The 144,179-nt window shown below is 43.1% G+C and overlaps 4 protein-coding genes and 1 long non-coding RNA gene across 6 annotated transcripts; 4 read left to right on the top strand and 1 right to left on the bottom strand.

The window, feature by feature from the left end:
• The first annotated feature begins 55,319 nt into the window (after positions 1 to 55,319).
• On the top strand, positions 55,320 to 62,055 carry LOC106586877 (granzyme-like protein 1). Its single transcript, XM_014174604.2, has 5 exons — positions 55,320 to 55,407; positions 55,785 to 55,935; positions 57,521 to 57,668; positions 57,899 to 58,159; positions 58,327 to 62,055. Exons 1-5 carry the CDS (start codon positions 55,362 to 55,364, stop codon positions 58,486 to 58,488), a joined length of 768 nt encoding a protein of 255 aa, XP_014030079.1. The 5' UTR covers positions 55,320 to 55,361; the 3' UTR covers positions 58,489 to 62,055.
• A 4,053-nt stretch (positions 62,056 to 66,108) lies between these two features.
• Positions 66,109 to 75,640, top strand: LOC106595942 (granzyme-like protein 1). The gene is made up of 5 exons (XM_045707448.1): positions 66,109 to 66,253; positions 69,785 to 69,935; positions 71,522 to 71,669; positions 71,901 to 72,161; positions 72,328 to 75,640. Exons 1-5 carry the CDS (start codon positions 66,109 to 66,111, stop codon positions 72,487 to 72,489), a joined length of 867 nt encoding a protein of 288 aa, XP_045563404.1. The 3' UTR covers positions 72,490 to 75,640.
• A 3,866-nt stretch (positions 75,641 to 79,506) lies between these two features.
• Positions 79,507 to 82,829, top strand: LOC106586879 (mast cell protease 1A). Of its 2 annotated transcripts, none has more exons than XM_045707394.1 (5): positions 79,507 to 79,657; positions 80,804 to 80,852; positions 80,982 to 81,126; positions 81,349 to 81,609; positions 81,818 to 82,829. In XM_045707394.1, the coding sequence occupies exons 1-5, from the start codon at positions 79,594 to 79,596 to the stop codon at positions 82,001 to 82,003; spliced, it is 705 nt and encodes a 234-aa protein (XP_045563350.1). In that variant the 5' UTR covers positions 79,507 to 79,593; the 3' UTR covers positions 82,004 to 82,829. The 2 variants fall into 2 exon arrangements, with proteins under 2 accessions (XP_045563350.1, XP_045563349.1); XM_045707393.1 differs by lacking the exon at positions 79,507 to 79,657 and adding an exon at positions 79,787 to 79,847 and having other exon boundaries at positions 80,705 to 80,852.
• On the bottom strand, positions 82,683 to 127,919 carry LOC106586886 (rab-like protein 3). The gene is given in 14 exon segments (XM_045707447.1): positions 82,683 to 84,473; positions 91,762 to 91,910; positions 108,991 to 109,093; positions 109,292 to 109,537; positions 110,237 to 110,384; positions 114,633 to 116,029; positions 116,158 to 116,196; positions 121,939 to 122,095; positions 122,226 to 122,276; positions 123,932 to 123,937; positions 127,379 to 127,430; positions 127,524 to 127,556; positions 127,559 to 127,652; positions 127,872 to 127,919. Coding segments are annotated over 9 exon segments (537 nt in total). The 3' UTR covers positions 82,683 to 84,473; positions 91,762 to 91,910; positions 108,991 to 109,093; positions 109,292 to 109,537; positions 110,237 to 110,384; positions 114,633 to 115,972.
• A 303-nt stretch (positions 127,920 to 128,222) lies between these two features.
• Positions 128,223 to 129,970, top strand: LOC123730492 (uncharacterized). Its single transcript, XR_006761932.1, has 3 exons — positions 128,223 to 128,597; positions 128,727 to 128,862; positions 129,086 to 129,970. It is a non-coding gene; the product is annotated as an uncharacterized lncRNA (long non-coding RNA).
• The last annotated feature ends 14,209 nt before the right edge of the window (positions 129,971 to 144,179 follow it).

The raw sequence follows: 144,179 nt of genomic DNA, 5'->3' as shown, positions 1-144,179 counted from the left end.
CCTGTCTCCAACACAATACTAACTACTGGCCTCATGGCCTTAGTGAGTTCCTGTCTCCAACACAATACTAACTACTGGCCTCATGGCCTTAGTGAGTTCATCTCTCCAACACAATACTAACCACTGGCCTCATGGCCTTAGTGAGGTCCTGTCTCCAACACAATACTAACCACTGGCCTCATGGCCTTAGTGAGTTCCTGTCTCCAACACAATACTAACCACTGGCCTCATGGCCTTAGTGAGTTCCTGTCTCCAACACAATACTAACCACTGGCCTCATGGCCTTAGTGAGTTCCTGTCTCCAACACAATACTAACCACTGGCCTCATGGCCTTAGTGAGTTCCTGTCTCCAACACAATACTAACCACTGGCCTCATGGCCTTAGTGAGTTCCTGTCTCCAACACAATACTAACTACTGGCCTCATGGCCTTAGTGAGTTCCTGTCTCCAACACAATACTAACTACTGGCCTCATGGCCTTAGTGAGTTCATCTCTCCAACACAATACTAACCACTGGCCTCATGGCCTTAGTGAGGTCCTGTCTCCAACACAATACTAACCACTGGCCTCATGGCCTTAGTGAGTTCCTGTCTCCAACACAATACTAACCACTGGCCTCATGGCCTTAGTGAGTTCCTGTCTCCAACACAATACTAACCACTGGCCTCATGGCCTTAGTGAGTTCCTGTCTCCAACACAATACTAACCACTGGCCTCATGGCCTTAGTGAGTTCCTGTCTCCAACACAATACTAACCACTGGCCTCATGGCCTTAGTGAGTTCCTGTCTCCAACACAATACTAACCACTGGCCTCATGGCCTTAGTGAGTTCCTGTCTCCAACACAATACTAACCACTGGCCTCATGGCCTTAGTGAGTTCCTGTCTCCAACACAATACTAACCACTGGCCTCATGGCCTTAGTGAGTTCCTGTCTCCAACACAATACTAACTACTGGCCTCATGGCCTTAGTGAGTTCCTGTCTCCAACACAATACTAACCACTGGCCTCATGGCCTTAGTGAGTTCCTGTCTCCAACACAATACTAACCACTGGCCTCATGGCCTTAGTGAGTTTCTGTCTCCAACACAATACTAACCACTGGCCTCATGGCCTTAGTGAGTTCCTGTCTCCATCACAATACTAACTACTGGCCTCATGGCCTTAGTGAGTTCCTGTCTCCAACACAATACTAACCACTGGCCTCATGGCCTTAGTGAGTTCCTGTCTCCAACACAATACTAACCACTGGCCTCATGGCCTTAGTGAGTTTCTGTCTCCAACACAATACTAACCACTGGCCTCATGGCCTTAGTGAGTTCCTCTCTCCAACACAATACTAACTACTGGCCTCATGGCCTTAGTGAGTTCCTGTCTCCAACACAATACTAACTACTGGCCTCATGGCCTTAGTGAGTTCCTGTCTCCAACACAATACTAACTACTGGCCTCATGGCCTTAGTGAGTTCCTTTCTCCAACACAATACTAACTACTGGCCTCATGGCCTTAGTGAGTTCCTCTCTCCAACACAATACTAACTACTGGCCTCATGGCCTTAGTGAGTTTCTGTCTCCAACACAATATTAACCACTGGCCTCATGGCCTTAGTGAGTTCCTGTCTCCAACACAATACTAATTACTGGCCTCATGGCCTTAGTGAGTTCCTGTCTCCTAACTGCACCACCTTTTTAAGATGTCAAACCTATGTCCAGAGGACTTGGAATTCTAGATACTATTTTGGGTGGAACGACTTGTTGTTGTCAGGCGTGTGCGTACTTGTGGTGAAGTCAGGTGCAGGAGAGCAGAGAATTGTGAACAGGCACACACTTTATTTTGGCAGGAGAAAGAGACAGACGGACACAGCTACATCAAAAAACCTACTCCAGCCAACAAGGCAAAGTGTAACGCGCACAAAAACAGTCACAAAACATCAAGGTTTAACAATTCATACAAGCTCCGTGAAAATAACACGGAAAATAACGAACGCCAGCCTGGCGCGTTACAAAACACGTAACACACAAACAATATCACACAAAGACATGAGGGGGAACAGAGGAATTAATACATGTAGTGTGATTGGGAAATGTAAACCAGGTGTGCAGGGAACAAGACAAAATGAATGGATAAATGAAAAATGGAGCGGCGATGGCTAGAAAGCCGGTGACGTCAACCGCCGAACGCCGCCCGAACAAGGAGAGGAGCCGACTTCGGCGGAAGTCATGACAGTTGTGTTGATTTAGACAAATCCCTACGCACCCCACACAAATTTACAACGAGAATTGGTTTTGAATAGAAAAAAAGTTCATGCAGTCACAAAGTGGAATTTTCTAATAGTGCTGTTGCTGTACCGTTGTTGTACGATAATAGTTCTGTTAATACTCATAATAATAATAATAATAAGAATAATAGGACATTTGTTGTACCTTTGTTGTACCTGGTTATACCTTTGTTGTACCTTTGTTGTACCTTTGTTGTACCTTATTATACCTTTGTTGTACCTGGTTATACCTTTGTTGTACCTTTGTTGTACCTTGTTATACCTTTGTTGTACCTTTGTTGTACCTGGTTATACCTTTGTAATACCTTTGTTGTACCTTTGTTGTACCTTTGTTGTACCTTATTATACCTTTGTTGTACCTGGTTATACCTTTGTTGTACCTTTGTTGTACCTTGTTATACCTTTGTTGTACCTTGTTATACCTTTGTTGTACCTTTGTTGTACCTGGTTATACCTTTGTTGTACCTTTGTTGTACCTTTGTTGTACCTTATTACATTTACATTACATTTACATTTACATTTAAGTCATTTAGCAGACGCTCTTATCCAGAGCGACTTACAAAATGGTGCATTCACCTTATGATATCCAGTGGAACAACCACTTTACAATAGTGCATCTAAATCTTTTAAGGGGGGGTTAGAAGGATTACTTTATCCTATCCTAGGTATTCCTTAAAGAGGTGGGGTTTCAGGTGTCTCCGGAAGGTGGTGATTGACTCCGCTGTCCTGGCGTCGTGAGGGAGCTTGTTCCACCATTGGGGTGCCAGAGCAGCGAACAGTTTTGACTGGGCTGAGCGGGAACTGTGCTTCCTCAGAGGTAGGGGGGCCAGCAGGCCAGTGGTGGATGAACGCAGTGCCCTTGTTTGGGTGTAGGGCCTGATCAGAGCCTGAAGGTATGGAGGTGCCGTTCCCTTCACAGCTCCGTAGGCAATCACCATGGTCTTGTAGCGGATGCGAGCTTCAACTGGAAGCCAGTGGAGAGAGCGGAGGAGCGGGGTGACGTGAGAGAACTTGGGAAGGTTGAACACCAGACGGGCTGCGGCGTTCTGGATGAGTTGTAGTGGTTTAATGGCACAGGCAGGGAGCCCAGCCAACAGCGAGTTGCAGTAATCCAGACGGGAGATGACAAGTGCCTGGATTAGGACCTGCGCCGCTTCCTGTGTGAGGCAGGGTCATACTCTGCGAATGTTGTAGAGCATGAACCTACAGGATCGGGTCACCGCCTTGATGTTAGTGGAGAACGACAGGGTGTTGTCCAGGATCACGCCAAGGTTCTTAGCACTCTGGGAGGAGGACACAAGGGAGTTGTCAACCGTGATGGCGAGATCATGGAAGGGGCAGTCCTTCCCCGGGAGGAAGAGCAGCTCCGTCTTGCCGAGGTTCAGCTTGAGCTGGTGATCCGTCATCCACACTGATATGTCTGACAGACATGCAGAGATGCGATTCGCCGCCTGGTTATCAGAAGGGGGAAAGGAGAAGATTAATTGTGTGTCGTCTGCATAGCAATGATAGGAGAGACCATGTGAGGATATGACAGAGCCAAGTGACTTGGTGTATAGCGAGAATAGGAGAGGGCCTAGAACAGAGCCCTGGGGGACACCAGTGGTGAGAGCGCATGGTGCGGAGACAGATTCTCGCCACGCCACCTGGTAGGAGCGACCTGTCAGGTAGGATGCAATCCAAGCGTGGGCCGCGCCGGAGATGCCCAACTCGGAGAGGGTGGAGAGGAGGATCTGATGGTTCACAGTATCAAAGGCAGCAGATAGGTCTAGAAGGATGAGAGCAGAGGAGAGAGAGTTAGCTTTAGCAGTGCGGAGAGCCTCCGTGACACAGAGAAGAGCAGTCTCAGTTGAATGCCCAGTCTTGAAACCTGACTGATTAGGATCAAGAAGGTCATTCTGAGAGAGATAGCAGGAGAGCTGGCCAAGGACGGCACGTTCAAGAGTTTTGGAGAGAAAAGAAAGAAGGGATACTGGTCTGTAGTTGTTGACATCGGAGGGATCGAGTGTAGGTTTTTTTCAGAAGGGGTGCAACTCTCGCTCTCTTGAAGACGGAAGGGACGTAGCCAGCGGTCAAGGATGAGTTGATGAGCGAGGTGAGGAAGGGGAGAAGGTCTCCGGAAATGGTCTGGAGAAGAGAGGAGGGGATAGGGTCAAGTGGGCAGGTTGTTGGGCGGCCGGCCGTCACAAGACGCGAGATTTCATCTGGAGAGAGAGGGGAGAAAGAGGTCAAAGCACAGGGTAGGGCAGTGTGAGCAGGACCAGCGGTGTCGTTTGACTTAGCAAACGAGGATCGGATATCGTCAACCTTCTTTTCAAAATGGTTGACGAAGTCATCCGCAGAGAGGGAGGAGGGGGGGGAGGGGAGGAGGATTCAGGAGGGAGGAGAAGGTAGCAAAGAGCTTCCTAGGGTTAGAGGCAGATGCTTGGAATTTAGAGTGGTAGAAAGTGGCTTTAGCAGCAGAGACAGAAGAGGAGAATGTAGAGAGGAGTGAGTGAAAGGATGCCAGGTCCGCAGGGAGGCGAGTTTTCCTCCATTTCCGCTCGGCTGCCCGGAGCCTTGTTCTGTGAGCTCGTAGTGAGTCGTCGAGCCACGGAGCAGGAGGGGAGGACCGAGCCGGCCTGGAGGATAGGGGACAGAGAAAATCAAAGGATGCAGAAAGGGAGGAGAGGAGGGTTGAGGAGGCAGAATCAGGAGATAGGTTGGAGAAGGTTTGAGCAGAGGGAAGAGATGATAGGATGGAAGAGGAGAGAGTAGCGGGAGAGAGAGAGCGAAGGTTGGGACGGCGCAATACCATCCGAGTAGGGGCAGAGTGAGAAGTGTTGGATGAGAGCAAGAGGGAAAAGGATACAAGGTAGTGGTCGGAGATTTGGAGGGGAGTTGCAATGAGATTAGTGGAAGAACAGCATCTAGTAAAGATGAGGTCAAGCGTATTGCCTGCCTTGTGAGTAGGGGGGGAAGGTGAGAGGGTGAGGTCAAAAGAGGAGAGGAGTGGAAAGAAGGAGGCAGAGAGGAATGAGTCAAAGGTAGACATGGGGAGGTTAAAGTCACCCAGAACTGTGAGAGGTGAGCCATCCTCAGGAAAGGAACTTATCAAGGCGTCAAGCTCATTGATGAACTCTCCAAGGGAACCTGGAGGGCGATAAATGATAAGGATGTTAAGCTTGAAAGGGCTGGTAACTGTGACAGCATGGAATTCAAATGAGGAGATAGACAGATGGGTCAGGGGAGAAAGCGAGAATGTCCACTTGGGAGAGATGAGGATTCCAGTGCCACCACCCCGCTGGCTCGATGCTCTAGGGGTATGCGAGAACACGTGGGCAGACGAAGAGAGAGCAGTAGGAGTAGCAGTGTTATCTGTGGTAATCCATGTTTCCGTCAGCGCCAGGAAGTCTAGGGACTGGAGGGTAGCATAGGCTGAGATGAACTCAGCCTTGTTGGATGCAGACCGGCAGTTCCAGAGGCTGCCGGAGACCTGGAACTCCACGTGGGTCGTGCGCGCTGGGACCACCAGGTTAGAGTGGCAACGGCCACGCGGTGTGAAGCGTTTGTATGGCCTGTGCAGAGAGGAGAGAACAGGGATAGACAGACACATAGTTGACAAGCTACAGAAGTGTTGTTTCTTGTATTATTGTCTCCTGTGTCTTTAGAGAACTGTTTCACTTTGATATCCTTTTTCTTTTTTATTATACCTTTGTTGTACCTGGTTATACCTTTGTTGTACCTTTGTTGTACCTTGTTATACCTTTGTTGTACCTTTGTTGTACCTGGTTATACCTTTGTAATACCTTTGTTGTACCTTTGTTGTACCTTATTATACCTTTGTTGTACCTTTGTTATACCTTTGTTGTACCTTTGTTGTACCTTGTTATACCTTTTTGTACCTTTGTTGTACGTTTGTTGTAGCTTGTTATACCTTGTTTACCTTTATTGTACCTTGTTGTACCTTTGTTGTACCTGGTTATACCTTTGTTATACCTTTGTTGTACCTTATTATACCTTTGTTGTACCTTTGTTATACCTTTGTTGTACCTTTGTTGTACCTTTGTTGTACCTTGTTATACCTTGTTGTAGTGTTACTTTTAGCAGGTGAGTTGACAGGCAATGTATTTAGACTGTAGTCCATAGCCAAGTCCTCTCTCCCACTAACATCATTCAGTGTAAAGGACCTGCCAGGTACCACTTCACACTGTGAAACATTCTCTCCGCTGCTCTGAGTGTCAAGTGTGTGTACCTGGCCTCTCTCTGCTCTCTAAATAAAAGTCATGTGTGAAGAGGAGAACAAACACTCACACACTCCTAGCTCCACAGCCCACTGAGTGTGTGTGTCTGCGTATAAGTGTATGAGTGTGTGTGTGTGTGCCTTTGTGTGTGTGTGTTTGTGCGTTTCTCGTAAGTGTATGTGTGTGTGTGTGTGTGTGAGAGCCAGCCTCCCCAGCAGTCAGCCCAGGCCCTCTTCCTGGCCCTGTGTGTGTGTGTGTGTGTGTGTGTGTGTGTGTGTGTGTGTGTGTGTGTGTGTGTGTGTGTGTGTGTGTGTGTGTGTGTGTGTGTGTGTGTGTGTGTGTGTGTTTGTATCACAGTGGTAATGACCCCCTGGACCTCTCTATGACCTCTGAACCCCTAGCTGAACCCCAGCGCCCGGGGACCAGGAATTCCAGTTAACACATCACACAGGCCTTTATTCTCTCTCTTTTTTCTCCCTCTCTCTGTCTCTCTCTCTCTCTCAGGCATTTCTCCCCTCACTAAACGTTGCCCAGGCGTCGACAGCGCCTGACAGGAACCAGCTCCTCTCGCTCCTCTGTTTCCCTGTCTTCTTTTCTTTCTTCTCTTTCTCTCTGTCCTCTGTTTGGGCTCCTCTTTCTTACCCCCTTTTCTGGTTAATTGAGTTGTTTGGCAGGCGGTCTTGTCAAACAGCGGCGGCTACGTGGGTAGTCCGTGGGGCGGAGGAGGCTCCAACACACAGAGGGAGAACCCACCATTGTGCTTCCCTAGACGGGTTAGTTTTTCACCGTTAGTGCCGCATTAGTGCACCCGGGGCAGAGAGAGAGAGAGAGAGACAGAGAGCGACAGAGAGAGAAAGAGGGAGGGAGAAAGAAAGAAAGAAAGAGAGACAGAGAGAGAGAGAAAACATAATTAAAGACTGGTATATAATCTTTGTGATATATTTTGTTTTTACAGCCTACCCGTGGACAGAAATCATAAAGTCAAACAGTTTCAGTAAAACATTTAAAATACCATTAAAACGACTTCAAAGTTGAATGTTGTTAACATTCTTGAAAGAAGGAAACAACACAACCTGAGAATAATACATAACTAAGTCTCTCACTGTCACCCTGGTCTGAGGGTCCATGAGACCTTTTATCATGGCCCAGATACGGTGATTTCATGAAGCCTGTTTTGGTTGTCCTGCCATAGGGGGACTTCATGAAGCCTGTTTAGGTCGTCCTGCCATAGGGGGACTTCATGAAGCCTGTTTAGGTCGTCCTGCCATAGGGGGACTTCATGAAGCCTGTTTAGGTCGTCCTGCCATAGGGGGACTTCATGAAGCCTGTTTAGGTCGTCCTGCCATAGGGGGACTTCATGAAGCCTGTTTAGATCGTCCTGCCATAGGGGGATCAGATCAGAGTGCTCAACAAATACCATACAAATATCTTATATGAGAGTCCCCGCAAGCACCAGGCAAACACCGGCTGTTTCTGAAGCTATCAATCAAGGCTTGAGATGGATTAAGAGAAAGAATCTTAGTTAAAACTAAATATCCAACCTTATATTTTCAATATATATTGTATTTCAGATGTAACGATTTTTTTTTACAATTTCATATCAACGAAAATTCAAAGAAGGAGAATGTACTGTTGTAAATACAGCAACATCCTGGATGTCCAATATCATGGACACAACTGAAATTGTGGATAATCATTTACACAGAGGAATTACTATACAGATTAAATGAACATATGAGTTAAAATATGTACATTTTTCCGAGACCACTATTTTACTATTCATGGTGTCACTAAATATATAAATATTTTATTTACATTCTACAATGTCTTGTTTGTATTCAAAGAAAACATTTAAACATGTATTGTGATCATGTTTATTATTGTAAGCCAGATATATTTGTCTGTCTGTATTATCAAATGAGTTGCTTGTCTACCTTTAACAAATATTTAACAAATATTGATATTCTAATCGCAGTTTGTTGCACATCATTTCTGGATGCTGGATATACCATGCTGTACGCATGTGTTTTCCAATGCCTGCATATGATCCACCCTGCCTGTATTATCTCTGCTGCCTCAGAGTACTAGCCTAATGGTATGATCCACTCTGCCTGTGTTATCTCTGCTGCCTCAGAGTACTAGCCTAATGGTATGATCCACTCTGCCTGTGTTAATTCTGCTGCCTCAGAGTACTAGCCTAATGGTATGATCCACCCTGCCTGTATTATCTCTGCTGCCTCAGAGTACTAGCCTAATGGTATGATCCACTCTGCCTGTGTTATCTCTGCTGCCTCAGAGTACTAGCCTAATGGTATGATCCACTCTGCCTGTGTTAATTCTGCTGCCTCAGAGTACTAGCCTAATGGTATGATCCACTCTGCCTGTATTATCTCTGCTGCCTCAGAGTACTAGCCTAATGGTATGATCCACTCTGCCTGTGTTAACTCTGCTGCCTCAGAGTACTAGCCTAATGGTATGATCCACTCTGCCTGTATTATCTCTGCTGCCTCAGAGTACTAGCCTAATGGTATGATCCACTCTGCCTGTATTATCTCTGCTGCCTCAGAGTACTAGCCTAATGGTATGATCCACTCTGCCTGTGTTAACTCTGCTGCCTCAGAGTACTAGCCTAATGGTATGATCCACTCTGCCTGTATTAACTCTGCTGCCTCAGAGTACTAGCCTAATGGTATGATCCACTCTGCCTGTATTATCTCTGCTGCCTCAGAGTACTAGCCTAATGGTATGATCCACTCTGCCTGTGTTAATTCTGCTGCCTCAGAGTACTAGCCTAATGGTATGATCCACTCGCCTGTATTATCTCTGCTGCCTCAGAGTACTAGCCTAATGGTATGATCCACTCTGCCTGTATTATCTCTGCTGCCTCAGAGTACTAGCCTAATGGTATGATCCACTCTGCCTGTATTATCTCTGCTGCCTCAGAGTACTAGCCTAATGGTATGATCCACTCTGCCTGTATTATCTCTGCTGCCTCAGAGTACTAGCCTAATGGTATGATCCACTCTGCCTGTATTATCTCTGCTGACCCAGTGTGATGGTATGAACGACATAAACCCTCACACTCCTGCCCTTTTCCTTCTAACCAGGTCCCGGGTGAGAGCATCATCCGTCGCCACGGTACCTATCCGTCTGCTCTCCCACACACCAGACAGCACACCACATACACACAGAGACAGCCAAGGGCAAAGGACATGTCTGTGTGTGTGTGTTTATTGTCGTCAATTACAGACACTCCTGTACAAGGTCTGGACCTGAGCCACTGTACTGCAGCTCTCCTCATCCTCCCATCCCTCTCCTCCTCTTCCTACTCCTCCATACTATTCACCACACCCCCCTCCCCCACACCCCGTCCTTCTGGGGGCATTCTGACAGCCTCCCCCCCCCAGCCGTCAGACAGCCGTTCTGCTGACCAGCACAAACCCCGGACACACCGGCCCAAGGGCGGAGGAAGTGGGTTGCAGGGAGGGGGGGGTGGTACATGGAGGGGGTGGGGTTGGGGGTACAGAATGGGAGCAGGGAGGCACAGCATGGACCAACTCTCCTCCAGCCTGCCGGAATGCCAAAACCAGCCGGCAGGGTCAGAGCTGGAGCACCTCAGAGAGAGAGAGAAGAGCGAAAGAGAGAGAGAAGGGAGAGAGAGCGAGAGAGACAAAGAGAGAAAGAGAGAGCAGACAGAGTGAAAGAGCGAGAGAGAGAAAGAAAGAAAGAGAGAGATTGAAAGTGAGAGACAGAGAGAAAGATATGGAGGTGGAGAGAGAGAAGAGATAGAAAGAGAGGGAGAGAGAGAGAGGGAGGCCAAGGGAGTGCTCTGCATTCTGATGAAATATGATTCATCTAACCTGCCCTTTAATTCACCTATGAATTCAGGACTACTCAAATATTATTTGAAAAGGTCTGGTCACACAAATTTCCTCAATGGCAAAGGTTCCGGATGGATATTGTAATTTATCGGCATAGTAACAAACCCCCACCTCTCAACCCATGCGACCCCAAACTGTTCAATGTGTCCACACCCCTCTTGTTGGCAGAAAGGAAAAAGAGCAGTTTTGAAGCTCATTTCCTGCAATTCTACACATTATGCCATGTCTTATGTGTGTTCATGTGATACCAGGAGTTGAATCCTGTCCGTATTGACCCTGTTCTGGGTCCTGATCCAGGCTGTCTATCGAGTAGGGCTCTTAAAGGTCAAATACAGGCAGTGACTCCTGCACAGTTGACTCCCGTCACATTGTCTTGACAGTGTCCTGGAAAAGACAGTGTCCTGGAAAATATTGTGTCCTGGAAAAATACTGTTTTGGGGCGATGGGGAGGAGATGGGGGGTGTAGCAGATGAGGGGGAGATGAGGTGGACAGTGAGAGGACCAGAGGTGGTGTGAGAGAGATGAGATGAGGGGGACAGTGAGAGGACCAGAGGTGGTGTGAGAGAGATGAGATGAGATGAGGGGGACAGTGAGAGGACCAGAGGTGGTGTGAGAGAGATGAGATGAGATGAGGGGGACAGTGAGAGGACCAGAGGTGGTGTGAGAGAGATGAGATGAGGGGGACAGTGAGAGGACCAGAGGTGGTGTGAGAGAGAGGGAGATGAGATGAGGAGGGCAGTGAGATGATCAGAGGTGGTGTGAGAGAGATGAGATGAGGGGGACAGTGAGAGGACCAGAGGTGGTGTGAGAGAGATGTCACAACTCCTGCAGCTCTGTCGCACGCTGGGTATGTACATAGTCAATGGTAGGCTTCGAGGGGACTCCTATGGTAGGTACACCTATAGCTCATCTCTTGGCAGTAGTACTGTAGACTACTTTATCACTGACCTCAACCCAGAGTCTCTCAGAGCGTTCAGTCAGCCCACTGACACCCCTATCAGACCACAGCAATCTACTTGAACAGAGCAATACTCAATGATGAGGCATCAAAGCCAAAGGAACTGAGTAACATTAGGAAATGCTATAGATGGAAGGAATGCAGTTTGGAAACCTACCAAAAAACAATTAGGAACAACAAATTCAATCTCTTTTAGACAATTTCCTGGGTAAAACGTTCCACTGTAATAGTGAAGGTGTAAACTTGGCAGTAGAAAATCTTAACAGTATATTTGACCTCTCAGCTTCCCTATCAAATCTAAAGATCTCATATAGAAAACTGAAGAAAATGATCAACAACGACAAATGGTTTGATGAAGAATGCAAAACTCTAAGAAAGAAATTGAGAAACCTGTCCAACCAAAAACATAGAGACCCAGAAAACCTGAGTCTACGCCTTCACTATGGTGAATCACTAAACCAATACAGAAATACACTACAGAAAAAGAAGGAACAGCACGTCAGAAATCAGCTCAATGTAATTGAAGAATCCATAGACTCTTACCACTTCTAGGAAAATTGGAAAACACTAAACAAACAACAACACAAAGCTAAGGATGGAGATGTCTGGGTAAACCCCTTCTCCAATCTTTTTGGCTCTATAACAAAGAACAAAGAGCAAAAACATATACATGATCAAATACAAATCTTAGAATCAACTATTAAAGAACCCACTGGATTCTCCAATTACCTTGAATGAGCTACAGGACAAAATAAAACCCTCCAACACAAAAAGGCCTGTGGTGTTGATGGTATCCTCAATGAAATTATCAAATATACAGACAACAAATTCCAATTGGCTGTACTAAAACTCTTTAACATCATCCTTAGCTCTGGCATCTTCCCCAATATTTGGAACCAAGGACTGATCACCCCAATCCACAAAAGTGGAGACAAATTTGACCCCAATAACTACCCTGTGATATGCGTCAACAACAACCTTGGGAAAATCCTCTGCATTATCATTAACAGCAGACTCGTACAGTTCCTCAGTGAAAACAATATACTGAGCAAATGTCAAATTGGCTTTTTATCAAATTATTGTATGACAGACCACGTATTCACCCTGCACACCCTTATTGACAAACAAACAAACCAAAACAAAGGCAAAGTCTTCTCATGCTTTGTTGATTTCAGAAAAGCCTTTGACTCAATTTGGCAAATTGATGGAAAGTGGTGTTGGGGTAAAACATACAACATTCTAAAATCCATGTACACAAACAACAAGTGTGCGGTTAAAATAGGCAAAAACACACTAATTTCTTCCCACAGGGCCGTGGGGTGAGACAGGGATGCCCACCCTCTTCAACATATATATCAACGAATTGGCGCAGGCACTAGAACAGTCTGCAGCACCCATCACCCTACTAGAATCTGAGGTCAAATGTCTACTGTTTGCTGATGATCTGGTGCTTCTGTCCCCAACCAAGGAGGGCCTACAGCAGCACCTAGATATCCTGCACAGATTTTGCCAGACCTGGGCCCTGACAGTAAATCTCAGTAAGACCAAAATAATGGTGTTCCAAAAAAGGTCCAGCCGCCAAGACCACAAATACAAATTCCATCTGGACACCGTTGCCCTAGAGCACACAAAAAACTATACATACCTTGGCCTAAACATCAGCGCCACAGGTAACTTGCACAAAGCTGTGAACGATCTGAGAGACAAGTCAAGAAGGGCATTCTATGCCATCAAAAGGAACATAAAATTCAACATACCAATTAGGATCTGGCTAAAAATACTTGAATCAGTTATAGAACCCATTGCCCTTTATGGTTGTGAGGTCTGGGGTCTGCTCACTAACCAAGAATTCACAAAATGGGACAAACAACAAATTGAGACTCTGTATGCAGGATTCTGCAAAAAATATTATCTGTGTACAACGTAGAACACCAAATAATGCTTGCAGAGCAGAATTAGGCTGATAACCACTAATTATCTAAATCCAGAAAAGAGCCATTAAATTCTACAACCACCTAAAAGGAAGCGATTCCCAAACCTTCCATAACAAAGCCATCACCTACAGAAAGATGCACCAGGAGAAGAGTCCCCTAAGCAAGCTGGTCCTGGGGCTCTGTTCACAAACACAAACACACCCCACAGACCCCCAGGACAGCAACACAATTAGACCCAACCTAATCATGAGAAAACAAAAATATAATTACTTGACACATTGGAAAGAATTAACAAAAAACAGAGCAAACTAGAACGCTATTTGTCCCTAAACAGAGAGTACACAGTGGCAGAAAACCTGACCACTGTGACTGACCCACACTTATCAAGGAAAGCTTTGACTATGTACAGACTCAGTGAGCATAGCCTTGCTATTGAGAAAGTCCGCCGTAGGCAGACATGGCTCTCAAGAGAAGACAGGCTATGTGCACACTGCCCACAAAGTGAGGTGGAAACTGAGCTGTACTTCCTAACCTCCTACCCAATGTATGACCATATTAGAGACACATATTTCCCTCAGATTTCACTGATCCACAAAGAACTCGAAAACAAACCAGATTTTGATAAACTCCCATATCTACTGGGTGAAATACCACAGTGTGCCATCACTGCATCAAGATTTGTGACCTGTTGCCACAAGAAAAGGTCAACCAGTGAAGAACAAACACCATTGTAAATACAACCCATAACCCTTATTTATTTTCCCTTTTGTACATTAATCATTTGTGCATCGTTACAACACTGTATATATACATAATATGACATTTGTAATGTCTTTATTCTTTTGAAACTTCTGTATGTTAAATGTTTACTGTTAATTTGTATTGTTTATTTCACTTTTGTATATTATCTACCTCACTTGCTTTGGCAATGTTAACATATGTCTCCCATGCCAATAAAGCCCCTTAAATTGAATTGAATTGAGATGAGATGAGATGACGGGGACAGTGAGAGGACCAGAGGTGGTGTGAGAGAGATGAGATGAGATGAGATGAGGGGGACAGTGAGAGGACCAGAGGTGGTGTGAGAGAGAGGGAGATGAGATGAGATGAGGGGGACAGTGAGAGGACCAGAGGTGGTGTGAGAGAGATGAGATGAGGGGGACAGTGAGAGGACCAGAGGTGGTGTGGGAGAGAGGGAAATGAGATGAGGGGGACAGTGAGATGAGGGGGGTTATCAGCTCACACACATAAGTCTCTGTTGGAAGGGCATGGTCACTCCTAGTATGTGTCCAGGTGCTGCTTGGCTGGACCCCTCGTTTGCATACATTTGCATGCTGTCAAACGGGCCCGGCAGCTTCCAGAGACGCCTCACTTCCTGGAGCTCGGCCCAGTCCTGTCCTGTCCTGTCGGCATGGCGACGGGACACGGCAATGCCACGGCAACCCCCGGGCCAGCCTGTCAGAGCCCTCTCCTCAGCGCCTAGTCGGCGTCACCGAGCGCTAATGTCCTCCAAATGTTACAGAGTAGGGGGAGAGAGAGAGGGGGAGAGAGGTAGAGAGGGAGTGAGAGGGGGAGAGAGGTAGAGAGGGAGTGAGAGGGGGAGAGAGGTAGAGAGGGAGTGAGAGGGGGGAAGACTGAAACCGGGAGAGGTAGAAAAATGATGCAAGAGATAGGGGAAGGGCAGCAGAGAGGGAGAGAAAGAGAGGGGAGAGAAAAATGTCCTGTTTATATCCATTGGCAACCTGTCATTCAGGGCAGAGCCCCACCTGTTTTGAGCCCCACATTTTTTGCAACAAAAAAATATAATATTTATATATTTTTTGGGGGGGGGTTTGTCTGTTTTGCTTGTTATTTTGGCATTAATACGTGTCACATATCAGTTTGCAAACAATGTAAAATATATATATATCATTGTGTTAATAAAGCCACATACAAACATGGTCTCTTTTTTGCTTCCTTGAGTAAGGCAGCTCCAAAATGCAGGTGTTTCAGCCCAGCTCAGTGCTTTCTGTGGTGGTGGGGCAAGCCAGCAGAAAATACAGAGCATTGTGCCGTGATTGGCTCAGTGTTCTTTCACTCATTGGAACACTACGACACAGGCCAAGTCTAAGTCCTTTGTAAGAGGAGACATCAAACATTTCAGCCCTTTGGGTCCTGCCTTTCAAGAAGGCTCAAGGTCATTGGCCACAGATAAAATGACGTCAAATCACATTATATGGACAGTAGCTTTGATTGGACTGATCATTTCAACATCTTAGCTAGCAGTTATCATCATGAATCAAGTCGACAATTTACTGACAGATCCTTTTTAATCCTTGTCATATGAAGAGAAATAATGAAGAGAAATGATAAATAAAACGTATCGGTGCTCATCTGCCATTGGACATAAACATTACGCAACAAGTTGGAAATCGCAAATTAAACAATGAGTCGTTTGGAAGGAATCATTGGCTAACTGCAAGCGTTGCAAAGAAACCACTAACGTTAGCCTGCTATTCAATGGAGTGGCTGTGTTTTCTTTCCAGAGTTCCCACCATAACTCCAGAGAATGCCAGTCTTTGATGACAAAGTTTGATAACAAAATTTGCCAACAAATGACCACTGTGCCACCTTCACAAGGTGAGTCCAAAAATGTCTTGAATGCTGCTGCATAAATGATGTAATATGCCAGGGAGATATGTATACTGTAGCTAAGAAAGTAATACTAAGTGTATGTTGTGTACTAAGCTGTTAGTAGCCCATGTGCCTCACCCTAATAATTTACTTTCACCAACGCGGTATTGTAAACACATCGTTCGTGGCTGGTGTGTGCTTGTTTGTAGACTGTTTTTTCTACAGCTTTGACAGTGCTACTGATAGTAGGTTGACTTTCACGTGTAAATTCAGCACACACACAATTCTATATAAGAATTGTGTTTTTTGACGTGTCAAATTAAAAGCTTATTTAACGTGTCAAATACTGTTATTTGACGTGTATCTTTTTTGACACGCAAAGACCCAAACAACGTTCAATGTGCCTCACCCTAATAATTTGGTCTATTTTCACCTCTTAATTTCACCTACTGTTCTGACTTGGTGGTGAACATGTAGCCTGTAACCTGTTTTAGAGAAATGTAATCATTGAATATTGTAAGAGCTTTCATTGTCTGCTTATATGCCCCCTTTATTTATCCTACGGTTCTGACTTGGTGTACACTGTAAGAACGGCCCATGTTCTGAATTCTGTCGCTGTACATTTCAAAAGTGCTAAACAAATAGTTATATTGACTATGTCTGTCGTCGCTCGCTCATTACTGTCTTAATCTAAATGACGGATTGCCTCTTATTCGCTCGTCGTTCCCTTATGCCATAGTTTGTACATCTCAATTGTCAGTAGAAACCACATTTGTTCAAGCAAGTCAGCCATATCAGCGATGTTTTTTTAAAAGGCTGAATGAACTGTTTCGCTGCTAGACAAAGCCCCGCTGATAGCCAGGTGTAGCAGTGGTAAGATGTTGGGACTCTGGTTTTGGGACAGAATTATGTAGGCATAAACAGCTTGTGGGCACCGTTTGTCACCGTTATTGTGCAATTCATGTATTATTTAGTGTTGTGTTGTGGCTTTACCGGCATGCATCTCACATTTTTGGGGTTTATTTGCCCCACCAAGATTTACATGCTAAAATTGCCACTGTTTATATCTGACCCTCTCCTCTTTTCCATCCTCTCTCTATGTGGCAGTTGACCACTTTCACCTTGGAAGTCCAGAGCAGCACAGGGTGTCAAGGAGCTTAAGCCAAAACAATAAATCTCTCTCTCTCTCTCTCTCTCTCTCTCTGTGGGTGTGTGTCCTCCCCTGCTGAGAGAAGCAGACGTGTGTTTACTAGTTTACTGTATCTGACCAGGGAGGCTTGTTGGACTACAGGCTCCCAGTGCAGCTCTCCCAGTGTGAAACACAACAGACGTTAGACTTCACTCTGATGTGTGCCTCGAGATTAGCATAGCCCGCTAATCATCCTACTGCTCACTGCCCCATGTATAATCATGAGAGAGAGAGAGAGGGGGGAGCTCTACAGCTGGTGTAGTGTCTCCAAGACTGCAAGCTATGACCTTCTGATTCGACTGATGAGAAATAAGGAACTGACCATGGCAGGCAAAAATACTGTTAGCGTGTTGAGCAAGCTTGGGAGCTAACTAAAGTCTTCTGGTCTCTGGTCAGGTTACTCATGGGAGTACTCACTGTCAGCCCATCTGGCAGCCCTTGTTGTCCTTTTATCACAATGTTGTTGGGCTGGGATGCTAACGTCAGTCAGAGGGAGGAATGCCAGGTAAACTGAGAATATGTCTCAGGGAGAGAGAGAGAGACAGAGAGAGCGAGGGAGACATAGATAGACACCGAGAGAGAGAGAGAGAGAGAGAGAGAGAGAGAGAGAGACTGAGAGAGAGTGAGAGAGGGAGACAGAGATCGACACAGTGAGAGAGAGAGATAGAGAGAGAGGGAGTGTGTGAGAGACAGAGAGAGACACGGTAATTGAGAGAGAGAGAGACAGAGAGAGACAGACAGACAGAGACACAGTGAGAGAGAGAGAGAGAGAGAGAGAGACAGAGAGAGACAGTGAGAGAGAGAGAGCGAGACAGAGAGAGAGAGAGAGAGAGAGAGAGAGAGAGAGAGAGAGAGAGAGGGCTGCCCGAAGCACAGAGCGCCAGGGCCATGTGAGAGTAACAGATTTATAGATACTACAGTGTAATAGGCCGACCCAACAATCCGCTTTCTTTATCCCGGGACAATGGCAGGACTGTTCCGTCACGGACCTACAAGTGTCCAGGCCATCTGTCTGCATAACACCACAGTAAAAACATTGTGCAACACCACCATCACCACTGCCCCCCTGGACTGGTTTCTCTTAAACACACATCGCACCCCAGTGGCCAACCAACCAGCCGGGCCAGCCAACCAGCCAACCAACCAACCAACCAGCCAGCCAGCCAGCCAGCCAGCCAACCAAACAGCCAACCAGCCAGCCATCCAGCCAGTCAGCCAACCAGCCAGTCAACCAACCAACCAACCAACCAGCCAGCCAGCCAGCCAGCCAACCAAACAGCCAGCCAGCCAGCCAGCCAGCCAACCAAACAGCCAACCAGCCAGCCAGCCAGTCAGCATGCCAACCAGGCCTCGAGCCAACCAACAGGCCAACCAGCCATCCAGCCAACCAGCCAACCAACCAACCAACCAGCCAGCCAACCACCAGCCAGCCAACCAGCCAACCAACCAGCCAACCAACCAACCAACCAGCCAGCCAGCCAGCCAACCAAACAGCCAGCCAGCCAGCCAACCAGCCAACCAACCAACCAACCAACCAACCAGCCAGCCAGCCAACCAACCAAACAGCCAGCCAGCCAGCCAGCCAGCCAGCACTACAACAGCCAGCAGCAACAATGAAAGGCTCCTCTTGTCTTCTTCTCAGGGCAGTGATATCATCAAGATCACCCAGGGCTTTTCTCTATCGCCTCACACACACTCCTACTGACACACAGACATTAGGTTGCTCTAAGAACGGACACGTGCAGACACACACAGAGATGCTTCACAGCTAAGACGACCTGCCTATGTGTGAGGAAGAGTGGTTATGTGTGTATGCGCTCACGCATGTGTGTGTGTGTGTGTGTGTGTGTGTGTGTGTGTGTGTGTAGAAGGACAATAAGCTCTGGTCACCATACAGCCGTAGTGACAGTATACTATTGAAAGGCTACTGGAGGAGAAGAGAGAGGCCTCTGTGTATCAGGGAGACACAGAGGAGACACAGCAGTTGGAGCAGCAGGAGAGACAGGAACAGAAAGAAAGAGTGACAGCGAGAGTGTCCTCAGTCGTAAGGCAGACCCATTTCCCTCCTTAGTGAGAAGCTCTCTGTCTGTCTCGGTGGGTGTTTGTGTGTGTGTCTGTGTGTCTGTCTATGTGTGTGTGTGTGTGTGTGTGTGTGTGTGCATGTTCTATCAAAGTGTGACAGTGTTTCTATTTCAATTTCTATGTCTGATTGTCAGTGTGTGTGTGTGTGTGTGTGTGTGTGTGTGTGTGTGTGTGTGTGTGTGTGTGTGTGTGTGTGTGTGTGTGAGTGTGTGTGAATGTCAGTAGGCCTTTACATCTGCGCACACAGAGGATGTGTGTTCTCAGCATGCTCTCCCTCCTCCCAACCCTCACAGCTGTGTGACGTCACCATGGTGACACTGAACACTACACCCGGGACACCTGCAAAGCACCCTGGGAAACAGAACCCACCTGCATCTGTAGCCCTCTTAAACAGACAGAGGAACCCCTCATCCTGGATCTGAAAGACCTAACTGTTCTGTCTCTTTCTTTATGCATAAAGTCAAGGCAGAAGGCTGGACAACATGTTAATTGTGTGACATACTGTTAACAGTACAGTAGTCGCATTAGTCAGCATGTAGATAGAGACAGACAGTAAACAGACCTTTCAGGCAGTAGCATGCACACTCATCGTTGTCAGTGGCCGTGTCCAATATCCACACTCGCATTCTAAATAGTAGGCATTTTGGGGTATGCAAAAAAAAAATAATAATAATAATGTTATACACAGTATTATTATATGTAGTATAAATGCCAGGATGTTATACTCATTTGGACATTTCATCTAATAGAATCAACTGCACACTGAAGAGAATCATCGTTAGAGACCCATTTGCGCTTCGCCGCGGCTGACAATCCAAGAAGGTGAACACACGGTACCAAAATTAACTAATAGTGGGGATGAACACAATTGAGCGTTAGATTATGTATTCTCAGACTAGTATGTTGAATTTTGTTTCTTACTGCATTTGTTTTCACTAAACAGTACATTGAAAATAGTATGTAGTACGATTAGTACACCATATGTCATTTTAGTCAGTAGCAAGATTTCGGACACGACCAATGAGTATTGGACAGGAAGACCAAGCAAAGGCCACTAAGAAATGGATGGATGGATGGATGGATGGATGAGAGGCACAGGTTCTGTGATGCTATAGTTGTGTTTTAGTATTTGTGTTTCCTGTTCTTAATTCATTTAAATGTACCACTTATTCTTTGCTGGTTTGTAATGCAGGGCTCCATTGTAAAATATACTTTGGTGTCAAATGGACTTCCCCAGCTAAAATAAAGGTTTAAAAAAGTGTTGTTTCGCCTCTCTCTCTCAATCTGTCTCTGTCTCTGTCTCTGTCTCTGTCTCTGTCTCACACACACACACACACACACACACACACACACACACACACACACACACACACACACACACACACACACACACACACACACACACACACACACACACACACACACACACACACACACACACACACACACACACACCTTTCACAGTAGTCTCCCTCCAGGGTCCTGCAAACTGGAGACCCTCTCTGCTCAGCTCTGTCGTACCGACCGACTGAGAGCTCCCAGAGCACTCTCCAAAGTATTCTCTCCTCTAGCAAGAGCTCTTGTCCTCACAGCCTCCAGTTGACAGTGAGATGGGCTACTTAACACAATACTTTGAGACTCCTGATAATGTGAACTCAACTAGCACACATTCTGTACAACCTGAACCAACAGTGAACACCTCTTCAGAGATTCACCAAACCCAAAACTCTAACCACAGCCAATCTGTAACTATAACCACAGCCAATCTATAACCATAACCACAGCCAATCTGTAACTATAACCACAGCCAATCTGTAACCATAGCCACAGCCAATCTGTAACCATAGCCACAGCCAATCTGTAACTATAACCACAGCCAATCTGTAACTATAACCACAGCCAATCTGTAACTATAACCATAGACAATCTGTAACCATAGCCACAGCCAATCTGTAACCATAACCACAGCCAATCTGTAACCATAACCACAGCAATCTGTAACCATAGCCACAGCCAATCTGTAACCATAGCCACAGCCAATCTGTAACTATAACCACAGCCAATCTGTAACCATAGCCACAGCCAATCTGTAACCATAACCACAGCCAATCTGTAACTATAACCACAGCCAATCTGTAACTATAACCACAGCCAATCTGTAACCATAACCACAGCCAATCTGTAACCATAACCACAGCCAATCTGTAACTATAACCACAGCCAATCTGTAACCATAGCCACAGCCAATCTGTAACCATAGCCACAGCCAATCTGTAACTATAACCACAGCCAATCTGTAACTATAACCACAGCCAATCTGTAACTATAACCACAGCCAATCTGTAACCATAGCCACAGCCAATCTGTAACCATAGCCACAGCCAATCTGTAACCATAACACAGAATTAACATAGCCACAGCCAATCTGTAACTATAACCACAGCCAATCTGTAACTATAACCACAGACAATCTGTAACCATAGCCACAGCCAATCTGTAACCATAACCACAGCCAATCTGTAACCATAACCACAGCCAATCTGTAACTATAGCCACAGCCAATCTGTAACCATAGCCACAGCCAATCTGTAACTATAACCACAGCCAATCTGTAACCATAGCCACAGCCAATCTGTAACCATAGCCACAGCCAATCTGTAACTATAACCACAGCCAATCTGTAACTATAACCACAGCCAATCTGTAACTATAACCATAGACAATCTGTAACCATAGCCACAGCCAATCTGTAACCATAACCACAGCCAATCTGTAACCATAACCACAGCAATCTGTAACCATAGCCACAGCCAATCTGTAACCATAGCCACAGCCAATCTGTAACTATAACCACAGCCAATCTGTAACCATAACCACAGCCAATCTGTAACCATAGCCACAGCCAATCTGTAACCATAACCACAGCCAATCTGTAACTATAACCACAGCCAATCTGTAACTATAACCACAGCCAATCTGTAACTATAACCACAGCCAATCTGTAACCATAGCCACAGCCAATCTGTAACTATAACCACAGCCAATCTGTAACTATAACCACAGCCAATCTGTAACCATAGCCACAGCCAATCTGTAACCATAACCACAGCCAATCTGTAATCATAACCAATCTATTTAGCAATTATCTGCTCTCTGCCACAGTGGGAGCCGAGGGAGAGAGGGAGTGGCTGTGAGGTAAGATAAACAGCATTGTGAGACCAGGAGACAGTACAGGATAGAGACTCCTAATTTCCCCCAGGAGGTCAGTGTGGTTAGGTCTTTCTCCCCCCGTCCTCCCCCTCCAACCGCCCACACCTCCCGTGGGATGGGGGAGATGTTGCTTGCGGCTCCACAAATAAATGTTGACTAGTGTGTCCCATCCTTAATGTTTAATGCCTCTGATTACCTGGTCTAATTAACTGCAGCTCTGAGTCAGAGAAAGAGTTCATTTACTAGAAGAGAATCAGAGACTGACTCACACTGACATTTATGACCAATTAGGACCTGGGTGAGAAAGGAGTGTTGGAGTAGTGTGTGTGTGTGTGTGTGTGTGTGTGTGTGTGTGTGTGTGTGTGTGTGTGTGTGTGTGTGTGTGTGTGTGTGTGTGTGTTTGTTGCAGGTAGAGTAAGGGGTTGTGAAGTCACAGGTAGTAGTGACTGTGTGTTATTGATTCAGTGATTAACCCTTAAAGCAACTATCACAGGTCACAACACAACGTCACTTACCGACCCAGCTCTAAGATCAGCCTTGACCTTCTGTGCCATGCAGCCTGGACGAAGATCAAAGATCAGCCATGACCTTCTATACCAGGCAGCCTGAACCCAGCTCTAAGATCAGCCATGACCTTCTATACCAGGTAGCCTGGACCCATCTCTAATATCAGCCATGACCTTCTGTGCCACGCAGCCTGGACCCAGCTCTAATATCAGCCATGACCTTCTATACCATGCAGCCTGAACCCAGCTCTAATATCAGCCATGACCTTCTATACCACGCAGCCTGGACCCAGCTCTAATATCAGCCATGACCTTCTATGCCATGCAGCCTGGACGAAGATCAAAGATCAGCCATGACCTTCTATGCCATGCAGCCTGAACCCAGCTCTAATATCAGCCATGACCTTCTATGCCATGCAGCCTGAACCCAGCTCTAATATCAGCCATGACCTTCTATGCCATGCAGCCTGGACCCAGCTCTAATATCAGCCATGACCTTCTATACCATGCAGCCTGAACCCAGCTCTAATATCAGCCATGACCTTCTATACCAGGCAGCCTGAACCCAGCTCTAATATCAGCCATGACCTTCTATGCCATGCAGCCTGAACCCAGCTCTAAGATCAGCCATGACCTTCTATACCAGGTAGCCTGGACCCATCTCTAATATCAGCCATGACCTTCTGTGCCATGCAGCCTGAACACAGCTCTAAGATCAGCCATGACCTTCTATGCCATGCAGCCTGGACCCAGCTCTAATATCAGCCATGACCTTCTATACCATGCAGCCTGGACCCAACTCTAAGATCAGCCATGACCTTCTATACCATGCAGCCTGGACCCATCTCTAATATCAGCCATGACCTTCTATGCCATGCAGCCTGGACCCAGCTCTAATATCAGCCATGTACCTTCTATACCATGCAGCCTGGACCCAGCTCTAAAATCAGCCATGACCTTCTATACCATGCAGCCTGGACCCAGCTCTAAGATCAGCCATGACCTTCTATGCCATGCAGCCTGGACCCAGCTCTAATATCAGCCATGTACCTTCTATGCCATGCAGCCTGGACCCAGCTCTAAGATCAGCCATGACCTTCTATACCAGGTAGCCTGGACCCATCTCTAATATCAGCCATGACCTTCTGTGCCATGCAGCCTGAACACAGCTCTAAGATCAGCCATGACCTTCTATGCCATGCAGCCTGGACCCAGCTCTAATATCAGCCATGACCTTCTATACCATGCAGCCTGGACCCAACTCTAAGATCAGCCATGACCTTCTATACCACGCAGCCTGGACCCAGCTCTAATATCAGCCATGACCTTCTATACCATGCAGCCTGGACCCATCTCTAATATCAGCCATGACCTTCTATACCATGCAGCCTGGACCCATCTCTAATATCAGCCATGACCTTCTATACCATGCAGCCTGGACCCATCTCTAATATCAGCCATGACCTTCTATGCCAGGCAGCCTGAACCCAGCTCAAAGATCAGCCATGACCTTCTATACCATGCAGCCTGGACCCATCTCTAAGATCAGCCATGACCTTCTATACCATGCAGCCTGGACCCATCTCTAATATCAGCCATGACCTTCTATACCACGCAGCCTGGACCCAGCTCTAATATCAGCCATGACCTTCTATGCCATGCAGCCTGGACCCATCTCTAATATCAGCCATGACCTTCTATGCCAGGCAGCCTGAACCCAGCTCAAAGATCAGCCATGACCTTCTATGCCATGCAGCCTGGACCCAGCTCTAATATCAGCCATGACCTTCTATACCAGGTAGCCTGGACCCATCTCTAATATCAGCCATGACCTTCTGTGCCATGCAGCCTGAACACAGCTCTAAGATCAGCCATGACCTTCTATGCCATGCAGCCTGGACCCAGCTCTAATATCAGCCATGACCTTCTATACCATGCAGCCTGGACCCAACTCTAAGATCAGCCATGACCTTCTATACCACGCAGCCTGGACCCAGCTCTAATATCAGCCATGACCTTCTATACCATGCAGCCTGGACCCATCTCTAATATCAGCCATGACCTTCTATACCATGCAGCCTGGACCCATCTCTAATATCAGCCATGACCTTCTATGCCAGGCAGCCTGAACCCAGCTCAAAGATCAGCCATGACCTTCTATACCATGCAGCCTGGACCCATCTCTAATATCAGCCATGACCTTCTATACCATGCAGCCTGGACCCATCTCTAATATCAGCCATGACCTTCTATACCACGCAGCCTGGACCCAGCTCTAATATCAGCCATGACCTTCTATGCCATGCAGCCTGGACCCATCTCTAATATCAGCCATGACCTTCTATGCCAGGCAGCCTGAACCCAGCTCAAAGATCAGCCATGACCTTCTATACCATGCAGCCTGGACCCATCTCTAATATCAGCCATGACCTTCTATACCATGCAGCCTGGACCCATCTCTAATATCAGCCATGACCTTCTATACCATGCAGCCTGAACCCAGCTCTAAGATCAGCCATGACCTTCTATGCCAGGCAGCCTGGACCCAGCTCTAATATCAGCCATGACCTTCTATACCATGCAGCCTGGACCCATCTCTAATATCAGCCATGACCTTCTATACCATGCAGCCTGGACCCATCTCTAATATCAGCCATGACCTTCTATACCATGCAGCCTGAACCCAGCTCAAAGATCAGCTCTGACTCTGATGTAACCCTGCTTGCATCACCCCTCCGTCCCCACCAGCAGCTGACACTCAGGCCCGTTTCCCTCGACAACAGCTGCTATGAGGCAATGATGTCCACCAGCACGATACAATACGGCATGTGAGACGCCCCACAATGGAGGAATTGTGTTGTTCACTGCGGTGGATGCCATCTTTGTGTGTTCGGGGGTTTTACGTTGTTACTGATGTTGTTGTTGATGTTTAGATGGCTATCGATTCTAGTCCTTATACGGGAGGGCAACAGGGCCTTAGCCCCTCCCTGGCTCGGCGGGAGACAATAGGGCAATGCGTTGGGACGCGTAGGGTTAATAAACGAACAACAATAAAACACGTCCTGCAGGGATGTAGGCCATGAGGAAGATAGAAGGGTCTTGTTGGGCGTTGCTGTGTGTTGTTGGGCATCGTTGTATGTCGTTGGTAGTGAGTCCTGGCATCTAATCCACCGTAAATATAGTGGATTAAAGATGCTAAAAGATACTAAAACAGGTCAGTTGAGAATGACACGGAAGTATCAAGACTTACGGTGTTAAGAACATTTTTGGGGGTGAAGGCCCTTGTTTGAGCTGCTTATAGCATCACTTTGGGTAACATTTGACTGTTTGTAAATGCTAACAAACAAGCTAAAACAACAAGTGGGTAGAAGAAAGAAGAGACTGAAGGAGACAGATTACCAAACTGTTCATTTGACATGGAACCCCTCTTCTCCCTACTGAGTTTAAGTTACAGTGTAAACGCACCCCTCCTCTTCCAGCCCATCCCCTTGAGCTTGGCCCATCCTCATCAGCTGCTATTCTCTCCATATTTCTTAATTGTGTCCTGCTTTTCTCAACACCTGCCCAACTTCCCTCCCTCCCTCCCTCCCTCCCTCCCTCCCTCCCTCCCTCCCTCCCTCCCTCCCCTCCCTCCCTCCCTCCCTCCCTCCCTCCCTCCCTCCCTCCTATCTCTCTCTGCCTCCTCCCTCATCCCCCTCCCTCCCTCCCTCCTTCTATCTCTCTCTGTCTCCTCCCCTCTAACTCTCCCGTCCCATTCTGCAGTGTTCTCTAACAGTCCCTAATTGTCATCATAAGGCTACGCTCCCTGTCACAACTGGAGAACAGGCCGTAGACCAACTGGGTACAGGCTGGCTCCCCAGGCCCCTGCCTGCCCCTGGGAGTCCACGGCTGGGGACACAAGGAGGAAACAGGCTTGGCTAGTGTAACTAACGAAGGTAAACTGGGAATTTCACCTGACTGACACAGATAGAGACAGAGAGGGAGAGAGAGAGTGAGAAACAGAGAGCGACAAACTGAGAGAGAGAGAGAGAGAAGGGGGGTGGGGTGGGTAGTGTAGCTAGCTAACAATGGCATCCTGGGAATTGAGGCAAAATTACACCTCGGGTTTGGTATTGTAGTGTGCCTAATAAGGCTGGGTTGTGTTGTAGCAAACAGAGAGAAGAGAGTCCCAGTGTTACACCTCTGCTTGGATAATAGTAGTTATGAATAGCATACAGGAGGTTTTGGGGTGACAATAATGAGGTTTAGGGGTGACTAACAGGAGGTTTAGGGTTGGCTAAAAGGAGGTTTAGGGGTGACTAACAGGAGGTTTAGGGGAGACTAACAGGAGGTTTAGGGTTGGCTAACAGGAGGTTTAGGGGTGACTAACAGGAGGTTTAGGGGAGACTAACAGGAGGTTTAGTGATGACTAACAGGAGGTTTGGGGTGACTAACAGGAGGTTTAATGGAGACTAACAGGAGGTTTAGGGGAGACTAACAGAAGGTTTAGGGGTGACTAACAGGAGGTTTAATGGAGACTAACAGGAGGTTTAGGTGAGACTAACAGAAGGTTTATGGGAGACTAACATGAGGTTTTGGGGTGAATAGCAGGAGGTTTAGGGGTGACTAACAGGAGGTTTAATGGAGACTAACAGGAGGTTTAGGTGAGACTAACAGAAGGTTTAGGGGTGAATAACAGGAGGTTTAGGGGAGACTAACAGGAGGTTTAGGTGAGACTAACATGAGGTTTTGGGGTGAATAACAGGAGGTTTAGGGGAGACTAACAGAAGGTTTATGGGAGACTAACATGAGGTTTAGGGGTGAATAACAGGAGGTTTAGGGGTGAATAACAGGAGGTTTAATGGAGACTAACATGAGGTTTAGGGGTGAATAACAGGAGGTTTAGGGGTGAATAACAGGAGGTTTAGGGGTGAATAACAGGAGGTTTGGGGTGAATAACAGGAGGTTTAATGGAGACTAACATGAGGTTTAGGGGTGAATAACAGGAGGTTTAGGGGTGAATAACAGGAGGTTTAGGGGTGAATAACAGGAGGTTTAGGTGAGACTAACAGGAGGTTTAGGGGTGACTAACATGAGGTTTAGGGGTGAATAACAGGAGGTTTAGGGGTGACTAACATGAGGTTTAGGGGTGAATAACAGGAGGTTTGGGGTGAATAACAGGAGGTTTAATGGAGACTAACATGAGGTTTAGGGGTGAATAACAGGAGGTTTAGGGGTGAATAACAGGAGGTTTAGGGGTGAATAACAGGAGGTTTAGGTGAGACTAACAGGAGGTTTAGGGGTGAATAACAGGAGGTTTAGGGGAGACTAACAGGAGGTTTAGGGGAGACTAACAGGAGGTTTAGGTGAGACTAACATGAGGTTTTGGGGTGAATAACAGGAGGTTTAGGGGAGACTAACAGGAGGTTTAGGGGAGACTAACAGGAGGTTTAGGTGAGACTAACATGAGGTTTTGGGGTGAATAACAGGAGGTTTAGGGGTGAATAACAGGAGGTTTAGGGGTGAATAACAGGAGGTTTAGGGGTGAATAACAGGAGGTTTAGGGGAGACTAACATGAGGTTTTGGGGTGAATAACAGGAGGTTTGGGGTGACTAACAGGAGGTTTAATGGAGACTAACAGGAGGTTTAGGGGAGACTAACAGAAGGTTTAGGGGAGACTAACATGAGGTTTTGGGGTGAATAACAGGAGGTTTAGGGGTGAATAACAGGAGGTTTATGGGAGACTAACATGAGGTTTAGGGGTGAATAACAGGAGGTTTATGGGAGACTAACAGAAGGTTTAGGGGAGACTAACATGAGGTTTTGGGGTGAATAACAGGAGGTTTAGGGGTGAATAACAGGAGGTTTAATGGAGACTAACAGGAGGTTTAGGTGAGACTAACAGGAGGTTTAGGGGAGACTAACATGAGGTTTTGGGGTGAATAACAGGAGGTTTAGGGGTGAATAACAGGAGGTTTAGGGGTGAATAACAGGAGGTTTAGGGGTGAATAACATGAGGTTTTGGGGTGAATAACAGGAGGTTTAGGGGTGAATAACAGGAGGTTTAGGGGTGAATAACAGGAGGTTTAGGGGTGAATAACAGGAGGTTTAGGGGTGAATAACAGGAGGTTTAGGGGTGAATAACAGGAGGTTTAGGGGTGAATAACAGGAGGTTTAGGGGTGAATAACAGGAGGTTTAGGGGTGAATAACAGGAGGTTTAGGGGTGAATAACAGGAGGTTTTGGGGTGAATAACAGGAGGTTTAGGGGAGACTAACAGGAGGTTTAGGGGTGAATAACAGGAGGTTTAGGGGTGAATAACAGGAGGTTTAGGGGTGAATAACAGGAGGTTTAATGGAGACTAACAGGAGGTTTAGGGGTGAATAACAGGAGGTTTAGGGGTGAATAACAGGAGGTTTAATGGAGACTAACAGGAGGTTTAATGGAGACTAACAGGAGGTTTAGGGGTGAATAACAGGAGGTTTAGGGGTGAATAACAGGAGGTTTAGGGGTGAATAACAGGAGGTTTAGGTGAGACTAACAGGAGGTTTAGGTGAGACTAACAGAAGGTTTATGGGAGACTAACAGGAGGTTTAGGGGTGAATAACAGGAGGTTTATGGGAGACTAACAGGAGGTTTAGGGGTGAATCAAATCAAATCAAATTGAATTTGTCACATGCACCGAATACAACAAGTGTAGCCTTTTATGTGAAATGCTTACTTACTTATCCAACAGTTCAAGAAGAAGAAAATATTTTGCCTTTATTTAACTAGTCAGTTAAGAACAACTTCTTATTTTCAATGACGGCTTACGGGGGAACAGTGGGTTAACTGCCTTGTTCAGGGGCAGAACGACAGGTTTTTATCTTGTCAGCTCAGGGATTCGATCTTGCAACCTTTCATTTACTAGTCCAACGTTCTAACCACTAGGCTACCTGCCTCCCTTTTACCAAGTGCACTAAAATAAAAAGTACTAATAAAAAGTAACACAATAAGAATAACAATAACGAGGCTATATACAGGGAGCACCGGTACAGAGTCAGTGTGCGGGGGTACAGGCGAGTTGAGGTAATCTGTACTTGTAGGTGGAGGCGAAGTGACTATGCATAGATAACAAACAAACAGCGAGTGTTAAAAAGGGAGGGGGTGGGGTCAATGTAAATTGTCTGGTGGCGATTTTATGAATTGTTCAGCAGTCTTATGGCTTGGGGGAAGAAACTGTTGAGGAGCTTTTTGGTCCTAGACTTGGCGCTCCGGTACCGCTTGCCGTGTGGTAGCAGAGAAAACAGTCTATAACTTGGGTGACTGGAGTCTCTGACAATTTTATGGTATTTCCTCTGACACTGCCTATTATATAGGTCCTGGATGGCAGGAAGCTTGGCCCCAGTGATGTACTGGGCTGTTCACGCTACCCACTTAAGTTCCTTACGGTCAGATGCTGAGCAGTTGTCATACCAGGCAGTGATGCAACCGGTCAGGATGCTCTCGATGGTGCAGCTGTAGAACCTTTTGAGGATCTGGGGACCCATGCCAAATGTTTTCAGTCTCCTGAGGGGGAAAAGGTTTTGTCGTGCCCTCTTCACAACTGTCTTGGTATGTTTGGAACATGATTGTTCATTGGTGATGTGGACAACAAGGTACTTGAAACTCTCGACCCGCTGAATAACAGGAGGTTTGGGGTGACTGACAGGTGGTTTAGGGGTGACTAACAGGAGGTTTAGGGGTGACTAACAGGAGGTTTGGGGTGACTAACAGGAGGTTTGGGGTGACTAACAGGAGGTTTGGGGTTACTAACAGGAGGTTTAGGGGAGACTGACAGGTGGTTTGGGGTGACTAACAGGAGGTTTGGGGTGACTAACAGGAGGTTTGGGGTGACTAACAGGAGGTTTAGGGGTGACTGACAGGTGGTTTGGGGTGACTGACATGAGGTTTTGGGTGACTAACAGGAGGTTTGGGGTGACTAACAGGAGGTTTGGGGTGACTGACAGGAAGTTTAGGGGTGACTGACAGGTGGTTTGGGGTGACTGACATGAGGTTTTGGGTGACTAACAGGAGGTTTGGGGTGACTAACAGGAGATTTAGGGGTGAGTGACAGAATAGACCTTCTTTAGAGTCAGGAGTAGAGTAGGTAGATGATGATGCAACCAGGAAATTATCACACACACACACACACACACACACACACACACACACACACACACACACACACACACACACACACACACACACACACACACACACACACACACACACACACACACACACACACATACAAACCTTTTGAAAAATGTACACAATAGGGCTGAACATCACAAAATACATGCAATATGGATAACTAGATTGCAAGACAGACTGTGGAATGTGACCTAACGAAGGAGAAAAGGAAGATTGACCATTCTGGTGTTGAATGTAAGTTTTACTGATCAGCTGAGTGAAGACAAATAAGCAGGCATGTTGGTGTGTATGTCGGTGTGTTGGTGGTGGTGGCACTGTGTGAATGTGCAGGCGTGCCCAGGCGGGGGGCACCAGTTTGGGGGCATGTGTCCACCCAGCGTGGGGCCGGAGTAGGCCTGGTGCCCGGCCAGCTGGAGACCCAATCTGTCGTGGGGGTCCACTGCACGGCGGAGGGAGAACAGGCGCAACCCACGGCGCCCCGACCATTTGCCCCTCTGCCCCTCTGGCCGGGACTTGCCGCTTGGCAGGTCGCAGCCGGGGTCTGACAGCTCGACACAGCCCGCGCGGCATGGGGCTGAGGCAGGGAGAGGAGGGGCGGGGGGGGGGCAGTGGGTCTGGAGGTGGTGGTTACAGCGGCAGGCAGACTGACAGCCAGCCAGGCACACTGCCAACACTCACACCGCTAGGGAGGGGAGAGGGGGCAAAGAGGAGGAGGAGGAGAGAGAGGGAGCGAGAGAGGGAGCGAGAGAGGGAGCGAGAGAGGGAAAGAGGAGGAGGAAGAGAGAGAGGGAGTGAGAGGGAGAGAGAGGGAGAGAGAGACAGACAGAGAGAGAGACAGAGAGAGAGAGAGAGAGAGAGAGAGAGAGAGAGAGAGAGAGAGAGGGGGGGGCTCAGACAGGGAACACAGCAGTACAGGCCAAGTGCTAAATAGTCACTAAATGCTACTTTGATATGCTTAGCCGGATGGCAGAGAGAGGACATGGCAGGGCTGTCATGTTGTGTGTATGTTCGTGTGTCTGTCTGGGAGAGGAGTAGCTTAGAGTGGGAGAGAGTGGGGGGAAAAAAAGAAGTGAGTTCTTCAACATCTCCGGTCAACAAACTTCATAAAGAGGATACCTGGTTTTCTGTTGAAACTCAATGTAGCTCGTCAAAACGACAATAATCAAAATATGTGATGTTATGGTAATATGTCAACTTAGAAAAAAGTGTTGGGGTCCTCTCTATCCAGAATCCCATGCTGTACTACAACGGTATTGAACTGACCCCTTGGACAGTTTTAACACTCTCGCTGTGCCCTAGTCACGTTCACCCTCGTCACAAAGAGGAATCCAAGATGCCCAGCTAACACATTTGGTTCCTTGGAAGTTTTATGAACTTATATCTTTTAGGCGTGCAACTGTATACGTATTCCTACTGATCCATTCTGTACAGGGACCTCAGTATGGTCCGCACTGTGATCCCAAATTAATACATAAAAATATCTTTACACAATACAAATACTAAGCCTATAGGCTATGCCTATGCTGACTTGTTGGCCTATGCCTCTTGAGTAAATCTGAGCTGAAAAAAACAAAACAATTTCAGGCTATTCTATTAAAACAACTAGAGCCTATGAACAAGTAATCAAAAGTAATTAATTGTCTCATTTCAAATTGTCCTTTTGTGAGGCGCAGCCGGGAACTAGTTCTGTAGGATGGCAAGCGGTGAGGGGGTCGATAAACCAGGAGGATCCTCCGTCAGCGTTTAAAATCTCCAGTTTGGGAAAATGTTGTCTTCCCAGTAGATCACAACGGACAGAGAGTTGTTGATAAAACCCTAACAGTTTGTCTCCACGGTCAATGAGAATAGCCGATAGAGCCGACAACACCTAAAATACGTTGACACATCAACCCAGTACAGTTGTTCTTTTATTATTTATTTTTTTTACTTTTATTTAACTAAGTAAGTCAGTTAAGAACAAATTGTTATTTATAATGACTGCCTATTCCCGCGGTGGAGGGAATAGAGATCATTTTACGAGATTCTGACCAATTGGGGTTATTTTGTGTATTTCTTTTTTCTGGTGATCTTAACAATTTTTGTACAGAATGTTTTTGTCATCGAAAACCGAAAAACAGCTTCTGGACATCAGAACAGCGATCACTAACCTCGATTTGGACAAGAACTTCTACTTCAATGAGTCAGAGGCGAAAGACATACATCTCGAACAAGGCACAAATCACCGACGCTCCAAGAAGAAGGAGACGGCGCTATAGAGGCCGGCGTGCAGGATAAGAGCCACTCAAGACTATCCTATCAACGTGATCTGAAGAACTGGAATATTCTGAAGTCAGCAAAAAAAAGAAACGTCCCTTGTCTTTCAAAGATAATTATAAAAAATCCAAATAACTTCACAAATCTTCACTGTAAAGGGTTTAAACACCGTTTCCCATGCTTGTTCAATGAACCATAAACAGTTAATGAACATGCACCTGTGGAACGGTTGTTAAGACACTAACAGCTTACAGACGGTAGGCAATTAAGGCCACAGTTATGAAAATTTAGGACTACAGAGACCTTTCTACTGACTCTGGGAAACACCAAAAGAAAGATGCCCAGGGTCCCTGCTCATCTGCATGAATGTGCCTTAGGCATGCTGCAAGGAGGCATTAGGACTGCAGATGTGGCCAGGTCAATACATTGCAACGTCTGTACTGTGAGACGCCTACGACAGCGCTACAGGGAGACAGGACAGTACTGCCAAAAAGTGCTCTTCGCGGTCACGGTTTTGCCTCACCAGGGTGATGGTCGGAATCGCGTTTATCGTCGAAGGAATGAGGAATGAGCGTTACACCAAGGCCTGTACTCTGGAGCGGAATCGATTTGGAGGTGAAGGGTCCATCATGGTCTGGGGCGGTGTGTCACAGCATCATCGGACTGAGCTTGTTGTCATTGCAGGCAATCTCAACGCTGTGGGTTACAGGGAAGACATCCTCCTTCACAGCAAGAACTGGCAAATCTGGTGCAGTCCATGAGGAGGAGATGCACTGCCTTACTTAATGCAGCTGGTGGTCACATCAGATACTGACTGTTACTTTTGACCACCCCCCCCTTTGTTCAGGGACACATTATTCTATTTCTGTTAGTCACCTTGTCTGTGGAACTTGTGCAGTTTATGTCTCAGTTGTTGAATCTTATTATGTTCATACAAATATTTACACATGTTAAGTTTGCTGAAAATAAATGCAGTTGACAGTGAAAGGACGTTTCTTTTTTTGCTGAGTTTATATTGCTTTGTGTAAACATACTATTAACTGAGAGAGTTTTTATCTATATTTTTCGTAGCTGTCTATCTACCACCACAAACCGTTGCTGGCACGAGGACTACAATCAACTAACTGTATAGGGCCATAAGCAAACAAGAAAATTCCAATCTAGCTGACGCTCCTAGTGGCCAAAATACATTTGACCTATTTTCTACAAGCCTGTCACCTGTGTCACTAGAGGAGGAAAAACTCCACACACAGAGACAAAGCTCTCTCTCGCCCTCCATTTGGCAAAGCTGACAATAACTATATCCTCCTGATTCCTGCTCATAAGCAAAAACTCAAACAGGAAGTGCTGTATCTGCTCAATACGGAAGTAGTCCGATGAAGCAGATGCTAGCACAGACCGGAATATGTTTCGGGATTCATCCGATGGCATTGAGGAGTATCCCAAATCAGTCACCGGCTTCATAAATAAGTGCATTGACAAAGTTGTCCCCACAGTATATATCCCAACCAATAGCCATGGATTACAGGCAACATCCGCACTGAACTAAATGCTAGAGCAGTGCTTTCAAGGAGCAGGATACTAATCCCGACACTTATAAGAAATCCTGCTACTCCCTCCGATGACCCATCAAACAGGCAAAGCATCAACACAGGACCAAGAACAAATCCTACTACACTGGCTCTGATGCTTGTCGGTTGTGGCAGGGCTTGAAAACTATTATGGATTACAAAGGGAAAGCCAGCCGTGAGGTGTCCAGTGACGCAAGCAGACAAGCTAAATACCTTCTATGCTCGCTTCGAGGTTAACAACACTGAACCATGCATGAGAAAACCAGCACTCCAGATGACTGTGTGATTACGCTCTCTGTAGCCAATTTGAGCAAGACCTTTAAACAGGTTATCAATCACAAGGCCACAGGGCCAGACGGATTACCAGGACGCATACTCAGAGCATGCGCATAACCAGCTGGAAAGTGTCTTCACTGACATTTTCAACCTCTCCCTGACCCAGTCTGTAATACCTACATGACTCAAGCAGACTACCACAGCCCATGTGCTAAAGAACGCCAAGGTAACCTGTCTAAATGACTATCACCCCAGAGCACTCACATATGTAGCCATGAAGTGTTTTGAAAGGCTGGTGATGGCTCACATCAACACCATCGTCCCATAAACACTAGACCCACTACAATCTGCATACTGCCACAACAGATCCACAGATCCACGCAATCTTAATTGCACTCCACACTACCAGGACAAGAGGAACACCTACAGTTGAAGTCGGAAGTTTACATACACTTATGTTGGAGTCATTAAAACCTGTTTTTCAACCACTCCACAAATTTCTTGTTAACAAACTATAGTTTTGGCAAGTCGGTTAGGACATCTACTTTGTGCATAACACAACTGATTTTTCCAGTAATTGTTTACAGACAGATTATTTCACTTATAATTCACTGTATCACAATTCCAGTGGGTCAGAAGTTTATATACACTAAGTTGACTGTTCCTTTAAACAGCTTGGAAAATTCCAGAAAATGATGTCATGGCTTTAGAAGCTTCTGATAGGCTAATTGACATAATTTCAGTCAATTGGAGGTGTACCTGTGGATGTATTTCAAGGCCTACTTTCAAACTCAGTGCCTCGTTGCTTTACATCATGGGAAAATCAACAGAAATCAGCAAAGACCTCCACAAGTCTGGTTCATCCTTGGGAGCAATTTCCAAACGCCTGAAGGTACCAGGTTCATCTGTACAAGCAAAAATACGCAAGTATAAACACCATGGGACCATGCAACCGTCATACCGCTCAGGAAGGAGACGCATTCTGTCTCCTAGAGATGAACGTACTTTGGTACAAAAAGAGCAAATCAATTCCAGAACAGCAGCAATGGACCTTGTGAAGATGCTGGAGGAAACAGGTACAAAAGTATCTATATCCACAGTAAAACGAGTCCTATATCGACATAACCTGAAAGGCCACTCAGCAAGGAAGAAGCCACTGCTCCAAAACCGCCATAAAAAAGGCTGACTACGGTTTGCAACTTCACATGGGGACAAAGATCATACTTTTGAAGAAATGTCCTCTGGTCTGATGGAACAAAAATAGAACTGTTTGGCCATAATGACCATCATTATGTTTGGAGGAAAAAGGGGGAAGCTTGCAAGCCGAAGAACACCATCCCAACCGTGAAGCACAGGGGTGGCAGTATCACGTTGTGGGGGTGTTTTGCTGCAGGAGGGTTTGGTGCACTTCACAAAAAAGATGGCATCATGAGGCAGGAAATTTATGTGGATATATTGAAGCAACATCTCAAGACATCAGTCAGGAAGTTAAAACTTGGTCGCAAATGGGTCTTCTAAATGGACAATGACCCCAAGCATACTTCCAACGTTGTGGCAAAATGGCTTAAGGACAACAAAGTCAAGGTATTGGAGTGGCCATCACAAAGCCCTGACCTCAATCCTATAGAAAATTTGTGGGCAGAACTGAAAAAGCGTGTGGGAGCAAGAAGGCCTACAAACCTGACTCAGTTACACCAGCTCTGTCAGGAGGAATGGGTCAAAATTCACCCAACTTATTGTGGGAAGCTTGTGGAAGGCTACCCGAAACATTTGACCCAAGTTAAACAATTTAAAAGCAATGCTACCAAATACTCATTGAGTGTATGTAAACTTCTGACCCACTGGGAATGTGATGAAAGAAATAAGAACTGAAATAAATCATTCTCTCTACTATTATTCTGACATTTCACATTCTTAAAATAAAGTGGTGATCCTAACTGACCTACGACAGGGAATTTTTATTTGGATCAAATGTCAGGAATTGTGAAAAACTGAGTTTAATTGTATTTGGCTAAGGTGTATGTAAACTTCCGACTTCAATTGTAAACATTCGACTTCAACTCTATGTGAGAATGTTGTTCATTTACTTTAGGTCAACGTTTAACACCATAGTGCCCTCCAAGCTCTTCACAAGGCGAAGGACTCAGGACTTCCTGACAGGACACCCCCAGTTGGTGAGGGTAGGCAACAACAAATCCACCACGCTGACACTCAACATGGGGGCCCCTCAGGGCTAAGTAATTAGTCCCCTCCTGTACTCCTTGTTCACGCACGACTGTGTGGCCGTGCACGACTCCAGCACCATCATTAAGTTTGCAGACGACACAACGGTTGTGGGCCGATCACCAACGACAATGATACAGCCTACAGGGAGGCGATCAGAGACCTGGCAGTGTGGTGCCAGGATAACAACCTCTCCCTCAATGTCAGCAAGACAAAGGAGCTGATTGTGGACAACAGGAAACAGAGGGCTGTGGTGGAGCAGGTCGAGAGCTTCACTTCCTCGGTGTCCACATCACTAAGGACCTATCATGGTCCAAACACACCAACACAGTCGTGAAGAGGGCACGACAACGTCTCCTCCCCCTCAGGAGACTGAAAAGATTTGGCATGGGCCTTCAGATCCTCAAAAAGTTATACAGCTGCAACATTGAGAGCATATTGACTGGCTGCATCACCGGTTGGTATGACAACTGCTTGGCATCCGACCGCAAGACGCTACAGACGGTAGTACGTACGGCCCAGTACATCACTAGGGCTGAGTTCACTTCCATCCAGAAACTCTGTACCAGGCGGTGTCAGAGGAAGGCCCTAAAAATTGTCAAACACTCCAGCCACCCCAGTCATAGACTTTTCTCTCTGCTACCGCATGGCAAGCAGTACCGATGCACCAAGTCTGGAACCAACAGGATCCTGAACAGATTCTACCCTCATGCCATAACTGCTAATTAGTTAGTCATGGTAGCTATTGGTTAACTATGTAATTAACTATTTGCATTGACCCTTTTTGCACTAACACTTTTTATCACATCTGCTGCTGCTGAAGTTTATCCTGCTGCCGAGTCACTTTATCCCTACCTATATGTTCATATTTACCTCAATTACCTCATACGCCTGCACATCGACTGGCACATCGACTGGTACCCTGCGAATACAGTATGGCCAAGTTATCATTACTCAGTGTGTATTTACTCCTTGTGATATAATTTTGCATTGTTTGGAAGTAAGCATTTCACTGTTTACCAGAGCAAGACGGAAATGCAAAGAAATAACAGCACAACATCGTCTCCCCTCTGCATTCAAGCAGCTGATTCTGACCGGGCTAGCTGGGATGGATCTCAGAACGTTATGTACTAGCTGGGATGGATCTCAGAACGTTATGTACTAGCTGGGATGGATCTCAGAACGTTATGTACTAGCTGGGATGGATCTCAGAACGTTATGTGTTAGCTGGGATGGATCTCAGAACGTTATGTGTTAGCTGGAATGGATCTCAGAATGTTATGTGTTAGCTGGGATGGATCTCAGAACGTTATGTGTTAGCTGGGATGGATCTCAAAACGTTATGTGTTAGCTGGGATGGATCTCAGAACGTTATGTCCTAGCTGGGATGGTATTTCAATATTTCAATAAAAAATCATTATATTTTTCCGTATCATTGCACCTGTACATAGCCCATCTGTAAACAGCCCATCCAACTACCTCATTACCATGCTGTATTTATTTATTTATTTTGCTCCTTTGCACCCCAGTATTTCTACTTGCACATTCATCTTCTGCACATCCAGTGTTTAATTGCTATGTCGTAATTACATCGCCACTATGGCCTATTTCATTGTCTTATCTTCCTTATCTTACCTCATTTGCACACACTGTATATATACTTTTTTTTCTACTGTATTATTGACTGTATGTTTGTTTTTTCCATGTGTAACTCTGTGTGTTGTTGTATGTGTCGAACTGCTTTGCTTTATTCTTAGCCAGGTCGCAGTGGTAAATGTTCTCAACTAGCCCACCTTGTTAAAAAAAAGATTAAATAAAAAATATAATAAAAAAACTACACCCTCATATGCCATGCCATAACATATGCAGACAGACAGATTAAAAATATGTTTACTTCCAGACTTTATAACATTCCCAGAAAGCATGGATTATTGAGTCATTACTGGTTTTACACTTATAAGACATGACTCTGCCGTTGTGCTGTAGAATTTGCAGATGTTGTCTCTTGTGTAACATATTCTATACATTAGTTTATAATGAGTGTATTTTCTCAAATTTTGTTAGTTATGCTCAAACTTTCCCTCCAACTGCCAACATCAGTTTTTTTTTAAAGTCTTGGTTCAAATATTTTATATATTTTTCTACGAGATTGTCAGTTGGATAGGCTCTCCGCAAGGTTTTCTATAACTTACCTATATGAACATCCTTTTCTGGGTCTAATAAGATTCCTTCAAGGTTGATCTGATGTCCTGGGTACAGTGTTATTAATGAACAGAAGTGTGTGTGTGTGTGTGTGTGTGTGTGTGTGTGTGTGTGTGTGTGTGTGTGTGTGTGTGTGTGTGTGTGTGTGTGTGTGTGTGTGTGTGTGTGTGTGTGTATGTGATATCCAGGTTTAGTGCTCTCTCTCTCTCTCTCTCTGACAGGTCTGTTTAGCCAGTGATAGACATTAGGGTCATATCAGTTCTTTGGGTATTTTTAGAGGTCACAAGCGTGCCTACGGACAGAGCTACCGACGGAGGGGACGCTGCCTGGTACCATCTGGCCGCGGGCCGCGCCGTTTTTCTGGCACGGTGTTGGCCACCCTCCCTACCCCCCTAACACGGCCCCCGCATACCCCCACTTCTTGAGGGTCAAGCACCCAGAGCGGCAGGCTGACAGCAGATGTCCCTCAAACCTCCAGTCCTGTTAATTAAACAGTCAGGAGAAACACAAACAGCAAAGGCCCAAACACACTCAAATACACACAGACAGAAGCACAGCAATGAGCGGACTAACGGCTATCCGTTCACACTGGACAGACAGACAGATACAGATCGAGAGAAAGAGAGAGAGAGATACAGGACAGTGTGCGTTATGCCTTCAGCTATGTTTTCAGCTATCCAAGCTGAGTTGCTGGTTAAGAGATATTTCAAGATAAAATACCAGTGTAATGGATTCATCTTTCCAATTGAGTGGTCTTCTCTGGTCTTCTAGAAGTAAATAAGGTGCACACAAAAGAGACAAGGAATGAAACGATTAACTAGAGAGAAAGAGAAGGGAAAATGTAGAGAAGAGCAGATGGCAGTACACCAACACGATGGGCCCTGTTATAAAGTAGAATACTATATAGGATGGCAGTACACCAACACTATGGGCCTTGTTATAAAGTAGAATACTATATAGGATGGCAGTACACCAACACTATGGGCCCTGTTATAAAGTAGAATACTATATAGGATGGCAGTACACCAACACTATGGGCCTTGTTATAAAGTAGAATACTATATAGGATGGCAGTACACCAACACTATGGGCCCTGTTATAAAGTAGAATACTATATAGGATGGCAGTACACCAACACTATGGGGCCAGTTAACTATATGAGGGACTGGCCCTGAGGCCCTGACTGTGTTATCTATATGAGGGACTGGCCCTGTGGCCCTAACTGTGTTAACTCTATGAGGGACTGGCCCTGAGGCCCTGACTGTGTTAACTCTATGAGGGACTGGCCCTGTGGCCCTGAGTGTGTTAACTATATGAGTGACTGGCCCTGAGGCCCTGAGTGTGTTAACTATATGAGGGACTGGCCCTGTGGCCCTAACTGTGTTAACTCTATGAGGGACTGGCCCTGAGGCCCTGACTGTGTTAACTCTATGAGGGACTGGCCCTGTGGCCCTGAGTGTGTTAACTATATGAGTGACTGGCTCTGAGGCCCTGAGTGTGTTAACTATATGAGCGACTGGCCCTGTGGCCCTGAGTGTGTTAACTATATGAGTGACTGGCCCTGAGGCCCTGACTGTGTTAACTCTATGAGGGACTGGCTCTGTGGCCCTGAGTGTGTTAACTATATGAGTGACTGGCTCTGTGGCCCTGAGTGTGTTAACTATATGAGTGACTGGCCCTGAGGCCCTGACTGTGTTAACTCTATGAGGGACTGGCTCTGTGGCCCTGAGTGTGTTAACTATATGAGTGACTGGCTCTGTGGCCCTGAGTGTGTTAACTATATGAGTGACTGGCTCTGTGGCCCTGAGTGTGTTAACTATATGAGTGACTGGCCCTGAGGCCCTGAATGTGTTAACAGATGCTCTTATCCAGCGCGGCCTACAGTTAGCTAATTCGTCTTAAGGGAGCTAGGTCCTAGATCCACTTTAGGAGTATGTGTTGTCATTGCATATTCACAATCAAACTCCTAGGAACTTAGACAAACTAGAAGACATGGTCGAAAAAAGGAATGTCAGCGACAAACACAACACAAACAACTCACACACTTTCTTTCCTTACTCAGCTCAACTAACGACCAGGGAGAAAAAGGAGAGGAATAGAGGGAATGAGGGAATGAGGGAAGGATGGAAGGATGGAAGTTGAAATGGGGATGGGGGAGAGTAGAGTGGAGGGGGGCTATCTGTGGCATCATGTCAGACTGGTGAAGGGAATCAGTTGTTCTCCCTCCATTGTCTTCCTGTTGGGAGTAAAGTGAGGGATTGTTGTGTGATCTAATGGAGCATGCACTTATCAGAGAGACAGGCGCCTGATGGTGGCGCTGACGTCAGCCCATTGGCTCAGTGAGACTCAGTGAGGCTCAGAGAGGCTCTGTCAGGCTCAGTGAGACTCAGTAAGGCTCAGAGAGGCTCTGTCAGGCTCAGTGAGGCTCTGTCAGGCTCAGTGAGACTCAGTGAGGCTCAGAGAGACTCTGTCAGGCTCATACAGGCTCTGTCTAGCTCAGTGAGGCTCTGTCAGGCTGTGAGGCTCTGTCAGGCTCAGTGAGGCTCTGTCAGGCTCAGTGGGGCTCTGTCAGGCTCAGTGAGGCTCTGTCAGGCTCATACAGGCTCTGTCTAGCTCATTGAGGCTCTGTCAGGCTCAGTGAGGCTCTGTCAGGCTCAGTGAGGCTCTGTCAGGCTCAGTTAGGCTCTGTCAGGCTCATACAGGCTCTGTCTAGCTCATTGAGGTTCTGTCAGGCTGTGAGGTTCTGTCAGGCTGTGAGGCTCTGTCAGGCTCAGTGAGGCTCTGTCAGGCTCAGTGAGGCTCTGCAAGACTCTGTCAGGCTCAGTGAGGCTCTGTCTAGCTCAGTGAGGCTCAGCAAGACTCTGTCAGGCTCAGTGAGGCTCTGTCTAGGCTCAGTGAGGCTCTGTCAGGCTCAGTGAGGCTCTGTCTAGCTCAGTGAGGCTCTGTCAAGCTCAGTGAGGCTCTGTCAGGCTCAGTGAGGCTCTGTCAGGCTCAGTGAGGCTCAGCAAGACTCTGTCAGGCTTAGTGCGGCTCAGTGAGACTCTGTCAGGCTCAGTGCCGACGTGCAAGATACACCAGTGGTCACCGAGGGCACGGCGAACACCAAGGATTCAACTCAAACTGCAATGTTGATGGGCATGTGGCTTGTGTCATTGATACAGAGTTAATAGTTTGTTTTGGACCGGTATTGGTCGTAAAATAAAATGAGTATGTTCCCAGATTACACAGTGGCCTAAACTCAATAATAGACACTGTCCCATTATCAATCAAGAAAAAAAATGTACTGAACATTTGTGTTTTGGGCCAACCACACTATTATAGTGATGAGCAATACTGGAAGAGCATTTTTCATAGCCCTACCATCTGGAAGTCATCCATCACCCTGTGCTTCTCTTGCCCCTGACTGACTCATGCGTCTGAGGTTTCACACCCACAGAGTGACAGCCATGGGGCTCCACACTTCATTATCCTTCAGCAAAGGTTACACAATCATACCGTTTTGGTATGCGTCTCTCTGTCCTAGTAGCAGCGCAGGGGAGATGCTGCCACACACCTGTTACGGAGCTGTCTTTGCCCAAGGGATTTTTCTAAAATGTATTCTTCTACAACAACAAAAAATAACAACAACATTCAGATGATAGGGAATAGAGTACCACAGCATGAGTCCTAATATCCATAAAACCTGGCAGTCAAACACAGAAATGGTTCCAATCGTTTTTTTCCACCATTCATTTTTCCAATAAGGGATTTTTAGAAACAGGGTTGTGTTTTGTTTAGGTTTACCCTGGCGTGACGTTTTCATAACCATGTAAATCTCTCTAGGACAAGGTGACTTTTATCAATATATTTGCCTGTTTTTACACCCTCGAAAAATGACACGCTAATTAGCTGCTAATGTGGCTATCATAAGGAACTACAAATACCATGATGATCTGTACGACACTGGCGAATCAAGGCAATAGGTAGTAGCCAATGAAGAAGAAGAAAATTGTCTACTTTAAATTAAAATAGAGACTACCTCAATGGCGCTGCCCATGCTGCCACAGATGCAATGAAGGCACAGATACAAAGATGAGTGATCTATCTCTATGGCCTGTTGTTCACACACCTGTCTGCCCTCTCATTGGCTAGACTGATCCCGCCTCCTCCCGCCTTCCATCTTTGAGGATGTGTAATTCCATTGTTAGAGCGGTCATTTGACTATCTTGTCAATACAGTAGACAATATTAGATTCAAGTTGAGGATCCTTGTATCTTATGTAGAACTCTTGCTCCCTCTGGTGACAGATTGTGGAATCGATTACTCCATGATCATCATCATGTCCTGACTCATGTCTTGTTAAAATGTTTGCCTTTGTCAGTTTGACACCTGGTAAAATTGGTTTGAGACTGGATATTCGCCAGACATTTGAACCTTCAAACTTCAATTGCTTGTGAATGATTTGAGCAACAGACCTCAGGTAAACTGTCATTTAGTAATGATTGTGTAACTATCTTTGATCGCTAATAACATTGTTGTGAATTGAGAAACAGGTCGTTCATAAATTCTGAGCGTTATCATGTTCCTCAATTAATTTAGATCATTTCAGTAGTAGGCTCTCTCTCAAAAACAAACAAAAAAACAAAGCACGCCCAGGACCCACAGAGCGCCCCTGAGTACAGCGGTGTGGAATACAAACCTTGTAAAGGCAGTCAAACAAAAGTCAGATGACAAAAAAGTTTCTGAGCTTGCTAGATAACCTCCTGCAACGAATGACAGAATACCTCCTGTATTTGGCTAAATCGAGTTGTTCAGTCTTCTAGGTGTAACTGTTGGGATAATGGGACAATTCGGTGTACAATACATTTCTCATCCCTGGATTGAGGTACCTTTTCCGAGCCATATCTCCGGCGGCGCCTTAATGTACACTGAAATGCTGTTCGACCCTTGTGCAGCTCCAAGCAAGCAGTTCGGATCTGCTGGCTAGGAAGTTTGAAGGTTGAAGGTAGCAGGCTGTTGCAAATAGTGTTGCAGCCAGGAAATGCTGAGCTATCGGTTTTGGTTTCGATTATTAAAAAATTATCACGGATTTCAGTTTCGATTATTGGAAATGCACTAAGCATTATTCAGGTTGAATGCTGTGAGAAAACAGAATAACACAGTTAATACAAGTCCCATGATGGTAGTGACTGCCCATTACTGCTTATCATTTATTAATCATCATTTATTCACATTCATTTAAAACCTCTCAAGGATTGTACCCTTTTTCTACATTTTCGTCTAAAATGACATACCCAAATCTAACTGCCTGTAGCTCAGGACCTGAAGCAAGGATATACATATTCTTGGTACCATTTGAAAGGAAAAAACTTTGAAGTTTGTGGAAATGTGAAATGAATGTAGGAGAATATAACACATTAGATCTGGTAAAAGTTAAACATGCTTTTTAAAAAAATTTTTTTTTTATTAATCTTTGAACTGCAAGAGAAAGGCCATAATGTATTACTGCAGTTTAGGCGCAATTTAGATTTTGGCCAATAGATGGCAGCTGTCTGTGTGCAAAGTTTCAGATTGATCAGGTGAAGCATGGCAATAAATCAAATCAAATCATTAGTCGCATACGCCGAATACAACAGGTGTAGACCTCACAGTGAAATTCTTACTTACAAGCCCCTAACCAAAAATGCAGTTGAAAAAAATAAGAATAAGAAATAAACCTAACAAGTAGTCAAAGAGCAGCAGTAAAATAACAATAGCAAGGCTATATACAGGGGGTACTGGTACAGAGTCAATGTGCGGGGACACCAGCTGGTCGAGGTAATTGAGGTAATATGTACATGTAGGTAGAGTTATTAAAGTGACTATGCGTAGATAATAACAGAGAGTAGCAGCGGCGTAAAAGAGGGGGGAGGGGGCAATGCAAAAACTCTTGGTAGCCATTTGATTAGATGTTCAGGAGTCTTATGGCTTGAGGGTAGAAGCTGTTTAGAAGCCTCTGGGATCTAGACTTGGCGCTCCGGTACCTATTGCCATGCGGTAGCAGAGAGAACAGTCTATGACTAGGGTGGCTGGAACTTTGACAATCTTTAGGGCCTACCTCTGACACCGCCTGGTATAGAGATCCTGGATGGCAGGAAGCTTGGCCCCAGTGATGTATTGGGCCGTATGCATTACCCTCTTTAGTGCCTTGCGGTCGGAGGCCGAGCAGTTGCCATACCAGGCAGTGATGCAACCAGTCAGGATGCACTCGATGGTGCAGCTGTAGAACCATTTGAGGATCTGAGGACCCATGACAAATCGTTTCAGTCTCCTGAGGGGGGAATAGGTTTTGTCGTGCCCTCTTCACGACTGTATTGGTGTGCTTGGCCCATGATAGTTTCTTGGTGATGTGAACACCAAGGAACTTGAAGCTCTCAACCCGCTCCACTACAGCCCTGTCGATGAGAATGGAGGCGTGCTCGGTCCTCCTTTTGCTGTAGTCCACAATCATCTCCTTCGTCTTGATCACATTGAGGGAGAGATTGTTGTCCTGGCACAACACGGCCAGGTCTCTGACCTCCTCCCTATAGGCTGTCTTGTCGTTGTCGGTGATCAGGCTGTTGTGTCATCGGAAAACTTAATGATGGTGTTGGAGTTGTGCCTGGCCGTGCAGTCACGATTGAACAGGGAGTACAGGAGGGGACTGAGCACACACCCCTGAGGGGCCCCTGTGTTGAGGATAAGCATCGCGGATATGTTGTTACCTACCCGTACCACCTGGAGGTGGTCCGTCAGGAAGTTCAGGATCCAGTTGCAGAGGGAGATGTTTAGTCCCAGAGTCCTTAGCTTATTGATGAGCTTTGAGGGCACTATGGTGTTGAATGCTGAGCTGCAGTCAATGAATAGCATTCTCAAATAGGTGTTCCTTTTGTCCAGGTGGGAAAGGGCAGTGTGGAGTGCAATAGAGATTGCATCATCTGTGGATCTGTTAGGGCAGTATGCAAATTGGAGAGGGTCTAGGGTTTCTGGGACAATGCTGTTGATGTGAGCCATGGCCAGCCTTTCAAAGCACTTCATGGCTACAGACGTGAGTGCTACGAGTTGGTAGTCATTTAGGCAGGTTACCCTAGTGTTCTTGGGCACAGTGACTATGTTGGTCTGCTTAGAACATGTTGGTATTACAGACTCGGACAGGGAGAGGTTGAAAATGTCAGTGAAGACACTTGCCAGTTGGTCAGCGGATGCTCACTGTATATGTCCTGGTAATCCTTCTGGCCCTGCGGCCTTGTGAATGTTGACCTGTTTAACCTGTTGGGGGTAGGGGGCAGTTTTGACACGGCCGGATAAAAAACGTACCCGATTTAATCTGGTTACTACTCCTGCCCAGTAACTAGAATATGCATATAATTATTGGCTTTGGATGGAAAACACCCTAAAGTTTCTAAAACTGTTTGAATGGCGTCTGTGAGTATACCAGAACTCATATGGCTGAAATGCAGTGGAAATGTTTTTGGGGGATTCAGTTCATTTGCATGGCAAAGAGGTTAATTGCAATTCATCTGATCACTCTTCATAACATTCTGGAGTAAATGCAAATTGCCATCATACAAACTGAGACAGCAGACTTTGTGAAAATTAATATTTGTGTCTTTCTCAAAACTTTTGGCCACGACTGTACAATGAGCGTCGGAGCCGGTGTAGTACGATTCGATCTAAGTCCTATATTGACACTTAGCTTTTTTGATGGTTCATCATAGGGCATAGCGGAATTTCTTATAAGCTTCCGGGTTAGAGTCCCGCTCCTTGAAAGCGGCAGCTCTAGCCTTTAGCTGAGTGCGGATGTTGCCTGTAATCCATGGCTTCTGGTTGGGGTATGTACGTACGGTCACTGTGTGGACAACATCATCGAAGCACTTATTGATGAAGCCAATGACTGATGTGGTGTACTCCTCACCTCAATGCCATAGGAAGAATCCTGGAACATATTCCAGTCCTGTGCCTTAACATCTGCTTCATCAATACTTCATAAACCGCTTCAATACTGGACAATATTTTCTATCAAGTCTGCCCAAATTTTCCATATTGCTACATTTTCAAGTACATAACAATATAAAACATACAAAAATTATATGGTAACACAAAATGTAAGTTTACACACTCCCAGGAATGTCATACGTGATGGATCATTAGCTTATACACACATTTTCACACATCTAGATATCTGGGGGGGGGTTGGATGTGGAGCCAGAGACAGCAGGGGTTCAAACTGTAGAACCCAGTTCCTACATTTAAATATAAATATTGATTTTATCAAACAAAACAAAACTATGGTACATTTTATCTCTGGGACCATGAGGATGACAAATCAGAGAAAGATTATTGAATGTAAGTACATAATTTACCTTCAGAGGTGAATGTATCAAACCAGTTGCTGTGATAAACATATTTTTTTTTTTGTGCACTCTCCCCAAACAATAGCATGGTATTTTTTCACTGTAATAGCTACTGTAAATTGGACAGTGCATTTAGATTAACAAGAATTTAAGCTTTCTGCCCATATAAGACATGTCCTGGAAAGTTTGCTGTTACTTACAACTGCACGCTAGCTCAAACGTCACGTCCTGTAGAGGTTAATAAAATATTTCAGTTGTGTATATTACATTTGTTTTATTATTTAATTCCAAGTCATCATATCTATAGAGTTGCTGCCTGTTCTGTCTGGGGGAAAAAATCACTATTTTGTTGTTCTTCAGAGCAAGTAAGGCATACTTTTATGACTGCTGAATACCAACTATCAATCATTTAGATAATGTATTTTCAGGTAGAGATACAATAACTCGCAAAGCAACTTTTCTCTCTCTTCTTTCTGCCCCTCTTAATGGTGTGTTTCTGCTCTCTATCCCTCTTAAGCTGTTTGGGCTAGGGGGCAGTATTTTCACGGCCGTTTGAAAAACGTACCCAATTTAAACAGGTTACTACTCTGGCCCAGAAACTAGAATATGCATATTATTAGTAGATTTGGATAGAAAACACTCTGAAGTTTCTGAAACTGTTTGAATGGTGTCTCTGCCCCTCTTAATTGTGTGTTTCTGCTCTTTTCTCTCGCCCACACACACCGGCCTCAGGATCTCATTAAGGTCATTTTGAGAATTAAAATTGCCATAGATAAAATGCAACTGTGGTCATTATGCGTAGCTTATGCCTATCCATACCATAACCCCACCGCCATCCCGGTGCACTCTGTTCAAAATGTTGACATCAGCAAACCGCTTGCCCACACGATGTCATGTAAAATTCTCTAAAATTACGTTTTATGGTAGAGAAATGAGCATTTCATTCTCTGGCAACAGCTCTGGTGGACATTCCTGCAGTCAGCATGAAATAAGCTGTGTGTATGGAAAGTTCTGGGATCTTTTATTTTAGTCTCATGAAACATGGGACCAACACTTTACATTTATATTTATTTATTATTTTATATTTTTGTTCAGTGTAGTCGACTCATGTAGGTATATTTTTTTTTTTTGCATCTCAATACAATTAATTACTTTTACCTCTATGCTTTAATGAATGTAGAGTATAGCAACAAACATATGTCAAATGAGGACAATTGCATACCTACATAATTAATAAAGCCACACACCTTGTTCTCTTGCAGGTGAAGCCGATGTTCTAGCCCTCCTCTATGGCAGGCCAGTTTATTTTCATCATCAACGAGTTCTTAGACCACAGCTCAACCTACACCCCAGTCTGCTGGCCAATCACTATCCTACTTAGAGTTTATCGTCCAGAGCAAAGGCCATGCACCTCCTCCATGAGTCCCTTCAACTCCACAGAGAGATGGGCTGTCCAGAGGGGGCAGCAGGGACAGGGACTGAGACTGGGACTTGTAGTTTGAAGCAGGATCCAAGACTAGGGGCAAACGTTGGGCCTGCTGGGACTTTGTCATCATACTTACTCTGTGGGGTGTGAGGCCTCAGGACCAGGGGACGAAGGGTCTGGGGTATGAGCGGCCTCAGAACCAAACTCATTCTGAAGTTTGTGAGGAGTGTGCCTTTGGAATTTGTAGAAGTGTGTTGACTATGTGCACTCTCTTCCTCAGGTCGACATTTGTGCGTGTGTGCGTGACCATAGATTCATGTTTGGACTTTTGACCGTGTACGTGTGTGTGTGTTTTGTGTGTGTGTGTGTGTGTTTGTGCGTGTGTGTTTGTGCGTGTGTGTGTGTGTGTGAGATTGTGTGGCGTGTCCTCTTCTGTTCCACTGAAACCTGTCATATATGTCTACCTCTCACCTAGTTGAAAAACCACCAACCACCTCTGTGCTTTTCCAATGAACCAACACCCTCTCAGAAATAGACAGGACCCTAAACCCCACATAGCTCAACGTGGTCTCTGTTGCTAGGCAATACATTTCCTGGAAACAACTATACGGTGACTTTTGCAGCTGTTTCTCACCTTCTCTCAGCTCTCCTCTGTGTGTCTGTGGGTTTTGGTGTTTTCATGTCCTGTCCTGTTGTTGGACCTGCAGGTACCACAACCTCAAACCAACTACATCCACCGTCTCAAACTCCTGGGCCAGACCTTCACCCTCAGGGTTCTACTGCTGGGCCAGACCTTAACACTCCAGGTTCTGCTGCTGGGCCAGACCTTCACCCTCAGTGTTTTACTGCTGTGCTAGATCTTCACCCTCAGGATTCTACTGCTGGGCCAGACCTTCACCCTCAGGGTTCTACTGCTGGGCCAGACCTTCACCCTCATGGTTCTACTGCTGGGCCAGACCTTCACCCTCAGGAATCCACTGCTGGGCTAGACCTTCACCCTCAGTGTTTTACTGCTGTGCCAGATCTTCACCCTCAGGATTCTACTGCTGGGCCAGACCTTAACACTCCAGGTTCTGCTGCTGGGCCAAACCTTCACCCTCAGGGTTCTACTACTGGGCCAGACCTTCACCCTCAGGGTTCTACTGCTGGGCCAGACCTTCACCCTCAGGGTTCTACTGCTGGGCCAGACCTTCACCCTCATGGTTCTACTGCTGGGCCAGACCTTCACCCTCAGGGTTCTACTGCTGGGCCAGACCTTCACCCTCATGGTTCTACTGCTGTGCCAGACCTTCACCCTCAGGGTTCTACTGCTGGGCCAGACCTTAACACTCCAGGTTCTGCTGCTGGGCCAAACCTTCACCCTCAGGGTTCTACTACTGGGCCAGACCTTCACCCTCAGGATTCTACTGCTGGGCCAGACCTTCACCCTCAGGGTTCTACTGCTGGGCCAGACCTTCACCCTCAGGGTTCTACTGCTGGGCCAGACCTTCACCCTCAGTGTTCTACTGCTGGGCCAGAACTTCACCCTCAAGGTTCTACTGGTGGACAAGACCTTCACCCTGTGTTCTACAGGTGGGCCAGACCTTCCTGGAGATAACACTGTTCTCCTCGAGGTTACACTCTCATCCTGGAGGTTACACTCTCATCCTGGAGATTACACTCTCATCCTGGAGGTTACACTCTCATCCTGGAGGTAACACTATCATCCTGGAGGTAACACTCTCATCCTGGAGGTTACACTCATCCTGGAGGTTACACTCTCATCCTCGAGGTTACACTCTCATCCTGGAGGTAACACTATCATCCTGGAGGTTACACGCTCATCCTGGAGTTTAAAATCTCATCCTGGAGGTAACACTCTCATCCCGGAGGTGTCACTCTCATCATTGAGGACACCCTCTCATCCTGGAGGTAACACTCTCATCCTGGAGATAACACTCTCATCCTGGCCTGGAAGTAACACTATCATCCTGGAGGAAACACTAGCATCCCAGAGAAAACACTATCATCCTGGAGGTAACACTCTCATCCTGGAGATAACACTCTCATCCTGGCCTGGAAGTAACACTATCATCCTGGAAGAAACACTCTCATCCTGGAGAAAACACTATCATCCTGGAGGTAACACTATCATCCTGGAGGAAACACTCTCATCCTGGAAGAAACACTCTCATCCTGGAAGAAACACTCTCATCCTGGAGAAAACACTATCATCCTGGAGGAAACACTATCATCCTGGAGGAAACACTCTCATCCTGGAAGAAACACTCTCATCCTGGAGAAAACACTATCATCCTGGAGGAAACACTATCATCCTGGAGGAAACACTCTCATCCTGGAAGAAACACTCTCATCCTGGAGGAAACACTCTCATCCTGGAGATAACACTATCATCCTGGAGGAAACACTATCATCCTGGAGGAAACACTATCATCCTGGAGGAAACACTATCATCCTGGAGAAAACACTATCATCCTGGAGGAAACACTATCATCCTGGAGGAAACACTATCATCCTGGAGGAAACACTATCATCCTGGAGGAAACACTATCATCCTGGTGAAGAAACATGTGGAGAAAGACTTCCTGTCTAAGGTCTGAGCTGCTACAGGGTCATAGCTAACACAGTCATTCATACTACCTGTCTAAGGTCTAAGCTGCTACAGGGCCATAGCTAACACAGTCATATTAATACTACCTGTCTAAGGTCTGAGCTGCTACAGGGCCATAGCTAACACAGTCATATTAATTAAACCTGTCTAAGGTCTAAGCTCTACAGGGCCATAGCTAACACAGTCATTAATACGACCTGTCTAAGGTCTGAGCTGCTACAGGGCCATAGCTAACACAGTCATATTAATTAAACCTGTCTAAGGTCTAAGCTCTACAGGGCCATAGCTAACACAGTCATTAATACTACCTGTCTACGGTCTGAGCTGCTACAGGGTCATAGCTAACACAGTGATATTAATACTACCTGTCTAAGGTCTGAGCTGCTACAGGGCCATAGCTAACACAGTCATATTAATTAAACCTGTCTAAGGTCTAAGCTCTACAGGGCCATAGCTAACACAGTCATTAATACGACCTGTCTAAGGTCTGAGCTGCTACAGGGCCATAGCTAACACAGTCATATTAATACTACCTGTCTAAGGTCTGAGCTGCTACAGGGCCATAGCTAACACAGTCATATTAATACTACCTGTCTACGGTCTGAGCTGCTACAGGGTCATAGCTAACACAGTCATTAATACTACCTGTCTACGGTCTGAGCTGCTACAGGGTCATAGCTAACACAGTCATTAATTAAACCTGTCTAAGGTCTAAGCTGCTACAGGGCCATAGCTAACACAGTCATATTAATACTACCTGTCTAAGGTCTGAGCTGCTACAGGGCCATAGCTAACACAGTGATATTAATACTACCTGTCTACGGTCTGAGCTGCTACAGTGCCATAGCTAACACAGTCATTAATACTACCTGTCTACGGTCTGAGCTGCAACAGGGCCATAGCTAACACAGTCATTTCTACAGTACTTTTACAGGAAATCACATATTTTAATGAGACGTGTGTTGTTGCTTTTACAGGTGACTGACTGACCACCATGAATTGACTCCATTACCCTACTGTTCAACTTCTCTGGAAGAGAGTATATTATTATTATCATAATTAATAACATTCTGTCACAATATATTGTCTTGAGTTGGCTGAGAGATGGTTATAAGGTGTTGTACTATTGTCTTGGTCTGTTTCAGTCCTTAGAGAGGATATTCCATTGTCTTGGTGTTTTTCAGTCCTTAGAGAGAATGTTCCATTGTCTTGGTCTGTTTCAGTCCTTAGAGAGGATATTCCACTGTCTTGGTCTGTTTCAGTCCTTAGAGAGGATATTCCACTGTCTTGGTCTGTTTCAGTCCTTAGAGAGGATATTCCACTGTCTTGGTCTGTTTCAGTCCTTAGAGAGGATATTCCACTGTCTTGGTGTTTTTCAGTCCTTAGAGAGGATATTCCACTGTCTTGGTCTGTTTCAGTCCTTAGAGAGAATGTTCCATTGTCTTGGTCTGTTTCAGTCCTTAGAGAGGATATTCCACTGTCTTGGTGTTTTTCAGTCCTTAGAGAGGATATTCCACTGTCTTGGTCTGTTTCAGTCCTTAGAGAGAATGTTCCATTGTCTTGGTCTGTTTCAGTCCTTAGAGAGGATATTCCACTGTCTTGGTCTGTTTCAGTCCTTAGAGAGAATGTTCCATTGTCTTGGTCTGTTTCAGTCCTTAGAGAGAATCATCACTGCGTCTAAAGAAAACCTGGTTCTGTTTCCTGGACTGGGACCACAGAAGGTGAGCACAAATCTACTTGTCAGATTGAGAATAAGAGATGAATAATGTTCAGTCCAATTTCAAATATTACCCTCAACGTGACATATTAATATTCAGTATGATTGTTTCCAAACATTTATGGTCATTTCAAAACAATTAGAAAACTTAATAACTGTGTCACATTACCTTGGATTGTCTACTTGTATCTGAGAAGTGACATGTGTGTTTGTATTTGTTGTGTCCTACAGGACAGATGCATCTATGATTTACTACATCAGTCCTTCCTCAAGTCAAGGAAAAAAACAGCTGACCCACAGACAATCCTTACTACTGGCCCTACCTTACTGTTAACCTAGTGTCCTGTTGACCTACTGTACTGTACTGTTGACCTACTGTACAGTACTGGTGACCTAATGTACTGTTGACCTGTACTGTTGACCTACTGTACTGTTGACCTACTCTACTGTACTGTTGACCTACTCTACTGTACTGTACTGTTAACATAATGTCCTGTTGATCTACTGTACTGTACTGTACTGTACTGTTGACCTACTGTACTGCTGACCTACTGTACTGTACTGTACTGTACTCTATTGTTGACCTACTGTACTTTTGACCTATTGTATTGTTGACCTACTGTACTGGTGACCTACTGTACTGTACTGTTGACCTACAGCACTGTCCTGTTGAACTACTGTACTGTTGAACTATGGTACTATACTGTTGACCTACTGTACTGTAGTTTCGACATACTGTGCTGTTGACCTACGATTGAAAGTTTTCCACAGGGATGCTGGCCCATGTTGACTCCAATGCTTCCCACAGTTCTGTCAAGTTTTCTGGATGTCCTTTGGGTGGTGGACCATTCTTGATACACACGGGAAACTGTTGAACGTGAAAGACCCAGCAGCGTTGCAGTTCTTGACACACTCAAACCGGTGCGCCTGTCACCTACTACCATACCCCGTTCAAAATCACTTAAATCTTTTGTCTTGCCTATTCACCCTCTGAATGGCACACATACACAATCCGTGTCTCAATTGTCTTAAGGTTCAAAAATCCTTATTTAATCCCTTTCATCTCAAATCAAATCAAATTTTATTGGTCACATACACATGGTTAGCAGATGTTATTGTGAGTGATTGAAGTGGATTTAACAAGTGACATCAATAAGGCATCATAGCTTTCCCCTTGTCAGTCAACATCATGTAAAGTTTTCTTAATGTTTTGTATACTCAGTGTGTGTCGAAAATGCAAAATAACGTTTGTAATATATTTTGTGTAAATATGCTTTTCAAACTCATAGTCTAAGAAAGTAGCTCAGTTATTGGTTCAGTTTGACATAAAGTGAAGTATTTTAAAACATACTAGTCTTGTTTCTGTTTAGGACCTGACAGGCTAGTTAGGGACATGACTGGAAAGAAAAGGAGGATATCTGAGCAGACATTCAGATGGTTTTTTATTTTATTTAAAAAGTTACTTTTTGCTTCATCTGAGACCACTCACCACTGACAATCAACATATTAAAATGAGTGATATTTCCACTCCATCTCACTTTACCTCAGCTTTCACTTTCAGTATGAAAGAGACCACCAGACCCTTCTTGTTGTGTGTATGTGGGTAGTATGGAAGGGGGTAGATGATGTAAACGTGGTATATATAGAGAGGAGAAACCTGCAGTCTCTCAAATCATCTAGATCTCTGCCAGTCCACCACCATGTACCTGTACCTCCTCATCCTCCTCCAACTCCCTTCCTCTACTGGTGAGTTGATCTATTCTATACATTATATATTTACGAAGAACCAGCTGGTAAAGAAGGTACAGCTGATTATTCTCTATAAATAAATCACTAGGTAGCAGACAGTAAAGAAGGTATAGCAGATTATTCTCTATAAATAAATCACTAGGTAATAGACAGTAAAGAAGGTATAGCAGATTATTCTCTATAAATAATCACTAGGTAGCAGACAGTAAAGAAGGTACAGCAGATTATTGTCTATAAATAATCACTAGGTAATAGACAGTAAAGAAGGTAGCTAATTGTTAACCTAATTGAACACAAATTATGTTGTTTTTTTGCTCCTTGTATGTCCCAGAAGACATAGTTAACATGATATCCTCTTTCCCCCTCCTTCCAAGGAGCCTCTGAGAGTGGCATTGTGGGTGGTAAGATAGCTAAGCCCCACTCTAGGCCCTATATGGTCTCTCTGCAACACAGAGGACACCATGTTTGTGGAGGAATGCTCATCCGGGAGGACTTTGTCCTGACTTCAGCACACTGCTTGAAAGGGTGAGTCAGGAATGAATACAAATGCATCATGTTACATGTCTCTTGAGGGGCATGTTTGAGTAATAACTCAATGTTGACTATCTTGTTGTTTAGTTTTTTAAGGTATAGGGGGCAGTATTTTCATTTTCGGATGAAAAGCGTGCCCAGAGTAAACTGCCTAATACTCGGGCCCAGAGTCAAATATTAGCATATTATTAGTAGATTTGGATAGAAAACACTCTGAAGTTTCTAAAACTGTTTGAATGATGTCTGTGAGTATACCAGAACTCATATGGCAGGCAAAAACCTGAGAAAAATCCAACCAGGAAGTGGGAAATCTGAGAATTGTAGTTCTTCTTTTGAATCCCTATCGAAACTACAGTGTCTGTGGGGTCACGTTGCACTTCCTAAGGCTTCCATTGGCTGTCAACAGTCTTTAGAAAGTTGTTTCATCCTTCTCCTGTTACTGGGGAGAAAATAGGAGCTCAGTCAATGAGTGGACTGCCTGGGACCAGTGAGTTGTTTACTGCGCAGGCACATTTGGCCCGCCGCTCCTTCTTTTTCATCTGTAATGAATACGCTATTGTCCGGTTGGAATATTATCGACGTTTTATGTTAAAAAAGACCCTAAGGATTGATTGTAAGCAACGTTTGACATGTTTCTACGAACGGTAATGGAACTATTTGACTTTTCGTGTCTGGATTTACGCTCGCGCATTATGCCTTTGGATAGTGATCTGAACGCACGAACAAAACGGAGGTATTTGGTCATAAATATGGAGTATTTCGAACAAAAAGAACATTTCTTGTGGAAGTAGGAGTCCTAGGAGTGCATTCTGACGAAGATCAGCAAAGGTAAGAGAATATTTATAATACTAATTCTGAGTTTAGTTGACCCCAGAACTTGGCGGGTATCTGTATAGCTTGCTTTGATGGCTGAGCTAGGTACTCAGAATATTGAAAAATGTGCTTTCTCCGTAAAGCTATTTCAAAATCTGACTTAGCGGTTGCATTAAGGAGAAGTATATCTATAATTCTTTCAATAACTGTTGTAAATTTGATCAATGTTTATGATGAGTATTTTTGTAAATTGATGTGCTCATTCACCGGAGGTTTGGTGGGAATACATTTTCTGAACATCACGCGCCAATGTAAAATGGGGTTTTTAGCTATAAATATGAATTTTATCGAGCAAAACATACATGTATTGTGTAACATGAAGTCCTATGAGTGCCATCTGATGAAGATCATCAAAGGTTAGTGAATATTTGAGCTGTATCTTTGGTTTTGTGATGCATGTCCTTGCTTGGAAAATGGCTGTGTGGTTTTTCTTGTGAAGTTTATGTCCTAACATAATCTAATTTTAAGCTTTCGCCGTAAAGCCTTTTTGAAATCGGACAATGTGGTTAGATTAACGAGAAGTTTATCTTTAAAATGGTGTAAAATAGTTGATTGTTTGAGAAAATGAAATTATGAGATTTTTGCTGTTTTGTATTTCGCACCATGCTATTTCACTGGCTCTTGGATAGTGTGTCCCGCAGGTGGGACGCTAGCATCCCACCTAGCCCAGAGAAGTTAATGTGACTCTTTTTTTTTTTTTTTTTAGTACTTATCCTTTAACGGTGGTCCTTGGAGCTCACAACCTAACCAAAGAAGAGAAGAAGAGTCGGCAAGAGAGGAAAGTGTCACATTACCATCGGCATCCCTTACATGAGAATATAACTCAGTTAAGTTACGACATCATGCTACTGAAGGTATGTCTCAGACATATTTCATTTCTCTATTGTTAATGTTTTTTGTTAGGACAGTAAACTCACTAATATAACTTTATCATACACAATGTCCTGCTTACAGACATCAACAACATTAATATCTGTCTAGTGAGCCACTTTTGGCTCTTTGTTCCACCTTAGCTGGTCAAGTGATGCTTATAGATATTATATTTACATGTACCTTTAATTCATAGAATGTTTTTCTTTTACAGTTACATACCAATGCATTTCTGAACGAGTATGTGAAGGTCATTGGACTACCCGATAAAGTTAAACATATCCCAGCCAGAACCAAGTGCTCTGTCTCTGGCTGGGGCAAGACTAAACCAGATAAAACATCTGGTGCTGCAGATGTTTTGATGGAAGTTGAAGTCACGATGCAGTTCAACTTTGAATGCGTAAATAAGTGGAAAGATGACTTTATAAGTAGCCAAATGATATGCACTGATGATGGACAGAAAGGCTTTTGTCAGGTAAATAACAAACATTTGAATCAAATAATTTGACAAGTACAGTTTGAAACAACACGGAATGATAGCGGTGTTAGTTGGAAAAAGATGAGATCTCCTTTTCCTGTTCCAGCAGTATGTACAATACACTACTTACTTACAAATGTTTGTTTTCATGTGCCTTTTCCCAGGGAGATTCAGGTGGACCTGTTATTTGCAAGAACAAGAACGTGGCACAGGGTATTGTTGCTTCTTTTCGTAATCCACTGAAATGTGATGATCGTAAATTCCCCCGTGTGTACATAAACATTTCCTTCTTTAAGTCCTGGATTGAAGAGGTGATTAATGGATAGCTTTAAAAAAATATATATATATTAAAAAAAAATAATGCATGCATAAATAGATATCATAAATGCATAACATGTTGTGTACGAATATACAGGTAACTGTCAAAATAGTGGAAACACGAGTAAATGAGGGATACAAATGATTTTGAAACATACGCTTCCACACAGGTGTGGTTCCTGAGTTGATTAAGCAATTAGCATCATGATTAAGGTCATAAATAGAAAAATGCTGGGCAGGCCATTATTTCGGCTACCATGGCTAATCCTACATAGGATGACAATGCCGCCATCCACAGGGCACGAGTGGTCACTGAATGGTTTGATGAGATATGAAAAACGATGTAAACCATATGTCATGGCCGTCTCAGACACCAGATCTCAACCCAATTTAACACTTTACGGGAGATTGTGGAGCGGCGCTTGAGACAATTGTTTTCCACCACCATCAACAAAACACCAAACGTTGGAATATCTCATGGAAGAATGGTGTCACATCCCTCCAATAGAGTTCCAGACACTTGTAGAATCTATACCAAGGTTCATTGAAGTTGTTCTGGCCCGTGGTGCCCAACGCCCTATTAAGACACTTTATGTTGGTAATTACCTGTACATGTCTGCTTAATAAGGCACATTGCATATTGTATATATATTTTTTCTTTCAGTTTTGATTGGTGTAGCTGTACGGTAATGGCATGTACCACATTCTCAGTTTTTTTTTTTATCAATTACTGCTTTTACTACTATGAAATGTAACGTTTTCTAAAGCCAAATCTTTGTCACACATTGGTTAATATTTTACATGTTGAACCGATATAATATTTGTAAAAATACATTCATGTACTTTAGAATAATATTATTAGAAAATATTTGTATTTGTTAACTCGTGATTTTAAAACATTGTCAATGCTTAGTCATTGTGTGCATCCATCCTTTCATTTACCCCTATACAATTATGAATTAAATGTCACAAACATCCAGATCATTTCCCAAAGCATACCACTTATTTAGTCTGGGAAAATGTAACAGAATGCAGGGTCTCTTGCAGAAATTGTTTAGTCTACTAATCCATAAAATTAAGCGTGAAAAGATTTATCTTCTGAAGTGATGTGATCTGACAATAAGGTAGGACAGCTGTACCAATAAATTCAAAATCCAGGGGGTGGACTTCATTAGACTGTAAATCCAGAGGTAGACTGTATTTCCAGGGGTATACATCATTAGACTGTAAATCCAGGGGTAGTCTGCGTCCAGCAGTTTGAGACGGTGGGTGCGTCATTAGACTGTAAATCCAGGGTAATAAAGTGCTTCAATATACTGTAAATCCAGGGGTATACTGTAGACTTCATTAGACAGTAAATCCAGTGGTGTACTGTAGACTTCATTAGACTGTAAATCCAGATGTATACATAATTATACTGTACATCCAGGGGTATACTTCATAAGCATGTTAACACGGGGGTATACTTCATAAGCATGTTAACACGGGGGTATACTTCATTATGCTGTAAATCCAGGGGTATACTTCATTATGCTGTAAATCCAAGGGTATACTTCATTATGATGTAAATCCAGGGGTATACTTCATTAGACTTTAAATCCAGAGGTAGACTTCATTAGACTGTATTTACAGGGGTATACATCATTAGACTGTAAATCCAGGGGTATACTTCATTAGATTTTAAATCCAGAGGTAGACTTCATTAGACTGTATTTCCAGGGGTATACATCATTAGACTGTAAATCCAGGGGTAGACTGCGTCCAGCAGTTTGAGACGGTGGGTGCGTCATTAGACTGTAAATCCAGGGTAATAAAGTGCTTCAATATACTGTAAATCCAGGGGTATACTGTAGACTTCATTAGACAGTAAATCCAGTGGTGTACTGTAGACTTCATTAGACTGTAAATCCAGATGTATACATAATTATACTGTACATCCAGGGGTATACTTCATAAGCATGTTAACACGGGGGTATACTTCATAAGCATGTTAACACGGGGGTATACTTCATTATGCTGTAAATCCAGGGGTATACTTCATTATGCTGTAAATCCAGGGGTATACTTCATTATGCTGTAAATCCAGGGGTATACTTCATTATGCTGTAAATCCAGGGGTAGACTTCATTATGCTGTAAATCCAGGGGATACTTCATTATGCTGTAAATCCAGGGGTAGACTCATTATGCTGTAAATCCAGGGGTAGACTTCATTATGCTGTAAATCCAGGGGTAGACTTCATTATGCTGTAAATCCAGGGGTAGACTTCATTATGCTGTAAATCCAGGGGTAGACTTCATTATGCTGTCAATCCAGGGGTAGACTTCATTATGCTGTAAATCCAGGGGATACTTCATTATTCTGTAAATTCAGGGGTAGACTTCATTATGCTGTAAATCCAGGGGTAGACTTCATTATGCTGTAAATCCAGGGGTAGACTTCATTATGCTGTAAATCCAGGGGATACTTCATTATTCTGTAAATTCAGGGGTAGACTTCATTATGCTGTAAATCCAGGGGTAGACTTCATTATGCTGTAAATCCAGGGGTAGACTTCATTATGCTGTAAATCCAGGGGTATACTTCATTATGCTGTAAATCCAGGGGTATACTTCATTATGCTGTTACAATATTTGTCCATTATTCTTAAAAACATTCTTCAAACTCTGTCAAGTTGATTGGTGATCATTGAAAGACAGCCATTCGCAAGTCTTGCAATAGATTTTCAAGCTGATTTAAGAAAAAACGTTAACTCTGTCTTCTTGTTCAGCAACTCCCGTATAGATTTGGAATTGTGTTTTAGGTTATTGTTCAGGTGAAAGGTGAATTCATCTCCCAGTGTGTTGGAAAGCAGACTGAACCAGGTTTTCCTCTTGGATTTTGTGTGTGCTGAACTTATTTAGGCTTGCCTTAACAAAGGGGTTGAATACTCATTGATTCAAGACATATCAGCTTCACTATTTTATTCATTACTAAAATGTTCAACAAACAAAATTCCACTTTGACATCATGGGGTATTGTGTGTAGGCCAGAGACACAAAATTCAATCTATTTAAAATGCAGACTGAAATACAGCAAAATGACCATAGATGACAGTATGGACTTTTGACCCTGTGTGTGTGTGTAAGATTGTGTGGCGTGTCCTCTTCTGTTCCACTGAAACCTGTCATATATGTCTAGCTCTCACCTAGTTATTGAGAAACCACCAACCACCTCTGTGCTTTTCCTGTTGTTGTTCTGTGAACCAACACCGTCTCAGAAATAGACAGGATGTAACGCCCTGGCCATAGAGAGGGGTTTTTAGTTCTCTATTTTGGTTAGGCCATGGGTGGGCGTTCTATGTTTATTTTTCTATGTTGGTTTGTTTCTTTGGTTGGCCGTGTGTGGCTCTCAATCAGGAACAGCTGTAGTTCATTGTTGCTGATTGGGAGTCATACATAGGCAGCCTGTTTTTCCTTTGGGGTTTGTGGGTGATTGTTTTCTGTTTAGTGTGTAACCGGACAGAACTGTTGCTGGTCGTTTTTGTTTATTTTGTAGTGTTCATGCGATTCATTAAATCCTTTATGATGAACACATCCTCCGCTGCACCTTGGTCTCTTTCTGACGACGGCCGTTACACAGGACCCTAAAACCCACCCAGCTCCACATGGTCTCTGTTGCTAGGCAATACATTCTCCGGAAACAACTTTACAGTGACTTTTGCAGGTCTTGCATGGTGTTCATCCACCTCTGGCCTGCTCGCCTCCCTACCTCTGAGGAAGCACAGTTCCCGCTCAGCCCAGTCAAAACTGTTCGCTGCTCTGGCACCCCAATGGTGGAACAAGCTCCCTCACGACGCCAGGACAGCGGAGTCAATCACCACCTTCCGGAGACACCTGAAACCCCACCTCTTTAAGGAATACCTGGGATAGGATAAAGTAATCCTTCTAACCCCCCCTTAAAAGATTTAGATGCACTATTGTAAAGTGGTTGTTCCACTGGATATTATAAGGTGAATGCACCAATTTGTAAGTCGCTCTGGATAAGAGCGTCTGCTAAATGACTTAAATGTAAATGTAATGTAAATGTTTCTCACCTTCTCTCAGCTCTCCTCTGTGTGTCTGTGGGTTTTGGTGTTTTCATGTTGTCATGACGTTGGCCTGTGGGTAAGGTTTATGACCCCCCCATAAATACCTTTCTCCCTTCCCCTCTCTTTCTACCCTACTGAAGGACTGTTGAATAGCCTTTGTTAAATATAGAGTCTGGGAACATCAAACAAATGGGGAAAAGGAACCATATTTTGGTAATAAAACCAGTTGGAAATATGCTTTGGAACTTAATGAGTATTGATGTCAGTTCAGTTGTCATCTGAGACATTATGACTGATGACAGGACGACATAAACTGTACCTGGGAAAGTATACACCCTCTAGTTATCAGAGTCACATGGAATTGTTATGCAATTGAAATGTTTGATATTGAAATTGTTTGTTAGGAGATTAAATGTAATTTTAGCTTCCAATTGAGAGAATTGGGTTTTCATAAGGAAAGTGCCCTGCTTGATTAGTGGCCCGCCCCTGTAAAGAGACAGGGGTTATAAACGATGAAACACACCCTCCTCCCCTCGCCACTATATAAGACAATGACCAATGTTCTCCAGGAGTTCCACTACCTGAGGTCTGCAGCCTCTGCGTTACAAGGACACACATGTCAAGTACAGAACTAAGCCAACCTCGGCGTGAGCTTTGGTTGTGAATGGTATGAACTTTGAACTTATTCACTACAGAAGTGATACTTCCTAGCCGTTGAGTTAGCAGCGGCCGCTGTAGACGTGGGCTAGGAAAGGACGGACGATGGATCCAGTCTACCACAGACGAAGATACTACAACGTATCCACTTTAACACCATTGACATTCTTCCGAGGACAGGAAGATCTGTTGGCCAACCCGGCCAGCATCTACGACCAATCTACCGAAGCGCAGCTCAGAGTAAATATTTATTGCATTTTCCTTTTCCAAATGGGCGGTAATTTAGAAAGCATAAGATTCTGTATTTACGATAGCATAGCTGTTTCTGTGTTCCTCAGTCTTCCCGCTCTTTCATTCAAGCCCAACCCCCTTTCTTTGTGCAACAAGCCGCCGTGTCGGCTCCGTCCACCAGGGTCGTTTTCTGCATGACATCATTTGTATTTTGTGTATATATAATTCTGTGTGATTAGTTAGGTATTTAGTAAATAAATAATTAAACCCAATTTTGTATTGCTGATTCAACTTGTTAGCCAGGGTTCGTGAAGATAACCAAGAATTGACTTTCATTATGAGACTGAAAATAAAATGAGGATTAATATTGACGGCTATCGATGTAAAATATTAAAGTTTTTAAGAGTTTATTCAGAAGATAACGGCTCTATAAACACTCTTCCGTGGTGTCCCGACTTTCTAGTTAATTACATTTACATGATTAGCTTAATCAGGTAATATTAATTACAGAGAAAGGATTTTATAGAATAGCATGTCATATCACTTAATCCGGCATAGCCAAAGACACAACAATGTCCTGTCCTGTTGTTGGACCTGCAGGTACCACAACCTCAAACCAACTACATCCACCGTCTCAAACGTCTGGGCCAGCCCTTCACCCTCAGGGTTCTACTGTGGAATGAGGAAGGTGGGAATTGGAAAGGAGGTAGACTACATGTAGAGAGACAACACCTCACCTGATTGGTCGAATTAAAATTCACTCACGTGATTAATCGTAGGAAAAAGCCCTGCCCACAACATACCCAGTGTGTGTTACAGCTTTGCAACCTGGTCATTTATAACTACTGTCGTGACGTTGTATTAGTTAATGTGACGACTGTTGCTCATCGAATGATTAGCGGTTTATAATTGCGTGATTAAATTAATCAAGCAATTATTAACTCATTTACCTGGGGCACCATGGGAAAATTAGTTTTATTGAGTTTCTATTTCCCAAATTAACTCAAAGAATATCAGAATATCGATTTTACAACAGTCGCTAATTAATCAATTTCCTCTACAGTCTCATTCTGAACGTCGCATAATCCGGGAATCTGCACGGACCCGGGTCCCACCAATGACTTCGTACCACACCAATCTTAGTTGATTATTTATTTACTAGAAAGCTAAAATGATGTTAAAAGATACACATACACAAAAACACAGTCTAGGCTATTGATTAGGCGCGTGTTACCCAAAATGGGGATTTAAAAGAGAGAGAAAAAGACAAAGTACACGAGAGAAATATACATTTGGGTGCATTTGTCAGCTATGCTTATTTCAACCCTAGCCTTGCCCCGAACTGCCGCTCTTATGGGTCAGAATATAATGATGTAATTACGTGTTGGAGGTCTCAGATGGGAAGCTCCGCGCGGGTCGTTTAGGCTTCTCAATGACGCACTTCTCCGGCGCAACTCTCTGGTTGTCCTCATGATGTCAGTGTCCTTTTTGGCTTAGTGGTCTGATTCCTCGCCCTTGCTCTGAAAGGGGTCTTCTGAGGACAGACAGCTCTGTAGCTCAGAGCTCACAGCGTAGGAATGAAATAGTGTAGATACCACGATTCAATGGAGAGTGGAGGCTAGGTGGTTCGGCTTGAATTCACCCGCTTAGTCACAGCTACTCATCCATAGCTTGGGTAGAAAAATATTTATTTTTCTTCAACCTTGTGTTGCGTTTTGGGGTTTGTTGACTTTTTAGACCTCCTTGTAGCTTGGGTCACTTCATTCATTCTTAACCCCCATTTCTTATACCCTCGGGTCAGAAGTGGGCGTTACCGCCTTTAGGGCAATTCTCTGGGCGTACCAAGTTAAGAGGCAAGGTCTAGATTTTACTCAAATCCAATTTTAGACAACTAACTTCACATTTCATCTTTACCAAAACATTCTCTTTGATTTGGACATTTTCCACTCAACGTACAATGTATAAACATCAGGCATATACTGGGAAAACTCTTAAAGTTACAATGTTTTCGTAATAACATCATCTATTAACCTTTAATAACAACACAAAAATTACATACATTTTCATATTCCATCTATCGTCATGAACACCATTGTGGTTGACGGAAACCATTGTTCCAAAGTCCCTTTATTGCATGTTTAATGTTCTGAGGCTGGTTTTCCATAGTGAGAGGACAAAGGAATTTTGTCTGTGGCCTAAGATTTATCATGGGCGTGAGGGGTCATAAAACCCCCACGTCTTCATACCCCTAGATCTCTCCTCCTCTGTTGGGGGTTGAGAGATAATCTGTAGGGTTGTGGTCTCCTGTAACCTGACCTGATCAGGACAGTCATGACACTACAAACCATTTCGGCGCATGTTAGACGTTACATTTGTGTCAAAACTTCTTTCATATCAAAGTGCTCAGTGAAGTAGTAAGCAAGGTTATCGGTTGAATTGTAAAGTAAGATAAGCATTTCTAATGTTCTTGTTCCTGTTGAGGTCCTGACAGGTTAGGGACATGAATGACGTTCTAAAGAGACATACGGATGGTGTACTTTGTTATAAAAGGTGCTTTTTGGTATGAATCATCTGAGGCCACTTACAACCAACTTAAAAATGTGTGATATTTCCACTCCATCTCACCTTACCTTAGCTTTCACTTTCAGTATGTATAAGTGCATGTGGGGGTATGGAGGGGGAAAGGAGGGTGGGGGGTTGTAAATGTGGTTTGTATAAAGAGGAGAAACCTGCAGACTCTAATCATCTAGATCTCTGCCAGTCCACCACCATGTACCTGTACCTCCTCATCCTCCTCCAACTCCTTTCCTCTACTGGTGAGTTGATCTATTCTATACATTATATATCTACGAAGAACCAGCTGGTAAAGAAGGTACAGCTGATTATTCTCTATAAATAATCACTTGGTAGCAGACAGTAAACATTTACATTACATTTTAGTAGACGCTCTTATCCAGAGCGATTTACAGTAGAGTGCAAACATTTTATTACATTTTTTTAAATACTGGCCCCCCATGGAAATCGAACCCACAACCCTGGTGTTGCAAGCGCCATGCTCTACCAACTGAGCTACAGTGGGACGGTATAGCAGATTATTCTCTATAAATAATCACTAGGTAGCAGACAGTAAAGAAGGTACAGCAGATTATTCTCTATAAATAATCACTAGGTAATAGACAGTAAAGAAGGTACAGCTGATTATTCTCTATAAATAATCACTAGGTAATAGACAGTAAAGAAGGTATAGCAGATTATTCTCTATAAATAATCACTAGGTAATAGACAGTAAAGAAGGTATAGCAGATTATTCTCTATAAATAATCACTTGATAGCAGACAGTAAAGAAGGTATAGCAGATTATTCTCTATAAATAATCACTAGGTAATAGACAGTAAAGAAGGTATAGCAGATTATTCTCTATAAATAATCACTAGGTTGCAGACAGTAAAGAAGGTATAGCAGATTATTCTCTATAAATAATCACTTGGTAATAGACAGTAAAGAAGGTATAGCAGATTATTCTCTATAAATAATCACTAGGTAATAGACAGTAAAGAAGGTAGCTAATTGTTAACCTAATTGAACACAAATTATGTTGTTTTTTTGCTCCTTGTATGTGTAACGGCTGTCTACGGAAGAAGTGGACCAAAATGCGGCGGAGTTAGGGTTCGTCATTTTTAATGTTACGAACACTATGCAATTAACAAAACAACAAAACTGACAGCCAACACAGTCCTGTCAGGTGCAACAACAGTGACAAGCACAATTACCCACACCACACAACGGAAACGTAGGCAACTTATGTGTGACTCCCAATCAACCACAACCCTCTACAGCTGTGCTTGATTGGAAGTCACACGGCCAAAATTAAATGAAACAATAAAACACTTACTCCCTTCTGCCACGTCCTGACCCAACTACACCCTCTACTGGTCAGGACGTGACAGTACCCCCCTCAAGGTGCAGACCCGGGATGCACCTAAAAAAAAGGAAAACACAAAAAAATCCCCAACAAAAGGAACACCTAAACAATAAGGGAGGGAAGGGAGGGTGGCTGCCGTCACCGACGGCACTGTGCTACACCCTCCCTCCCCAACCCACCTATCCTGGAGGTGGCTCAGGTGCAGGACGTGGACCTCGCTCCACCTTCGGCGTCGCCCACTCTGTTGGCGCCCGATCGCTGCGCCGGGCAGACGGGCCACTCGGGCTGACCCTGGCAGACGGACCACTCGGGCTGGGTCGGAAGGCATGCGGGCCACTCGGGCTGGGCCGGAAGGCATGCGGGCCACTCGGGCTGGGCCGGAAGGCATGCGGGCCACTCGGGCTGGGCCGGAAGGCATGCGGGCCACTCGGGCTGGGCCGGAAGGCATGCGGGCCACTCGGGCTGGGCCGGAGGGCATGCGGGCCACTCGGGCTGGGCCGGAGGGCAGGAGGACCACTCGGGCTGGGCCGGAGGGCAGGAGGACCACTCGGGCTGGGCCGGAGGGCAGGAGGACCACTCGGGCTGATCCTGACAGACCGGGCACCCTGGCAGATCAGGGCAGGCGGGCACCTCTGGCAGAACCGGGCAGTCCGGCCACTCTGGCAGAACAGGGCAGTCCGGCCACTCTGGCAGAACAGGGCAGTCCGGCCACTCTGGCAGAACAGGGCAGTCCGGCCACTCTGGCAGAACAGGGCAGTCCGGCCACTCTGGCAGAACAGGGCAGTCCGGCCACTCTGGCAGAACAGGGCAGTCCGGCCACTCTGGCAGAACAGGGCAGTCCGGCCACTCTGGCAGAACAGGGCAGTCCGGCCACTCTGGCAGAACAGGGCAGTCCGGCCACTCTGGCAGAACAGGGCAGTCCGGCCACTCCGGCAGAACAGGGCAGTCTGGCCACTCCGGCAGTTTAGGGCAGTCTGGCCACTCCGGCAGTTCAGGGCAGTCTGGCCACTCCGGCAGTTCAGGGCAGTCTGGCCACTCCGGCAGTTCAGGGCAGTCTGACCTCTCTGGCGACTGTTGACTGGCGGGCAGCTCTGACGACTGTTGACTGGCGGGCAGCTCTGACGACTGTTGACTGGCGGGCAGCTCTGACGACTGTTGACTGGCGGGCAGCTCTGACGACTGTTGACTGGCGGGCAGCTCTGACGACTGTTGACTGGCGGGCAGCTCCAACGACTGTTGACTGGCGGGCAGCTCCGACGACTGTTGACTGGTCCGTGGAGGAGGCACGGGCTTGACCAGGATAGGGAGACCCACTGGAGGACTGGTCTGTGGAGGAGACACGGGTTTGACCAGGATAGGGAGACCCACTGGAGGACTGGTCCGTGGAGGAGACACGGGCTTGACCAGGATAGAGAGACCCACTGGAGTACTGGTCCGTGGAGGAGGCACGGGCTTGACCAGGATAGGAAGACATGCAGGAGGCTTGGTTCTGGGCGTAGGTACAGGATGTGCAGGGCTGGGAAGACATGGAGGAGGCCTGTTTCTGGGCGCAGGCACAGTCTTTACCAGACAACCAGCACGCACCTCAGGACGAGTATGGAGAGCTGCCTCAGGTGACATCATACCCACGACACGCTCATTAGGGCGAATGCCGTACTTTATGCACCACACTAGCAGCTCTCTCATCTCTCTCTCTCCTAATTTTCCCATTAACCCCGTCACAGTCTCTGTCTCATAGCCCTCGCTCACCTCCAATGTCATCCCGACTGGCTCTGGTTCCGACCTCAGCTCCACCGACTGTCCCGTGTGCCCCCCCAAAAAATATTGGGGCTGCCTCTCGTGCTCGTTGCGCTCTCTCTCCTCGTAGTATCGCCTCTCCGCTCTCGCCGCTTCAATCTCCCACTGCGGGAGGCGATAATCCCCAGCCTGAGTCCATGGTCCCTCTCCGTCCAGGATCTGTTCCCATGTCCATTTGTCCATAACGCAGTAGTCCTGCTGCTCCTTCCTCTTCCGCCGCTTGGTCCTGGTTTGGTGGGTAATTCTGTAACGGCTGTCTACGGAAGAAGTGGACCAAAATGCGGCGGAGTTAGGGTTCGTCATTTTTAATGTTACGAACACTATGCAATTAACAAAACAACAAAACTGACAGCCAACACAGTCCTGTCAGGTGCAACAACAGTGACAAGCACAATTACCCACACCACACAACGGAAACGTAGGCAACTTATGTGTGACTCCCAATCAACCACAACCCTCTACAGCTGTGCTTGATTGGAAGTCACACGGCCAAAATTAAATGAAACAATAAAACACTTACTCCCTTCTGCCACGTCCTGACCCAACTACACCCTCTACTGGTCAGGACGTGACAGTATGTCCCAGAAGACATAGTTAACATGATATCCCTTTTCCCCCTCCTTCCAAGGAGCCTCTGAGAGTGGCATTGTGGGTGGTAAGATAGCTAAGCCCCACTCTAGGCCCTATATGGTCTCTCTGCAACACAGAGGACACCATGTTTGTGGAGGAATGCTCATCCGGGAGGACTTTGTCCTGACTTCAGCACACTGCTTGAAAGGGTGAGTCAGGAATGAATACAAATGCATCATGTTACATGTCTCTTGAGGGGCATGTTTGAGTAATAACTCAATGTTGACTATCTTGTTGTTTAGTTTTTTAAGGTATAGGGGGCAGTATTTTCATTTTCGGATGAAAAGCGTGCCCAGAGTAAACTGCCTAATACTCGGGCCCAGAGTCAAATATTAGCATATTATTAGTAGATTTGGATAGAAAACACTCTGAAGTTTCTAAAACTGTTTGAATGATGTCTGTGAGTATAACAGAACTCATATGGCAGGCAAAAACCTGAGAAAAATCCAACCACGAAGTGGGAAATCTGAGAATTGTAGTTCTTCTTTTGAATCCCTATCGAAACTACAGTGTCTGTGGGGTCACGTTGCACTTCCTAAGGCTTCCATTGGCTGTCAACAGTCTTTAGAAAGTTGTTTCATCCTTCTCCTGTTACTGGGGAGAAAATAGGAGCTCAGTCAATGAGTGGACTGCCTGGGACCAGTGAGTTGTTTACTGCGCAGGCACATTTGGCCCGCCGCTCCTTCTTTTTCATCTGTAATGAATACGCTATTGTCCGGTTGGAATATTATCGATGTTTTATGTTAAAAAAGACCCTAAGGATTGATTGTAAGCAACGTTTGACATGTTTCTACGAACGGTAATGGAACTATTTGACTTTTCGTGTCTGGATTTACGCTCGCGCATTATGCCTTTGGATAGTGATCTGAACGCACGAACAAAACGGAGGTATTTGGTCATAAATATGGAGTATTTCGAACAAAAAGAACATTTCTTGTGGAAGTAGGAGTCCTAGGAGTGCATTCTGACGAAGATCAGCAAAGGTAAGAGAATATTTATAATACTAATTCTGAGTTTAGTTGACCCCAGAACTTGGCGGGTATCTGTATAGCTTGCTTTGATGGCTGAGCTAGGTACTCAGAATATTGAAAAATGTGCTTTCTCCGTAAAGCTATTTCAAAATCTGACTTAGCGGTTGCATTAAGGAGAAGTATATCTATAATTCTTTCAATAACTGTTGTAAATTTGATCAATGTTTATGATGAGTATTTTTGTAAATTGATGTGCTCATTCACCGGAGGTTTGGTGGGAATACATTTTCTGAACATCACGCGCCAATGTAAAATGGGGTTTTTAGCTATAAATATGAATTTTATCGAGCAAAACATACATGTATTGTGTAACATGAAGTCCTATGAGTGCCATCTGATGAAGATCATCAAAGGTTAGTGAATATTTGAGCTGTATCTTTGGTTTTGTGATGCATGTCCTTGCTTGGAAAATGGCTGTGTGGTTTTTCTTGTGAAGTTTATGTCCTAACATAATCTAATTTTAAGCTTTCGCCGTAAAGCCTTTTTGAAATCGGACAATGTGGTTAGATTAACGAGAAGTTTATCTTTAAAATGGTGTAAAATAGTTGATTGTTTGAGAAAATGAAATTATGAGATTTTTGCTGTTTTGTATTTCGCACCATGCTATTTCACTGGCTGTTGAATAGTGTGTCCCGCAGGTGGGACGCTAGCATCCCACCTAGCCCAGAGAAGTTAATGTGACTCTTTTTTTTTTTTTTTTTTAGTACTTATCCTTTAACGGTGGTCCTTGGAGCTCACAACCTAACCAAAGAAGAGAAGAAGAGTCGGCAAGAGAGGAAAGTGTCACATTACCATCGGCATCCCTTACATGAGAATATAACTCAGTTAAGTTACGACATCATGCTACTGAAGGTATGTCTCAGACATATTTCATTTCTCTATTGTTAATGTTTTTTTGTTAGGACAGTAAACTCACTAATATAACTTTATCATACACAATGTCCTGCTTACAGACATCAACAACATTAATATCTGTCTAGTGAGCCACTTTTGGCTCTTTGTTCCACCTTAGCTGGTCAAGTGATGCTTATAGATATTATATTTACATGTACCTTTAATTCATAGAATGTTTTTCTTTTACAGTTACATACCAATGCATTTCTGAACGAGTATGTGAAGGTCATTGGACTACCCGATAAAGTTAAACATATCCCAGCCAGAACCAAGTGCTCTGTCTCTGGCTGGGGCAAGACTAAACCAGATAAAACATCTGGTGCTGCAGATGTTTTGATGGAAGTTGAAGTCACGATGCAGTTCAACTTTGAATGCGTAAATAAGTGGAAAGATGACTTTATAAGTAGCCAAATGATATGCACTGATGATGGACAGAAAGGCTTTTGTCAGGTAAATAACAAACATTTGAATCAAATAATTTGACAAGTACAGTTTGAAACAACACGGAATGATAGCGGTGTTAGTTGGAAAAAGATGAGATCTCCTTTCCTGTTCCAGCAGTATGTACAATACACTACTTACTTACAAATGTTTGTTTTCATGTGCCTTTTCCCAGGGAGATTCAGGTGGACCTGTTATTTGCAAGAACAAGAACGTGGCACAGGGTATTGTTGCTTCTTTTCGTAATCCACTGAAATGTGATGATCGTAAATTCCCCCGTGTGTACATAAACATTTCCTTCTTTAAGTCCTGGATTGAAGAGGTGATTAATGGATAGCTTTAAAAAAATATATATATATTAAAAAAAAATAATGCATGCATAAATAGATATCATAAATGCATAACATGTTGTGTACGAATATACAGGTAACTGTCAAAATAGTGGAAACACGAGTAAATGAGGGATACAAATGATTTTGAAACATACGCTTCCACACAGGTGTGGTTCCTGAGTTGATTAAGCAATTAGCATCATGATTAAGGTCATAAATAGAAAAATGCTGGGCAGGCCATTATTTCGGCTACCATGGCTAATCCTACATAGAATGACAATGCCGCCATCCACAGGGCACGAGTGGTCACTGAATGGTTTGATGAGATATGAAAAACGATGTAAACCATATGTCATGGCCGTCTCAGACACCAGATCTCAACCCAATTTAACACTTTACGGGAGATTGTGGAGCGGCGCTTGAGACAATTGTTTTCCACCACCATCAACAAAACACCAAACGTTGGAATATCTCATGGAAGAATGGTGTCACATCCCTCCAATAGAGTTCCAGACACTTGTAGAATCTATACCAAGGTTCATTGAAGTTGTTCTGGCCCGTGGTGCCCAACGCCCTATTAAGACACTTTATGTTGGTAATTACCTGTACATGTCTGCTTAATAAGGCACATTGCATATTGTATATATTTTTTTTCTTTCAGTTTTGATTGGTGTAGCTGTACGGTAATGGCATGTACCACATTCTCAGTTTTTTTTTTTATCAATTACTGCTTTTACTACTATGAAATGTAACGTTTTCTAAAGCCAAATCTTTGTCACACATTGGTTAATATTTTACATGTTGAACCGATATAATATTTGTAAAAATACATTCATGTACTTTAGAATAATATTATTAGAAAATATTTGTATTTGTTAACTCGTGATTTTAAAATATTGTCAATGCTTAGTCATTGTGTGCATCCATCCTTTCATTTACCCCTATACAATTATGAATTAAATGTCACAAACATCCAGATCATTTCCCAAAGCATACCACTTATTTAGTCTGGGAAAATGTAACAGAATGCAGGGTCTCTTGCAGAAATTGTTTAGTCTACTAATCCATAAAATTAAGCGTGAAAAGATTTATCTTCTGAAGTGATGTGATCTGACAATAAGGTAGGACAGCTGTACCAATAAATTCAAAATCCAGGGGGTGGACTTCATTAGACTGTAAATCCAGAGGTAGACTTCATTAGACTGTATTTCCAGGGGTATACATCATTAGACTGTAAATCCAGGGGTATACTTCATTAGATTTTAAATCCAGAGGTAGACTTCATTAGACTGTATTTCCAGGGGTATACATCATTAGACTGTAAATCCAGGGGTAGACTGCGTCCAGCAGTTTGAGACGGTGGGTGCGTCATTAGACTGTAAATCCAGGGTAATAAAGTGCTTCAATATACTGTAAATCCAGGGGTATACTGTAGACTTCATTATACAGTAAATCCAGTGGTGTACTGTAGACTTCATTAGATTGTAAATCCAGATGTATACATAATTATACTGTACATCCAGGGGTATACTTCATAAGCATGTTAACACGGGGGTATACTTCATAAGCATGTTAACACGGGGGTATACTTCATTATGCTGTAAATCCAGGGGTATACTTCATTATGCTGTAAATCCAGGGGTAGACTTCATTATGCTGTAAATCCAGGGGATACTTCATTATGCTGTAAATCCAGGGGATACTTCATTATGCTGTAAATCCAGGGGTAGACTTCATTATGCTGTAAATCCAGGGGTAGACTTCATTATGCTGTCAATCCAGGGGTAGACTTCATTATGCTGTAAATCCAGGGGATACTTCATTATTCTGTAAATTCAGGGGTAGACTTCATTATGCTGTAAATCCAGGGGTAGACTTCATTATGCTGTAAATCCAGGGGTAGACTTCATTATGCTGTAAATCCAGGGGATACTTCATTATGCTGTAAATCCAGGGGTATACTTCATTATGCTGTAAATCCAGGGGTAGACTTCATTATGCTGTAAATCCAGGGGTAGACTTCATTATGCTGTAAATCCAGGGGATACTTCATTATTCTGTAAATTCAGGGGTAGACTTCATTATGCTGTAAATCCAGGGGTAGACTTCATTATTCTGTAAATTCAGGGGTAGACTTCATTATGCTGTAAATCCAGGGGTAGACTTCATTATGCTGTAAATCCAGGGGTATACTTCATTATGCTGTTACAATATTTGTCCATTATTCTTAAAAACATTCTTCAAACTCTGTCAAGTTGATTGGTGATCATTGAAAGACAGCCATTCGCAAGTCTTGCAATAGATTTTCAAGCTGATTTAAGAAAAAACGTTAACTCTGTCTTCTTGTTCAGCAACTCCCGTATAGATTTGGAATTGTGTTTTAGGTTATTGTTCAGGTGAAAGGTGAATTCATCTCCCAGTGTGTTGGAAAGCAGACTGAACCAGGTTTTCCTCTTGGATTTTGTGTGTGCTGAACTTATTTAGGCTTGCCTTAACAAAGGGGTTGAATACTCATTGATTCAAGACATATCAGCTTCACTATTTTATTCATTACTAAAATGTTCAACAAACAAAATTCCACTTTGACATCATGGGGTATTGTGTGTAGGCCAGTGACACAAAATTCAATCTATTTAAAATGCAGACTGAAATACAGCAAAATGACCATAGATGACAGTATGGACTTTTGACCCTGTGTGTGTGTGTAAGATTGTGTGGCGTGTCCTCTTCTGTTCCACTGAAACCTGTCATATATGTCTAGCTCTCACCTAGTTATTGAGAAACCACCAACCACCTCTGTGCTTTTCCTGTTGTTGTTCTGTGAACCAACACCGTCTCAGAAATAGACAGGATGTAACGCCCTGGCCATAGAGAGGGGTTTTTAGTTCTCTATTTTGGTTAGGCCATGGGTGGGCGTTCTATGTTTATTTTTCTATGTTGGTTTGTTTCTTTGGTTGGCCGTGTGTGGCTCTCAATCAGGAACAGCTGTAGTTCATTGTTGCTGATTGGGAGTCATACATAGGCAGCCTGTTTTTCCTTTGGGGTTTGTGGGTGATTGTTTTCTGTTTAGTGTGTAACCGGACAGAACTGTTGCTGGTCGTTTTTGTTTATTTTGTAGTGTTCATGCGATTCATTAAATCCTTTATGATGAACACATCCTCCGCTGCACCTTGGTCTCTTTCTGACGACGGCCGTTACACAGGACCCTAAAACCCACCCAGCTCCACATGGTCTCTGTTGCTAGGCAATACATTCTCCGGAAACAACTTTACAGTGACTTTTGCAGGTCTTGCATGGTGTTCATCCACCTCTGGCCTGCTCGCCTCCCTACCTCTGAGGAAGCACAGTTCCCGCTCAGCCCAGTCAAAACTGTTCGCTGCTCTGGCACCCCAATGGTGGAACAAGCTCCCTCACGACGCCAGGACAGCGGAGTCAATCACCACCTTCCGGAGACACCTGAAACCCCACCTCTTTAAGGAATACCTGGGATAGGATAAAGTAATCCTTCTAACCCCCCCTTAAAAGATTTAGATGCACTATTGTAAAGTGGTTGTTCCACTGGATATTATAAGGTGAATGCACCAATTTGTAAGTCGCTCTGGATAAGAGCGTCTGCTAAATGACTTAAATGTAAATGTAATGTAAATGTTTCTCACCTTCTCTCAGCTCTCCTCTGTGTGTCTGTGGGTTTTGGTGTTTTCATGTTGTCATGACGTTGGCCTGTGGGTAAGGTTTATGACCCCCCATAAATACCTTTCTCCCTTCCCCTCTCTTTCTACCCTACTGAAGGACTGTTGAATAGCCTTTGTTAAATATAGAGTCTGGGAACATCAAACAAATGGGGAAAAGGAACCATATTTTGGTAATAAAACCAGTTGGAAATATGCTTTGGAACTTAATGAGTATTGATGTCAGTTCAGTTGTCATCTGAGACATTATGACTGATGACAGGACGACATAAACTGTACCTGGGAAAGTATACACCCTCTAGTTATCAGAGTCACATGGAATTGTTATGCAATTGAAATGTTTGATATTGAAATTGTTTGTTAGGAGATTAAATGTAATTTTAGCTTCCAATTGAGAGAATTGGGTTTTCATAAGGAAAGTGCCCTGCTTGATTAGTGGCCCGCCCCTGTAAAGAGACAGGGGTTATAAACGATGAAACACACCCTCCTCCCCTCGCCACTATATAAGACAATGACCAATGTTCTCCAGGAGTTCCACTACCTGAGGTCTGCAGCCTCTGCGTTACAAGGACACACATGTCAAGTACAGAACTAAGCCAACCTCGGCGTGAGCTTTGGTTGTGAATGGTATGAACTTTGAACTTATTCACTACAGAAGTGATACTTCCTAGCCGTTGAGTTAGCAGCGGCCGCTGTAGACGTGGGCTAGGAAAGGACGGACGATGGATCCAGTCTACCACAGACGAAGATACTACAACGTATCCACTTTAACACCATTGACATTCTTCCGAGGACAGGAAGATCTGTTGGCCAACCCGGCCAGCATCTACGACCAATCTACCGAAGCGCAGCTCAGAGTAAATATTTATTGCATTTTCCTTTTCCAAATGGGCGGTAATTTAGAAAGCATAAGATTCTGTATTTACGATAGCATAGCTGTTTCTGTGTTCCTCAGTCTTCCCGCTCTTTCATTCAAGCCCAACCCCCTTTCTTTGTGCAACAAGCCGCCGTGTCGGCTCCGTCCACCAGGGTCGTTTTCTGCATGACATCATTTGTATTTTGTGTATATATAATTCTGTGTGATTAGTTAGGTATTTAGTAAATAAATAATTAAACCCAATTTTGTATTGCTGATTCAACTTGTTAGCCAGGGTTCGTGAAGATAACCAAGAATTGACTTTCATTATGAGACTGAAAATAAAATGAGGATTAATATTGACGGCTATCGATGTAAAATATTAAAGTTTTTAAGAGTTTATTCAGAAGATAACGGCTCTATAAACACTCTTCCGTGGTGTCCCGACTTTCTAGTTAATTACATTTACATGATTAGCTTAATCAGGTAATATTAATTACAGAGAAAGGATTTTATAGAATAGCATGTCATATCACTTAATCCGGCATAGCCAAAGACACAACAATGTCCTGTCCTGTTGTTGGACCTGCAGGTACCACAACCTCAAACCAACTACATCCACCGTCTCAAACGTCTGGGCCAGCCCTTCACCCTCAGGGTTCTACTGTGGAATGAGGAAGGTGGGAATTGGAAAGGAGGTAGACTACATGTAGAGAGACAACACCTCACCTGATTGGTCGAATTAAAATTCACTCACGTGATTAATCGTAGGAAAAAGCCCTGCCCACAACATACCCAGTGTGTGTTACAGCTTTGCAACCTGGTCATTTATAACTACTGTCGTGACGTTGTATTAGTTAATGTGACGACTGTTGCTCATCGAATGATTAGCGGTTTATAATTGCGTGATTAAATGAATCAAGCAATTATTAACTCATTTACCTGGGGCACCATGGGAAAAATTAGTTTTATTGAGTTTCTATTTCCCAAATTAACTCAAAGAATATCAGAATATCGATTTTACAACAGTCGCTAATTAATCAATTTCCTCTACAGTCTCATTCTGAACGTCGCATAATCCGGGAATCTGCACGGACCCGGGTCCCACCAATGACTTCGCACCACACCAATCTTAGTTGATTATTTATTTACTAGAAAGCTAAAATGATGTTAAAAGATACACATACACAAAAACACAGTCTAGGCTATTGATTAGGCGCGTGTTACCCAAAATGGGGATTTAAAAGAGAGAGAAAAAGACAAAGTACACGAGAGAAATATACATTTGGGTGCATTTGTCAGCTATGCTTATTTTAACCCTAGCCTTGCCCCGAACTGCCGCTCTTATGGGTCAGAATATAATGATGTAATTACGTGTTGGAGGTCTCAGATGGGAAGCTCCGCGCGGGTCGTTTAGGCTTCTCAATGACGCACTTCTCCGGCGCAACTCTCTGGTTGTCCTCATGATGTCAGTGTCCTTTTTGGCTTAGTGGTCTGATTCCTCGCCCTTGCTCTGAAAGGGGTCTTCTGAGGACAGACAGCTCTGTAGCTCAGAGCTCACAGCGTAGGAATGAAATAGTGTAGATACCACGATTCAATGGAGAGTGGAGGCTAGGTGGTTCGGCTTGAATTCACCCGCTTAGTCACAGCTACTCATCCATAGCTTGGGTAGAAAAATATTTATTTTTCTTCAACCTTGTGTTGCGTTTTGGGGTTTGTTGACTTTTTAGACCTCCTTGTAGCTTGGGTCACTTCATTCATTCTTAACCCCCATTTCTTATACCCTCGGGTCAGAAGTGGGCGTTACCGCCTTTAGGGCAATTCTCTGGGCGTACCAAGTTAAGAGGCAAGGTCTAGATTTTACTCAAATCCAATTTTAGACAACTAACTTCACATTTTATCTTTACCAAAACATTCTCTTTGATTTGGACATTTTCCACTCAACGTACAATGTATAAACATCAGGCATATACTGGGAAAACTCTTAAAGTTACAATGTTTTCGTAATAACATCATCTATTAACCTTTAATAACAACACAAAAATTACATACATTTTCATATTCCATCTATCGTCATGAACACCATTGTGGTTGACGGAAACCATTGTTCCAAAGTCCCTTTATTGCATGTTTAATGTTCTGAGGCTGGTTTTCCATAGTGAGAGGACAAAGGAATTTTGTCTGTGGCCTAAGATTTATCATGGGCGTGAGGGGTCATAAAACCCCCACGTCTTCAGACCCCTAGATCTCTCCTCCTCTGTTGGGGGTTGAGAGATAATCTGTAGGGTTGTGGTCTCCTTTAACCTGACCTGATCAGGACAGTCATGACACTACAAACCATTTCGGCGCATGTTAGACGTTACATTTGTGTCAAAACTTCTTTCATATCAAAGTGCTCAGTGAAGTAGTAAGCAAGGTTATCGGTTGAATTGTAAAGTAAGATAAGCATTTCTAATGTTCTTGTTCCTGTTGAGGTCCTGACAGGTTAGGGACATGAATGACATGAATGACATTCTAAAGAGACATACGGATGGTGTACTTTGTTTTAAAAGGTGCTTTTTGGTATGAATCATCTGAGGCCACTTACAACCAACTTAAAAATGTGTGATATTTCCACTCCATCTCACCTTACCTCAGCTTTCACTTTCAGTATGTATAAGTGCATGTGGGGGTATGGAGGGGGAAAGGAGGGTGGGGGGTTGTAAATGTGGTTTGTATAAAGAGGAGAAACCTGCAGACTCTAATCATCTAGATCTCTGCCAGTCCACCACCATGTACCTGTACCTCCTCATCCTCCTCCAACTCCTTTCCTCTACTGGTGAGTTGATCTATTCTATACATTATATATCTACGAAGAACCAGCTGGTAAAGAAGGTACAGCTGATTATTCTCTATAAATAATCACTTGGTAGCAGACAGTAAACATTTACATTACATTTTAGTAGACGCTCTTATCCAGAGCGATTTACAGTAGAGTGCAAACATTTTATTACATTTTTTTTAAATACTGGCCCCCCATGGAAATCGAACCCACAACCCTGGTGTTGCAAGCGCCATGCTCTACCAACTGAGCTACAGTGGGACGGTATAGCAGATTATTCTCTATAAATAATCACTAGGTAGCAGACAGTAAAGAAGGTACAGCAGATTATTCTCTATAAATAATCACTAGGTAGCAGACAGTAAAGAAGGTACAGCAGATTATTCTCTATAAATAATCACTAGGTAATAGACAGTAAAGAAGGTATAGCAGATTATTCTCTATAAATAATCACTAGGTAATAGACAGTAAAGAAGGTATAGCAGATTATTCTATATAAATAATCACTTGATAGCAGACAGTAAAGAAGGTATAGCAGATTATTCTCTATAAATAATCACTAGGTAATAGACAGTAAAGAAGGTATAGCAGATTATTCTCTATAAATAATCACTAGGTAGCAGACAGTAAAGAAGGTATAGCAGATTATTCTCTATAAATAATCACTTGGTAATAGACAGTAAAGAAGGTATAGCAGATTATTCTCTATAAATAATCACTAGGTAATAGACAGTAAAGAAGGTAGCTAATTGTTAACCTAATTGAACACAAATTATGTTGTTTTTTTGCTCCTTGTATGTCCCAGAAGACATAGTTATTAACATGATATCCTCTTTCCCCCTTCTTCCAAGGAGCCTCTGAGAGTGGCATTGTGGGTGGTAAGATAGCTAAGCCCCACTCTAGGCCCTATATGGTCTCTCTGCAACACAGAGGACACCATGTTTGTGGAGGAATGCTCATCCGGGAGGACTTTGTCCTGACTTCAGCACACTGCTTAAGGAAGTGAGTCTTTCTTTGTCGTAAACAACAAATGAATCCAGATGCGATTTGTTTTGTAGCATCTTGTTAAGTCTCTTGAGGACTTCTTCTATTTCATTCTATGTTTTGCGACCCTTTTTGATTTTCTGTTAGTGCTTATCCTTTAATGGTGGTGCTTGGAGCCCATGACTTAAAGAAGTGGAAGAAGAGTTTTCAAAAGATTCAGGTGTCACATTATCATCGGCATCCCTTACATGAGAATGCAACGCAGATCACTTATGACATCATGCTACTGAAGGTAATCTTCAAGTCACCCCTAATGTCTCATTTCTACAGTATATTAATGTACTTATTTCATATCAACTTTAAATGAATGCAGGGCCTTATAAGAAATGCATTCAATTGATACAGATTATCTTCACTGACATGAATGTTTATACAGTTTTATTCAAGGTTTATTCTGAATTATACAAATAGAATATAATAACTTTATCTCATTTTATTTATTTTCCTCTTACAGTTAAAGACCACAGCTCGTCTAACCGAGTATGTGACGGTCATTGGACTCCCAAAGGAGGATGAACATATCCCAGCATCCCCCAAATGCTCTGTTGCTGGTTGGGGTAAGACTAACTCAAACAACAAACAGGGTTCTGGCGTTTTGATGGAAGTGGCAGTGACGTTGGAGGATAACTCTGAATGCAAGAGCGTGTGGCAGAAATACTTTGACATAAAACAAATGATGTGCACTCGTACTACCGGAGGGAAAGGATTTTGTCAGGTAACTAAATTGAATTTGGATCAAATGATTATAGTAATAGTAGAGGACAACCAGTACAGATTTTAGTTGATCAGATAAGCAGTGTTTATTTCTGTGTATCATTACTGTACTGGAACACTAAAATAGCCTTTGAAGTGTTCGCTTATTCTCCTTTGACAATCACACTTCTGTATCTCTTTTCTCTAATTTCTGTTGTTCTGTGTTCCAGGGAGATTCAGGGGGACCTCTTATTTGTAACAACAAAGCACAGGGTATCGTTGCTTTTAATTATCCTGAGAGATGTGATGATTCCCAATATCCTCATGTGTACATGAAAATCCCTTTCTTTATGCCCTGGATTAAAGAGGTGTTGCATGGATATGGTGCCAACATGTCTTTAAACAAGCAGGAATAAAGGACCAGGAAGTACATTGATGCTAGTGTACTAACATAATGGTATCCATTCCTGCATAAATACACTGTTCATCAAGCCCTGGATAAAGGACAAGTTTCTGATAGAGCTAAACCTTTACCCTTTCACAGTTGTTAGAGGGAGAAAGAGAGAAAGAGAGAAAGAGAGAAAGAGAGAAAGACAGACAGACAGACAGACAGACAGACAGACAGACAGACAGACAGACAGACAGACAGACAGACAGACAGACAGACAGACAGACAGACAGACAGACAGACAGACAGACAGACAGACAGACAGACAGACAGACAGACAGACAGACAGACAGACAGACAGACAGACAGACAGACAGACTGTGTGTGTGTGTGTGTGTGTGTGTGTGTGTGTGTGTGTTTGTGTGTGTGTAGGCTTAGTGCAGTGTCGTAGTGCAGGCTTTTGAAGGGTATTGTGGCTTTTACTAATTCAACAATATGTGATGATCCTAAGTACCCCTGTGTTTACATTAACAATTATTTGTTCATCCTGGATTGAAGAGGTGATTAGTGGATATTGACAAAATGTCACAAAACACAGTTCTATAACGCTTTAATAGATATATTTTAACACGTTGTGTACTAATATAAATGAATCTATTTCTGCCTAGTACACTTTGTCTGTTGTATACCTTAAAAAAAACAGGAAATACATGTCTCAGCAGATTTTATTTTGTTTACATTAGAAAATGTATTATTCAGATCGGCGTAGCTATCCAGTGTTGGCGTGCCCCCAAATGACTGCTTTTCACTGCAGTTAGAACGTTTATTAAAATCAAACTTTTTCTAATGATAAATCTTTACTGTGTCATCTTTTACATGTTGAAAGGATATCATATTTGGTAATTCTTTACAATAAGGTTACATTATTTGTCATAAAGTAATTTAAGTGATTAGAGGTAATTAGACATTTTGGCAATATTTTGTCAACGTATTTCTAAAGTTAATAATCGACTCATCATTACTGGATTAGATATAATCAACAAATTATAACATTATTATAAATCATTTGTCTATCAAATCAATCTTTATTTAAAATTGCAATACACTTTACAGTAAAAAAATCTAAAAGTAGGTCAAAGGAAAACACGCTGGAAGAATTAAGGGACTAAGTCAAAAGGAAAATCAAACAGAATTCATTAGACTGTGGCTTTAAGGCCAGGCACCACCCTCATAAGGTAATGTTTCCCCCCTTAATCATATAACAATCAACGTTTACCAGTTGAATTTATGTTACTTTTTAATAATACTATGGATCAAAATATCAACCTATCTCATTATTGAGAAGGGCTTCAGCTGGCCTTCAGCTGGCCAAGAACAGCCTGAGGTGCCTGTGCCTTCAGCTGGCCTTCAGCTGGCCTTTAGCTGGCCAAGTACAGCCTGTGGGGCCTGGCCTCCAGCTGGCCTTCAGCTGGCCAAGTACAGCCTGTGGTGCCTGGCCTTCAGCTGCCCTCAGCTGGCCATCAGCTGGCCAAGAACATCCTGTGGTGCCTGGCCATCAGCCTGCCCTCAGCTGGCCAAGCACAGCCTGTGGTGCCTGGCCATCAGCCTGCCCTCAGCTGACCAAGCACAGCCTGTGGTGCCTGGCCATCAGCCTGCCCTCAGCTGACCAAGCACAGCCTGTGGTGCCTGGCCATCAGCCTGCCCTCAGCTGACCAAGCACAGCCTGTGGTGCCTGGCCATCAGCCTGCCCTCAGCTGACCAAGCACAGCCTGTGGTGCCTGGCCATCAGCCTGCCAATTGCAGCTTATTTGTTTCTATTACAAAGTACAGTATGCATTTGGGCTGTTGCCCCTTTAAAGTAACTGTCCAGTGGAAATCGTGCATATTCTGTTACCTCATACCGAAATACTGTTGCTGACTCATCCAATACTCGTAATTGTGGCCAAAGCATAAATTGGAGAATATATATTTTTTTTAAACAACGTCAAACTTTGTATCTCAAACAGACAGTTTTAAAATGTACGCTATTTCCTCATAGAGAATGATGCCATCCTGCATCATTGGCTAAGCTGGCCAATCAGTGGTCTACTTGCGTGAATATTTACAATGACCGGTATACACTCACACCCTTCTGTTTCTGTACAGACCAGCATCATTCCAACACAGAAAACACACCTAATTACTTTATTTTTTTTAAGGAAAATATTTCCCTCACATTTTTATAAATAATTGATCACATTTTATAGAAATCTGGAAACACTGGACAGTTACTTTACGAGTTCTGATGCGTAGTCTAAAGCTTTGGCACTGGCAATAAGACCGCCCCCAATCGCAGTGCCAACGCCAGGAACAAAGGAACAAATAGTCCCAACTCCATCCAACATTTTGGAGACATTATTTTGAGGAGTTGGATTATCGTTACTTTGAATGCTGTTTTTGTTTTTCTCCATGTATTCTCCTATTTCCTTAAAGCCTTTATCCGTTAGGTCCTTCAGCTCCTGAAATGTAATAATGAAAACAAATGAACAAGTAGAAAACTTAGATTTTAAGGGAAAATGTGTGTGCCTGCTTCAACCATCTAAAACAAAATCTATGATTGTAGTAGTTTTAAAATAATAATATTTTAAGTCTGAACATTTAAATGTTTTTGGTGTTTCTATCGTAATCCTCGTTAGGATCGGACCCTTTTTTCCCCAAATTTTCGCCTAAAATGACATACCCAAATCTAACTGCCTGTAGCTCAGGACCTGAAGCAAGGATATGCATATTCTTGGTACCATTTGAAAGGAAACACTTTGAAGTTTGTGGAAATGTGAAAGGAATGTAGTAGAATATAACACAATAGATCTGGTAGAAGATAATACAAAGGAAAAACAACCGTTATTTTGTATTTTGAATAAGTTAAAAGAGCCGTACAATTTGAAACGCTATATCTAAATGTGTTATGGTTGTTGTCCTGCTGGAAAACCCATAACCTTCAAACAGAGACCCATTTTTTGTTTGACAGTGGATTGAACATTGCCCTCCAAAACACCTTAATAATCTACTGATTTCAAAATGTCTTGCAGACCTTCAAGGCTCCCATACAAGAGGCAATAAAGCAACCCCAGAGCATTATCAAACCTCTCCCATGTTTGTAGTGAGGGTGTTCTATTCCTTGAATGTTTCATTTGGTCATCAGTTAGTATCGTTCTGATCGGTATTGCCAAGGAACTCTAATTTTGTTTAAGACTACCTGTCTACGGTCTGAGCTGCTACAGGGCCATAGCTAACACAGTCATATTAATACTACCTGTCTAAGGTCTGAGCTGCAACAGGGCCATAGCTAACACAGTCATATTAATACTACCTGTCTAAGGTCTGAGCTGCAACAGGGCCATAGCTAACACAGTCATATTAATACTACCTGTCTACGGTCTGAGCTGCAACAGGGCCATAGCTAACACAGTCATATTAATACTACCTGTCTAAGGTCTGAGCTGCAACAGGGCCATAGCTAACACAGTCATATTAATACTACCTGTCTAAGCTCTGAGCTGCTACAGGGCCATAGCTAACACAGTCATATTAATACTACCTGTCTACGGTCTGAGCTGCAACAGGGCCATAGCTAACACAGTCATATTAATACTACCTGTCTACGGTCTGAGCTGCTACAGGGCCATAGCTAACACAGTCATATTAATACTACCTGTCTAAGCTCTGAGCTGCAACAGGGCCATAGCTAACACAGTCATATTAATACTACCTGTCTACGGTCTGAGCTGCAACAGGGCCATAGCTAACACAGTCATATTAATACTACCTGTCTACGGTCTGAGCTGCAACAGGGCCATAGCTAACACAGTCATATTAATACTACCTGTCTACGGTCTGAGCTGCAACAGGGCCATAGCTAACACAGTCATATTAATACTACCTGTCTAAGGTCTGAGCTGCTACAGGGCCATAGCTAACACAGTCATATTAATACTACCTGTCTAAGCTCTGAGCTGCTACAGGGCCATAGCTAACACAGTCATTAATACTACCTGTCTACGGTCTGAGCTGCAACAGGGCCATAGCTAACACAGTCATATTAATACTACCTGTCTAAGCTCTGAGCTGCTACATGGCCATAGCTAACACAGTCATTTTAAGGGCCACTAAAAGGTTAATTGGTCCACAGAACATTTTCCAAGGATTAAAGCTTGTTTTAGGTGGGTTTTTTGCTAAGTTCAATGAGGCTTTCTTGTGTGTCCTTCAGTAGTGAGGTCATCCAAAGTTTACCAACCAAATGAAGCAAATCAAATAAAAGAACATCCTCACTATAATTCAATCAGATCAAAGTTTATTGGTTGCGTACACAGATTAGCTCATTTTAAAGCAGCTGCAGCAAAATGTTTATGTTTCTAGCTCAAACGGCGCACTCTAACAGTACAATATCGATGATACACAAATACAATTAAAAAAATTAAAACAAGAAATATCAGAACGAGCAATGTCAGAGTCCAGAATCTATACTGAACAAAAATATAAATGCAACATGGAACAATTTCTAAGATTTTATTGAGTTATAGTTCATATAAGGAAATCAGTCAATTGAATTAAATGCATTAGGCCCTAATCTATGGAATATGGATATGCATATGTTGACAGATATCTTTAAAAAAAATATGGGCGTGAATCAGAAAACCAGTCAGTATCTGCTGTGACCACCAATTGCCTCAGGCGACACATTTCCTTCGCATAGTGAACTGGCAGGAACTGGAACACACTGTCATACACGTCGATACAGAGCATCCCAAAAATGATCAATGGGTGACGTCAATGGGTGGCATGTCTGTCAGGCCATGGAAGAACTGGGACATTTTCCTGGAATTGTGTACAAATCCTTTCGACATGGGGCCATGCATGAGGTGATGGCGGTGGATGAATCAATTGTGTTCGTTGTCCATAGCTTGGGCGGCAGGTAGCCTAGTGGTTAGAGCGTTGGGCCAGTAACCAAAAGTTTGCAGGATTGAATCCCCGAGCTGATCTGTCATTCTGCCCCTGAGCAAGGCAGTTAACCCACTGTTCCCTGGGTGCCATGGATGTCGATTAAGGCAGCCTCCCACACCTCTCTGATTCAGAGGGGTTGGGTTAAATGTGGAAGACACATTTTAGTTGAAGGCATTCAGTTGTACAACTGACTTTGTATCCCCCTTTCCCATAATCGATCACAATCATGGGGCATGGGGCTCGCCCACACATCATATCTGCGGTTGTGAAACTGTTTGGACGTACCTCCAAATTCTCTAAAACAATGTTAAAGGTAGCTTATGGTAGAGAAATTAACATTAAATTCTCTGGCAACAGCTCTGGTTGACATTCTTGCAGTCAGCAGGCCAAATGCAGACTCCCTCAAAACTTGAAACATCTGTGGCATTGTGTTAAATGACAAAATTGCACATTTTAGAGTGGCCTTTTATTGTCCCCAGCACAAGGTTCACCTGTGTAATGATAATGCTGTTTAATCAGCTTCTTGATAACCCATCCACCTGACAGGTGTGGCATATCTTGGCAAAGGAGAAATGCTCACTAACTGGGATGTAATAAAAATATATTTTATTTCAGCTCATGAAACATGGGACCAACACTTTACATGTTGCATATATATATATATATATATATATATATATATATATAGTGTGTGTGTGTGTGTGTGTGTGTGTGTGTGTGTGTGTGTGTGTGTGTAAATGTGTGGTGTGTATAGACAGTAAATAAATAGAAAAGATGTGTACAGCAGTAATTATATAAAAAGCTATGTCGAGAATACAGTATATACTGTACATATCAAGTAGGTAAAACAATACTTAAACATTGTTAACGTGTTGTATCTTCTTCACCACGGTGTCGATGTGGTGGGAACATTTCAGGAATTTGAAACTTTAGACCGTCTCCACTGCAGCCCTGTTGATGTAGATGGCGATGTGCTCTCGCTGGTGACCACAATCAGCTCATTTGTTTTATTGACATTGAGGAAGAGCTTATTTTCCTGGCACCACTTTGCCAGGGCTCTAACCTCCTCCCTGCAGGCTGTCTCATTGTTGTTGGCAATCAGGCCTACCACTGTCGTGTCATCAGCAAACTTGATGATTGAGTTGGAGTCATGCCTAGCCCGCAGTCACACCCCGGGTGGCCCCGTGTTAAGGATCATCGTGGCGGAGGTGTTGTTGGCTACCCTCACCACCTGTCATGAAGTCTAGGACCCAGTTGCACAGGGTAGGATTCAGTGCCAGGGCCCTGAGCTGATGATCTTGGAGGGCACTATGGTGTTGAAAGCCGAGCTGTAGTCGATGAACAGAATTCTCGCATAGGTAAACCTTTTGTCCAGATGGGATAGAACGGTGTGCAGTGCAATAGCGATTGTGTCATCCGTGGATCTGTTGGGGTGGTATGCAAGTGGGTTGAGGGGGTCAGGTAATGTAGAGGTGATGTGATCCTTGTCTCGCATCGCAAAGCACGTAATGATGACAGAGTGAGTACAACGGGGCAATAATCAGTTAGTTCCATTTACCTTAGCTTGCTTGGGTACAGGAACAATGGTGAACATCTTATAGCATGTGCGGACAACAGACTGGGATTGGAAGATATGTCCATAAATACAACAGCCAGCTGGTCTGTGCATGCTCTGAGGACGCGGTTTGGGATTCCGTCCGGTCCGGCAGTGTTGCGAGGGTCAACAAGCTTAATAGACTTACTCATGTCGGCCATTGAGACAGGGAGCCCAAAGTCCTCATGAGCTGTGGGGGACAACGTCAGCAACTCAGTCAGCGGCTCTGCCTCTTTGATCGGGAAGCAACCCAGACCCGGGAACATATCCCAGTCTACCTGATCAAAACAGTCCTTTGGCGTAGATTCCAAATTGTCCTTCCTGTTTGACTTTCTGCCTATAGGTGGGAAACAGCAGGATGGAGGCGTGATCTGATTTGCCAAAGGGAGAGCCTTGTAGCTGTCTCGGGTCAAGGGTCAAGCAATGTTTCGTTTGCATTACCAGAAGCACTTTCCTCAGATTCCGTATGTTAAAGTCACCAGCGACAAATGTGGCCTCAGAAAATGCAGTATCCAGTTTGTTCAAAGCCCCGTACAGATCCTTGGGTATCAACGTGGTGTCAGCTTGAGGGGGAATATACATGGCTGTAACAATAACTGCTGAAAATTATCTTGGGAGGTAATGGGGTCAGCATTTGATAGTGAGGCATTCCAGATTCTGTGAACAAAAGGTCTTAACTTGTTATGATAGGGGGCAGTATTTTCACGGCCGGATAAAAAACGTACCCGATTTAATCTGGTTATTACTCCTGCCCAGAAACTAGAATATGCATATAATTAGTAGCTTTGGATAGAAAACACTCCAAAGTTTCTAAAACTGTTTGAATGGTGTCTGTGAGTATAACAGAACTCAAATGGCAGGCCAAAACCTGAGAAGATTCTGTACAGGAAGTACCCTGTCTGACCATTTCTTGGCCTTCTTTGTCATCTCTATCGAAAATAGAGGATCTCTGCTGTAACGTGACACTTTCTAAGGCTCCCATAGGCTCTCAGAAGGCGCCAGAACGGAGAATGATGACTCTGCAGTCCCTGGCTGAAAAACAGTAGCGCATTTGGATAGTGGTTGATCTGAGAACAATGAAACGGGTGCACGCGTGCACATGAAGAGTGCATTTTACATTTTCAGTCTTTGAACGAAAACGACGTCTCCCGGTCGGAATATTATTGCTATTTTACGAGAAAAATCACATAAACATTTATTTTAAACAGCATTTGACATGCTTCGAAGTACGGTAATGGAATATTTTGCATTTTTTTGTCACGATATGCGCCGGCACGTCACCCTTCGGATAGTGTCTTGAACGCAAGAACAAAACGCTGCTACTTGGATATAACTATGGATTATTTGGAACCAAAACAACATTGGGTGTAAACTAGAAGTCCTGGGAGTGCATTCTGACGAAGAACAGCAAAGGTAATCCAATTTTTCTTATAGTAAATCTGAGTTTGGTGAGTGCCGAACTTGGTGGGTGTCAAAATAGCTAGCCATGATGGCCGGGCTATCTACTCAGAATATTGCAAAATGTGCTTTCACCGAAAAGCTATTTTAAAATCTGACACCGCAATTGCATAAAGGAGTTCTGTATCTATAATTCTTAAAATAATTGTTATGTTTTTTGTGAACGATAATCGTGAGTAATTTAGTAAATTCACCGGAGGTTTGCGGTGGGTATGCTAGTTCTGAACGTCACATGCTAATGTAAAAAGCTGGTTTTTGATATAAATATGAACTTGATTGAACAAAACATGCATGTATTGTATAACATAATGTCCTAGGAGTGTCATCTGATGAAGATCATCAAAGGTTAGTGCTGCATTTAGCTGTGGTTTTGGTTTTTGTGACATTATATGCTAGCTTGAAAAATGGGTGTGTGATTATTTCTGGCTGGGTACTCTCCTGACATAATCTAATGTTTTGCTTTCGTGGTAAAGCCTTTTTGAAATCGGACAATGTGGTTAGATAAAGGAGAGTCTTGTCTTTAAAATGGTGTAAAATAGTCATATGTTTGAAAAATTTAAATTTTGGGATTTCTGAGGTGTTTGTAATTCGCGCCACACCCTATCATTGGATATTGGAGCGGTGTTCCGCTAGCGGAACATCTAGATGTAAGAGGTTAATTTCCTGGATGTTGCCACAATCACACCATGAGTTATTAATCATGAAACTTAACCCTCGGTCTTTGTTTTTCATGGAGAGTTATTTTGTCCTGTCTGCGCAATGGACGGAGAACCCCGCTGGCTAAATGGACATAATATCCGGAGAAAGCCATGATTCCGTGAAACAGAGTATGTTACAGTCCCTGTTGTCTCTCTGAAAGGAGAACCTCACCATGAGCTCGTCTACCATATTGTCCAGAGACTTAACATTGGCAAGTAATACATTGGGAAGCAGTGGACGGTTTGCCTTCCTTCTGACGAGAACACCACCTCTCTTTCCTCTCCTCCGGAGGTGTCATTTTGGTTGAACACCCAGGATGGATGGCGCTCCCTCAGGAAGTCCAAACAAAGGATCCGGTCCAGAGAAGTCTAATTTGTGGTGAGTGATCTAATGTTCAATAGTTATTGTCGGTTGTAGAAAATTATACCAGAAACGTACGACAAAATGTTTTACAATATTGCAAAGTTGGCTAGAAACTAGAAACAGGGCAACTGTGTCTGTTGGCACCATCTTGAATCAGATCAAGGATGGAGAGGTTTGATAATACTTTGGGGTTGCTTTGCTGCCTTTGGTACTGGGGGTATTGAACATGTGCAAGACATAATTAAATCAGCAGATAATCAGGGTTTTTTGAGTGCAATACGTCCAAAAACTGGGTCTCTGTTGAAGGTTGTGGTTCTTCCAGCAGGACAACAACCCAAACACACATCAAAGAGCACCCAGGAATGGTTCAAGAATAAACACTGGAGTGACCAGCAATGAGTCTATATCTGAATCTCTTCACAAACCTATGGCAAGATCTGAAAGCAGCAGTTGGTGGAAGGCTACACTCAAACATTGAAGAATTGAGCAGTTTGTTGCTAACGAATTTGTCAGCAACTTGTAAATAATTATCTTGTAACGTGTTCATTTTCCTGTTATAATGAATACAAGTTGGCTGCAGTCAATACGTTGTCATAATTTGCAGTCATTATTTGAACTGGCTAGCTAAGAAGATGGTATGGTAAAGGTTTTTGTCTAGATAAGAAAACATCTCCCTCTCCTTCCTTCCATACCTTAAGTCTGGCCTCCAGCACTTGTTTATATTCCTGTTTGGTGATCTCTCGATCTTTCTCAATCTTTTCCATCAGCTGTTGCTGAATCTGAATCTGCTCTTCTGCCACTCTCCGAGCCTGTTCTGCTGCCTCCTTCTTCACCCTCTCCACTGTATAGAGAGAGAGAGAAAGAGAGAGAGCAAGAGAGAGATATAGAGTTGGTCAATGGATCTCAGGCATTGTCCCACTCAGCAGAAGCAATTGAAACCCCCCCCATCTTCCTCTTTCAGCATTGCACTATATACGTTTTTTAAATTGTTTTTATTAGTATTATTTCTTTAAACAGGGAAGTCACACTGAGACCAAGGTCTCTTTTACAGGATCTCCAATATTAGCCATCCCTGAGCCCGGGTCCGGCAGCCATATGCCTGTACGTCAACAATGTAGTAAGGTATGATGGGAGTTTATGGGAGAGGGCTTCATAAACAAAGTGCAATGCATCGATCTACAAGACCTCAAAGAGGGACAGTCTACTTTTTGATACAAAATGCAGAGATGTGTGCTGAACCTATCGCCCTTATTATTAAAACGTAGTGCTCTATGGTAAACTGTGTATAAGGACTTCAATACAGTGGAAGCTGCATTCATATAGATCAGGGGTTGGGCAATTCCAGTCCTCGAGGCCCTGATTAGTGTCACAGTTTTGCCCCAGGCTCCAGCTAACACACCTGACTCCAATAATCACCTAATCATGATCTTCAGTTTAGTATGCAATTAGTTTAAATCAGCTGTGTTTGCTAGGGATGGAGGGAAAAGTGTAACACCAATCAGGCCCTGGAGGACTGGAATTGCTCACCCCTGGTCTAGATCATACTGCCATAGTTGATTGTGGAATAAATGTTGATTGAATGATTTATTTCTGATATTTAATGAAAGGCATGATCTGTTCCTGTACACGAAGCCTATTTGAATTCTCAATTTCTTAACTAACTCGTCAACATGTTTTGTGTAGGAAAGCCTGTCGTCAATCCAGATGCCCAGATATGATCAATGAGTGCACAAATCATCAGAATGTTTTTTAATGTGATTTACCTGCATTAAACAGCTTCAATTCAACAAAGGCTTTCTGCCAGGCTGTAAAGGTAGATTGAAGCTCAAAAAGATATTGGCCTATACACAAGGAACCCTTGAGAAGACTCATGAGACCCTACGCTTACTGGTAAAAAGCATATGAGGGGTTACTTTTGAAGCTGTCCTGGCAGAGCAAAATTCAGTTGGTGGTACAATAACCGAAAAAGACTAACCTGTAGCCCCCGCACATTGACTTGGTACCGGTACCCCTTGTATAAAGCTACCTACATGTACAAATTACCTCAGCTAACCTGTACCCCAGCACATTTACCTGGTACCAGTACCCCTTGTATATAGCCTCCATATTGTCTCTTTACTGTATATGGCCTCCATGTTGTCTCTTTACTGTATCTAGCCTCCATTTGTCTCTTTATAGCCTCCATGTTGTCTCTTTACTGTATACAGCCTCCTTGTTGTCTCTTTACTGTATATAGTCTCCATGATGTCTCTTTACTGTATATAGTCTCCATGATGTCTCTTTACTGTATATAGTCTCCATGTTGTCTCTTTACTGAATATGGCCTCCATGTTGTCTCTTTACTGTATATAGCCTCCATGTTGTCTCTTTACTGTATACAGCCTCCTTGTTGTCTCTTTACTGTATATAGTCTCCATGTTGTCTCTTTACTGTATATGGCCTCCATGATGTCTCTTTACTATATCTAGCCTCCATTTGTCTCTTTACTATATATAGCCTCCATGTTGTCTCTTTACTGTATATAGCCTCCATGTTGTCTCTTTATTGTATATAGCCTCCATGTTGTCTCTTTACTGTATATAGCGAACTACATGTACTGTACATCAACTCCTGTGTATTTCTTTACATCTTAAGCAAGGCGTCTAGCATACCACCAGCAGAAAATTGCTAAAGTGAAAACAAAGATTCACTCGAGGTTGATTGATCTTCCATTGAGCCAACTGAAGGCTGTCTGGGGGAAGAGCAGTCAGCTGACTGACCAGGGCCAGTTATACCACCATTTCTTTCAAATTAAAATTCTTCTGCGATAAAATGCTGATTTAAAAGCAGCACGTATCTTGATTTAGTCTGAAACTACTTGCTTAGGCAGGAAAGGAGAGGAATCCACAGGCTTTAGTGCATTAAAGGTCATGAACAGTCAAAATCAAGTTTTTAATGAAATGTGATGATATTTGGATGAAACCAGATCAAAGTATGATGACCAAAGTCTGAAAAATGACTGTTGCTTCTACATTGATAAAGTTTGATCATTAAGTTACTGATCCCCTCTCCCGTGTCAAACACTTGGTTTCAGGAGGCAGGATTATTCAAGGGATAGGGAGACATCACCCTAACTCTCTCATTTTAATACACCAATGGTAACATGATATTCTCTTACCTAATTTAAATAAGTATGACCTACTACCCAACGTCAGAGAAGGAGTGTTATTAGAGGTGGCGTGGTTTATATAGCTTGATAGCTACTCAACCGGTGCCAAAACTTGACTGTAGGGTGTCAGCCAATATAATAAAAAGTTTACCCTATTCATCTATGGAAAATATCCTTATATGTTTCCCCTTTCGTCTGTGTCTGGTGTTAGCTAGTTACTGGTTAGCTAGGTCTTCACCTGTCTGGTGTTAGCTAGTTACTGACTAGCTAGGTCTTCATCTGTGTCTGGTGTTAGCTAGTTACTGGCTAGCTAGGTCTTCATTTGTGTTAGCTAGTTACTGGCTAGGTAGCTCTTCATCTGTGTTAGCTAGTTACTGGCTAGCTAGGTCTTCATCTGTCTGGTGTTAGCTAGTTACTGACTAGCTAGGTCTTCATCTGTGTCTGGTGTTAGTTAGTTACTGGCTAGCTAGGTCTTCATCTGTGTCTGGTGTTAGCTAGTTACTGGCAAGCTAGGTCTTCATCTGTGTCTGGTGTTAGTTAGTTACTGTCTAGCTAGGTCTTCATCTGTCTGGTGTTAGCTAGTTACTGGCTAGCTAGATCTTCATCTGTGTCTGGTGTTAGCTAGTTACTGGCTAGCTAGGTCTTCATCTGTGTCTGGTGTTAGCTAGTTACTGGCTAGCTAGGTCTTCATCTGTGTCTGGTGTTAGCTAGTTACTGGCTAGCTAGGTCTTCATCTGTGTCTGGTGTTAGCTAGTTACTGGCTAGCTAGGTCTTCATCTGTCTGGTGTTAGCTAGTTACTGGCTAGCTAGGTCTTCATCTGTGTTAGCTAGTTACTGGCTAGCTAGGTCTTCATCTGTGTCTGGTGTTAGCTAGTTACTGGCTCGCTAGGTCTTCATCTGTGTCTGGTGTTAGCTAGTTACTGGCTAGCTAGGTCTTCATCTGTGTTAGCTAGTTACTGGCTAGCTAGGTCTTCATCTGTGTTAGCTAGTTACTGGCTAGCTAGGTCTTCATCTGTGTGGTATTAGCTAGTTACTGGTTAGCTAGGTCTTCATCTGTGTTTGTTATTAGTTACTGGCTAGCTAGGTCTTCATCTGTGTGGTATTAGCTAGTTACTGGCTAGCTAGGTCTTCAACTGAGTCTGGTGTTAGCTAGTTACTGGCTAGCTAGGTCTTCATCTGTGTCTGGTGTTAGCTAGTTACTGGCTCGCTAGGTCTTCATCTGTGTCTGGTGTTAGCTAGTTACTGGCTCGCTAGGTCTTCATCTGTGTCTGGTGTTAGCTAGTTACTGGCTAGCTAGGTCTTCAACTGAGTCTGGTGTTAGCTAGGTCTTCATCTGTGTTAGCTAGTTACTGGCTAGCTAGGTCTTCATCTGTGTCTGGTGTTAGCTAGTTACTGGCTAGCTAGGTCTTCATCTGTGTTAGCTAGTTACTGGCTAGCTAGGTCTTCATCTGTGTCTGGTGTTAGCTAGTTACTGACTAGCTAGGTCTTCATCTGTGTCTGGTGTTAGCTAGTTACTGGCTAGCTAGGTCTTCATCTGTCTGGTGTTAGCTAGTTACTGGCTAGCTAGGTCTTCATCTGTGTCTGGTGTTAGCTAGTTACTGGCTCGCTAGGTCTTCATCTGTGTCTGGTGTTAGCTAGTTACTGGCTCGCTAGGTCTTCATCTGTGTCTGGTGTTAGCTAGTTACTGGCTAGCTAGGTCTTCAACTGAGTCTGGTGTTAGCTAGTTACTGGCTAGCTAGGTCTTCATCTGTGTTAGCTAGTTACTGGCTAGCTAGGTCTTCATCTGTGTCTGGTGTTAGCTAGTTACTGGCTAGCTAGGTCTTCATCTGTGTTAGCTAGTTACTGGCTAGCTAGGTCTTCATCTGTGTCTGGTGTTAGCTAGTTACTGGCTAGCTAGGTCTTCATCTGTGTGGTATTAGCTAGTTACTGGTTAGCTAGGTCTTCATCTGTGTTTGTTATTAGTTACTGGCTAGCTAGGTCTTCATCTGTGTGGTATTAGCTAGTTACTGGCTAGCTAGGTCTTCAACTGAGTCTGGTGTTAGCTAGTTACTGGCTAGCTAGGTCTTCATCTGTGTCTGGTGTTAGCTAGTTACTGGCTCGCTAGGTCTTCATCTGTGTCTGGTGTTAGCTAGTTACTGGCTCGCTAGGTCTTCATCTGTGTCTGGTGTTAGCTAGTTACTGGCTAGCTAGGTCTTCAACTGAGTCTGGTGTTAGCTAGGTCTTCATCTGTGTTAGCTAGTTACTGGCTAGCTAGGTCTTCATCTGTGTCTGGTGTTAGCTAGTTACTGGCTAGCTAGGTCTTCATCTGTGTTAGCTAGTTACTGGCTAGCTAGGTCTTCATCTGTGTCTGGTGTTAGCTAGTTACTGACTAGCTAGGTCTTCATCTGTGTCTGGTGTTAGCTAGTTACTGGCTAGCTAGGTCTTCATCTGTCTGGTGTTAGCTAGTTACTGGCTAGCTAGGTCTTCATCTGTGTCTGGTGTTAGCTAGTTACTGGCTCGCTAGGTCTTCATCTGTGTCTGGTGTTAGCTAGTTACTGGCTCGCTAGGTCTTCATCTGTGTCTGGTGTTAGCTAGTTACTGGCTAGCTAGGTCTTCTACTGAGTCTGGTGTTAGCTAGTTACTGGCTAGCTAGGTCTTCATCTGTGTTAGCTAGTTACTGGCTAGCTAGGTCTTCATCTGAGTCTGGTGTTAGCTAGTTACTGGCTAGCTAGGTCTTCATCTGTGTTAGCTAGTTAATGGCTAGCTAGGTCTTCATCTGTGTCTGGTGTTAGCTAGTTACTGACTAGCTAGGTCTTCATCTGTGTCTGGTGTTAGCTAGTTACTGGCTAGCTAGGTCTTCATCTGTCTGGTGTTAGCTAGTTACTGGCTAGCTAGGTCTTCATCTGTCTGGTGTTAGCTAGTTACTGACTAGCTAGGTCTTCATCTGTCTGGTGTTAGCTAGTTACTGACTAGCTAGGTCTTCATCTGTGTCTGGTGTTAGCTAGTTACTGGCTAGCTAGGTCTTCATCTGTCTGGTGTTAGCTAGTTACTGGCTAGCTAGGTCTTCATCTGTCTGGTGTTAGCTAGTTACTGGCTAGCTTGGTCGTCATCTGTCTGGTGTTAGCTAGTTACTGGCTAGCTTGGTCTTCATCGGTCTGGTGTTAGCTAGTTACTGGCTAGCTTGGTCTTCATCTGTGTCTGGTGTTAGCTAGTTACTGGCTCGCTAGGTCTTCATCTGTGTCTGGTGTTAGCTAGTTACTGGCTCGCTAGGTCTTCATCTGTGTCTGGTGTAAGCTACTTACTGGCTAGCTAGGTCTTCAACTGAGTCTGGTGTTAGCTAGGTCTTCATCTGTGTTAGCTAGTTACTGGCTAGCTAGGTCTTCATCTGTGTCTGGTGTTAGCTAGTTACTGGCTAGCTAGGTCTTCATCTGTGTTAGCTAGTTACTGGCTAGCTAGGTCTTCATCTGTGTCTGGTGTTAGCTAGTTACTGACTAGCTAGGTCTTCATCTGTCTGGTGTTAGCTAGTTACTGGCTAGCTAGGTCTTCATCTGTGTCTGGTGTTAGCTAGTTACTGGCTCGCTAGGTCTTCATCTGTGTCTGGTGTTAGCTAGTTACTGGCTCGCTAGGTCTTCATCTGTGTCTGGTGTTAGCTAGTTACTGGCTAGCTAGGTCTTCATCTGTGTTAGCTAGTTACTGGCTAGCTAGGTCTTCAACTGAGTCTGGTGTTAGCTAGTTACTGGCTAGCTAGGTCTTCATGTGTCTGTGTTAGCTAGTTTCTGGCTAGCTAGGTCTTCATCTGTGTCTGGTGTTAGCTAGTTACTGGCTAGCTAGGTCTTCATCTGTGTTAGCTAGTTACTGGCTAGCTAGGTCTTCATCTGTGTCTGGTGTTAGCTAGTTACTGGCTAGCTAGGTCTTCATCTGTGCTGGTATTAGCTAGTTACTGGTTAGCTAGGTCTTCATCTGTGTTTGTTAGCTAGTTACTGGCTAGCTAGGTCTTCATCTGTGTGGTATTAGCTAGTTACTGGCTAGCTAGGTCTTCAACTGAGTCTGGTGTTAGCTAGTTACTGGCTAGCTAGGTCTTCATCTGTGTCTGGTGTTAGCTAGTTACTGGCTCGCTAGGTCTTCATCTGTGTCTGGTGTTAGCTAGTTACTGGCTCGCTAGGTCTTCATCTGTGTCTGGTGTTAGCTAGTTACTGGCTAGCTAGGTCTTCAACTGAGTCTGGTGTTAGCTAGGTCTTCATCTGTGTTAGCTAGTTACTGGCTAGCTAGGTCTTCATCTGTGTCTGGTGTTAGCTAGTTACTGGCTAGCTAGGTCTTCATCTGTGTTAGCTAGTTACTGGCTAGCTAGGTCTTCATCTGTGTCTGGTGTTAGCTAGTTACTGACTAGCTAGGTCTTCATCTGTGTCTGGTGTTAGCTAGTTACTGGCTAGCTAGGTCTTCATCTGTCTGGTGTTAGCTAGTTACTGGCTAGCTAGGTCTTCATCTGTGTCTGGTGTTAGCTAGTTACTGGCTCGCTAGGTCTTCATCTGTGTCTGGTGTTAGCTAGTTACTGGCTCGCTAGGTCTTCATCTGTGTCTGGTGTTAGCTAGTTACTGGCTAGCTAGGTCTTCTACTGAGTCTGGTGTTAGCTAGTTACTGGCTAGCTAGGTCTTCATCTGTGTTAGCTAGTTACTGGCTAGCTAGGTCTTCATCTGTGTCTGGTGTTAGCTAGTTACTGGCTAGCTAGGTCTTCATCTGTGTTAGCTAGTTACTGGCTAGCTAGGTCTTCATCTGTGTCTGGTGTTAGCTAGTTACTGACTAGCTAGGTCTTCATCTGTGTCTGGTGTTAGCTAGTTACTGGCTAGCTAGGTCTTCATCTGTCTGGTGTTAGCTAGTTACTGGCTAGCTAGGTCTTCATCTGTCTGGTGTTAGCTAGTTACTGACTAGCTAGGTCTTCATCTGTCTGGTGTTAGCTAGTTACTGACTAGCTAGGTCTTCATCTGTGTCTGGTGTTAGCTAGTTACTGGCTAGCTAGGTCTTCATCTGTCTGGTGTTAGCTAGTTACTGGCTAGCTAGGTCTTCATCTGTCTGGTGTTAGCTAGTTACTGGCTAGCTTGGTCTTCATCTGTCTGGTGTTAGCTAGTTACTGGCTAGCTTGGTCTTCATCGGTCTGGTGTTAGCTAGTTACTGGCTAGCTTGGTCTTCATCTGTGTCTGGTGTTAGCTAGTTACTGGCTCGCTAGGTCTTCATCTGTGTCTGGTGTTAGCTAGTTACTGGCTCGCTAGGTCTTCATCTGTGTCTGGTGTAAGCTACTTACTGGCTAGCTAGGTCTTCAACTGAGTCTGGTGTTAGCTAGGTCTTCATCTGTGTTAGCTAGTTACTGGCTAGCTAGGTCTTCATCTGTGTCTGGTGTTAGCTAGTTACTGGCTAGCTAGGTCTTCATCTGTGTTAGCTAGTTACTGGCTAGCTAGGTCTTCATCTGTGTCTGGTGTTAGCTAGTTACTGACTAGCTAGGTCTTCATCTGTGTCTGGTGTTAGCTAGTTACTGGCTAGCTAGGTCTTCATCTGTCTGGTGTTAGCTAGTTACTGGCTAGCTAGGTCTTCAACTGAGTCTGGTGTTAGCTAGTTACTGGCTAGCTAGGTCTTCATCTGTGTTAGCTAGTTACTGGCTAGCTAGGTCTTCATCTGTGTCTGGTGTTAGCTAGTTACTGGCTAGCTAGGTCTTCATCTGTGTTAGCTAGTTACTGGCTAGCTAGGTCTTCATCTGTGTCTGGTGTTAGCTAGTTACTGACTAGCTAGGTCTTCATCTGTGTCTGGTGTTAGCTAGTTACTGGCTAGCTAGGTCTTCATCTGTCTGGTGTTAGCTAGTTACTGGCTAGCTAGGTCTTCATCTGTCTGGTGTTAGCTAGTTACTGACTAGCTAGGTCTTCATCTGTCTGGTGTTAGGTAGTTACTGACTAGCTAGGTCTTCATCTGTGTCTGGTGTTAGCTAGTTACTGGCTAGCTAGGTCTTCATCTGTCTGGTGTTAGCTAGTTACTGGCTAGCTAGGTCTTCATCTGTCTGGTGTTAGCTAGTTACTGGCTAGCTTGGTCTTCATCTGTCTGGTGTTAGCTAGTTACTGGCTAGCTTGGTCTTCATCGGTCTGGTGTTAGCTAGTTACTGGCTAGCTTGGTCTTCATCTGTCTGGTGTTAACTAGTTACTGGCTAGCTAGGTCTTCAACTGAGTCTGGTGTTAGCTAGTTACTGGCTAGCTAGGTCTTCAACTGAGTCTGGTGTTAGCTAGTTACTGGCTAGCTAGGTCTTCATCTGTGTTAGCTAGTTACTGGCTAGCTAGGTCTTCATCTGTGTCTGGTGTTAGCTAGTTACTGGCTAGCTAGGTCTTCATCTGTGTTAGCTAGTTACTGGCTAGCTAGGTCTTCATCTGTGTCTGGTGTTAGCTAGTTACTGGCTAGCTAGGTCTTCATCTGTGTTAGCTAGTTACTGGCTAGCTAGGTCTTAATCTGTGTGGTGTTAGCTAGTTACTGGCTAGCTAGGTCTTCATCTGTGTCTGGTGTTAGCTAGTTACTGGCTAGCTAGGTCTACATCTGTATTAGCTAGTTACTGGCTAGCTAGGTCTTCAACTGAGTCTGGTGTTAGCTAGTTACTGGCTAGCTAGGTCTTCATCTGTGTCTGGTGTTAGCTAGTTACTGGCTCGCTAGGTCTTCATCTGTGTCTGGTGTTAGCTAGTTACTGGCTAGCTAGGTCTTCAACTGAGTCTGGTGTTAGCTAGTTACTGGCTAGATAGGTCTTCATCTGTGTTAGCTAGTTACTGGCTAGCTAGGTCTTCATCTGTGTCTGGTGTTAGCTAGTTACTGGCTAGCTAGGTCTTCATCTGTGTTAGCTAGTTACTGGCTAGCTAGGTCTTCATCTGTGTCTGGTGTTAGCTAGTTACTGGCTAGCTAGGTCTTCATCTGTGTCTGGTGTTAGCTAGTTACTGGCTAGCTAGGTCTTCATCTGTGTGGTATTAGCTAGTTACTGTCTAGCTAGGTCTTCATCTGTGTCTGGTGTTAGCTAGTTACTGGCTAGCTCGGTCTTCATCTGTGTTAGCTAGTTACTGGCTAGCTAGGTCTTCATCTGTGTCTGGTGTTAGCTAGTTACTGGCTAGCTAGGTCTTCATCTGTGTTAGCTAGTTACTGGCTAGCTAGGTCTTCATCTGTGTCTGGTGTTAGCTAGTTACTGGCTAGCTAGGCATTCACCTGTGTTTGTTATTAGTTACTGGCTAGCTAGGTCTTCATCTGTGTGGTATTAGCTAGTTACTGGCTAGCTAGGTCTTCATCTGTGTGGTAATAGCTAGTTACTGGCTAGCTAGGTCTTCATCTGTGTCTGGTGTTAGCTAGTTACTGGCTAGCTAGGTCTTCATCTGTCTGGTGTTAGCTAGTTACTGGCTAGCTAGGTCTTCATCTGTGTCTGGTGTTAGCTAGTTACTGGCTAGCTAGGTCTTCATCTGTGTTAGCTAGTTACTGGCTAGGTAGATCTTCATCTGTGTTAGCTAGTTACTGGCTAGCTAGGTCTTCATCTGTGTTAGCTAGTTACTGGCTAGCTAGGTCTTCATCTGTCTGGTGTTAGCTAGTTACTGGCTAGCTAGGTCTTCAACTGAGTCTGGTGTTAGCTAGTTACTGGCTAGCTAGGTCTTCATCTGTGTCTGGTGTTAGCTAGTTACTGGCTCGCTAGGTCTTCATCTGTGTCTGGTGTTAGCTAGTTACTGGCTAGCTAGGTCTTCATCTGTGTTAGCTAGTTACTGGCTAGCTAGGTCTTCATCTGTGTTAGCTAGTTACTGGCTAGCTAGGTCTTCATCTGTGTGGTATTAGCTAGTTACTGTCTAGCTAGGTCTTCATCTGTGTCTGGTGTTAGCTAGTTACTGGCTAGCTAGGTCTTCATCTGTGTCTGGTGTTAGCTAGTTACTGGCTAGCTAGGTCTTCATCTGTGCTGGTGTTAGCTAGTTACTGGCTAGCTAGGTCTTCATCTGTGTCTGGTGTTAGCTAGTTACTGGCTAGCTCGGTCTTCATCTGTGTTAGCTAGTTACTGGCTAGCTAGGTCTTCATCTGTGTCTGGTGTTAGCTAGTTACTGGCTAGCTAGGTCTTCATCTGTGTTAGCTAGCTACTGGCTAGCTAGGTCTTCATCTGTGTCTGGTGTTAGCTAGTTACTGGCTAGCTAGGCATTCACCTGTGTTTGTTATTAGTTACTGGCTAGCTAGGTCTACATCTGTGTGGTATTAGCTAGTTACTGGCTAGCTAGGTCTTCATCTGTGTGGTATTAGCTAGTTACTGGTTAGCTAGGTCTTCATCTGTGTTTGTTATTAGTTACTGGCTAGCTAGGTCTTCATCTGTGTGGTATTAGCTAGTTACTGGCTAGCTAGGTCTTCATCTGTGTGGTATTAGCTAGTTACTGGCTAGCTAGGTCTTCATCTGTGTCTGGTGTTAGCTAGTTACTGGCTAGCTAGGTCTTAATCTGTGTCTGGTGTTAGCTAGTTACTGACTAGCTAGGTCTTCATCTGTGTCTGGTGTTAGCTAGTTACTGACTAGCTAGGTCTTCATCTGTGTCTGGTGTTAGCTAGTTACTGGCTAGCTAGGTCTTCATCTGTGTTAGCTAGTTACTGGCTAGGTAGGTCTTCATCCGTGTTAGCTAGTTACTGGCTAGCTAGGTCTTCATCTGTTTGGTGTTAGCTAGTTACTGACTAGCTACGTCTTCATCTGTGTCTGGTGTTAGCTAGTTACTGGCTAGCTAGGTCTTCATCTGTCTGGTGTTAGCTAGTTACTGGCTAGCTAGGTCTTCATCTGTCTGGTGTTAGCTAGTTACTGGCTAGCTAGGTCTTCATCTGTGTCTGGTGTTAGCTAGTTACTGGCTCGCTAGGTCTTCATCTGTGTCTGGTGTTAGCTAATTACTGGCTAGCTAGGTCTTCAACTGAGTCTGGTGTTAGCTAGTTACTGGCTAGCTAGGTCTTCATCTGTGTTAGCTAGTTACTGGCTAGCTAGGTCTTCATCTGTGTGGTATTAGCTAGTTACTGTCTAGCTAGGTCTTCATCTGTGTCTGGTGTTAGCTAGTTACTGGCTAGCTAGGTCTTCATCTGTCTGGTGTTAGCTAGTTACTGGCTAGCTTGGTCTTCATCTGTCTGGTGTTAGCTAGTTACTGGCTAGCTAGGTCTTCAACTGAGTCTGGTGTTTGCTAGTTACTGGCTCGCTAGGTCTTCATCTGTGTCTGGTGTTAGCTAGTTACTGGCTAGCTAGGTCTTCATCTGTGTTAGCTAGTTACTGGCTAGCTAGGTCTTCATCTGTGTCTGGTGTTAGCTAGTTACTGGCTAGCTAGGTCTTCATCTGTGTTAGCTAGTTACTGGCTAGCTAGGTCTTCATCTGTGTGGTATTAGCTAGTTACTGTCTAGCTAGGTCTTCATCTGTGTCTGGTGTTAGCTAGTTACTGGCTAGCTAGGTCTTCATCTGTGTTAGCTAGTTACTGGCTAGCTAGGTCTTCATCTGTCTGGTGTTAGCTAGTTACTGGTTAGCTAGGTCTTCATCTGTGTCTGGTGTTAGCTAGTTACTGGCTAGCTAGGTCTTCATCTGTGTCTGTTATTAGTTACTGGTTAGCTAGGTCGTCATCTGTGTCTGTCATTAGTTACTGGTTAGCTAGGTCTTCATCTGTGTCTGGTGTTAGCTAGTTACTGGCTAGCTAGGTCTTCATCTGTGTCTGGTGTTAGCTAGTTACTGTCTAGCTAGGTCTTCATCTGTCTGGTGTTAGCTAGTTACTGGCTAGCTAGATCTTCATCTGTGTCTGGTGTTAGCTAGTTACTGGCTAGCTAGGTCTTCATCTGTGTCTGGTGTTAGCTAGTTACTGGCTAGCTAGGTCTTCATCTGTGTCTGGTGTTAGCTAGTTACTGGCTAGCTAGGTCTTCATCTGTCTGGTGTTAGCTAGTTACTGGTTAGCTAGGTCTTCATCTGTGTCTGGTGTTAGCTAGTTACTGGCTAGCTAGGTCTTCATCTGTGTCTGTTATTAGTTACTGGTTAGCTAGGTCTTCATCTGTGTCTGTTATTAGTTACTGGTTAGCTAGGTCTTCATCTGTGTCTGTCATTAGTTACTGGTTAGCTAGGTCTTCATCTGCGTCTGGTGTTAGCTAGTTACTGGCTAGCTAGGTCTTCATCTGTGTCTGGTGTTAGCTAGTTACTGGCTAGCTAGGTCTTCATCTGTCTGGTGTTAGCTAGTTACTGGCTAGCTAGGTCTTCATCTGTGTTTGTTATTAGTTACTGGCTAGCTAGGTCTTCATCTGTGTGGTATTAGCTAGTTACTGGCTAGCTAGGTCTTCATCTGTGTGGTATTAGCTAGTTACTGGTTAGCTAGGTCTTCATCTGTGTTTGTTATTAGTTACTGGCTAGCTAGGTCTTCATCTGTGTGGTATTAGCTAGTTACTGGCTAGCTAGGTCTTCATCTGTGTGGTATTAGCTAGTTACTGGCTAGCTAGGTCTTCATCTGTGTCTGGTGTTAGCTAGTTACTGGCTAGCTCGGTCTTCATCTGTGTCTGGTGTTAGCTAGTTACTGGCTAGCTAGGTCTTCACCTGTCTGGTGTTAGCTAGTTACTGACTAGCTAGGTCTTCATCTGTGTCTGGTGTTAGCTAGTTACTGGCTAGCTAGGTCTTCATCTGTGTTAGCTAGTTACTGGCTAGGTAGGTCTTCATCTGTGTTAGCTAGTTACTGGCTAGCTAGGTCTTCATCTGTGTTAGCTAGTTACTGGCTAGCTAGGTCTTCATCTGTGTTAGCTAGTTACTGGCTAGCTAGGTCTTCATCTGTCTGGTGTTAGCTAGTTACTGACTAGCTAGGTCTTCATCTGTGTCTGGTGTTAGCTAGTTACTGGCTAGCTAGGTCTTCATCTGTCTGGTGTTAGCTAGTTACTGGCTAGCTAGGTCTTCATCTGTCTGGTGTTAGCTAGTTACTGGCTAGCTTGGTCTTCATCTGTCTGGTGTTAGCTAGTTACTGGCTAGCTAGGTCTTCAACTGAGTCTGGTGTTGGCTAGTTACTGGCTAGCTAGATCTTCATCTGTGTCTGGTGTTAGCTAGTTACTGGCTAGCTAGGTCTTCATCTGTGTCTGGTTTTAGCTAGTTACTGGCTAGCTAGGTCTTCATCTGTCTGGTGTTAGCTAGTTACTGGCTAGTTACTGTAGGTCTTCAGCCAGCATGGAACAAGAGGGAGGGAAGGGTTCTTCAAAACTCTGCTGCAGTTGTCAAGTCAACACTTACATTAGTGCTGTTGTGAACTGCATCATAAGAGACATGCCAAACGTGAGATGTGTAAAACAAAACATTACACCATTGATGCAATTTCAATGTTGTTTAAGTTGCTTTGTGTATCACCAAATGTTCTTGAGATGATTTTACTGCAACACTGCATCAAAGTTAATTGAGATAGGTGTTTCAAAGGGGTGTCAGTCAAGGCAAGCTCATGAATATAATCTCCCCGCCCACTCAGCCTGTCTTTTCAAACTTCCTGGTAGATAGCCAAAAATTTTGAGAAGGTAGATTGAATTAGCTTTTTAACTGAGGAAGTGCATCTATTTCTTAGTTGCCTGAAGAGCTGTCAATCAGCTATCAGTTTGTCAAGCCTTGGTCATGGCCTGAAGAGATCTGAGAGTTCTCTAGAGAACTGAGGACTTGTTCTAGGGATGTAACGATTCTCCGATACGCATCGGTACCCGGGTTGCAAATATTTGAGATGCGAGTACTTCTTGTGCCCGGCTCAGCCATGTACTTGCGCTCCATTGCAGTAAAACCAGATTATCCAAATGACACCCAAATATTCATGGGACATGTGACAGGTGTAAAAGCTCCTTTGGGGACTTGACCCATGTTTTCTGTTCGTGTCCCCTTCTGGCAGCTTACTGGGCCAATAGATTTGGAGGTAGTTGCAGTTTACGTCCGGAGTCATATTTTTTATTTATTTATTTTTATTTCACCTTTATTTAACCAAATAAGCTAGTTGTGAACAAGTTCTCATTTACAACTCCGACCTGGCCAAGATAAAGCAAAGCAGTGCGACACAAACAACAACACAGAGTTACACATGGAATAAACAAGCGTACAGTCAATAACACAATAGAAAAAAAGAAAGTCTATATACAGTGTGTACAAATGGCGTGAGGAGGTAAGGCAATAAATAGGCCATAGTAGCGAAGTAATTACAATTTAGCAAATTAACACTGGAATGATAGATGAGCAGATGATGATGTGCAAGTAGAAATACTCGTGTGCAAAAGAGCAGAAAAGTAAATAAAAACAATATGGGGATGAGATAGGTAGATTGGGTGGACTATTTACAGATGGGCTATGTACAGCTGCAGCGATCGGTTAGCTGCTCAGATAGCTGATGTTTAAAGTTAGTGAGGGAAATATAAGTCTCCAGCTTCAGCAATTTTTGCAATTCGTTCCAGTCGTTGGCAGCAGAGAACTGGAAGGAAAGGCAGCCAAAGGACGTGTTGGCTTTGGGAATGACCAGTGAGAAATACCTGCTAGAGCGTGTGCTATGGGTGGGTGTTGTTATCGTGACCAGCGAGCTGTGTTAAGGCGGAGCTTTACCTAGCATCGACTTATAGATGACCTGGAGCCAGCGGGTCTGTCGACGAATATGTAGTGAGAGCCAGCCGACTAGAGCATACAGGTCGCAGTGGTGGGTGGTATAAGGGGCTTTGGTAACAAAACAGATGGCACTGTGATAGACTGCATCCAGTTTGCTGAGTAGAACATTGGAAGCTATTTTGTAAATGTCATCGCCGAAGTCGAGGATTGGTAGGATAGTCAGTTTTACGAGGGTATGTTTGGCAGCGTGAGTGAAGGAGGCTTTGTTGCGAAATAGGAAGACGATTCTAGATTGAATTTTAGATTGGAGATGTTTAATATGAGTCTGGAAGGAGAGTTTACAGTCTAGCCAGACCCCTAGATATTTGTAGTTGTCCACATATTGTAAGTTAAAACCATCCAGAGTAGTGATGCTAGTCGGGCAGGCGGGTGCGGGCAGCGAACAGTTGAAAAGCATGCATTTGGTTTTACTAGCGTTTAAGAGCAGTTGGAGGCCACAGAAGGTGTGTTGTATGGCATTGAAGCTTGTTTGGAGGTTAGTTAACACAGTGGATCAGGGAATCACCCGCAGCAAGAGCGACATCGTTGATACATACAGAGAAAAGAGTCGGCCCGAGAATTGAACCCTGTGGTTCCCCCATAGAGACTGCCAGAGGACCGGACAACAGGCCCTCCGATTTGACACAGTGAACTCTGTCTGAGAAGTAGTTGGTGAACCAGGCGAGGCAGTCATTTGAGAAACCAAGGCTGTTGAGTCTGCCGATAAGAATACGGTGATTGACATTCGATCGCCTTGGCCAGGTTAATGAAGACGGCTGCACAGTACTGTCTTTTATCGATTCCACCCAAACAATGCAAGGACTTCATTTTGAATGAAATAGAAGCTCTGTGGGTGCATTTACCATATTGGAAACATAAACTAGCTCGCTGCTGCTACATAGTGCTGATGTGAAATATCTTCATGTAATTTGTGAAATGTTGGATAAGGTATCTGATGAAAACAGGGAAATGTATTTTGGGGGTGATTTGAAAATTGATTGTCATCAACTGTCCACTAAGGACAAATCTTCGTTCTGTGGACAAAATACAGTATGTAACCTGACCCAAGTTATGACACTACCAACCTGAGCATAGGTTCAGCACCACATCATCAACCTGTATTGATCATATTTTTACTAACATGGCTGAACATTGTTCTAAAGCTGTATCAGTGGCACGAGGTTGTAGTGATCATAACTTGGTGGCATTTTTCTTTTTACCAAAGGTAATCTACCGAAGGTCCTACAAGGGGTTGAATCAGGACTCATTTGTGGATGACGTTAAGAATGTGCTTAGAAGTGTGTAGTTTTTTTATTTTACTAGGCACGTCAGTTACGAACAAATTGTTATTTGCAATGACAGCCTAGGAACACTGGGTTAACTGCCTTGTTCAGATTTTTTACCTTGTCAACTCAGGGATTCAATCTAGCAACCTTTTGGTTACTGGCCCAACACTCTAACCACTAGGTTACTTGCCGCCCCAGGTAGTGAGGATGACCCTGAAATGGCACTGATTGTGTTTATGAAATTATTTATGAGAATTGTTGATAAGCACGTCCCATTAAGAAAACACACTGAGGTCAAACGGTGCCTCATGGATTGATGATGAGATGAGAAATGCAATGGTTCATCGTAATGATGCCTAAAAGACAGCAAACAGATCTGGTCTGTCTGATAAGAAAAGTTATTGTAAATTTAAGAAATCTTGTGGCCAAGCCAAATAAAGGTCAAAACAAAGGATACAATCAGCACAAAATCGATTAAGTCAAGTGGGATGGAACAAAAAAACGATGGAAAAAGTTGTATCTGTGTATTTTAGTGTTTAAGTGGAATGGCATCAAACATATGGTTTCCAGGTGTTTTGATGCCATTCCACTTGCTCCGTTCCGGCCATTATTATGAGCCGTTCTCCCTTCAGTAGCCTCTTGTGATTTTCAGTTACACAGCCCAACATTTTTATTTGTACTTTTATTTTAGTACTTTTATTTAAGTATTTGAATGGTTAATTGATAAAAATTGAAAAATGTACAATGCCTTAATATTTTTTTGTTTTCCATTTCCTGCCCCCCACCAATTTATTTTTTGTTTAAAAATGCTATTTAATTATTTGATTGTTAATAGTCTATGCAATTTGGAACTGATCACACATCTCAAATGGCAGAGTAATTATGATACAGACTTTACCTTCACTTTTGTGTTCTTCTTTGCTGAGTGTCTGGTCAACCAAGAGGATAGTATTCCCCACTCTAGCCTTCTCATCCAGATACTCTCTCAATAGTTCCTCACTCTGAAAACACACACACACACACACAGACACAGACACAGACACAGACACAGACACACACACAGACACACACAACACACAGATAAGACCAGAGCAGCTATTAAGAGGACTACAGCACCTAAGAGCAGTTACATGGTTATTATATGAAACATGGACATGTGTTTAAATGTTAGCCAACCCCCCCCATGTCCTCATACATACCATAACTCCTCTGCCTCTCTCTGTTCTGTATTGCTTGGTTAGCTTCTGTAGGTTGTCATGGAAGTCTTTGTAACCCCCTGGGTGAATGTAGGATCCATGACTCAAAGCCTCCTCCAGGGGCTCAAACACACGAGCGATGTCGTTCTTAATCCGACACACTGGTTCCTCCATCATCACTGTAGAAACTGCTGGGTCAGACTGGACATAACCGAGGGCGGTTGAATTCTGCAATCTTTGGTGAGTCCCCTTTTTAAAATCGGAAAGAGTGGAGCACATCTTATTGAACTGTTTATATTGAGTTGTGGCCTTCCCAATACTTTTACATATTTTTTATTTATTTATATATACTTATTACTTGTCATACTAAATTGGACACACTTTTAATATATTTAATGTATTTTCTTTGAATTTAAGTACAAATAAACTGTATTAAGCGAACTGATGTTGTTATTATGATAACCTTTAATGGTACTATAGAACTTCAATACATGATTTAAACATTTAAATAAATATTCCTACATATGAAAGAAAAATATTCTGTATATTTCAATTTGCAAACGTGGACTACACAGAAAATCAAATAAACAATAGAACACAATAAAAGTACAAATAATTTGTCCAGATGGTGTCCTGTCTAAGGGAGTGATCACAATTGTTACCATCATGACCTTCTTATGTTTTTTTTTAAGAAGCTTCTTCAGTTTTTTTTTTGTGTAAGAAGTGTTTTGTGAATCCGGTCCCAGGACTGTAACCTTGATTGCCTACTAAAAAGGGATTTAATATTCCCTGCTACTTTGTTTTAATTATCATTTTGGGAGGGTTACATGTTTGTTTTTTCAAACGCTCGGTGCGGTCCAGGTAAATATATGTTTTCCTCAGGTGGAGGGCCATCCAGGCATCCCTCAATATAAATAACGTTCACTCCCTAACAAACCAACGTCTCACCTCAATCAGATACACTGGTTCCCTCATCACTGTAGTCCGGAGATCCTTTATTTTCTCAGTTCTTGAAGAGTGAAGCGTCTCCTGTTTTTTGGCCGGACCGGACTGGAACCAGAACTCTCTAACACTTGGGTTCATTTTGAGCCGGTATCTTTGAAATGGTACAGCAGCCAATTAGCCAAATAATGATAAAAATCACAATAACATTTCTTAAAGGACCATGGGGTATTTATCTCTCACCCGTATCAATTAAAACATATTTTTTCTCCCATGAGACCAGCCCATTATCCTGAAGATGCACCTTCAAGTTCCACCAAGTTGATTACCTGTAGCAACGCCCATGCCCAACCCACCTCAGATATTTAACATTACCTGAATACTTGAATTCCAAAACTGTCTGGAATCCATTGACTTTCTAGAATTCAATTGACATTTTTATGGACTTTTAAAAAGGAACTGACCATTGTAGCACTATTAAATCTAATAAAAATATGTTCATATACACCCTTGAGTAAAAATATGATACTTTCTGTCACACATGCTACCACTCCCCCATCCCTATGTAGTTCTGTCCTTGAGCTGTTCTTGTCTAATGATGTTCTGTATTATGTCATTCTGTATTATATTTCATGTTTTGTGTGGACCCCAGGAAGAGTAGCTGCTGCTTTTGCCACAGCTAATGGGGATCCTAATAAAATATCAAAATACCTGGTGCTCAAAGGCGCCAGGCTCCCCAGCGTTATGCACACCTATCTTCCCCAGTCACGAGCATTAGCGATTATTGGACTCACCTGGACTCAATCACCTCTGTCAATACCTCCCTTATATCTCTCTGTTCCCAAGCCCTGTTCCCTAATTCAGGATTAATGTTTGTTTGTCTTTGCATACCCAGTTCTGACGCTGTCCTGTTTGATATCTGTTCCTTATTAAATGTTCAACTCCCCGTAGTTGCTCCTCGACCCCAGCGTCAGAACATACAGAATCCTGAAGCCATCATACGAATTATCGGGGAGTACTGGCGTTCCGGTTGGTGGTGAAGTCGGGTCCGGAGGCCGCCACGGATGGAACCGGGGATGCCTAAGCCAGCTCGTCGGGCTGTCACGCCCTAGCTGGCTTGAGAGGTTCTTTCCTCGGTTGGATCGGAAGGCGCCCATCCCATGTCAGGCCTCAGCTGGATCGTCAGATTTTTATACCCAGCCGCACGTCACGCTGCTTCGCCTCCGCCGGATCCTCGGGCTCCCACGCCTCAGTGGGATCGACAGGCTTTCACCCCTCCGCCGGATCCTCGGGCTCCCACGCCTCAGTGGGATCGACGCTGTCTCTGTCCTGTTTGATGTCTGTTCCTTATGAAATGTTCAACTCCCCGTACCTGCTTCTAGACTCCAGCCTTGGTCCTTACAACTTTCCATTTTATAAACAAATTTGTGACAAGCGAGCACATCCATATGGTCATTTTTCACATTTTCAAGCATTCATTGAATGTTTGGGAATGAGGTATGGTTGGGCATTTTTTAAACTTATATCAGAAGCCAGCTACTCAATAAGTGTTGATTCTCTTACTGCATTATGCAGCTGTTAAAATAATCCAAATTGTTTTTCTTACCTTTTTATAATTTTTTAAGAGCAATTCATTTGCTTTTAGAATGATTATAAGTCACTACTTATCTGTCATATCATATTTTATTAATTCACATGGGTAGACTTTCAATGGTGAACACCTGGTATATTTATTGTAGCCTAAGGCTATTAAATGTTTAACCAATGCCCCTCTTCAATTTTCATCAAAAAATAGTTAAATGTAAATTATAGCAAATATGACGTCCTCAAGCTTCCAATAAGGAGATGCACAACATCCTCTTGGATTATGGCTGAACTATCCAACTGTTCTAAGATGCCAGTTTAACGTCTAGTTTTGATGTATTTGATTGAGTCGTCACCTAATGTGTGAATTCAACCTGAAATCAATAAAAATGTGAACCATGTCAATAGATTGAAATTAAAAGTTACAATTATGAAATTTAGCAAATCCAATCAGTTTTCCAGGTTGATTCAACGTCATCACATTGCTTTTTAGTTGTTGTTGAAATGACGTGGAAATAACATTGATTAAACCAGTATGTTCCCAGTTGGATGACTCTTTTAGCTGTTAGGTTCTAAATAAACAGAGTAAAAACTGACGGACAACTAGGAAAAGCTAAAACCAGGTTTATTCACCCAATGGTGTCCAACAGCTGAAAAGACCAAGACATGTTCCCACCAGCATCAATATTTATACCCCCCTTTAGGCGGAGTCTCCTCCTTCTCTCTAAACATGACATATTTGTTGCTAGGCAGGAAGTGTTGGGGCTACAGGTTAGCAATGAACCCCGAGTCGGGATTGCTAACAAGGCTGGAAATTCAAAACATCAAAAATCTAATAATTTCAATTTCTCAAACAATCAACTATTTTACACAATTTAAATGATAAACATCTCCTTAATCTAACCACATTGTTCGATTTTCAAAGAGGCTTTACGGCAAAAGCATAAAGTTAGATTATGTTAGGACAGTACATAGCCACAAAAGTACAAACATCCATTTTCAATTCAAGGTCAGGCGTCACCAAAAGCAGAAACCAGCTAGAATTATGCACTAATTTTTGTCAATCTCCATCAGATGACACTCCTAGGACATTATGTTATACAATACATGCATTTTTTGTTCCATCAAGTTCATATTTATATCCAAAAACAGCATTTTACAGTAGCGTGAAATTCAGATTTTTTTCTTCTCTGAAATGCTTCCGGTGAACATAACAAAATTACTATTCGAAAACATTGGTAAATTATAATATTGTCATTCAAAGAATAATATATTATCATCTTGTAATTGCTACCGAATGGCCAGATCTCAAAATAACTTTACTGGGAAATCACATTTTGCAATAAACGGGGTGCTATGCTAAGAACAACAGGCTATGCTATACAGTTAGCATCATCTAAAATCGATAATAACATTGTAAATATCCCCTTACCTTTGATTATCTCCATCAGAAGGCAGGCATCCCAGGTCCGGAACAAATGTGGTTTCTTTTGACAAAGTTCATAATTTATGTCCAAATAACACCAAGTACTTAGCGTTCATTATGCTCCCACAAAACGTGGTGGGGGGAGTGTAAAATCACGCCGAAAAGCTAAAAAAAACCTAGTAAATAATCTATTTATGTTCGTTCAAACATGTCAAATGTTGTTTAGCATTAATCTTTTGGTCCATTTTTAACGTTAAACATCAGTAATATTTTCACACAACCTATCCTATGTCTAGATAAAAAATGATGACAAACCCACGTTTCTCAGATTTATGCGCAGGCGCAAAAAAAATGAAGTGATGACATGTCAACTTCCTTGGATTCTAATTTGCTCTCTGTTTATCATAGACGCTTCAAACAACTTTATAAAGATCGTTGACATCTAGTGGAAGCCGTAGGTGTTGCGAAATGAATCCTTTCTCACTATGTTATCTATAAAACAATGACACTAAATAGTACAGTCACAAAATTCAAAATTTTTGGGGATCTATTTTTCACAGGTTTTTGCCTGCAATATGAGTTTTGTTATACTTACAGACACCATTCAAACTGTTTTAGAAAATTCAGAGTGTTTTCTATCCGAATGTGTAAGTAATAATATGCATATCCTAGCTTCTGAGTTGGTGTAGGAGGCAGTTAAAAATGGGCACATATTTTTTTCAAAATGTCTCAATACTGCCCCCGAGCCCCAACAGGTTGTGATGTGGGTAATAAACTGTTCCTTCCCACTTCGTGTGACCTGACCTCGGCCCCCATTCCTCACTAATCCACAGCTATCCACCCTTATCAGTGACGTAACCATGTGATTAATTTTTCCCTTACCTAGTAACTCTTCAGGCCCCATGGCTCTTATCCACTCTCCATTGACACCAGCATATATATTCCTCATTCATGTAACCTATAACTTCTAATATAGCAAGTATTTCAAACTCAAGCTAGAAACCAACATAGCCTTCCCAAGAGGCTAAAATATATTGATTAGGTTGAACTAAAGTCACTATAGTTTAAAAAAATATGTATTTTCACATTTTTTTTTGCTCACAGACAATTTTCAGAAAATGAAATCCGTTAAACATTTAATTTAATTTGTATGGCATAAGGTGTTCACCATTGAAAGACTCCCGTGTGGGGCCTTGAATGAGCAACATGTCTTATAATACAATGGAATGGTACAGTGGTATAGGAACACAATGGAATGGTACAGTGGTATAGTAATACAATGGAATGGTACAGTGGTTTAGTAATACAATGGAATGGTACAGTGGTATAGTAATACAATGGACAGAGTTACAGATGTAGTCCTCCTGGAGATTGACATACATGCAGAATTACCTTTAAGGAATGGATGCTTTCGGGCAGGCAGGTTGCTTGCTGAATTGTTTGAGTTGTTTCAGGCTCTTCTTGTATAGTGGTCTACAGCTCAAATCTTGCAGCTTTTATAGAACGCATATACTGTAAAAGTGAAAGTGTTTGATCATTTGATCACGATTGAGGTAAATCATTAGCCTATGAACCAAATTGATAAGACTTTTTTTGATAAGGACTTGATTATCCTCTGACTATTTAGTTGTAGGAGGGCCTACGAAAAATAATTTTCCACGGGCCGCGATGGTGTCCTGGGTGGTAGCTGGCTGTCCCCGTTCCAATTCCACCTGGTCGTGTTGGTGATCCAGTTTCTGCTGTTTTGTCTGCGGCTATGGAACCCTGACCTGTTCACCGGACGTGCTACCTTGCCCTGGACCTTCTGTTTTGACCCTCTCTCTGATTTGTTTGTATCTGTTTGGATCTGACTGCATTATGTGAGTCGACTCTGTGCTGAGTGCTGACCATAAGAACGTATTTATTTACCTAAGTAGACAATACAGGTCATCTAATCTAATCTAGTATCTGTTCCTGTACTTGTAAAACAGAGTGATTCATAGCACACACCCTAAGTCTACACAGTTTACAGCAGGGCACACACACCTTGTATGCTCATCCACACTGGTTTTCTTCTAGTCGCTTTAATTTCCCGGAATGGGTGGTCAAACTCTTAGACCAATAATTGACAAGCACTAAGGACGGGTCCTATTCAACAATACCACAGGAAGCATCCCATGCTTGGACCCAGGGATGCTCTTACTTCTTCCAAGGAATGTGATCATCCCAAGGACACCCATGTGTAGACGAAAATACCTTAGTGTCCAGGATTAATGTTGTCTCAATTTTACACAAATGTTTTTTTTAGCAATTAGTATTGGAAAATAAATGTAAACACTGAATACATCTTTACTGTGTCATGTTTGTTATTATTTTACATGTTAAAATGGGATGCACACAATGTACAATCCATTTGCGAACATAGCAAACAAATATTTAAGATAACAATTACATAAATTACATTTGTTGAAAGTATAAAAAAACAACTTATTTAATAAATCAATTCCTATAACTATGCTGTGTGCATTTGAACCAAAATTTCCCCAAGCATACCCAGGATGCCTTCCACTATTTAGGTGCCCACTCTATTGCAGTCCAAAAAAATTAACTGGTGAAGTATTTACACAGAAATGTCATTGAGAGAGAGCGGGAGAGAGAGAGCGAGAGAGAAAGAGAAACAAAGGGAAGTTGACTTGTTGAGTGAGAGACTGCACAGAGGCATGCTGAAACCACAGAGACCTGTGGTGTTCCTCTCAGCCATAGTGGGGGCTTTTGAAGTTGAAGCGTTTCCTCTCTGTGAAACCTGTCATCTGGAGAGAGGAAGGGAGATGGTTTTATGTCTCAAGTCGAGAGATGATATAGTTATGGTTTCAACATGGGAAAGAACCGGACCAGTGTTGCATGTTTGTTATGGACACAAAGACAAACACTTACTCACTTGACTTGGGTCTCTTGTGAAGTATCTCTTCTCTATGACCTAAAATAATAAGCACAAGTATTCAGTGATTGAGGACATGTTTATGTACACTCTTAGAATGTGGATACTCATGTATAGAAATAACAGTATACTGTATGTGACAGACAACCTTGATTCGGTCTTATGTAGCAACATTTGAAATTGTATTTTTTACATAGGATATAAGCAGAGACACAGAGCTACAAAATGGTATATCATGCACTGCATGTTTGAGGAACAATGGGAAAGTAATTCTGCTTTGAAACTTGATAAACATGTAACCTCAATTTTGAGAATTTTGAGCTCTCCTTTGTCTACACCCATTCAGCATCGGTCACACCCTCTTAAGCTTTAGCCCCACCCATCTCTTGAAGGATTCACATGTGAGGTCATGTGCTAAACAGCAAATAGTGCAGTAAAGATTAAGACTAAAAGTGCTAAAAGTAGTGGCCTACAATATGGAAAAATTCCAGGTAAACACAAAGTGTCCAGATAAAAATATTTTATAAATATTAGATGATACTTACCCAGACACACTTGTCTAAATTAATGGATCATGTGAGAGAAATGCGATATTCCCCAGCCACATCTTGCCAAGAGGATGGGTCTCTACAGAAGGTGTAAACGGTACAGCCAAATGGTTACCGTAATTTCTGGACTATTAACCTGTTATGGCTAGGGGGCAGTATTTTCACGGCTGGATAAAAAACATACCCGATTTAATCTGGTTACCACTCCTACCCAGTAACTAGAATATGCATATACTTATTACATATGGATAGAAAACACCCTAAAGTTTCTAAAACGGTTTGAATGGTGTCTGTGAGTATAACAGAACTCAAATGGCAGGTCAAAACCTGAGAGATTCCTTTACAGGAAGTGGCCTGTCTGACCATTTCTTGAACTTCTTTTCCATCTCTATCTTTTACTAAGGATCTCTGCTCTAACGTGACACTTCCTACGTCGTCCATAGGCGCTCAGAGCCCGGGAAAAAACAGAATGTCGTCATCCCAGCCCCAGGCTGAAACACATTATCGCCTTTCTCAAGTGGCCGATCAAGGGACTCTGGGCTTAGGCGCGTGACCCGACCGCCCCAACCTTTGTGATTTTTTCCTCTGTTTGCCGAAAAGGAGATTCCCTGTCGGAATATTATCGCTTTTCTACGAGAAAAATGGCGTAAAAATTGATTTTAAACAGCGGTTGACATGCTTCGAAGTACGGTAATGGAATATTTAGAATTTTTTTGTCACGAATTGCGCCATGCGACCCTTCTTTACCATTTCGGATAGTGTCTGGAACGCACGAACAAAACGCCGCTATTCGGATATAACGATGGATTATTTTGGACCAAACCAACATTTGTTATTGAAGTAGCAGTCCTGGGAGTGCATTCTGACGAAGACAACAAAAGGTAATGAAACTTTTATAATAGTAAAGCTGATATTGGTGAGTGCTAAACTTGCCGGGTGTCTAAATAGCTAGCCCGTGATGCCTGGGCTATGTACTTATCTATAATTCTTAAAATAATTGTTATGCTTTTTGTGAACGTTTATCGTGAGTAATTTAGTAAAATGTTAGCGAATTCCCCGGAAGTTTGCGGGGGGTATGCTAGTTCTGAACGTCACATGCTAATGTAAAAAGCTGGTTTTTGATATAAATATGAACTTGATTGAACAAAACATGCATGTATTGTATAACATAATGTCCTAGGGTTGTCATCTGATGAAGATCATAAAAGGTTAGTGCTGCATTTAGCTGTCTTCTGGGTTTTTGTGACATTATATGCTAGCTTGAAAAATGGGTGTCTGATTATTTCTGGCTTGGTACTCTGCTGACATAATCTAATGTTTTGCTTTCGTTGTAAAGCCTTTTTGAAATCGGACAGTGTGGTTAGATAAAGGAGAGTCTTATCTTTAAAATGCTGTGAAATAGTCATATGTTTGAAAAATTGAATTTTTTGTATTTTAGAGGAGTTTGTATTTCGCGCCAAGCCCATCATTGGATATTGGAGCGGAGTTCCGCTAGCGGAACGTCTAGATGTAAGAGGTTAACCACAAAAACCAAAACCACAGCTAAATGCAGCACTAACCTTTGATGATCTTCATCAGATGACACTCCTAGGACATTAAGTTATACAATACATGCATGTTTTGTTCAATCAAGTTCATATTTATATCAAAAACCAGCTTTTTACATTAGCATGTGACGTTCAGAACTAGCATTACCACCGAATACTTCCGGTGAATTTACTAAATTACTCACGATAAACGTTCACAAAAAACATAACAATTATTTTAAGAATTATAGATACAGAACTCCTTTATGCAATCGCAGTGTCCGATTTTAAAATAGCTTTTCGGTGAAAGCACATTTTGCAGTATTCTGAGTAGATAGCCCGGCCATCACAGGCTAGCTATTTTGACACCCACCAAGTTTGGTACTCACCAAACTCAGATTTACTATAAGAAAAATTGGATTACCTTTGCTGTTCTTCGTCAGAATGCACTCCAGGACTTCAACAACAAATGTTGTTTTGGTTCCAAATAATCCATAGTTATATCCAAATAGCGGCGTTTTGTTCGTGTGTTCAAGACACTATCCGAAGGGTAACGAAGGGTGACGCGCCGGCACGTTTCGTGGCAAAAAAATTCAAAATATTCCATTACCGTACTTCGAAGCATGTCAAACGCTGTTTAAAATAAATTTTTATGCGATTTTTCTCGTAAAATAGCGATAATATTCCGACCGGGAGTCGTTGTTTTCGTTCAAAGACTGAAAATGTAAAATGGACTCTTCACGTGCAGGCGCGCACCCGTCTCATTGTTCTCAGATCGACCACTATCTAAATGCGCTAATGTTTTTCAGCCAGAGACTGCAGAGTCATCATTCAACGTTCTGGCGCCTTCTGAGAGCCAATGGGAGCCTTAGAAAGTGTCACGTTACAGCAGAGATCCTCTGTTTTGAATAGAGATGACAAAGAAGGCCAAGAAATGGTCAGACAGGGTACTTCCTGTACAGAATCTTCTCAGGTTTTGGCCTGCCATTTGAGTTCTGTTATACTCACAGACACCATTCAAACAGTTTTAGAAACTTTGGAGTGTGTTCTATCCAAAGCTACTAATTATATGCATATTCTAGTATCTGGGCAGGAGTAATAACCAGATTAAGTTGGGTACGTTTTTTATCCGGCCGTGAAAATACTGCCCCCTATCCATAACAAGTCAAGCGCACCTGAATATAAACCGCACCCACTGAATTAAAAAAAATATATATTATTTTGAACATAAATAAGCCGCACATGTCACCAAGCCGCAGGTGCCTACCGGTACATTGAAACAAATGAACTTTACACAGCTTTAACGAAACACGGCTTGTAACAAAAATAAATAGGCTTTAACGAAACACGGCTTGTAACAAAAATAAATAGGCTTTAACGAAACACGGCTTGTAACAAAAATAAATAGGCTTTAACGAATCACGGCTTGTAACAAAAAATAAAAAATGAGCAGTAAACAGTAGCCTACCAAGAAAGTCATTGGTCACCATCTTCCTCCTCCTGTGCACTGAAACCATCTCCTTCGGTGTCGGATTTGAATAGCCTCAGAATTGCTTCATCCGATATTGGATCATTTTCATTGTCACTCTCGTCACTTTCATCCGGAGGCAAATCCCCCGCTGAGCCCTCTTCAACACGCAGCAGTCCAGCCTTTCGAAACCCGTTGATGATAGTGGATTTTTTGACAATGCTCCACGCTGTCAGGACCCACAAATTTGAAAGCGGGAAAAATCCATATATTAGCCGTGTCATTGTTTAAGCCGCAAAGTTCAAAGCGTGGGAAAAAAGTTGCAGCTTATAGTCCGGAATATACGGTACTTGCATAGTAGCAATATCAGAAATAGATAGTGTCAATATAAATATAATAATATACAGTATGTACAAGAACAGTATCAATAACGATATCAGTGATAGATGAGGTAGTTAAATGCATACAATCAGGGGTAAAGTGGCTAAGCAGCGGGATAAAACAAATCGTATCAGCAATGCGTGTGTGTTAGGAGAGAGTCATTTGAATAGAGGCACTGCAGATAGTGATGATGACTGGTCCGTCTGAACCACACATGAACAAGGGAATCTATAATCGAAGAGCCTGTTTCTGTCCTCTCCTTGACTTTGGTGCAGGGCATTTGATGTCCATAGCCTCTTCATCACAAAACTTCCTGATCTTCTCAAAAAGATACATTTGTCTAGCTGTGTCCAGTCCAGGTGGTGCGTGTACAGGCAGACCATCTATGGCTCCAGAGCATCGAAGCTGAAAAACAGGAAATAACAACAACTAAACATCAGAAGACATTGCAACCTTGCACAACATCAATTCACCTCCCAAGTTTAGATAAGAAGAATAACCTCATACAATGCAATGAAAATGATATTCACCTGTAGTGCTGGTATTGCTTCATCTGTGGCAGTGGCCAGAAGTACAGAGTCAGGTATTGTTGCCAGCCATAGCTTTCCACCAGCACCTTACCATCCTCCAGTCCAACCAGCTGTGGGATGTTGGCCCCTGCCACAGTGTTGTCCTTCACAACACCAGCAATCTCAGACAAATTGCCAATCATGTTGGAGGTCAATTCTATAATCAAAACATGTTGTTTCTGCTTTACATACCAAGTGTTGTCAACGATTCCTTGTAGATATGCCACACTGCTGTTTTTGTCACATGGGATGGCTGCAGCTTTCCACCAAAGTGTTTGTGTCCTGGGTGGCATCCTGGTAATACTATTGCACTTTCCTCTAAGTAGTTGTTGATGAAGTTCACCACTCGCTGCAAGTCCTCATGCTTCAGGTGTAACCTGTGCTTGCTTGGACCAGCTCTCTTTTTAATGAGAGGCATTAGAGCATTCTTCTTGTTTGACTGGTGGAGGAGATTCAGGCGTGTTCTACTGATGCTGAAAGACAAATTCCAGATACAAATATTTTAGCATTATTATACAATAGATAGCCGTAATCACCATCAGACACACCTGGCTAACTTGATGGGCCATCAGCTAGCTAGCTAACAGTAAGCTTTAACTTGGGGTAATTTGTTAGACATGTAGCTAGCTATCTAAACAATGATCCATAATCCCAATCCACAGAGTACTAGCAATAGAAACAGATTGTCATAACTAGCTATAGTTAACCAAACATGTTCATTGTTAGCTAGTTAACATTAGGCTGTAACTAGCAATGCAAAATGGCATTCTGAGAAAACATTACTACACAGATCATAAACGTAATGTTAGCTAGCGAGCCAGCCGTCTAACGTCAGCTAGTTAGTTAACAGTAAACTTTAACTTGCAATGAAAACAACTTTCTGAGAACATTAGAAACGTATAATATCTGATACTGTAGCTAGACTCTTACCCGTATTCATGGATGAACGCTTCACGGCAGACTTCAACCCCTTTCATTATTAAGAGGTCCTGTTTCATTTCTGTTTTGTTTGTACAGCTTGCTTCGCCCGTTGTGTCAAGTCACTCTCGTTCACACTGACCGTGAGTAATGCCATAAGAATCACAAACATCAAAAAGGTCAAAAAAATAAGTCCATTACCTATAGCTGTTACCATACTAATGATGTGTGTCCACTGCCCATACATTATCCATACATTGGGCTTTAATTGATAGCAAAAGGACAAGGCTGCAGGTTGTCTTTGACCGAGTGATGGATAACTCAGTATCGATAGAGGCCTAGAAGGCTAATTGAAGTGAGGATGCATCTACCAGGCTGATCTCCTCAGCATTGAAGTCTTCAGACAGGAAAGCTGTCCTGGTGAGAACATCATTCCTCTTGTTCTCTGGGATCTGATCAAACTTGGTGACTATCAGGAGAAAAGGCACGGAGCTATCAGCAAACTGCTCTCTGTCGTAATCATTGGAGGTGTTCAGGCAAGGGAACATATTCAAGACAAGACAAGTAAGTATAGTTTCTCCATGATAATAACTTATATTTAACTTTAAATATATGTTAAAACATTTCAAATTCAGTTATTTCAGTAGGATACACCCATGAGACAATTACCCCTGTTGGGGAGGAGTCTTTGTTCAAGGCCTCTAGTGACAAGCAATATACAGTACCAGTCAAAAGTGTGGACACACATACTCATTCCAGGGTTTTTCTTAATTTTTACTATTTTCTACATTGTAGAATAATAGTGAAGACATCAAAACTATGAAATAACACATACGGAATCATGTAGTAACCAAAAAAGTGTTAAACAAATAAAATATATATTTGTTATTTCAGATTCTTCAAAGTAGCCACCCTTTGTCTTGATGACAACTTTGCATTCTCTTGGCATCCTCTCAACCAGCTTCATGAGGTAATGAGGTTAATGCAGTGCCATCGTCTTGGCTCACTAACAAAGTCTGCCCCCCCCGCCCAAAGTCTGCCCCCCCCTTCTCAGTGGCTGATGTGAGTAAAACATTTAAACGTGTTAACCCTCGAAAGGCTGCTGGCCCAGGCGGCATCCCTAGCCGTGTCCTCAGAACATGCGCAGACCAGCTGGCTGGTGTGTTTACAGACATATTTAATCACTCCCTATTCTAGTCTGTTGTCCCCACATGCTTCAAGATGGCTACCATTAACCATTCAAGAAGGCAAGGATAACTGAACTAAATGACTACCGCTGTCACAACGTCGACTGAAGGTGGCGCCTCTCCTCGTTCGGGCGGTGCTCGCCGGTCATCGTCGCCGGCCTACTACCTGCCACCGATCCTCTGTTCATTTTATTTTGGTTTGGTCTGGTTTATGTGAGCACCTGTATTGTGTTAGATCGTTAGTGGGGGGGGGGGGCCTCTTCTACTCTGTTTTCGGGCTCTTCCTTACTTGTATTTTTTGCCCTGCCTTACATGTTGTTAGCAGTTTGGACTATTGCCTATTAAACGTGTGTTCACGGACCTTGGTCTCCTGCGCCTGACTTCACCCCTCCTGCTGCTTTGAGTTCCCTGAAAACCGCCCTGTGGCACTCACTTCTGTCATCATGAAGTGCTTTGAGAGGCTAGTCAAGGATCATATCACCGCCACATTACCGGCCAGCCTAGACCCACTTCAGTTTGCATACCGCCCCAACAGGTTCACAGATGACACAACCGTCATCACGCTGCACACTGCCCTATCCTATCTGGACAAAAAGAATACCTATGTAAGAATGCTGTTCATTGACTAGAGCTCAGCATTCAACACCCTAGTGCCCTCCAAGCTCATCATCAAGCTGGAGGCCCTGGGTCTCAACCCCGCCCTGTGCAAATGGGTCCTAGACTTTCTGACGGGCCGCCCCCCCAGGTAGTGAAGGTAGGAAACATCATCTCCACTTCGCTGACCCTCAACACTGGGGCCCCACAAGGGTGTGTGCTCACCCCTTTCCTGTACTCCCTGTTCACCCACGACTGTGTGGCCACGCACGCCTCCAACTCAATCATCAAGTTTGCAGACGACACAACAGTAGTGGGCTTGATAACCAATAATGACGAGACAGCCTACATGGAGGAGGTGAGGGCACTCGGAGTGTGGTGTCAGGAAAACAACCTCTCACTCAACGTCAACAAAACAAAGGAGATGATTGTGGACTTCAGGAAACAGCAGAGGGAGCACCCCCCTAGCCACATCGAAGGGACAGCAGTGGACAAAGTGGAAAGTTTAAAGTTCCTGGGCGTACACATCACAGACAAACTGAAATGGTCCACCCACACAGACAGTGTAGTGAAGAAGGCGCAACAGCGTCTCTTCAACCTCAGGAGGCTGAAGAAATTTGGCCTGTCACCCAAAACCCTGACAAACTTTTACAGATGCACAATCGAGAGCATCCTGTCGGGCTGTACCACAGCCTGGTACAGCAACTGCACCGCTCTCAACCACTTTAATAATGTTTACATATTTTACTTTACTCATATCACATGTATATACTGTATTTTATATAATCTACTGCACCTTGACTATGGCGCTCGGCCATCGCTCATCCATATATTTATATGTACATATTCTCATTCACCCCTTCAGATTTGTGTGAATTAGGTAGTTGGTGGGGAATTGTTAGATTTCTTGTTAGATTTGTGTGTAGTAGGTAGTTGGGAATTGTTAGATATTACTTGTTAGATATTCCTGTACTGTTGGAACTAGAAGCACAAGCATTTCGCTACACTCGCATTAACATCTGCTTACCATGTGTATGTGACCAATAATATTTGATTTGATTTGATTTAGTCACCTGTAATGCATTTCAATTAACAGGTGTGCCTTGTTAAAAGTAATTTTGTGGATTTTCTTTCCATCTTAAAACATTTGAGCCCGTCAGTTGTATTGTGACAAGGTAGGGGTGGTATACAGAAGATAGCCCTATTTGGTAAAAGACCAAGTCCATACTATGGCAAGAAAAGCTAAACGTTGTATTTAACCTTTATTTACCTAGGCAAGTCAGTTAAAACCTGTCTGGGCTAGGGGGCAGTATTTTCATGTCCGGATGAAAAACTTACCCAATTTAAACAGGTTACTACTCTGGCTCAGAAACTATAATATGCATATTATTAGTAGATTTGGATAGAAAACACTCTGAAGTTTCTAAACCTGTTTGAATGGTGTCTGTGAGTATAACAGAACTCATATGGCAGGCAAAAACCTGAGAAAAAAATCCAACCAGGAAGTGGATTGTAGTTTTCAAGACTGGGCCTATTCAGTATACAGTGACTTAGGGTTCAATTTGCACTTCCTAAGGCTTCCACTAGATGTCAACAGTCTTTAGAACATGTTTCAGGCTTTTGCAGTCAACAGAGAGCGAACAAGACCTCCTGGAGTCTGATGACCGAGAGAATGACAGGCCACAATTATGCGCGTTCACGTGAGGAGGTAGCTGTGTTCCAAAACATTTTTCAAGACACTGTAATCGTCCGGTTGGAATATTATTGAAGTTCTAAGTTAAAAAGGCCCTAAAGATTGATGTTTTACAACGTTTGACATGTTTCAACGAACGTAAATATAACTTTTTGTCGTGAAATTTTCGGTGCGCTTCCTACATTTGGAGTAGCTTACTGAACGCGCAAACAACAAGGAGTTATTTGGACATAAATTATGGACTTTATCGAACAAAACAACATTTATTGTGGACCTGGGATTCCTGGAAGTGCCTTCTGATGAAGATCATCAAAGGTAAGTGAATATTTCTAATGCTATTTATGATTTTAGATGACTCCAAAATGGCGGGTATCTGTAATGCCTGGTGTATTTTTGTGAGCGCAGTACTCAGATTATTGCAAAGTGTGCTTTCCACGTGAAGCTTTTTTGAAATCTGTCACAGCGGTTGCATAAAGATGTTCATCTATAATTCTTTGAATAACAGTTTAATATTTTATCAACGTTTACGATGAGTATTTTTGTAAATTGTTGTGCTGATTCACCGAAGTATTGGAGGCAAAATATTTTCTGAACATCACGGGCCAATGTAAAATGCTGTTTTTGGATATAAATATCAACTTTATCGAACCAAACATACATGTATTGTGTAACATAATGTCCTAGGAGTGTCATCTGATGAAGATCGTCAAAGGTTAGTGCTTCATTAGCTGTGTTTTGGGTTTAATTGACACATGTCCTTGCTTGGAAAATGGCTGTGTGATTATTTTTGTCAATGTACTCTCCTAGCATAATCTAATGTTTTCCTTTCGCTGTAAAGCCTTTTTGAAATCAGACAATGTGGTTACATCAAGGAGAAGGGTATCTTTAAAATGGTGTAAAATAGTCATATGTTTGACAAAGTAGAATTTTGACATTTTGTTGTTTTTCAATTTGCCGCCCTGATATTTCACTGGCTGTGTCCCGCAGGTGGGACGCTACCGTCCCACCTAGCCCATAGAGGTTAAGAACAAATTGTTATTTTACAATGACGGCCTACCCCTGACAAACCTTCCCCTAACCCGGACAACGCTGGGCTAATCGTGCGCCACCCTATGGAACTCTTGGTCACGGCCAGTTGTGATACAGCCCGGGATCAAACCAGGGTCTGTAGTGATGCCTCTAGCACTGAGATGAAGTGCCTTAGACTGCTGTGCCACTCGGGAGCCCATAAATAAGCAAAGAAAAATGACAGTCCATCATTACTTTAAGACATCAAGGTCAGTCAATCCGGAAAATGTGTGCAGTCGCAAAAAACATCAAGCGCTATGATGAAACTGGCTCTCATGAGAACCAACACAGGAAAGTAAGACTCAGAGTTACCTCTGCTGCAGAGGATAAGTTCATTAGAGTTAATTGCACCTCAGATTACAGCCCAAATAAATGCTTCACAGAGTTCAAGTAACAGACATATCTCAAAATCAACTGTTGAGATGATTGCGTGAATCAGGCGCTTCATGGTCGAATTGCTGCAAAGAAACAACTACAAAAGGAAGCCAATAAGAAGAGACCAAGAAACACTAGCAATGGACATTAGTTTGGTGGAAATCTTTCCTTTGGTCTGATGAGTCCAAATTTGTATCTTTGTGAGACGCATAGAGGTGAATGGATGATCTCCGCATGTGTGGTTCCCACCGTGAAGCATGGAGGAGGAGGTGTGATGCTATGGGGGTGCTTTGCTGGTGACACTGTCTGTGATTTATTTAGAATTCAAGTCACACTTAACCAGCATGGCTACCACAGCATTTTGCAGTGATACGCCATCCCATCTGGTTTACGCTTAGTAGGACTACTATTTGTTTTTCAACAGTGACCCAAAACACAACTCCAGGCTGTGTAAGGGCTATTTGATTAAGGAGATTAATGGAGTGCTGCATCAGATGACCAGGCCTCCACAATCACCCGACCTCAACCCAATTGAGATGGTTTTGGATGAGTTGGACCGCAGAGTAAAGGAAAAGCTGCCAACAAGTGCTCAGCATATGTGAGAACTCCTTCAAGACTGTTGGAAAAGCATGAAGAGACTGTTGGAAAAGCATGAAGCTGGTTGAGAGAATGCCAAGAGTGTGCAAAGCTGTCAAAGGCAAAGGGTGGCTACTAAAAAAAATCTCATATATAAAATATATTTGGATTTGTTTAACACTATTTTGGTTACTATATGATTTCATATGTGTTATTTCATAGCTTTGATGTCTTCACCATTATTTTACAATGTAGAAAATAGTAAAAATAAAGAAAAACCATTGAATGAGTAGGTGTGTCCAAACTTTTGACTGGTACTGCAGGTTCTGGTTGGATTTCTTGTTTGTCAAGTCGTGAACAAATACAATTCATGTGAGGACACAAATAATGTGTCATTACTGATCTATACAGTAGGTTTGCTTTATGTTATGACTTATACAGCCAACCAGATGTTTGACTTTACCATTGACAGAGTTGTAGAAAACCACTCTGGTGCATTCAGACTGCTGGCACAGCCCACAGATCCTCTAACATCCCATAATTCTATGCAGTAGGTCTTCTCCTCTGGTGTGCCCTCCTTGTAGTAATGGACCTGTAATAGAGAATAAACTCAATGATCCTGACTGATAAACCTCAATGATCCTGACTGATAATCCTCAATGATCCTGACTGATAAATCTCAATAATCCTGACTGATAAACCTCAAAGTAAATATTTATCTGAGCAGACGTTCAGGTGGTGTACTTTATTTAAAAAGGTTATTTTTGCTTCATCTGAGACCACTCACCACTTCCACTCCAGCTCACCTTACCTCAGCTTTCACTTTCAGTATGAATAATCTGCTAGACCATGGCACCATTTCACTGTGTGTGTGTGTGTGTGTGTGTGTGTGTGTGTGTGTGTGTGTGTGTGTGTGTGTGTGTGTGTGTGTGTGTGTGTGTGTGTGTGTGTGTGTGTGTGTGTGTGTGTGTGTGTGTGGAGGGAGGGGTGTGGAAGGAGGGAGGTGGGGGTTGTAAAGGAGGTAGCACTGTATATAGAGAGACAACACCTCACGTGATTGGTCGGAAGAAAAGGCAATACGCTCACGTGATTGGTCGGAGGAAAAGGCCATAAACTCACCTAATTGGTCAGAAGAAAAATCCCTGCCCACACTATACCCATCGTGTGTTACAGCCGTGCAACCTGGGATTTACAACTACAAACCATTTTGGCGCAAGTTAGACGTTACATTTGTGTCAAAACGTATTTTCTTCGTAAGAAAGTGCTCAGTGAGGTAGTAAACAAGGTTATTTGTTGAATTGTAAAGTAAGAGAAGCATTTCTAATGTTCTTGTTCCTGTTGAGGTCCTGACAGGTTAGGGACATGAATGACGTTCTAAAGAGACATACGGATGGTGTACTTTGTTTTAAAAGGTGATTTTTGGTATGAATCATCTGAGGCCACTTACAACCAACTTAAAAATGTGTGATATTTCCACTCCATCTCACCTGCTCATCCGGGAGGACTTTGTCCTGAATTCAGCACACTGCTTAAGGAAGTGAGTCTTTCTTTGTCATAGACAACAAATTAATCCAGATGCGGTATGTTTTGTTGCATCTTGTTACGTCTCTTGAGGACTTCTTCTATTTCATTCTATGTCTTGCGACCCTTTTTGATTTTCTGTTAGTGCTTATCCTTTAATGGTGTTGTTTGGAGCCCATGACTTCAAGAAGAGTTGTCAAAATATTCAGGTGTCACAATGTCATCGGCATCCCTTACATGAGAATATAACGCAGATCAGTTATGACATCATGCTACTGAAGGTAATCTTCAAGACACCCCTAATGTCTCATTTCTACAGTATATAGTACTTATTTTGTATAAACTTTAAATGAATGCAGGGCTTTATAAGAAATGCATTCAATTGATACTGATTATCTTCACTGACATGAATGTTTATACAGTTTATTCAAGGTTTATTCTGAATTATACAAATAGAATATAATAACTTTACCTAATTGTATTTTATTTATTTTCCTCTTATAGTTAAAGACCACAGCTCGTCTAACTGAGAATGTGACGGTCATTGGACTCCCAAATGGAGTGTGAACGTATCCCAGCATCTCCCAAATGCTCCGTAGCTGGTTGGGACAAGACTAACTCAAACAACAAACAGGGTTCTGGCATTTTTACTCATTCATTTAATACAAGAATAAGATGCAAACCCCATAATTGAGAAGTGTACATATTCAGAGATATAATAATGTGTGTTTCCTGTCCTCTCTGAGGTCACCAAATGAAACACACTCGTCATACCCGTCCCTTAAGTATCCATGGACCATTCCCACCTTCTCACAAGTGGACATTTTGTATCAAATCCCCATTTTGAGGATTTAGGAGTTCGCTGTGAAATGCTTTGTTCTCTCTATGTGTCTCTTTCTGCATGGCCAGGGGGAGAGGGTCTCCTCCAGGAATTTACGACCAGAGAGAGAGAGAGAGAGAGAGAGAGAGAGAGAGAGAGAGAGAGAGAGAGAGAGAGAGAGAGAGAGAGAGAGAGAGAGAGAGAGAGAGAGAGAGAGAGAGAGAACAATCTATACCCAGGGCCACGTAATGACAATAGATAGGACCTTTAATTGAATCTAGGTTTCTCTGGGGACATAATAACAAGCTATCCATACCACAGGAGGGTGGAGCGGGACCTGTATCAGTGATTTAGACCAGATCATCTGCAGAGATATATCTCCCCATGTACTCACCTAAGATTACTTATTACCACATACAGTGCATTCAGAAAAGTATTTCAGACCCCTTGAACTATTTCCACATTTTATTACGTTACAGCCTTATTCTAAAATGGATCAAACATTTTTATTTCGGTCATCAATCAAATCAAATGTTATTTATCACATTCACGTGTTTAATACAGTATATCCATATGGCATTAGTAATGCAAGATATGTAACATTATTAAAGTGATATTATTAAAGTGACTAGTATTCCATTTATTAAAGTGGCCATAGCGGGGTGAACAGGCAGTGACTCACGTGGTTGTTATCTTTGACAATCTTTTTGGCCTTCCTGTGACATCGGGTGCTGTAGGTGTCCTGGAGGGCAGGTATTTTGCACCCGGTGATGCGTTGTGCAGACCGCACCACCCTCTGGAGAGCCCTGCGGTTGTGGGTGGTGTAGTTGCCAAATCATTGGCGGATGATGGTTGCTATTGAAATAAGCTGTGAAGGGAATTTTCTGGGTGTCGATGGTTTAATGAGAGACCAGCTGGCTATAATCTAGTGGCCATCAGTTATTGCAAGTGACCCATTATGTTTAATATATAGTGAGTGACAGTACCATGGAAATTAAGTGTTCTCATTTAAACCTGTATATCTATTTTTTTTTTTAATGTTAGACCAATATCTGATAGTACAATTAAATAACAATTAAAACTTTTTAAAATAATCATAAATATCCATAATATGAAATAATAACATGACTACACAGATACAGGATCATAAATAAAATAAATATGGTGAAAATAATGATTAGAATAATATGAAGAAACAACAAGAACAACCTAAGGAAATGAAAGTTTGATCCAGCATTAACATGGAGGAAAAACCTCATCCAAATCCTCTGCACTTTCACACAATCTCCTCAGGCTACACAACTGAGACTCAAATCATTCACTCAATTAAACTCTGCTCCTCCACCTCACTTACTTAACTTAACCACCAGAGGGCAACACAACCACATGCTAATGTAAAAAGATGGTTTTTGATATAAATATGAACTTGATTGAACAAAACATGCATGTATTGTATAACATAATGTCCTAGGAGTGTCATCTGATGAAGATCATCAAAGGTTAGTGCTGCATTTAGCTGTGGTTTTGGTTTTTGTGACATTAATGCTTGCTTTGAAAATGAATGTGTGATTATTTCTGGCTGGGTACTCTCCTGACATAATCTAATGTTTTGCTTTCGCTGTAAAGCCTTTTTGAAATCGGACAACGTGGTTGGATTAACGAGAGTCTTGTCTTTGTTTGAGAAATGGAAGTTATAGCATTTTTTAGGTATTTGTATTTCGCGCCACGCGATTCCACTGGCTGTTGAACAGAGTGGGACGCTGACGTCCCACCTTGCCCATAGAAGTTCACATGAACCTGTTAGGGCTAGGGGGCAGTATTGACACGGCTGGATAAAAAACGTACCCGATTTAATCTGGTTACTACTCCTGCCCAGTAACTAGAATATGCATATAATTATTGGCTTTGGATAGAAAACACCCTAAAGTTTCTAAAACTGTTTGAAGGGTGTCTGTGAGTATAACAGAACTCATATGGCAGGCCAAAACCTGAGAAGATTTCAAGCAGGAAGTGGCCTGTCTGAGAAGTAGTGTTTCATCTTGGCTCTTTTTATTGAAGACTCAGGATCTGTGCAATAACCTGACACTTCCTACGGCTTCCATAGGGTCTCAGAGCCCGGGAAAAAGCTGAACGATATCGAGGCAGGCTCTGGCTGAAACACTTTATCGCTTTTGGCAAGTGGCCACTCAGAGTACTATGGGCTTAGGCGCGTGCCCGCTTCGACCGAATGCTTTCTTTTCCTTTGTCTGTTTACCTAAAAGCAGATTACCTGCCCTCCATGACACCTACAGCACCCGATGTCACAGGAAGGCCAAAAAGATCATCAAGGACAACAACCTCAACAAGCTCACACTGCTATCATCTGGCTTTAATCTGGTTACTACTCCTGCCCAGTAACTAGAATATGGATATAATTATTGGCTTTGGATAGAAAACACTCCAAAGTTTCTAAAACTGTTTGAATGGTGTCTGTGAGTATAACAGAACTCAAATGGCAGGTCAAAACCTGAGAAGATTCTGTACAGGAAGTACCCTGTCTGACCATTTCTTGGCCTTCTTTGCCATCTCTATCCATTACAAAGGATTTCTGCTGTTACGTGACACTTCCTACGGCTGCCATAGGCTCTCAGAAGGCGGCAAAAAGCTGAATCGTGGCTTTGCAGGCTCTGGCTGAAAAAAAGTAGCGCGTTTGGGTAGTGGCTGGTTACAGTACTGTGAGACTCAGGCTCGTGCCCGCGTCGACCGAAAGCTTTGTTTTCTTTCCTTTGTTTACCTAAACGGAGATTCCCGGTCGGAATATTATTGCTTTTTTACGAGACAAATGGCATAAAAATTGATTTTAAACAGCAGTTGACATGCTTCGAAGTACGGTAATGGAATATTTAGAATTTTTTTGTCACGAATTGCGCCATGCTCGTAACCCTGATTTACCATTTCGGATAGTGTCTGGAACACACGAACAAAACACCGCTATTTGGATATAACGATGGATTATTTTGGACCAAACCAACATTTGTTATTGAAGTAGCAGTCCTGGGAGTGCATTCTGACGAAGACAACAAAGGTAATCAAACTTTTGTAATAGTAAATCTGACTTTGGTCAGGGCTAAACTTGGTCAGTGTCTAAATGGCTAGCCGTGATGGCCGGGCTATCTACTGAGAATATTGCAAAATGTGCTTTCACCGAAAAGCTATTTTAAAATCGGACACCTCGATTGCACAAACGAGTTCTGTATCTTTAATTCTTAAAATAATTGTTATGTTTTTTGTGAACGTTTATCGTGAGTAATTTAGTAAATTGTTAGTAAATTCCCCGGAAGTTTGCGGGGGGTATGCTAGTTCTGAACGTCACATGCTAATGTAAAAAGCTGGTTTTTGATATAAATATGAACTTGATTGAACAAAACATGCATGTATTGTATAACATAATGTCCTAGGTGTGTCATCTGATGAAGATCATCAAAGGTTAGTGCTGCATTTAGCTGTCTTCTGGGTTTATCCTCTCTAGGCTAGGCGGGACGAATTCGTCCCACCTACGTAACAGCCACTTGCAGCCTGTGGCGCGATTTTCAAAATCTTAAAAATCCTATTACTTCAATTTCTCAAACATATGACTATTTTACAGCCATTTAAAGATAAGACTCTCGTTAATCTAACCACACTGTCCAATTTCAAAAAGGCTTTACAACGAAAGCAAAACATTAGATTATGTCAGCAGAGTACCAAGCCAGAAATAATCAGACACCCATTTTTCAAGCCAGCATATAATGTCACCAAAACCCAGAAGACAGCTAAATGCAGCACTCACCTTTGATGATCTTCATCAGATGACAACCCTAGGACATTATGTTATACAATACATGCATGTTTTGTTCAATCAAGTTCATATTTATATCAAAAACCAGCTTTTTACATTAGCATGTGACGTTCAGAACTAGCATACCCCCCGCAAACTTCCGGGGAATTCGCTAACATTTTACTAAATTACTCACGATAAACGTTCACAAAAAGCATAACAATTATTTTAAGAATTATAGATACAGACCTCCTCTATGCACTCGATATGTCCGATTTTAAAATAGCTTTTTGGTGAAAGCACATTTTGCAATATTCTAAGTACATAGCCCAGGCATCACGGGCTCGCTATTTAGACACCCGGCAAGTTTAGCACTCACCATAATCATATTTACTATTATAAAAATGTCATTACCTTTTGTTGTCTTCGTCAGAATGCACACCCAGGACAGCTACTTCAATAACAAATGTTGGTTTGGTCCAAAATAATCCATCGTTATATCCGAATAGCGGCGTTTTGTTCGATGCGTTCCAGACACTATCCGAAATAGTAAAGAAGTGTCACGCGCTTGGCGCAATTCCTGACAATAAAATTCAAAGTATTCCATTGCCGTACGTCGAAGCATGTCAACCGCTGTTTAAAATCAATTTTTACGTCATTTTTCTCGTAGAAAAGCGATAATATTCCGACAGGGAATCTCCTTTTCGGCAAACAGAGGAAAAAATCCCAAAGGCGGGGGCGGTCGGGGTCACGCGCATAAGCTAGTGTCTCTTGATGGGCCACTTGAGAAAGGCGATAATGTGTTTCAGCCTGGGGCTGGAATGACGACATTCTGTTTTTTCCCGGGCTCTGAGAGCCTATGGAAGACGTGGGAAGTGTCACGTTAGAGCAGAGATCCTTAGTAAATGATAGAGATGGCAAAGAAGTTCCAGAAATGGTCAGACAGGCCACTTCCTGTAAAGGAATCTCTCAGGTTTTGACCTGCCATTTGAGTTCTGTTATACTCACAGACACCATTCAAACAGTTTTAGAACATTTAGGGTGTTTTCTATCCATATGTAATAAGTATATGCATATTCTAGTTACTGAGTAGGAGTGGTAACCAGATTAAATCGGGTATGTTTTTTATCCAGCCGTGTCAATGCTGCCCCCTAGCCCTAACAGGTTATGTGACATTATATTCTAGCTTGAAAAATGGGTGTCTGATTATTTCTGGCTGGGTACTCTGCTGACATAATCTAATGTTTTGCTTTCGTTGTAAAGCCTTTTTGAAATCGGACAGTGTGGTTAGATTAACGAGAGTCTTGTCTTTAAAATGGTGTAAAATAGTCATATGTTTGAGAAATTGAAGTAATAGCATTTCTAAGGTATTTGAATAACGCGCCACGGGATTCAACTGGCTGTTGAGTAGGTGCGTCCCACCTAGCCCATAGAGGTTAAGGTTCTATGTTTTCTATTTCTATGTTGGGTTTTTGGCAATGACCTCCAATTAGAGGCAGCTGGTTGTTATTGTCTCTAATTGGAGGCCATATTTAGTTGTGTTTGTTTCACTTGTGTTTTGTGGGTGGTTATTTTCTGTATAGCCTGGGAGCCTTATGGAACTGTTTTCGTCGTTTGTTTATTTTGTTTAAGTGTTTTTTTCAAATAAATTAAGAAGATGAGCACTTTACCCGCTGCGCCTTGGTCCAATCCTTACGACACCTATGACAACTCCGCTGTTCTGGGCTGTTGGCTGGTGTTTGGAGTTAGGGTAAAGCCATTAGTACAGAACCGTAGAATAGCATCTGTTTCATCTGCTTCTCCGAAGTTGTTCAGAGTCCCTAATGCATCATGTACCCCTGTTTGTTGGTTGTCCGCTGTAAACACAAAAATAGCTTTTAAAACCTGTTGGGGCTAGGGGGCAGTATTGTCACTTTCGGATGAAATACGTGCCCATATTAAATTGCCTCCTACTCAAACTCAGAAGCTAGGATATGCATATTATTAGTCGATTTTGATAGAAAACACTCTAAAGTTTCCAAAACTGTTTGAATGATGTCTGTGAGTATAACAGAACTCATATGGCAGGCAAAAACCTGAGAAGATTCCAAGCAGGAAATGAAAATCTGGTTCCTGTAGTTTTCTCAAGTCCTTGCCTTTCTGACACACAGTGAGTTAGTACTCAAATAGCACTTCCTAAGGCTTCCACTAGATGTCAACAGTCTTAGAAAGTTGTTTGAGCCTTTTGCGGTAAACACAGACCGAAGGAGAACGCTGGTAAGCAGGTGAACAGAAAATCACTTCAGTTCATAGGGCGCGTTCACGTTAGAAGGGACCTGCGTTCCAAAACGTTTTTCAAGACAATGCATGGGTCCGGTTGGAATATTACTGAAGTTTCACGTTCTCAAGGCCCTAAAGATTGATGCGATACAACGTTTGACATGTTTGAACGAACGTAAATAGTACTTTTTTTAACATTCCGTCGTGAAGGTTTCCTCGCTACATTTTGAGTAGCCTACTGAACGAGCAAACAACATGGAGTTATTTGGACATAAATTATGAACTTTGTCGAAGAAAACAACATTTATTGTGGACCTGGGATGCCTGGAAGTGCCTTCTGATGAAGATTATTAAAGGTAAGTGAATATTTATAATGCTATTTATGCATTTAGATGACTCCAAGATGGAGGTGTCTATAATTGCCTGCTGTTTTCTTCTGAGCACAGTACTCAGATTATTGCAAAGTGTGCCTTCCCAGTAAAGTTATTTTGAAATCTGTCAACGCGATTACATTCAGGAGATGATAATCTATAATTCTTTGAATAACAATTTAATATTTTATCAAGGTTTATGAATAGTATTTTTTAATTTGTTGTGCTGATTCACCGGCATTTTTGGAGGCAAAATATTTTCAGAACATCACGTGCCATTGTAAAATGCTGTTTTCGGATATAAATATGAACTTGATAGAACAAAAAATGCATGTATTGTCTAACATAATGTCCTAGGAGTGTCATCTGATGAAGATCGTCAAAGGTTAGTGCATCATTTTAGCTGGTTTTCTGCTTTTGGTGACGCCTGTCCTTGTATTGAAAATGGCTGTGTGTAATGTTTTGTCTATGTACTGTCCTAACATAATCTAAATTTATGCTTTTGCCGTAAAGCCTTTTTGAAATCAGACAATGTGGTTAGATTAAGGAGATGTTTATCTTTCAAATGGTGTAAAATAGTTGTATGTTTGAGAAATTTGAATTATGACAATTGTTGTTTTCAAATTTGGCGCTCTGATATTTCACTGGCTGTTGATAGTGTGTACCGCGGGTGGGACGCTAGCATCCCACGTTGCCCATAGAAGTTAAAATAGGGTGCCCACATTTTGTTTTTAATGTATAAATATTATTATGGATTTTATTTTTGGACTTACGTCGAAAATAGTGTGATGGTGAAGGGCTACATAAAGGACCTGGCTCAGTTTGCTTCTGAGAATCCCCGTCTAACGCTGTTGGTTCCCAATCAATTATGCCCAGGTAGCCTCTGGGTATCATACAGACGTTAGATAATATTAACAGGTATTTATACAAAATATATGCAGTTTAATTTATAAGAATACGTGCATTTGACATATTACCTAAAAATCATTGTCCATACGTTTTAGAATATCGATATCAAATTTTAATATCCAAACAATTCCCTGAAAAATACCTCTCCAAATCGAATATATTATTTTCACTAACTCACCTTCAGAAAGCTCCATTATGACGGTTTCACAGCTGATCTTTTAGCTGTTCGGGGCTGATAACTCTTCGGGGACTGTTGGCCTTGTGTCTGGAGTTGCGCTTTAGCCAGTCGTACAGAATAGCATATGTCGTGTCTCTAAGGAGAAATATTCTGTACTGAGTTTACAGAGCGGGGGTGGCGTTTTTTTTTTTATATCCGTTTTTCGGGCGACATCCTGTATGCAAAAAGGGTCATATAAAGTACCCACGAATGTCTAGAGACCGAAAAAAAACACAGGCTGGTGTCTCGACATATTCTGTCCGCCTGTATTTCCTTTTGATTTCCTAGCACAGCTTGGAGGTGTCCGTTGTAAATTTATATCCCGGGGTGGTGGGACCGTTAGTATATGTGCTGATTAGAAATAACATATGTTTTAAACTGTAGCAGGTTGTCTAGACAAGATATATTCTGCCTGGGCTGTTTGACTTTTTAGCCTCCACATCCTTGGGGGTGAGATAAATACGCATTTGAAAGGCCTGTGTGGTAATAAAATCAAAAGTGCCAAGCCCAATTGAAGAGACGCACACAATCCTAAACAACATCCCTAGCCTTTTGGTTTCAAAAGCCACCCATGCAGAGACACACCCCCCCACCCCCTTTTGTTTTGAAACACACACACCTACAAACACGCACACGCACACACCCCCCGCGCACGCACACGCCTTTCCAGAATCCATTTTTCTCCGGGCCATGCATGTGGATAGCTCGAAATAGTCCCTTCGTTAAAGGTGAGATACAGCTTTAAAACCATTTTATTTAATTCATAATATTTAGTACAGACCTTTTTAAAAAAGCTTGTAATCACTTAAACATTTTTACTGTGCAATATTGAAACATGCAATAATGTTTTTTTATGTACACTGCTCAAAAAAATAAAGGGAACACTAAAATAACACATCCTAGATCTGAATGAATGAAATAATCTTATTAAATACTTTTTTCTTTACATAGTTAAATGTGCTGACAACAAAATCACACAAAAATATTCAATGGAAATCCAATTTATCAACCCATGGAGGTCTGGATTTGGAGTCACACTCAAAATTAAAGTGGAAAACCACACTACAGGCTGATCCAACTTTGATGTAATGTCCTTAAAACAAGTCAAAATGAGGCTCAGTAGTGTGTGTGGCCTCCATGTGCCTGTATGACCTCCCTACAACGCCTGGGCATGCTCCTGATGAGGTGGCGGATGGTCTCCTGAGGGATCTCCTCCCAGACCTGGAATAAAGCATCCACCAACTCCTGGACAGTCTGTGGTGCAACGTGGCGTTGGTGGATGGAGTGAGACATGATGTCCCAGATGTGCTCAATTGGATTCAGGTCTGGGGAACGGGCGGGCCAGTCCATAGCATCAATGCCTTCCTCTTGCAGGAACTGCTGACACACTCCAGCCACATGATGTCTAGCATTGTCTTGCATTAGGAGGAACCCAGGGCCAACCGCACCAGCATATGGTCTCTCAAGGGGTCTGAGGATCTCATCTCGGTACCTAATGGCAGTCAGGCTACATCTGGCGAGCACATGGAGGGCTGTGCGGCCCCCCAAAGAAATGCCACCCCACACCATGACTGACCCACCGCCAAACCGGTCATGCTGGAGGATGTTGCAGGCAGCAGAACATTCTCCACTGCGTCTCCAGACTGTCACGTCTGTCACATGTGCTCAGTGTGAACCTGCTTTCATCTGTGAAGAGCACAGGGCGCCAGTGGGGAATTTGCCAATCTAGGTGTTCTCTGGAAAATGCCAAACGTCCTGCATGGTGTTGGGCTGTAAGCACAACCCCCACCTGTGGACGTCAGGCCCTCATACCATCCTCATGGAGTCTGTTTCTGACCGTTTGAGCAGACACATGCACATTTGTGGCCTGCTGGAGGTCATTTTGCAGGGCTCTGGCAGTGCTCCTCCTGCTCCTCCTTGCACAAAGGCGGACGTAGCGGTCCTGCTGCTGGGTTGTTGCCCTCCTACGGCCTCCTCCACGTCTCCTGATGTACTGGCCTGTCTCCTGGTTGCGCCTCCATGCTCTGGACACTACGCTGACAGACACAGCAAACCTTCTTGCCACAGCTCGCATTGATGTGCCATCCTGGATGAGCTGCACTACCTGAGCCACTTGTGTGGGTTGTAGACTCCGTCTCATGCTACCACTAGAGGGAAAGCACCGCCAGCATTCAAAAGTGACCAAAACATCAGCCAGGAAGCATAGGAACTGAGAAGTGGTCTATGGTTACCACCTGCAGAACCACTCCTTTATTGGGGGTGTCTTGCTAATTGCCTATAATTTCCACCTGTTGTCTATTCCATTTGCACAACAGCATGTGACATTTATTGTCAATCAGTGTTGCTTCCTAAGTGGACAGTTTGATTTCACAGAAGTGTGATTGACTTGGATATACATTGTGTTGTTTAACCTGTTAGGGCTAGGGGGCAGTATTGACACGGCTGGATAAAAAACGTACCCGATTTAATCTGGTTACTACTTCTGCCCAGTAACTAGAATATGCATATAATTATTGGCTTTGGATAGAAAACACCCTAAAGTTTCTAAAACTGTTTGAATTGTGTCTGTGAGTATAACAGATCTCATATGGCAGTCCAAAACCTGAGAAGATTCCAAACAGGAAGCGCCCTCTCTGACAATTTCTTGGCCTTCTTTGTCATCTCTTTCCAAAACAGAGGATCTCTGCTGTAACGTGACACTTTCTAAGGCTCCCATAGGCTCTCAGAAGGCGCCAGAACGTTGAATGATGACTCTGCAGTTACTGGCTGAAAAACAGTAGCGCATTTGGTAAGTGGTCGATCTGAGAACAATGTGACGGGTGCGTGCGTGCACGTGAAGAGTCCATGTTACTTTTTCAGTCTTTGAACGAAAACAACGACTCCCGGTCGGAATATTATCGCTATTTTACGAGAAAAATCGCATAAAAATGTATTTTAAACAGCGTTTGACATGCTTCGAAGTACGGTAATGGAATATTTAGAATTTTTTTGTCACGATATGCGCCAGCGCGTCACCCTTCGGATAGTGTCTTGAACGCACGAACAAAACGCCGCTATTTGGATATAACTATGGATTATTTGGAACCAAACCAACATTTGTTGTTGAAGTAGAAGTCCTGGGAGTGCATTCTGACGAATAACAGCAAAGGTAATCCAATTTTTCTTATAGTAAATCTGAGTTTGGTGAGTACCAAACTTGGTGGGTGTCAAAATAGCTAGCCTGTGATGGCCGGGCTATCTACTCAGAATATTGCAAAATGTGCTTTCACTGAAAAGCTATTTTAAAATCGGGCACCACGATTGCATAAAGGAGTTCTGTATCGATAATTCTTAAAATAATTGTTATTTTTCTTGTGAACGTTTATCGTGAGTAATTTAGTAAATTCACCGGAAGTGTTCGGTGGGAATGCTAGTTCTGAACGTCACATGCTAATGTAAAAAGATGGTTTTTATATAAATATGAACTTGATTGAACAAAACATGCATGTATTGTATAACATAATGTCCTAGGAGTGTCATCTGATGTAGATCATCAAAGGTTAGTGCTGCATTTAGCTGTGGTTTTGGTTTTTGTGACATTATATGCTAGCTAGAAAAATGGGTGTCTGATTATTTCTGGCTGGGTACTCTGCTGACATAATCTAATGTTTTGCTTTCGTTGTAAAGCCTTTTTGAAATCGGACAGTGTGGTTAGATTACACCCATTTTTCAAGCTAGCATATAATGTCACAAAAACCCAGAAGACAGCTAAATGCAGCACTAACCTTTGATGATCTTCATCAGATGACACACCTAGGACATTATGTTATACAATACATGCATGTTTTGTTCAATCAAGTTCATATTTATATCAAAAAACAGCTTTTTACATTAGCATGTGACGTTCAGAACTAGCATACCCCCCGCAAACTTCCGGAGGAATTTGCTAACAATTTACTAAATTACTCACGATAAACGTTCACAAAAAGCATAACAATTATTTTAAGAATTATAGATACAGAACTCCTCTATGCACTCGATATGTCCGATTTTAAAATAGCTTTTTAGTGAAAGCACATTTTGCAATATTCTAAGTACATAGCCCGGCATCACAGGGCTAGCTATTTAGACACCCGGCAAGTTTAGCACTCACCAATATCAGATTTACTATTATAAAAGTTTGATTACCTTTTGTTGTCTTCGTCAGAATGCACTCCCAGGACTGCTACTTCAATAACAAATGTTGGTTTGGTCCAAAATAATCCATTGTTATTTCCAAATTGCGGCGTTTTGTTCGTGCATTCCAGACACTATCTGAAAGGGTAAATAAGGGTCGCGCGCATGGCTCAATTCGTGACAAAAAAAATCTAAATATTACATTACCGTACTTCGAAGCATGTCAACCGCTGTTTAAAATCCATTTTTATGCCATTTTTCTTGTAAAAAAGCGATAATATTCCGACCGGGAATGTCCATTTAGCTAAACAGAGGAAAGTAAACAAAGCTTTCGGTCGACGCGGGCACGAGCCTGAGTCTCACAGTACTGTAACCAGCCACTACCCAAACGCGCTACTTTTTTTCAGCCAGAGCCTGCAAAGCCACGATTCAGCTTTTTACCGCCTTCTGAGACCCTATGGCAGCCGTAGGAAGTGTCACGGGACAGCTAAGATCCTCACTCTTCAATAAACAGAGACAAGAAGAACGACACCTTGTCAGACAGGCCACTTCCTTCATGAAACCTTCTCAGGTTTTTGCCTGCCAAATGAGTTCTGTTATACTCACAGACACCATTCAAACAGTTTTAGAAACTTTAGGGTGTTTTCTATCCATATGTAATAAGTATATGCATATTCTAGTTACTGGGTAGGAGTGGTAACCAGATTAAATCGGGTACGTTTTTTATCCAGCCGTGAAAATACTGCCCCCTAGCCATAACAGGTTAAGGAAATGATTTTCAAAGAACGACCAGGCATCCTCGACTGATGGGATGAGGTCAATATCCTTCCAGGATACCCGGGCCAGGTCTATTAGAAAGGCCTGCTCGCAGAAGTGTTTTAGGGAGCGTTTGACAGTGATGAGGGTTGGTCATTTGACCGCGGACCCATAACGGATGCAGGCAATGAGGCACTGATTGCTGAGATCCTGATTGAAAACAGCAGAGGTGTATTTGGAGGGCAAGTTGGTCAGAATAATATATTTGAGGGTGCCCATGTTTATGGATTTAGGGTTGTACCTGGTGGGTTCCTTGATAATTTGTATGAGATTGAGGGTATCTAGCTTAGATTGTAGGACTGCCGGGGTGTTAAGCATATCCCAGTTTAGGTCACCTAACAGAATGAACTCTGAAGATAGATGGGGGGCAACCAATTCACATATGGTGTCCAGGGCACAGCTGGGAGCTGAGGGGGGTCTATGACAGGTGGCAACAGTGAGAGTCTTATTTCTGGAGAGATTATTTTTTTTAAATTAGAACCTCAAACTGTTTGGGCATAGACCTGGAAAGTATGACAGAACTTTGCAAGCTATCTCTGCAGTAGATTGCAACTCCTCCCCCTTTGGCAGTTCTATCTTGATGGAAGATGAGGTAGTTGGTGATGGAAATCTCAGAATTTTTGGTGGCCTTCCTAAGCCACGGGCAAGGACATAAGGGTTGGCGGAGTATGCTAAAGCATGGATAGGGGGCAGTATTTTCACGGCCGGATGAAAATTGTACCCAAATTAAACTGCCTGCTACTCGGGCCCAGAAGGTAGGATATGCACATTTAGTAGATTTGGATAGAAAACACTCGGTATTTTCTGAAACTGTTTGAATGATGTCTGTGAGTATAACAGAACTCATATTCCAGGCCAAAACCTGAGAAAAATCCAACCAGGAAGTGGGAAATCTGAGGCTTGTAGTTTTTCAAATCATTGCCTATCCAAACTACAGTGTCTGTGGGGTCATGTTGCATTTCCTAAGGCTTCCACTAGATGTCAACAGTCTTTAGAACCTTGTTTCATGCTTTTACTGTGAAAATGGAGCGAATAAGGGCTGTGGTAAACTGGTGTCCCAGGATAAGGCATGAGTTCAGTGACGCGCGCAGCCTTGGGAGCGAGCTGAGTTCATATTCATTCCTAAAGAGAACGGATTTGTCCGGTTGGAATGTTATTGAAGATTTATGTTAACTCTTGAAGTTCTCCGTCCCGTATGCGGGATCAACATCCAGCGTAAAATCATTTTGCCATATTCATAACCGAACAATAGAAACATTTCATATTTTTTTTTTCAAATATAGGACTATTTTATATCGTTTTATAGATACACCTCTCCTGAATCGAACCATGTTGTCCGATTTCAAAAAGGCTTTACAGCAAAAGCAAAACATTAGATAATGTTAGAGGACTATATCGTAAAGTATTCACATAGCCATTTTCCGACCAACCACATGCATCACAAATAACCAAAAAACAGCTAAATGCAGCACTAACCTTTGACAATCTCCACCAGATGACACTTCTAGGACATCATGTTACACAATACATGCATTCTTTTGTTCGATAAAGTTAATATTTATATATAAAAACAGCATTTTACATCGGCGCGTGACGTTGACTAACTATTTTCCCTCAAATGCATCCGGTGAAACAGCGCTACAATTTACTAAATTACTATTCGAAAAAACATTTTTAAAATGTAATATTGTCATTCTAAGAATTATAGATTAACATCTCGTGAAAGCACCCGCAATGCCAGATTTAAAAATAACTTTACTGGGTAATCACACTTTGCGATAAAAGGGGATGCGATACTCAGAAAAATAGGCTACCGTTACAGGTCAGCGCCATCTTGGAACAATCGCACATCAAATCTACTCTTGTATACTATTGTCAATAATCCCTTACCTTTGATTATCTTCATCAGAAGGCACTTCCAGGAATCCCAGGTCCACAATAAATGTATTTTCGTTGGAAAAAGTTAATCATTTATGTCCCAATAGCTTCTTGTTGTTAGCGCGTTCTGAAGGCTGCACCAAACGTACCGTCGTCCGCGGGACTTCTCTCTCACCAAAATACAAAAAAACCCCATTTAAGTTCGTTCAAACATGTCAAACGTTGTATAACATAAATCTTTAGGGCCTTTTTCAACCAGAGCTCCAATAATATTCAAGGGGGACGGTTGTATTGTCTTTCAAAACGTTTCGAAAGGGGAGGGTAGCCAGGGGCACCCGCGTCATAATGGTAAAGGCCCTCCCCATGTGACCAAGATC

Source organism: Salmo salar, chromosome ssa25 (genome assembly GCF_905237065.1).
Source record: "Salmo salar chromosome ssa25, Ssal_v3.1, whole genome shotgun sequence".
NCBI classification, from domain to species: domain Eukaryota; kingdom Metazoa; phylum Chordata; class Actinopteri; order Salmoniformes; family Salmonidae; genus Salmo; species Salmo salar.
Note: the sequence above shows the minus strand (reverse complement) of the source record. Positions and strands in the feature narration are given on the sequence as shown.

Coding starts and splice junctions, on each gene's coding strand:
- LOC106586877 (XM_014174604.2), top strand. CDS start 55,362: ATGTACCTGTACCTCCTCATCCTCCTCCAACTCCCTTCCTCTACTG. Junction 55,936..57,520: donor TCAGCACACTGCTTGAAAGG/GTGAGTCAGGAA, acceptor TTTTTTTTTTAG/TACTTATCCTTTAACGGTGG. Junction 58,160..58,326: donor GACAGAAAGGCTTTTGTCAG/GTAAATAACAAA, acceptor GCCTTTTCCCAG/GGAGATTCAGGTGGACCTGT.
- LOC106595942 (XM_045707448.1), top strand. CDS start 66,109: ATGGAGGGGGAAAGGAGGGTGGGGGGTTGTAAATGTGGTTTGTATAAA. Junction 66,254..69,784: donor CCAACTCCTTTCCTCTACTG/GTGAGTTGATCT, acceptor CCTCCTTCCAAG/GAGCCTCTGAGAGTGGCATT. Junction 69,936..71,521: donor TCAGCACACTGCTTGAAAGG/GTGAGTCAGGAA, acceptor TTTTTTTTTTAG/TACTTATCCTTTAACGGTGG.
- LOC106586879 (XM_045707393.1), top strand. CDS start 79,802: ATGTACCTGTACCTCCTCATCCTCCTCCAACTCCTTTCCTCTACTG. Junction 80,853..80,981: donor TCAGCACACTGCTTAAGGAA/GTGAGTCTTTCT, acceptor ATTTTCTGTTAG/TGCTTATCCTTTAATGGTGG. Junction 81,127..81,348: donor ATGACATCATGCTACTGAAG/GTAATCTTCAAG, acceptor TTCCTCTTACAG/TTAAAGACCACAGCTCGTCT.